The sequence below is a fragment of the Ruditapes philippinarum genome, unplaced genomic scaffold, assembly GCF_026571515.1.
Source record: "Ruditapes philippinarum isolate M1 unplaced genomic scaffold, ASM2657151v2 ctg1580_1_1_1_1, whole genome shotgun sequence".
NCBI lineage: Eukaryota > Metazoa > Mollusca > Bivalvia > Venerida > Veneridae > Ruditapes > Ruditapes philippinarum.
Genome location: NW_026860763.1, coordinates 1 through 117,118, shown reverse-complemented (window position 1 = coordinate 117,118; position 117,118 = coordinate 1). Strand labels below are relative to the sequence as shown.

At 33.6% G+C, this 117,118-nt stretch overlaps 4 protein-coding genes across 9 annotated transcripts; 1 reads left to right on the top strand and 3 right to left on the bottom strand.

Annotated features, from left to right (window-relative positions):
- The first annotated feature begins 12,619 nt into the window (after positions 1–12,619).
- LOC132713324 (uncharacterized) lies at positions 12,620–60,885 on the top strand. Of its 2 annotated transcripts, XM_060695872.1 has the most exons (8): positions 12,620–12,842; positions 22,790–22,916; positions 25,232–25,499; positions 26,555–26,754; positions 29,037–31,739; positions 32,053–32,144; positions 60,073–60,109; positions 60,747–60,885. In XM_060695872.1, the coding sequence occupies exons 2-8, from the start codon at positions 22,860–22,862 to the stop codon at positions 60,750–60,752; spliced, it is 3,363 nt and encodes a 1,120-aa protein (XP_060551855.1). In that variant the 5' UTR covers positions 12,620–12,842; positions 22,790–22,859; the 3' UTR covers positions 60,753–60,885. The 2 variants fall into 2 exon arrangements, with proteins under 2 accessions (XP_060551855.1, XP_060551854.1); XM_060695871.1 differs by lacking the exons at positions 60,073–60,109; positions 60,747–60,885 and adding an exon at positions 33,181–38,431.
- Positions 60,886–63,509: 2,624 nt separating this feature from the next.
- On the bottom strand, positions 63,510–67,683 carry LOC132713328 (uncharacterized). Of its 2 annotated transcripts, XM_060695877.1 has the most exons (7): positions 67,117–67,683; positions 66,479–66,668; positions 65,791–65,977; positions 65,079–65,225; positions 64,715–64,787; positions 64,041–64,096; positions 63,510–63,751 (listed from the first exon to the last, which is right to left on the bottom strand). In XM_060695877.1, exons 2-7 carry the CDS (start codon positions 66,554–66,556, stop codon positions 63,564–63,566), a joined length of 729 nt encoding a protein of 242 aa, XP_060551860.1. In that variant the 5' UTR covers positions 66,557–66,668; positions 67,117–67,683; the 3' UTR covers positions 63,510–63,563. The 2 variants fall into 2 exon arrangements, with proteins under 2 accessions (XP_060551860.1, XP_060551859.1); XM_060695876.1 differs by lacking the exon at positions 67,117–67,683 and having other exon boundaries at positions 66,479–67,076.
- A 632-nt stretch (positions 67,684–68,315) lies between these two features.
- On the bottom strand, positions 68,316–75,388 carry LOC132713327 (uncharacterized). Its single transcript, XM_060695875.1, has 5 exons — positions 74,645–75,388; positions 73,736–73,917; positions 69,189–69,293; positions 68,839–68,944; positions 68,316–68,671 (listed from the first exon to the last, which is right to left on the bottom strand). Exons 1-5 carry the CDS (start codon positions 74,688–74,690, stop codon positions 68,343–68,345), a joined length of 768 nt encoding a protein of 255 aa, XP_060551858.1. The 5' UTR covers positions 74,691–75,388; the 3' UTR covers positions 68,316–68,342.
- A 10,000-nt stretch (positions 75,389–85,388) lies between these two features.
- On the bottom strand, positions 85,389–115,283 carry LOC132713323 (inosine-5'-monophosphate dehydrogenase 1-like). Of its 4 annotated transcripts, none has more exons than XM_060695869.1 (6): positions 115,115–115,283; positions 111,193–111,337; positions 110,666–110,810; positions 109,918–110,001; positions 106,888–106,911; positions 85,389–85,783 (listed from the first exon to the last, which is right to left on the bottom strand). In XM_060695869.1, exons 1-3 carry the CDS (start codon positions 115,254–115,256, stop codon positions 110,696–110,698), a joined length of 402 nt encoding a protein of 133 aa, XP_060551852.1. In that variant the 5' UTR covers positions 115,257–115,283; the 3' UTR covers positions 85,389–85,783; positions 106,888–106,911; positions 109,918–110,001; positions 110,666–110,695. The 4 variants fall into 4 exon arrangements, with proteins under 4 accessions (XP_060551852.1, XP_060551853.1, XP_060551851.1 ...); XM_060695870.1 differs by having other exon boundaries at positions 106,892–106,911; XM_060695868.1 differs by lacking the exon at positions 106,888–106,911 and adding an exon at positions 88,092–88,127.
- Between the last annotated feature and the right edge of the window lie 1,835 nt (positions 115,284–117,118).

Below are 117,118 nucleotides of genomic sequence, written 5' to 3'. Positions count from 1 at the left end.
CTTAAGGCCCTTTTCAACTCTCCTATTGTGTTGTCATTTATACGATATTATTGGACAGGTTAAATTGGCTAATTGCACTAAATTTGAGATTGCACTTTTAACCATTTTGTTATCCGCACGATCATTTGGGTTCTTTTACGCGTTTTTAACTCATTTTCTTTCTTTTTTTGTTATTTACACTGTTAATGTCCTTTAATTTTGAAAAGTACTTTGGCGACGCTCTGGTTAATTTAAAAAGAACAAATGAAAACAAAAATGTTCAGTACAGTTTTATGATGAACGTATTTTTGCTTTACATTAAAGAACGTTAAACATATGATATTCTAGACGCCCTTTGAATATATAGTGTATTTGATTAACCTGTTACAGAGCGAAGATTAATATTTTAATACGATTTGTACCTTAAAGATCCTGTAACACATTATTTTTTATAGTTTTATTACAAATTATGATGCTCAAATTAAGATTTATCGATATTGTAAGTTTCAAAAAACATTATTTATAAAGATATTACCGAATTTAATATTTCATGTAAATAAAGGGAGGTAATTAGAATTTAGTTTTCTATAAATTCTAAGTCAATTTTTCCAATAAGAAATGAATGCATATAATTTAATGATTACCTTAAATACTTATTTTTTATTATGTTGTTCAAGGGAAAAAGAGATCTATCGATACTTTAAGGCCTTTGATATACTTTTTTGTTTATTTCCAAAAACATGAAAGCACAAAACATGCAAAATTAAGTCTAAGGGAGCTTCCTGATTCTTAAAAATTTTTATTCATCAAAAATCGGCCATTTTGTTTCCAGAATCACTAACCGGCCCTCCAGTGGATAAATGCGCAATCCACTGGTTATGTAGCCAGGGTACTATCCAACTGTCGAACAATGAAATTTTATCCACTTGATAGCTGGCCGCTGGTTAAGGATTTAACCAGTGGATAAGCTATCCATTGGTTAATTTTAACCAATGTTTTGAACAACCCGGTCCAGCATTTTGTCGATTATTTCATAAACAAAAGAATGGTTTACTTACTCCTTTAGTCTAATAATAATTTGTAAAGTTTCGTATTTTGTCAATTTGTTTAAATCAATGGCCACTTGCATATGAAAAAGTTAACTATTTTAACATTTTGAATTAATGGTTAAATATAAATATACTCTATTTGTGCAAATATATTCAAGTTAATTATGAAAAAAGCCATGCAAACAGATTGAAAGGTTTTCATTTTATTAATATATGATCTTTCCATTTTATTTTACATAGTTCAGCGTTTTAAGAAATCGTGGTATAATATGACTACCATGTCACATTCCATTCGAACAACAATACAAATATTGTTAATTGTTTAGTCAAAAGGAAACTGTGAAATTTTATAACTTCCTTTTTTGTAAGTCAATACAGCGGACATGTTGTTTTACAGGTATGAAGATGTTATATTGTAACAAAGTTGTTGTTTCTGTCACTGGAAATAGCCTGTCGCAGCCTAACACCATAAGATCGCATACTTTCACAACCAAATCTCGTACTGCAATAGCAATCGCAACTTTTCGGCCCTCTCTAAGGACTAATCATTATGAACAATCTGCTAGGTGTTCGTAAAATTTATGTATGTTTGACCTTTCCTCTCAATCGTTACATTGCAGCATACTGCTTTCTCTGAATGGCATTGAATTCGCCCGACGTGTTCCGATCAAACGCTTCCCACCATCTTTAGTTTTAGTGATGCATCGTAACAGCATATTTATCGTCTGAATTTACAAACTTTGTCTCTTGAAAACTTAAGTTTGACCTGACCATTAACCTTGCAGATGTTTTAGACAGAAGGTTATCACTAGACCATTTTTGCACTTATGATAAGGAAGTTTAAGATGTTTTAAATGTATCGGGAAGGGAACAATTAAAATACTTTCAGTTTCGAGTTTTCGTATAAAGTTCCAATGTATATTTTAAAATCTTAAATTCTCATGAGAATTTATCATGATCTGATATTTGAGAGACTCGAGTATTTACAAATTTGTTCCGCTTTCGCCGGTTTTAAAGATGATTGGCCGAATTATGACGGATATGACTGTCAAAATACAATAGGTTAGTTTTCGAATATTTGACTGACGTTACTGAAGACTATTTAATAAGGAGAAAAAAAACACACACACAATCGGCAACAATTTGACGGTGATAAAGCTGGTGTAATGACGATAAAATAACTTGCATGTGCCACTGGTTTAGAGCCAGGCCAATCTGTACCTTCGTGAAGTCGAATCATCCGTTGGTCGGATTTTGCTTTTTGTTATTTCGATCTGTATATTTACATACTAGTCGGATTTAAAGGGAAATAACAATATACATAATTTAGCAAATCTTTAAAAATAGTTATTTCCCTTGATCTGAGATTTGAAATAACAAACGATAAGCAGGCGATCTTTGGATATCACTGACACAATTTACCAACTTCTCTCCACTTATTCCAGGGGCGGATACAGAACATGGGTTCCTGGGGGGGGGGGGGGGGGGGGGCTGACATATGGGTGGAAGATTTTGACAAAAATAATGCAACAGGCGAAAATTGTGCATGTTTTCAGATAGGGCCAATATCTTGTTCATGTGACCAACATTGTAATTAATGTTTTTAATAGCTCATCTTATGAGTGGCAATGTACTTTCGCTTCAATATGTGTTTACTAATATTTTCGTTAATATTTAGATGATATGAAATTAAGAAAAATATATGTAATTGGGGTGGGCCTGGGAGGGGTGACCCCTCCCATTGCATAGACTGAGGAAATTTTGAAATGTGAGGTTGAAAATAGTGTTATTTCCTTGACTTTCTAGTACTGTTTATGATACATTTTGGATGGTTTTACAGGTAAGTGTTTGCAGGGCAAATAGAATTCCCCTGGTGTTAAGTAATTAAGCATTTACAAAATAACAGTACACTAATCAATATTTGCGCGACTGTTGATTAAAATAATTTTCAAATACTTAATCAATGTGCTCATCTGAATAATAGAAGATTTTCCAAAGTAAAGTGATATTAAAGTTATATTATACAAAAAATAATTTCAAACACATATATATTCAATAAGAATTTTTTCCAACAATGAATCCATTTTAGATACTAAAGAGGTCATTACAGTTTAAATTAAGCAAATGACCAATCAGTTCATCAGAATGAAAATCTTAGAAAAACTAGTTATCATTTAAAAACGCGATTCATTTAGTATAATAATAATATAAATAATAATAATAATAATAATAATAATAATAATAATAATAATAATAATAATAATAATAATAATAATAATGATAATAAATCTTTATAAAAACTGATCACCTTTTTAATTTACAAATAATAATTTGCAATTTCTTAATCTTAGGGCTTTCGCAAAGAAAATTTAAAAACAAAGATAGTAAAATATGGTGTACAATGTTACACATCTATTTGCCACTATCTGTAACTATCAATTTCATTAGACCTTTGGAAAGTAATTAAACCAATCAATTATGCAGTTTAAACTTTGAAGTCACTCAAGCATGTTGATAGATAAAGATCTCTGCCAAGCCCCCAATTAAGGCAGGAGATTAACAACTGGATGACAGCAATTAATGATTTGATAATTAAGGGAATTCACTACAGCCAATAAAGTTTGAAACTGACAAAAATATTTTCCAGCCCAGCTGGTAGACTTATCTTTGGGCCAAGCTGGGGGGGGGGGGCTGCAGCCCTGAAGCCCGAGCCTGAATCCGCCACTGTATTCTTAATGTTTACATTTTTAATCAATTCAATGATTGGCACTATTAAAACTTTTAACAACAAAGTATTGTCGATTACATATACTTGGGCTGATAATGATTACTTAGAATGTGAACAAATATTTGCATTACATATTTTACATATTCTTCGATGTTTGAAAATTGTTTAAAATTGTTTTAGAAGCATAATTATATACATATATAAAATTTTACTTAAGTGTGGTAACAACCTTTCGGGCCCGTCGTCACGATTTTGTGGTTCGTGCGGCCAAGTTGGTAGTAATGTGGGGAGGGGGGTACGGAGCATGCTCCCCCGTATTTTTTTTATATTCTAGGATGCTCTCAGGAGAGTTTCCCCTTGTATTTGGCACAGTTTACAGTCTGCCGCTAGTACATGTTATGTTGGCATATGTCAATGCTTTTTACAAAGATCTGTGCATCGTAAGTTTAAAGAGTGAATTAATGTTGACTACCGATTCCAGAACGGACGGACAGTTGTACATAAAAATATGAATACAAATGTAATTAATATTTGACGAAAGAAAAATGAACAATAAATGATATTGTGATAATTATATATAAATACAAGAAATATTACATACAAGAACAGTTAGTTGTACACAATGGTTTAAGCTTAGTTATCACACCGTGTATATCCAGTAACGCCGGAATGTGAAAATAACGCACGATTCGTGCAATTAGTAACGCAGAATTGTGCAATAAATGGCGGCTACCTGACAGGATTTCCAACGCGGTAAATAAACTTGCGAATATATTTTTTATTTAACCGAACTGAAAAAAATCAGTAGCCGCATACGGCTGCGAAGACATAAATCTCTATCAAGGCCAATGTTTGTGCTGTCTTTAAACAAGAGGGCCATGACGGCCCTAGATCGCACACCTGACCCATCCAACTCATCCGAACAATTACCTAGACAAGTATTTTGACCAAGTTTCATGACAGGTGATTCAAAAATGTGACAACTAGAGTGTTAACAAGGATTATCCATATTTGAGCAGTGTGACCTAGTTTTTAACCCAGGTGACCCATATTCGATCTTAACCTAGAAATCATCAAACAAACTTTCAGACCAATTTCCAGGATACTTGGATCAAAACAGTTGCCACTACAGTGTTAACAAGATTTCTCTATTTTTAGCTCCGGTGACCTAGATTTTCATCCGATATGACCCATGTTCGAACTCATCTGAGCAATTATCTAGGCAAGCATCCTGACCAAGTTTGATGATAATTGAGTCAAAAATGTGACCACTAGAGTGTTAACAAGCTTTTTCCATATTTGGGCGGTGTGACCTAGTTTTTCATCTGAGATGACCCATGTTCAAAATTGACCTAGAAATCATCAAAACAAACTTTCAGACCAATTTACAGAATATTTGAATCAAAACAAAAGCCACTAAAGTGTTAATAAGATTTTTCTATTTTTAGCTCAGGTGACCTAGTTTTTCATCCGAGATGACCTATGTTCGAAATTATCCGAGCAATGACCTAGACAAGCATCCTGATCAAGTTTGTCAAAAATGTGACCACTAGAATGTTAACAAGGCCTTTCCATATTTGGCAGTGTGATCTAGTTTATGACCCCAAGTGACCCATATTCGAACTTGACCTAGAAATCATCAAAACAAACTTTCAGACCAATTTAAAGGATAATTGGATTAAAACAGTAGCCACTAGAATGTTAACAAGATTTTTCTCTTTTTTTGGCTCCTGTGACCTAGTTTTTAATCCGAAATGACCTATGTTCGAACTCATTTGAGCTATCATCTAGACAAGCATCTTGACCAAGTTTGATGATGATTGAGGCAAAAATGTGACCGCTAGAGTGTTAATAAGGTTTTTCTATTTTTAGCTCCTGTGACCTAGTTTTTTATCTGAGATTTCATTTGAGGTATCACCTAGACAAGCATTCTGACCGAGTTTGATGATGATTGAGGCAAAAATGTGACCGCTAGAGTGTTAACAAGGTTTTTCTTTTTTTAGCTCCGGTGACCTAGTTTTTCATCCGGGATGATTCATGTTCAAACTCATCCGAGCTATCATTTAGACAAGCATCCTGACCAAGTTTGATGATGATTGAGGCAAAAATGTGACCGCTAGAGTGTTTACAAGGTTTTTCTAGTTTTTGCTCCGGTGACCTAGTTTTTCATCCGGGACGACCCATGTTCAAACTCATCCAAGCTATCAACTAGATAAGCATCCTGACCAGAGCTGCATCAGTACTAAGGGTGTAGTACTTAAGTACCAGTACCAGTACTTGGCAAATTATGCAGTACCATTACCAGTACCAGTACTAGATTTTAGCTCGGTACTGCAGTACCAGTACTTTTTTTGGTGAGGTAATTAAGTATCAGTACCATTACTTTTATATATTCATCAAAGTTTGAATAAATACAGTGTCAAACAAATAATTGCAAATATTATTCAGCAAAGAAATAAAATCATAATTTACTTTAAAGCTACATGCCTCCAGATGACCCAAAATATTTCAAGAAAATTAAACTTGGAAAAAAAATACTAAAACTTTGAGAAAAGTAAACAAATTAAAGATTCAAGTGATAATTTATATCTTATGTAAAATTAATGACTGTATTTTGTAGTATTTATCACTATATTTCTACTGCGTTACTAACACAGTAGGGGCTATTTATGCATGTTTTGACCTCTTTTTGGTAATTTACGTGGATTTTAAGTGCCGATTGTAATGTGTCAAGTACTTTCTTTGTTCATTTAACAATATTTTACCTTTAAATACATTTTCAAAATTTTCATGAAAATTAGGATGAATCTGGAGGCATGCTGCTTTAAAGTTAACATAACATATTTACAACTTTATAGTTTTAACATACTTTTTACAAACAATATTTACAACATATAATATTCATGTCATATCTAATTGTTTAGTAACCAGTCAACTGTGTAAATACAATGCAAACATCTTTCATTTAAAACACAACAGTCTTTTGTTGCCTTTCACACCTTCACACCTCTGTTCAATTTATACCAAAGTAAATAACAACTTTTTATGGTGCAAACAATATCACTTTTTTCACTTGAAATGGGATTTTTTTAGAATAGAAGAAATTAATTAGTGTTTATTTTGCTCTTTTACTAGTAAATACAAAGTAATAAAAGATTTTAATAAGGATATTTTAGGGTAAAGAGTTATTGAGTCTGTTTATCTTAATTTAATTTTTACTTAAAGTCTTTGGTGCTTTTTATGATGAATACTATGTTAACATTTGAAGGAATATTGCAGCAAATTATCTTTAGATTTGATAACTTACTTTTTCACAAAAATAAAATGTAGTTAATGTAATTTACAGCTTTATTTAATGAGAAAAATTGATGTTATTTTTAATTTTATCAAAACCAAAAGTACTGGGTAATGCAGTAGCAGTACCACTTTTTAAGACAGTAATGCAGTACCAGTACCAGTAGTAGCAAAATTTTGTAAGAGTAATTCAGTATCAGTACCAGTACTTGCAAAATCGCTGCAGTACGTACTGCAGTACCAGTACCAGTACCAGTACCAGTAATGCAGCTCTGATCCTGACCAAGTTTGATGATGATTGAGGCAAAAATGTGACTGCTAGAGTGTTAACAAGGTTTTTCTATTTTTAGCTCCTGTGACCTAGTTTTTCGTCCGAGATGACCCATGTTCGAACTTATCCGAGCTATCAACTAGACAAGCATCCTGACAAAGTTTGATGATGATCGAGGCAAAAATGTGACCGCTAGAGTATTAACGAACAAATGTGGACGGACGACGGACATTCACCGATCCTAAAAGCTCACCCTGAGCAAGCTCAGGTGAGCTAAAAAGGTGATCCATCTCTTCCAAATAACTATCGTCCGATTTCCTAGTTGTACTGCGTAGAAAAGGTTTTTGAACGTATTATATTTTATTATCTGTATAATTTTCTTCAAGATAATAACTTCCTTTCTTTCGTAGATCTCTTGAAGTGATATATTTAACTTTCATCCGTCCGATTTTGAAATACGTCGATGTTGTCTATCTTAACTGCACACAATATGAGAAACTTGACCTTGACAAGATTCAAAATGAAGAGTCTCGTATCGTGTGCGGTGCTATAAAACTTGTATCATTAGTTCAACTCCTAAGTGAAGTTCCTTGGGAATCCTTAGAATCTCGAAGAAATAATCATATGCTTATCTTACTTATATTTTTGCTTTATATTATAACTAAATGTTAGAAACAATTTTGACTTTAACTTATTAAAAACAATGTAAAATCAGGTATAAAAATTATCTTAAGCAAGATACGTTTACTGTAATACCGTATTTTATGCATTGAAAATCTATAATGAGAAGGCCTTTATAGCTCAGCTTTCGGACACAATCCTTTTCAACAATTCATGTTTGTATTGTGTACATTATTGTCTGTATATATACTGTGAATTTGTTCGAAGTAAACTATGTTTAAACTAAAAGTGTAAATATTCCAAGGGTCAAAACAGTAACATACGGTAAGAATTAATATTTTAGGTTTGAAGGCGCCCAGATATGGAACAGTCTCCCTAATGACACCCGCAAGGTTGAAAACTACAAAGAGTTTGGGAGACTGGTCCAGGTCTGGAGCGACCCAAGTTGTTAATGTGCTTTGTGTCTGTAAATTTGCTATGTGTTTGTTAATCTTCTTAGTTTTAATTTATGTTAAATGCTTAGACTGCATGTTTGTTTGTTTGCTTTGTTTTTGTGCATCCATTTTTAGTTTGCTATGATGCTTTGATTATATGCTGTGTGTTATTTTTCCTTTAAACCCTGTATTTTTATGCTAGTTGTATGTTTGCTGTCTGATTTGTATGTTTTGTTCTAATTAAAACTCCTTATTTTCCCTTCCATTAGGTTGTGCATGTAACTTAATTTTAGTTAACTTACTTTGTTAAACTGTATGTGCTTCATCGTTTGTTTTTTTCATGCTGTTTTAATTCTATCATGAATTTGTATGTACTTTCTTTTAAGTAAGTCATTTTTTTTTACATTTTTTTGGGTAAATCTTTAATTATGTATAAATTCTAGATGTTAACTATTACTATTTTAATTTAATTATATTTTTATGATAATCATTTTTATTTATTTCACATTGCTACATGTATCATACTTGAATTATCAGCTCATTCTATACTACAGTCATTTATTACTTTTTAAAATGTTAGTACCTTTAATACAATATGTACTGTGCATGTCATCATACTTTGCTTTAATTTGTCATCTTATTGTATAGTTCTTCTTAATCTTGCTACTTTTATTTCATGCCTAAAGTTGCTACTAGTTTTAAATGTTTTTACTTTCAGATCTGTTATATGTTAGTAAATATGTTTTATGTCTCTGCTATTGTCGGTAAATATTTATTTTCTTTATTTATTTTATTTTAGCAACAACATAGATCACAGTTACATAATAAGATATATATATATAAATAAATATATATAAAATAACAAATTATCCAAATTAAAATATCATTTCATATTAATAATAAATAAAACAAATTTAGTTAATGACTGAGATCAGATGAGGCATTGGATAAATGTATTTAAAAAAAGAAGCAAATGAATAAATTAATAAAATCACATTTCAGGTTAAGACTACAATAGTCAGAATTATAATTATCACAGAATATTGTTTAAAGTTACTGATAAACATGATATAAAAGAAGTAAAAGAATTTTAATAAAATTTCAATACAAAGGTTTTGTTAAAAAGTGATCTATGGTTACAAGGATAGCCCATTAAGCTGGTGTGCTTATTTCCAATGGGGTCCTGTTAACCAAATAGATGGAAACAAGATAAAACCAGAGAGACATTCATTCCTCAAATAAAAATAGACAATGAGATAACTTTCAAATTATTCAATCACAGTAGTTTTGCATTATCACAGAAAGAAAGGCACAGGAAAAAATAAGATAACTAAAAAACAATAAAGTTTGGCGAACCTATGTCGCCACTTAATTAGTAATATAAAAAGTCACTTTGATGTTGCGCAGCCCATATTGAAGCAATATGGCTTTTAACAGAATTTTTATATAAAGTTGGATTTGATATACATTTTACATCATCTGGCAAACTATTCCAATCTTTTATACCATTATAGAAAAAGGTGCTATTACATGTCTTATTACAAAGAGGAATTGAAAAATTAAACTTATTTGATCTAGTGTAGTAGTTGTGTATATCAGACATCCGAACAAAATTTGTTTTCATATAAGTTGGACACTTATTATAAAAAATCTTATGCATATGATTAAGTCTCAGTTGTTTAACTCTGTTTTCAATATTTAACATGTTAACATCTGTAAAATCAGAAGGAGTTAAACTAGTTCTTGGATGGTAATCTTTTATAAACCTTAAATAGCTTATTAGCTTATGTTTCTTGTGATATGTAAACCGACTTAAAATAAAGTTGCTTGTATCTTGTATCCATCTATACACACAGTACCGCTTAATATTTTATCCTTCCGAGTTTCATAACTTTTTGCTTTATTTACTTGATTTTATATTATGTTAATCATGTTCATGTTTTTGGCTGCCGCGCCGAAGCGCGGCGCTCTTATGGAATGAGATCAGATTTTGTGAAAGGGCGACAGCAACTTCTCGAGTTTTTTAGTCGGTCATAATAAAAGCCGAAAATTCCGATCGGTATGAGGGTGCTTGATTATTAAATAAGAATGAAATGTCGCGATATGTTACAATGAATTTTCGCAATGCAAACATTTACAAATGAAATAACCTTTTCCGTCAATAAATCGCGCTCTTCGGGGTTTTTTATTTATCATTTTGTAGTACACAGTCGGTTATCATGTCATGGTATGTTATTGTTGTACATGTATCCTAGAATGATCAGTTGATGACCTAAATATTCCAAAAACCTATTTATAGATATATCTTTTTATCACTCCTATCGGTAAATGCCGGTCTCTCCCGGTCTATTTTGACCAGGATTTACTAGTGACCGGCGAATAGTACCACACGTTTATTGTCCGGTCTCTCCCGATTTTGGAGTAGATGTTTGATATCGTTACAATTGGAAAAAAACAACAATAGCATGTACCATTTTATCTATATGAGATAAAAACAATAAATATGTACACGGATTTATATGTAATATAAATCCGTGATATGTACAATAATTGAGAAAAAGGTACATTTTTTATGGTATTAAAATGACATTATCAACTTTGAAACATTTTATTTAATTATTCAATTTGTTATCCGTGTTTAGTAAAGATGCCGAGGAATTATTCAAAGTTACAAATTAGATTTTATGAATTATTCAATTGATCGATAATTTAAAAAATGATAAAGAAAAATACAATGTACATGTACATGGTTTAAGAATAAACAATATTATATATTGAAAGATAAACCATAATTTACTGACTTGTTCCAGTTAAGCTTTTATTTATAATCGTCGGTCAATATGACAATTGAATTCTTAAAATTTATTTTACAATTTTAATAAAAAAGAGTAGTAAAAACTCAGTATTAAAATAGCACATAAAACACAAAAAAGAATAAAAGAAAACAATATTCATAAAATTTGTATTTTTTTAAATTAAAATTAATAGATATTACAATTATTGTATAATAAACAATTATGCTCAACATGATCAACATGGTAATATAACCAGTGTCATATTTTTACTAACTTAAAGTGTGAACAGATACCTTAAGGGGGTCTTCGCTAATAGCGATAACATGTACATAATAAGGGACAAATGTGTGGTACGTGTTGATCATGCGTTACACATATGGATTATAAATGATTGCATACATGTATATCCGTTGCTATTAATAACCACGATCATAAAGAAATAACAAGTAATATTCTAATCTCTAGCATGCCAATCAAAGTTCATAATGAACAATGTCTTTCGTCCGCTCATTCATAAGTGGTATACATTTCTGGTAGTTTATAAGAATATCTTGTCATCATATGTGTACTAGTTCATCTTCACTTGCTGCATTTCTTGCTTGGACGCACTTTGATGCTTTGCATCAATGCTTTTCTTGTAAACGAAATAAAATGAGTCGTATAAAATCGTTATCTTCTGTCATTCACGTTTGCATATCACAACAACAGAACGCAAAAATAATATAAAAATCTGGACTTTGTACAAAGTGATCACTCGAAAGCATTAATCACAACAAAATTACAAGAGAATTGCAGACTCGGTTTGATTGATTCTGTACATGAAGGATACTGAATACGTGCAACATTCCTCACGCCCCCGATCACCGGCTTGAGCGGTACTCAATTCTCAACACTTAACAGTGCTGGTATCAAGGATCCCGGAGAACCAGAAAAAATATAACAACACTGAAGTGAAGTTAGGGGAAATATAAGCCACATATTTGTAGATAACAGATGCTACTGGATTATTCTTTGTACGTATATAATCCACTAATATTGGTCAGCGTTCAGAGGTATAACATTTGAAATATGGGGAAAATGAGCTTTCTTTGTCCTGATAAAATAGTTATATATTCATTTGTAAAGCATATAAAGATTTATTGAAAATCTTGAATATTTTTGTACAGTACTGCTTTTTTGGAAATTGACAATTTAAAACGAGTGATGCAAAATATCTAACGAAAGGATGATATATTTTAATTTCAATAAGTCTTTAAGAGACAATGAAACTGTAAATAATGATTATGCTTAAACATTGCCTTGTGATCTAAAAACATTAGATTTGGTATAAAATACATGTATACAATCATCTTGAAATAGCAGACGGTTTTATCTTTTCCGGGTTTTCCGTGGTTTCCGCGAGATTTTCCGCGGAATACACCTGCCCCTACTTTACGCCACTTTACGTATTTTCGACACCTTCAAAAAAACAAACAAAAAAAAACAGGATGTAAACAAGGAAATATGAAAAACAAAACAAGATTACAGTGTCTATTATCAGATGTCAGTTAAATTCTTTAAAACAATATATTATACTAGCAAATCATATGCGAATTGATGAAATTCTTGTTTAGATAACTGCGAATAATAAACGAGGATTAATAAATTGCACTTGTGTTCGGATATGGCAAGGTAATGTTTTAAGTGAGGGTACTATTTTTAAAAGTCTAATTTTTCTTACTCATAGCCAGATATTTGTTAACTGCTTACATGTAGGTAATGTAGTCAAAATATATTGACGTGCCAAAGCTTGATTCTGAGATATTTTCGTTCTGGGGCAGAATCTCGCTTTAACGAGCACAGCCTCTGCGCGATAACCAGTCAGTTGGAAAACGCGCAACGTGACCCCACCGATCATATCTGGAGTAGAAATACTACCTCTCGGCGGACTGAAACATGGAGAATTGGTCTCCAGGAGTCTGGATACTCACCTCAATGACCGTCTCCAAATGGTCGTTTGACCGGCAGCTCACAGCAGTGAACTCCACACACATGTTCTGGAATTTCTCCAGCCACCACTAACTGATCGCAAGAGGTATACATCCAACTCACCTAGTGAATTGATCCACCATCACAAGTACAATCCCATGTACCTGTTCCATGGGGGATTCTGCCTGGTAATCAATCATCAAATGGCACTTCTCCTGCCAGTCGACTTACCGGCCTTATACTATGAAACAATCAGTTTCACATCATGGCCCAAACCATACCAGGTATACATACTCCTCTTTAATTTGTTCCTTAATACATGTGACAACCTGATGCCCTGAAGATGGCAGGCTATGATCATGAGAAATAGCCTCCTTTGGCTCTTCAGCAATACTTACAGAACACCCTAGTGCTCAGGGTCATCAGATCGAGGCACTTACTTGCCTCAACCTTACAAATGGTGCCTAGCCCAGTGATGACTATATCCTTTTACATATCACAACTGGCAAGCTATCAAATTTACCCCTTGGTGACTGTTACACTCTTTGGTAAATTCTCTCCATCAGAGACTTTTGTTGCAAGGTCTGGCTTGCCATTCCTATCATTGGTGTCAGATGGCGTTCAAACTTCAGACCCGTAGACAGTTGTGCTTCACCTAGTCCCCCCCAGAATATGATTTAATGTCAATTTCTGGTCTGTATTCCTTGACTAGATGCACAGTATCAACTACCTCCTCAAGAAGGACCCCTAATTATCCTGGGCTCTGTTTATAATATTAATATATACACCTACCACAAGGCAATTCATCCAGATGTGTTCCCACATGTGGTACTCGATACAATGACCCACGTCCGGACTTGTGGCCACTGCACCCCTTTTCCCATGCTCACAACCTGGACAGTGTTGCAACACATTAACATATCGAGACAGCTACTTCAACCACCTCCCCAATTGCCCTTGTGGCTCCTGGAACCCCATAAGCCACCTCAATATAGAATGGTCATTCCTTACCACAAACAGTCTATTTCCGAGACCCTAGATAAGGACAGTTTCTTCTAAAATGCCTATCCTTCCCTATTTGAAACACACATAAGGCCCTTTCTTATGATTTCCTAAACCAATAACCTTATCAAACTTTTGTTCCAACTGTTGCATCGCCCTCATTACAGTAAGGTTATCCAGGGTGGAAGATGAGCTAACTGATGTAGCTTCGACCGCAAAAACACCGCGAATTTCATCATCGCGCCGCCTAGTATCCTTTCTTGCCTTACCATGCATGTTGGTACTTTATAACAATTTGAATTGCCCATTGAACACTAGACGGGGACTGCATACAAACATGATGCCCTGCATCTTTGTAAAGCAGCCCTTGGCAGAAACGACTAATAACTTGCTCATCAATAAATGAAACTGGCAAGCCCTTGAATGCTTTAACCGCCAGAATCAACAGTCGTTCTCCAAAATCTTCCAAAGACTCATCAGGGTTTTGACAAGCCTGCTGGAATTGTGCTTGAAACGCAGCAGGTAAATCATGTTGCCCATACCGCGCTTCCAGCATTAAGCATAGACTCCTATATGAGTCTACCTCTTCTGTGTCATTCAAAATGACAAAGTACTCCATGGCCTTTCCTGTCAAACACCAGCAAAGACCATCAAGCTTTTCTCCCTCTGACCAATTAGAGGCCTCGGCAAACCTGTTAAACTTCAAAATGAAAGCTTTCCAGGAGCCTATCCCATCAAACGTCAGATGCCTTGGTAATGATTTCAACAAATTCATCAACAAGCTGGGCTGACACCTTTCATGTTCAGCCCCATACCCCCTTTGGTATGATGGTTAACCAATGCCCGCCTCACCATGGCAATCCACATGTTGGGTATTCTGTTCGGTTCCTCTAGCCGGAGCCTAAGATTTTGTTCCCTCTCAGGAGAGAAATCATTGTCAACCTTTCTATGGGGTGGCCTCATACTAAGGTATAGATCCCCATAGGATGCACCCTCGCCTGATGTAGTTTCCTGACCTCGACTATCCTTTTGTGGACCTTGTGTCATAACTCATAAGTTGGGAAGCTACATCCACTCTTCTCTTTACTGGCTTCTGTCAACCCCACTTCCTCTTCAAAAGACCAACACTTATTCGACTTAAAATCAATAAGTGCTAGCTCATCCGAAGAAAAAGTTTTCCGACAAATGACTGACAAAATCTCAGGCGCGATATTGCCACTATTTTCCCTCACCGATACCAGGGCTATAGCTAACTTTTTACTGATTCCCGGAATCAGCATCAGCTTGTCAATATCACAAAAATTTACTGCTACAGGGCTATGGAGCCCTGCAACAGGCTCATCCTTTATTGATGAAGCGTCTGCCACGCTTGTCAAGTCATCTTGCATTGACATGGTTCAATTACTTGTGTACCAATTACAAGAAAACAACAACAAAACTTATTTATCAAAAAATAAACAAATTTCTCTATTAAATTAATGTTAAATTTAATAAAATACGATGGCATACCAAAAGCACAAAAATGACATGGTGATTTCACACTGAACACCGGTTGGCTATTTCCTTTGGTGTCTTCCCGGAAAAAATCCGCCAAATTCAAATAATAATCTCAATTATCCTATAAATATACGTAACAGTGCCTTACAAGATAAATGCAATTGTCTTTAGACCAATTACACCTGTTAACAGACACAAGGTTCAATTATTTTAAGTTTACAAAAATGCCTCACCTAAAATTAGCTGTTTTGCAGGTGGCAAAATTACCGCTGCCACCATTGTAGAACCTACCATATGATAAGTAAATGACTTACCTATCTAGATGTCTGTGTACCAGGTCTGGATGCACTTATATGCCTGTCTAATGAACAGATTAGTTTCACCTAGTCGATGTTGCCTGCAGCACCAATGGCTGCTTCTAGAGGAATCACCCAGAATCCCAATCCCTTTTGCCTTCAGGGGCTACAGCCAATCAAGGTTATGAAACATATACTCACGTACTCAACCTATCTCGTACCAAGGTCCATGAGCACCACAGTACTACACTGTAACACATTGAATTATGGTGCTATTTTATGTATGGGCAATATCCAGTGTTGTATCTAGAATTTCAAAATTATGGGGGATTTCCCCCCACTCAGCTGAAAAATGTTTGGGATTTAAAAAAAATGTTGGAGACTTGCATTTACCTAACAATATGACGTATGAATTCATTTATTTTACATTTAGGCATTTTTGACTGTTGTCTGTTCAACAACGGATACTGTATAGAAAAAATAAAATATTGACGAATACTAGTTAAGTGCACAGATCAAATACACACACCAAACTCCACACACCGGTTAAGCTACAACCAGTAACCACTGCCTTCAAGCAAATTACATGATGATTGTCTTATCTTATGATTGTGTCAATATGGTAGAGACGCCAAAGAAAACATTGAAATATCAAAATTGAAACAATTTATGTCGTCAAAAATGTTGACGAAAATGTTGTAATGACAGAGATCTAATCCTGTAAGGGGACATATCAGATCACACGCGAGTGAAAACAAACATATTGCAGAAGCAATGAAGATTTACTGAATTAAGTTGGAAAGATCATCAGATGCGCAACTTGGCGCACACTGACTCCATTAAAATGCACCATCTGCAAAAAATATGTGCAAATTGCGTAATCCCACAGCCTAGATATCTCTCCTCTAGAAGCAAGATTCAGACCTAGAACAAAAATATCTCAGAATCTATAGTTCTGACTTCCATAACTTTATAAGCCACTTTTAAACATTTTTTTTTTCATCTGATGCAGCATTCATGTCATGTACACGGGTATGCTGAAAATCTTAAGCTACTCAGAATCTTGCTTTGACTTATTAGCTTATTAATGATATGGATATGTCATGAGAAAATACAGGTAAAGTTGGAATTTGGTCATGGTTCGATTATTTCTGGCAGAGTTATGCCCCTTTTACTTTGAAAACAATATGAAATTTTCAGTTTCCTTTCATTATCTCCCCAACAGTACAACACATTCAACTCAAACTTGACATATGGATGCGTCAAAGGAATGCGCAGGTCAAGTTCAAATTTGGTCATGGTTCAATGATTTTTGGCAGAGTTATGCCCCTTTCACTTTGTAAATAATATGAAATTTTCAGTTTCCGTTTATTATCTCCCCAACAGTACAACACATTCAACTTAAATTTGACATATGGATATGTTTTTGGAATGCCCAGGCCAAGTTCAAATTTGGTCATGGTTCAATGATTTTTGGCAGAGTAATGCCCCTTTCACTTTGAAAATAATATGAAATTTACAGTTTCTGTTCATTATCTACCCAACAGTGTTAAATATTCAACTCAAATTTGACATATGGATATGTCAAAGAAATGGGCAGGTCAAGTTGGAATTTGGTCAAGGTTTGATGATTTTTGGCAGAGTTAATTCCCTTTTACTTTGAAAATAATATAGATACATCTTAGGAATAAGCAGTTTAAGTTTGAATTTGGTCGTGGTTCAATGATTTTGGACAAACTTATCTTTCCTGAATGTTGGAAAAATTTTGAACTTTCAGTTTCAGCACTCATACGTACTTTTAGCCATTATTTTGGCTACAAATATGCAATAATTATGCTATTTTTAAAAGGTTAAGACTGAATAATTTCAGTGCCCTGAACATTTTATGAAAATGGTTTGTGTAAACAAATTTGAAAAGTTTTAAGGGCTTCGAACTTAAAATGAAAAAAATAATTTGTGCAAACAAATTTGGAACTAAATATTATAACATCTGAAATTTTGGCTGCATGCGGGGGCATCCGTGGCATGATGACACATTTCTAGTTTGTTTTTTGATGTACAGACTTGAAATTTGGACCAGGAATGTAATTTCTGATGCGAATTGAATTAAGATATCAACTGACTACATTTGATTTTTTTATTATGTCTCCTAAAAATTTTTGGGAAACATATTGTTTAAGCCTTTACCGTCTGTCTGTCTGTCCACTCTAACTGGACAGTAATAATGTTGCTAAAGGTCTTTCTCTTTGATGTCATTCATTTTGGAATGCTTTTATGTGGCTATTCTCTTTTGTGTGGCTAAAAAGAACAATAGAGTAGTCACATTATTACTGTCCCGTTAGTCTGTCCAGTTGTCCTTCTGTCGGCATTAAGCTTGTCAGCCCTTCACAGGTTCTGCTTCGTTGCACAAAATGGACGCCAGAGCTAAAAATAGAATAATCTTGTCGGCCCTTCACAGGTCAAACTACTGGTAGGATTTCAACCAAACTTTACAGGATTGATCAGTACCATCCCTAGTTGTGCACATATCCGGCACGTTCCACTTCGCTGCACAAAATGGCCCCCAGAGCTAAAAGAATATTTTTGTCTGGCCTTCACAGGTCAAACTACTGGTGGGATTTCAATCAAACTTCACAGGAGTGATCAGTACCATCCCTTGTTGTGCACATCACTGGCACGTTCTGCTTCGCTGCACAAAATGGCCACCAGAGCTACATTGTATAAATAGAAAAATCTTGTCCGACCTTCATAGGTCAAACTACTGTTGGGATTTCAACCAAACTTTACAGGAGTGATCAGTAACATCCTTAGTTGTGCACATCACTGGTATGTTCCACTCCGCTGCCGGCTTAACCTTTATGGTCGCCAGAGCTAAAAAAAGTAAAATCTTGTTTGGCCTTCACAGGTCAAACTACTTGTGGGATTTCAACCAAACTTTACAGGAGTGATCAGTACCATCCTTAGTTGTGCACATCACCAGCACGTTTCACTATGCTGCACAAAATGGCCGTCAGAGCTATAAGAAGAAAAATCTTGTCTGTCTTTCACAGGTCAAGCGCCAGTTGGGATTTCAATGAAACATCACATGAGTGACCATACATAGTTTTGGGAGACATAATTATGTTTTTGTCACACATATGTTTTTGTGACAAAAACCCCTCTAGTTTGATATTGTTTGACCTAGTTTCTAGTTTTTAGCTCACCTGTCACATAGTGACAGGGTGAGCTTTTGTGATTGCATTTTCGTCCGGCGTCCGTCCGTCCGTCGACCGTCCGTAAACTTTTACTTTAAATGACATCTCCTCATAAACCACTAAGCCAATTTCATCCAAACTTCACAGAAATGTTCCTTTGGTGGTCACCTTTAAAAATTGCCATGGCAACCAAAAGAAAAAACTTTAAATATCTTCTTTAAAAAAAACCTAAGAGCTAGAGCTTAGATATTTGGCATGAAACATCTTCTAGTGAGTGTCTACCAAGTTTGTTTAAATAAAAGCCCTGGGGTCAAAATTGGCCCCGCCCCAGGGGGTCATTGATTTTCCCTATATGCACATAGTAAAAACTTAAAAAATCTTCTTTTAAAGAACTCAAAGAGCTAGAGCTAAGATATTAAGCATGAAACATGTTCTAATGGATGTCTACCAAGTTTGTTCAAATAAAAGCCCTGGGGTCAAAATTGGCCCCGCCCCAGGGGTCATTGATTTTCCCTATATGTATATAGCAAAAACTTAAAAAATCTTCTTTGAAAAAACCCAAATAGCTACAGTTTAGATATTAAGCATGAAACATCTTCTAGTGAGTGTCTACAAAGTTTGTTCAAATAAAAGCCCTGGGGTCAAAATTGGCCCCTCCCCGGGGGTCATTGATTTTCCTTATATGTGTATAGCAAAAACTTAAAACTCTTCTGTGAAAAAACCGAAATAGCTAGAGTTAACATATTAAGCATGAAACAACTTCTAGTTAGTGTCTACAAAGTTTGTTCAAATAAAAGCCCTGGGGTCAAAACTGGCATCGCCCTAGTGGTGTCATTGTTTTTAACTATATGTGTATAGTAAAAACTTTAAAAAATCTTCTTTGAAAAAACCCAATGAGCTCAGAGCTTAGATGTTTAGCATGAAACATCTTCTTATGAGTGTCTACCAAGTTTGTTCAAATAAAAGCCCTTGGACTAAAATTGGCCCTGCCAGGGGGGGGGGGGGGGGAGGCCTATATACAGGTGAGCGACCTCTGTGTGATGTACCTATTTGAAATTTGGACAAGGGGTTTATTTTCTGATCCTGAATTGAATTTTAATATGAACTGGGCTACTTTTGGTATTTTTGATATCGCTTGACTGACTTTTTGTGTCTTTTATGTACAGACTAGAAATTTGGACCAGGGGTGTAATTTGTGTAATTTTTTATGTAAACTGAATTTGATATCAGCTGACCTACTTCAGATATTATTGACACCATTTGACCTACTTTCTTGTTTTTTTGACATTCAGATTCTAAATTTGGGGGTGTAAATTCTGATGCCGACTTGAATTTTGGTATCATCTGACCTACTTTTGATATTTTTATATCGTTTGACCTACTTCCTTGATTTTTAACCAGGTTTTCCGAAGGAAAAAACTGGTTATTAGATTGAGGTATGTCGGCGGGCGGGCGGGCGGATGGGCGGACGGGCGGGCGGGCGTAAACAATTTCTTCTGTGCGCAACTCCTCCTACATTTCTCAACTGATTTTGACCAAACTTTCACAGAAGCTTTGTCATCAAGTGCCCTGGCGCATATTGTCGGGGTTTTGCGATTAGATAATATTTGACCTAATTATGGCCCTTTGTTTTTTTTCCTTATATAAAATATATAGTGAACAATTTCTTCTGTGCGCAACTCCTCCTACATTTCTCAATGGATTTTGACCAAACTTTCTCAGAAGCTTTGTCATCAAGTGCCCTGACACATATTGCCAGGGTTTTGCAATTGGTATATATTTGACCTAATTATGGCCCTTTGTTTTTTTTCCTTATATAGAATATATAGTGAACAATTTCTTCTGTGCGCAACTCCTCCTACATTTCTCAACGGATTTTGACCAAACTTTCTTAGAAGCTTTGTTATCAAGTGCCTGGCACATATTGTCGGGGTTTTGTGATTGGATAATATTTGACTGAATTATTTCCGAAGGAAAAAACTGGTTATTAGATTGAGGTATGTCGGCGGGCGGGCGGGCGGGCGGGCGTAAACAATTTCTTCTGTGCGCAACTCCTCCTACATTTCTCAACTGATTTTGACCAAACTTTCACAGAAGCTTTGTCATCAAGTGCCCTGGCGCATATTGTCGGGGTTTTGCGATTAGATAATATTTGACCTAATTATGGCCCTTTGTTTTTTTTCCTTATATAGAATATATAGTGAACAATTTCTTCTGTGCGCAACTCCTCCTACATTTCTCAATGGATTTTGACCAAACTTTCTCAGAAGCTTTGTCATCAAGTGCCCTGACACATATTGCCAGGGTTTTGCAATTGGTATATATTTGACCTAATTATGGCCCTTTGTTTTTTTTCCTTATATAGAATATATAGTGAACAATTTCTTCTGTTCGCAACTCCTCCTACATTTCTCAAAGGATTTTGACCAAACTTTCTTAGAAGCTTTGTTATCAAGTGCCTGGCACATATTGTAGGGGTTTTGTGATTGGATAATATTTGACTGAATTATGGCCCTTTGTATATTTTTTCCTTATACAGAATATATAGAGAACAATTTCTTCTGTGCTCAACTCCTCCTACATTTCTCAACGGATTTTGACCAAACTTTCTTAGAAGCTTTGTTATCAAGTGCCTGGCACATATTGTCGGGGTTTTGTGATTGGATAATATTTGACAGAATTATGGCCCTTTATATATTTTTTCCTTATACAGAATATATAGTGAACAATTTCTACAGTGCGCAACTTCTCCTACATTTCTCAATGGATTTTGACCAAACTTTCACAGAAGCTTTGTCATCAAGTGCCCTGGCACTCACTAAATTCCCATGTTTCTTCCAAGACATCATTCAAGTATTTTTTTAAAATTGTGAACATACTTTTCTTGATATCGCACAAAACACCACACGCCAATATTGTTGACAAAAGAAAATGACAAGAGACGCAAAAATGCAAAAATTAAGCAAAAATAAAGTACTGTTTACCTTTCTAAAACATTTGGGAAAAAAAGGCGAATAGACAACATAAAATTTCTCAATCATTTTTGTTTGAGGAATATTAAAAAAGCCATAATTCCTCCTAAAAGTTCAATTAAAAACAAATGCCCCTTCATGACAAAGCTTCTGTGAAATATTTTGCTGAAAACCTGGTTGCATCGCATTGCGATGTTCCTTGTTTTATGTATAGACTTGAAATTTTGATCATGGGTGTAATTTCTGATGCCATATTTAATTTTGATAACAGCTGACCTACTTTTGATTTTATTGATATCAGTTGGCCTACTTGCTTGCTTTTTGAAATACAGACGTGGAATTTGGCTCAAGGGTGCAAGTTCTGATGTTAAATCAAAGTTTAATAAAATCTGATCTACTTTTGATATTTTTGATATCATTTTACCTACTTCCTTGTTTTTTGACATTCATACTTGAAAAAAATCAGTGTTGTAAAAGTATATAACTAGAGGGGCAGGTTAAAGTTGAGCTGGACTTGCCTATCGGCAAGTTCATTTGAAAAATAATTTCTAACACTGAAAAACAGTTGTTTCTGGTGAGTGACTCATTAAGTTCAGCCAGGGTCTTTCATATAGAATTTGAAAGACTCTGGCTCAGCTTTTAATCTGTATTGACAAAGGTGAATGATAGAGTGCTGAAATCTTTTGCAGCTGAGTTTCAAGTACACAGAACAGATTATACAGATATGAAACATGTAATATACTGTCCAATAGAAAGGCGATGAGTCGTCTGTCTGGAGATGATCTGGCAAGGCCTGCCAAAGACCTGCCATTAAAGGTATGTATCTATCTTTTACCACAATTAGCTGTCACCATTATATACATCTTTTGTATGTCCTTGTATCTGATGGGTTGTCTTAAATGGTTGAGGCTAATCGAACTTCCTCGGCTATTATCTATAATAACCACGGAAACAATACGGATTGAATGTACATGTAGTTCTACCACATGGTTTCAGATTTAAACAGAAACAGAGAGTATAATCTTCAATAATTTGAAACGAATGTATTTATTTTACTTCCAAGGACAATTATGATTGAAAATATGTCCTTTTACAAAGATTGACAGAAAGGGCTAAAAGTTGCGGGTTGAGGCATTAGAATTGAGGCACTGCTTATCCCTGAGTAAAAGAGGCATCTAAATGGGTTCAAATTTCTGAGGTTGTTTTGTACTGTTAGAACCAGCGCGAAAGTGGTCCTAAGGGCGAAAACACAATACCTTGACACAAAAACATGATGCGATAAAGCAAAAACACGATAAGAGATCGCAAAAATATTAATATCATGTTTTCGCTTTTTTGCCCTCAATCTCCCAACGTGTTTTCGCATTTTCACCTTCGCAGTCAGTAGGACGAAAACAAGAAAATGCGATATCAATGGCTCGAAAACGCGATATTTTTGGCATTGTGTTCTCGTGATCTCGTATCGTGTTTTCGCGATTTGGCCCTACTGACTAGAAATAGAGTAAGTACAAGCTTCCCTTAAAATATAAGCTGACAAGTGACATGAGATAATTCTTATAATAATAAATTTTGCAGTTATATGTATGTGCAGATAACATATTCATTATATGAATAATTATCATAAGGTTAACATTAGGTCAGTCTGGTGTAGCTTACTATCCGTGTGAAGTTGTGTTATAATGCATTTTGGTGGTAGCAGATGTGGTTAATTTGTCCAAAATCACTTATAATTCAGTCTTCTGTATAGGTTATTTTCATTGCATGCAATGGCAGATCCTAATCCTTAAACCCAAAGGAAATGCTTCTTTTATGAATTAATAGGCTACCTCTCAGTTTGTGGCCAGTTGAGTTTTAAGAGATCACAATCTATTCATCATCCGTGGTCCTCGTCTCCGTCCGAAACGTTTTAAAAATCTTCTTTGAAATGACAAGGCCAAGAGCCTTCAGATATTGTACATCATCTAGAGGACCTTTAAATGTTTTCTTCAAAAGTAATGATAACCTCTGGTTCAAAATGGCCCTGCCCTGGGGGCTTATCTGTTTATAGGAATGATACTGGAAAAACTTCAAAAATCTTCCTCTGAAACCACAAGGCCTAGAGTCTTATGCTTTGGTATTTAACATTACTTTGTACACTTCTACCAAGTTTGTTCAAATCATGACCCCCGGTGTCATATTTGCCCCAACCCGGGGGCATATGGTTTAACATAGACTTATATAGGAAAATCTTTAAAACATCTTCTCTGAAATTGCAAGGCCTAGAGCTTTGTGCTTTGGTATTTAACATCACCTAGACTAGTAGACTTCTACCAAACATATGTGGGAGACATATTGTTTTTGTACGGAAAGTCTGTCTGTGCTTCTTCTCCTTAACCGCTGGTTCGATTTTATTTTATTAAAATATCGTGTTTTCGTCTTCGCGGTCAGTAGGGCGAAAACATGATACGAGATTGCGAAAACACGATGTGAAAAATATCGTGTTTTCACGCTATTAATATTGTGTTTTTGCCCCACTGATCGCAGGGCGAAAACACGATGGGAGATGAGGGCGAAAAACACAATATTTTTTCACATCGTGTATCGTGTTTTAGCGACAATTCATCGTGTTTTCTCAATTTCAACCTTAGGGCGACAGCGCAAAACCAGGATGGCCCTAACAGAATTCTGTAGTTTTGACCCCTGATGTTGCTTTAAGTTTGTAACAGCTGAAGTTAGCCAAAATCATCTTTACTGTTTTGGCACTATATAATGTTAACTGTGTTGGTGCTCTGTAAAGCCAAACAAAACAAACATCATTGGTATCGAAACTGGGACACAGAATTCAAACAGAACAATCAATTTTAAAACCTTACCAAAGCAATTTATTTCATTTTAAATTTTGGTGCTTTACCAAATAATATTTTTGCCATTTAGTGTAAACCCTAGCTAATAAATCAATTGTGTACTCAAAATGATAACTTTTAGGAAAACATCAGAAGAAGTGTTTCCTTACATGAATTTTTAGTCTATAAACAGTAAATAATTATAAAAGAATATTGACATATTAATTGAATTTTGATTTCGCAGCATTTAATTTAAACCTTTTTACCGTTACCATAAAATTATACACATTTTTGAGTTGATTTTTTTAGGTTATCAGGAATTTAGGTCACATGTTACATAGGGCCCAGTATAACAGTGGTAACTGGGAAACAATTGCTGAAGACCTTGGTTATGAATATGAAGACATAAAAAATTTCAAAACCTTGGCTGATGTTCGACAGGAATCTCCACCAGGTGAACTTATGCTCAGAGACTGGATCCAGCGTCTGTATGGATGTACACTGTTCGTTTTACACAGTGCTTTAATGAAAGCAGAACGACTTGACTGTGTAGAATATCTCGAGACTGAAATATATAGTAAGTGTTTAGCCCTTGCCACACAAAATATCTTAGACTTGTCCATGTCTTAATTTGGACAAAACCATTCATCAGTTGAGGGAAAATTTCAAAAGAAGTACTGATTGAATAGTGAACGGTACAGGCAATGACTAGAGGGCACAGATATGCCGACTGATCTTAGTCTGCCCTGGTAAAATGATGTTATATATTTATATTGAGGCATATTATAGAAGTCAAAATAGAAGTATATCATCTTCAATGGGTCATATAAATTAGGTAAATTTGGGGAGGGGTCATCTGTGACAACAGCCATAATTATTATGAATTTTTAAAGTTATTGGACGTTTTTTTAACACCATATTGGAACAATTGGGGATTTTTGCCATTTGGAACAAAAGATAATCAGCTCTGTCTAAAGGAGGAAAATACAATGCTGTTATATGTTAGGAAAACACTTATTTGCTTGTTTATCAAGCAAATAGTTTATACATTTATGCCCAGTGTTAGTGTAAACACCCTTTCAGAACTATTTTTCTTACATATTAGACTGGCTTTTCCATTTGTTTAACACATGCCAGAAATTTCATTTGGCATGGGGGGTGCCAGATGAGTCGCATGCTTTACAATGACACACTTAGGATGACATAATTTTACCGTTATGAATGAAGTTGTAATTTCATACGCTGTTGTACAAGTAAAATGACATAAATTTCAATGGAAAATTATTTTATTAAAGTAAAGAATTTAAAATGTAATGGAATATGGTAGAATATGCAAGAAAAAATACCTGACACGTGTTTGCGGTTTAAATTGGGATATTTGTCCCTCTGGAACCCGCCAATGGCGGTTCCCCTTGTGACGGAAATTCCATCCGAACCGCAAACATACGACAGATATATTTAGGCTGTCATATGTTGAAACAATTGATTCTTTCTATTTGATAACATTAACAATAGGACAGTCAAACATGTTGCTGAGATATACTTATTTTGATGTGTTTCAATAAAATTCCAGAGATTATAAAATGTGTTTTTTAAAATTTCTGTTAGTTCTGATCTTTATCAAAATTTTAGAGCGTGTAGTATGCATGGATCTGATGGTATGTGTAAGACACGAGAGCCCCAGACCGGCAGATCATATGTGTGTGTCAACACGGGCAGACTCAAACCTGCTGGACAGTTTACAGAATTACCTTGAACAGCCACTGACAGCCAGATATAAACTGTTAGATCATGGATTGTGTTGGACCGGCACAAAAGCTCAGGAACTAAAGGTACATTGTACATGTACACTTCAATTTTATTACATATGGAGTTTTGAACAATTTTCAAGATTTCTTTTTTAGTGCCTATAGATATAATATTTACATAGAAACTTGTGATTGTTTTGTAACTTTTCTATTTTTTGTAAATCAAAAATGATGCAGTTTTCCGTTCAATACAAAATCTGATGTATTACACCTTACCCTGTTGCACCAAAAATCAATCAGCCTTTGCTACCAGTATAGAGCCAGGCCAGCCTGAACATCTGTGTAACCTGACCAAGCTTTATGCTGTTGGTAGCTTCATTTTGTTACTTTGATATTCCTATCCTCTAAAATCCTCATCAATTGTCCCAGATTCAAACATTTAATTCTAGTGTTATTTATGTGTAACGATTAATGTTGACAAAAAGTAGGCAATTACAAACCTTAAATGTTGATTGAAAACAAGTCAATTATATAGCTATACTTTTTGTATTTCTTTGCTTGAACAATAAAATGATCATCTCCCACAAATATATATACTTATCAAGGGTAAATCATGAATGGGAAAAGATCAGCTTGAATTGGTGTAAGTAGAAAAGAATAGGTAATGTATTCTGCAATGTGTTTCATTTATCATTTACCTCAATAACTAATGGAGATGAATATCAATGGCCTATTAGTCTGACATGGCTAGATAGCAGTAAATTGGTCTTCATTTTTAGTCTGACTATTTGGTAAAGAAAATTCTTACTATAGTCAGGTGATAGTGATCATAATTTGTCCGGTGTCTTTATATTTTTATTTTAAACGACATCTATTCATAAACCGCAAAGCCAATTTCATCCAAACTTCACATGAATGTTCCCTTGGTGGTCACCTTTATAAATTGTTCAAAGGATTTAAGTCCCTGCAGAACTCTGGTTAGAAAGCTTCTTTAAAATACCCAAAGAGCTAGAGCTTAGATATTTAGCATGGAAAATCTTCTAGTGGATGTCTTCCAAGTTTGTTCAAAGAAGCCCTGGGGTCAAAATTGGCCCGTCCCTTGGTACAGTCAGCATCAAACTTGCGTCCACCTTTATTAAGCGACTTTTTTATTAAGCGGCCGCTTAAAATCCCTCCCGATGATTTTTACTATATAAGTTAATTTCATTAAACGAACAACATTTTTATATCGCGGCCAGCGTCCACTAAATGTCGACAAAAATATATGAAATTAGGTGTTAAAGTATCTATTAAACGACCGTCACAAATAATTGTCGTTTAAAAACAAATTGAATAAGAATTTCAATCGTTTCAAAATCGGAAACGAAAGAAACAGTTTTCCGATCATAATATTTACTGTGGCATATTTTGTCAGAGCGAAAAAAAATGACAGACAGCTAAAAAGACCAGAGAAATGGAATGAGAAAATCGTGCTTGGAATTGAGTCTGAGTAGATAGTAAATATCATTGTTTGTAGTCGGAAAAAATCGCAAAACATAGTGGACTAAATATTACAGAAACATACTCCAGTTAAACCTGATGGTGTACGTGCTAATCTGATGCTTTATAAAATACATGTAGTACACCCATTAAATATGACCCTTTGACAAAAAAAATCCTAGATCTCTAAAAAAACTTATTGAACTTGAAATCGGGTAGTGTAAAAATTAATGCTGAAAAAAATCAAGAAGTTTAAAAATAATTGCAAGAAAAATTATCTGGAGCTCTGGCTGATGATTTGAAAGTATGCTCAGCACGAGATGTGCATGGAGATATTAACAATATAAGACAATATACTTTGATTCATGGTCAAAATGACTTGCTTGATAGAATTATGAGTGTAGATTACATTTGTACACACATTTCTACTAAAATACAAAAGCAAACACACATGACCTTTTAAAAAAAAGGCATAACTGTAATACATACATAATATTGTACAGTTTTTGTTATTATAAAAAGATGCTATTGTACCTATGACTTATAGAATAAAAGCGAAACCCTTGAGCCTCGAATTTTCCAAAATTCTATTGAGAGACCACTTTATTAAGAGACCATTTTTTAGCAGTCCCTTGAGAGGTTTATTAATACAATGTCAACTGTATATTGAAAAATTCAAATATACCTTGACTTTGACCTTGACTGTCGACTGTCTTTGAAATTTGCTTAAATTGTCATAACTTTGTTATTTATGTACAGATTTATTTTTTACCTACCTGAAAAAAAAAGAACACAACATGCTCATGGTGAGCTATTGCAATCCTCCTCCATCCAAAATACAGTGAAATTAGGGACATAATTAAATAGTTTGAATAATATATTTGCAGGGTCGTCAGCTGATGTTGTTAAGAAGAAGTGACGAAGTGCTCATGGAACAGGATCCCACTATTGATTCAAGTGGACTTGGCATGACAGGAATGGATCAGTCTGAATCTGTAGTGATAAATAACAGCTCTGTTTCTTCATATCTGAGAACCAGTCAAAATTCTTCCTCAAGTACAAGAATTATGACTGGTATCAATTCTCAAGATTTAAGAAGTTTTAGAGAGAGCGGTCCAAATGTAACCATTGCAGGCCATCTTTCACATAACTATAAACAAGGTGGTTTGAATAATTTTCCGGCATCATATGGAATACCACATACAAGAATTGACACAGTCTTGACTTCCTTTCATGATAGAAGTCGGTCTCAAATTAACCAAAACCAGTCTGTTCAAAGACCAACATTAAACCGGTGTGTTTTGTCATATGAAAATCAACCTCTCATTGATAGACAGAAAAATAACCTTGGAATTGTATCTGAGAGCAGAGGATGGAAAGCCAGTGAACAGAATTTGAATATTTCTGATGAAAAGATAGACAATGCAGCAAATGAAAATGCCATTTTAGTGTCTGATCATGATTACAAGAACATAAAAGAAGATAATGCTAAAGATGGAATGGACACCACTGAAAATGGTAATCCAAATTCTATTGAAGATAATGAGTTTGGTTCATCACTAGATCCTGCCTCCATTCAGATAGATACTGATAATACTGGTGAAGATATAAATATTCATCCAGACTGTACTGAATATAAAGATCCTGAAGTATATTGTGATTTCAATGAACATAATCAGGCTAATGCAGGAAATAGTAGGCTTCTGAATAAAAATTTAAACATTGAAAGAAGTGCAAGGGGAGGAAGAATGTTTGAGGTATCCAATGATGTTATTGAGTATAGAGACTTCAGTGGCAATATTGAAACAGTTAACATTGATGTAAAGATAGATAAATATCTTGACAGCATGAAAGATAACGACAAAATGAGAAATGTGGAAGGAATGTGGGGACAAAATGATTCTAGTGAATGTAGACATACCAGCAACAGTGAGGTGGTGTGTTATGATGACAACCAGAATTGTATTTGGGTAAATTCTGAGGTTGATAGGAATGCAAGGAGTGACTTAAGAAACATTCCTGACAAGAATGATCAAAAGCATAATAAATTAAAACAAGACTTAATGGAATCTGGTGATGCTATGGAACATAGGAATGCTTCAGAAAGTATTGTACTTAATCGTGAATATAGGGATTTTAGTGAATATAAGGATCCTGGTGAATATAGGGATTCTGGTGAATATAAAAATCCGGTTGAATACAGGGATTCTGGTCAATATAGAAATCCTGACGAATACAGGAATCCGGGTGAATACAGAGATCCATGTGAATATAGGGACCCGAGTGAAATTGGAGGTTCATCAGATGGTGAAATCAGATTTATCAGTGAGGGCTTTGACACATCTTATGCGCTTAATACAGCAACCGAATTAAAGCAGATGGACACCCAAGTGATCAATGACAAACAGCATGATGAAAGAAATGATGCTTTTGATAAAAGAGATTACCAATATGCTGTTGATAAAAGTTTTGAAAGTGATGACTCTATAACAGTTGCTAAACAAAGAAATTGCTCACAAGAGTTGCAGGGAATTGTTCATCCTAATATTGATCCTGGACTTGAACTCAGTATTACAATTAAATCAAGTAACCCATCAGAATTGAATTCTGATTTCGAAACTTATAATACTCATCCTGAATCTCAGAGAAATCTTGATGATATTGAAGCTTATATGCACACAGATGCTGCAACTAATGTAGGAACAACTTTTCCAGATATTGCAGATAGTCGATTAGCTATAGGAACAGAGGAAGCAAGAGTTTACATAGATTTCAATAAATATGACCAAGGTAGTAGAAATGATTACCTTGACAAGGCTGCTGAAAATTTTGAAGAATCAAATCATGAACCTGAATTTCTGAATGGAGAGAAAGCTGTTGAAGTAAATACAGCACGAATTTTGCACAAACCTAAACGATTTGTAAGTGAAATTCCCGGACATTTGACAAGTAAATCTAGTGACAAAAAAACTTACGAGAGCCTACAGAGGGGTATGTCATGTCCTACAGAGATATTGTATGATAAATCAATGGTATTCCAAGAGGAGCATGAAATAGTTACAATAGCTGATGTTTTTAGCCCAGTATCAGAAGAATCTAAGGTCAATGACTTTGAGATCATGAACTCTACAGAAATGAAATCATCACTGGACTTGGAGGCTACAGACAGGTCAGCATCACCTTTTAAACGCCATTCTCTTCCCATGGTTAGACCATGTCAGAATGTAAAGAGGACAAAGTTTCTGCGCCATACCTTCCAATATGGTGATAAAGTTGTAAGGTTTAATGAAAGTTCTACAGAAGATTGTTCTGGAGCACATCAAGAGTCTCCTGTATTGCCACCAAGAGGTAATTTACCTCCCTTGCCATGTGATGATTTAGCACGACGCAGAAGTAAGGATTCTAACTTCTCATTGAAGTCTAATGTGGCAGGTGCAAGCATTAGTGAGGCCCCGTGTAAGATTGTTGTTGGAGCAAAGTCATCCCGGCCATTATTAGATAGTTTATTAGCGAATGATAAACTCTTCATTCATTACAACTCTACATTGTCAGGTTTTCCTGGTTGGTCTGCCCGAGAAACAGAAAACACTGTAAGCTTTTAGTTCTATTTCTTTTATAAATTTACAATCATATTTCTTTAATGAAATTTATATACTGTTGTGAGTTATTGTTTATATACTGTACCAAAAATTATTTAAATTGTTATTTGAGTACATTAGCTTTTAGTGCATTGGCAGTACTGTTTTCAGTGACAGTTAAATCTACTTCATGCATCTTAATAGTTCATCATAAACTTATGAAAATGGTTCATATTTAATCCTATTTTATGTCTTAAAGGAAAAGTGAAAGGAAAATGTTCCATTCATTACTAAAATTTATCAAGAATATGTGTATGTTTTACAGGTTGAGAGGACAATGTCAGACGCTTTGACTAGTGATGGTTATTACATTTTGTGGTATATTCGTAGCAGGAAAAATCTTGTCATTAGTGTCAGGTAAACTTTTTTCAGAGTTTGATGTGTAAGATTGATGAAACTGGAAAAATCATAGGGTATTTGCCAACCATTAATGATTATAGTGTGGGAAACCAGTGTAATATTTGGCTTTGTGGGTCAAAAGTCAAGGTTAAAGTTATCTAGCTTGTGATTAAATGTTGCTTTACTGGACAGAAACCATCGTCCACATTTTGAACATTTTTCTATAGAGATTTAACAATTTTTAAGCTAGATATTTTATATATCGGTGTTTTTATTTTTGACATGATCTACAATATTCCAGCAGCATATGCTGAATTTTTGACTATTCTATTATTTACTCTGCAAATGATTATAGCTAAGGAAAGGGGTCAGGTATTGCTCTCTTGACATCAGAATTTTTAATGTCCATGATTTTTGATAATAGACATAAAAATAATCAACTGCAATTTAATTAGGTTAAGTGGTGATTTTTGCACATGCACCATCCACTTTGCAAGAAATTTACAATCATAACAGTTTCAATAAAAGTAATTTGATAATAGAGACTTGGTTATAATCTAGATAGTTAACAAATATATAATAAAGTTGACTGATTTTAGACAGCATATAATAAAATAAAAATTTCATAAAAATTATTAGCATTTCTTTAAAAAAAAAAAAAAGTAACAAAATGAATAAAGTCAGAAGTTCTTATCCAGAGTAGACAAATAAGTTTAAAAAGAAATTCTTTACTTGATCAGTGCCTGAAATATATATTCATAGAATATATTTCAAAAATCCCTTTTTTCTTTCTATAAGTAAAAAACAAGTGTTCTGCCACTGCTTTTCAGCTACACAGACTGCTTGACAATTGTTTAGATTTAACCTGTTCACCCCCACACCAAATTTGTGGGGATTTTTTTTTATTTTAAAAAAGAGCAGTGGAAGACCCCCCCATTTGAAGCTCCTGCTACTTTTGTTTGAAGGAACCCCCCATATGGTACATTATTTTAGGTGATAGTTTTTGAATATATAATGAATTATAACTCAAACTATACTTTTTTATATTATTTAGTTTCAGGGGATCACTGGTACATTACAGAGTTCATACTAAAGTTCTAACTAATAAACTACATTATTACATCACACAAGGCAGGTACTTTGATGACATTATGCAAATATTACATCACTATTTGAGATATGGTGTGAGGGCACCTACAGATATGATTGAAAACATATCAAGGGCACATGAATATAGGATTCCACTACGTTGTCCAGTACAGGTTCAGTATGAACCGCGACCTGTGATCAGTGTATAAACATTACCCCATACACTGCTGAATTTATGTTTACATTTGTTAAATTATGAATTTTGAACAGTTTCAGTTACACCTTACCTCAACAAAACAAAAATAATACAAAATTTAAGAAGCCAACTGTTAAAAGTTATATCAGTAAAGTAAGCTTGTGGCCTTGGTCTGTGATTTTAGGCAACAGCAATTACATAAATGCTACATTAATAGATGCTTTATTTTGCTACCTATGAAATGATAAATTATTATTAATAAAGCAGCAGATACTATATTCATAGAGCAGAGTGGATAAGTTTTTGGTAATGATTTTTGTTATTGAAATTGTTTATTTTTTCTTACATTGAATTGCTAACCAATAAGTTTGTACTTACATGTTTACACCATTTGATAACACTATATATTTTAGCAAACCATCACTGTGTTTAATACACAATTTTGTGACATTTAGTGTGAAACAATTTGATTGTTTATGACATGTTTTATATAAGTTGAAATATATGTATTAAGTTTTTTTAAAGTTAATATATGTGTGTGAAGACACAGAAAATATATCAACATAGGCAGTAATTATGTGCGCTGCTTGTTAGATTTATGAAATAACTTCAATGTTAATTAATGTTGTAGCCTAATATTAGCTAGCCCTCTAAATTTAATATATTTTGACTGATTTTATGATTACTTACAGTATATGTTATAAATTGTACATGATTACAGCTTAAATTGGTTTGCTAGTTATATTTTATAACTCTCCAGCCGGCGTTGTATGTTATATATGATTTTTTTTGTTAAAACTTTTTTAACAATAAAATCTTTGTTACACCATTTTGTTATTACTTTATAATTTGTTAATGATATTGTTACTTTTTCCACTATTTCTATACATGTATTTAAATATATATTATAATTATATGAAACAATATTTTTTTATACTAAAAATTTACACAATGATACATATCATTTATACTCGGAATGATACTCAATATATTTTATATGTGAATTTGTTGAAATTTACCAACAATTATAAGAAGTTTATGTAATATTAATAACTGCAATTTTACTTCCTAGAAAATGTCAGTATAAAGATATTTGTCATACTCACTCAAACATGTCTTCATCAAAATCATTTTCAATAAAAATTTTATTTTTTCCACAGATAAGATTTTCCAAATTAAACTATAAATCCCATTTCAAAAATATATGCATAAATGATTTTTGCTGACAATATCTGTTTTATTATGCCCCTGCCATATAATGGCTTGGGCATATAGTGTTACCCTGTTCTGTCATTCAGTCCTTCCGTCATTCTGTCATTCCGTCATCATCAGTTTCTGTTCATTATCTTAGTAACGGTTGCACACATTCAACTCAAATTTGACATACGGTATGTCATGAGAAAATACAGGACAAGTTCGAATTTGGTCATGGTTTGATGACTTTTGGCAGAGTAATGCCCCTTTTACTTTGAAAATAATATGAAATTTTCAGTTTCCGTTCATTATCTCCTCAACTGTATTACACATTCAACTCAAACTTGACATATGGATATGTCATGAGAAAATACAGGTCACTTGACATATGGATATGTCATGAGAAAATTCAGGTCAAGTTCGAATTTGTCTTGGTTTGATGATTTTTGGCAGAGTTATGCCCCTTTTATTTTGAAAATAATATGAAATTTTCAGTTTCCGTTCATTATATCCCCAACGGTATTACACATTCAACTCAAATTTGACATATGCATACGTCGAAGGAATGCGCAAGCCAAGTTCGAATTTGGTCTTGGTTCAATTATTTTTTGCAGAGTAATGCCCCTTTCACTTTGGAAATAATATGAAATTTTCTGGTTATTTTCTCCCCAACTGTGTTACATATTTAACTCAAATTTGACATATGGATATGTCAAAAGAATGTGCAGGTCAGGTTCGAATTTGGTCATGGTTCGATGATTTTTGAGTTATGTCCCTTTCACTTTGAAAATAATATGAAATTTTCAGTTTCTGTTCATCATCTCCTCTAGGGTATTACACATTCATCTCAAATTTGACATATGGATACGTCAAAGAATTGTGCAGGTCAAGTTTGAATTTTGTCATAGTTCCATGATATTTGGCAGAGTTATGCCCCTTTAACTTTGAAAAAAAAAGGAAATTTTCAGTTCCCATTCATTATCCCCCCAACAGTTGTACATATTCAACTCAATTTAAAGTTATGGATATGTCATAAGAATGCATTGGTCAATTTCGAATTTGGTTATAATTTGATGATAGCTAACAGAGTTATCCCTCTTGAACTCTGAAAAAACCCAAGAAATTTTAAGTTTCCGTTCATTATCTCCCCAATGGTTGTACACATTCAACTCAAATTTGACATATAGATACATCTTAGGAATGAGCAGTTCAAGTTTGAATTTGGTCGTGGTTCAATGATTTTGGACAAAGTTATCTTTCTAAAATGATGGGAAAATTTTGAATTTTCAGTTTGTGGAAATGCATGTAGCCATTATTTTGGCTACAAATATGCATTATGCAATTTACAAATGGTTAACACTGAATAGTTTCAGTGCCTTGAACTTTGTATAAAAATGGTGTGTTAACATTGAATAGTTTGACGGTAGTACACCCCTAATGCACTATCTCCACTTTGAAGAGTATATAAGTGTATTGAAACTGAGGGGCGTGGGTTCAAACTTTTTTTTTCTTTCTTTTCTTTCTTTTTAACATTTTTTATTAATCTCTTAGATCCCTAATGGAAGAAAAAAGTGTTTCATTTTAATTATATAATTATTGTAGGTATTTATTTACTAAATAATGCCGAATTTATAGCAAATATGATACCAGATATTTTCAAAGTTTAATAAAATAAAAACTACACGGTTAAAGTATTTTATATTTTGCAAACCAACCAATATACATTTCAGAAAATTTAAGCAGACTTTGAAAACAGCCCCTCATTGTGGAAAATTTAAGTGATATTTTAAATAAGGCTTTTTACATAGGGAAATGGTGAAATAAGTGTTAAAAGTGGGTGGGGTAGGGTTGCATTTTTATACATATTAAAAACATTTCGTTTAAAAACAATCATTTTGCTTGTTTAATTTGTAACCTTAATGTCATTATTTGTTTCTTAACAATGAGCAATAGGAAAACATTTTTCATAATGATGATATTATAGATTATTTAGAGTTTCCTCATTTTTGAAAAAAAGCCCTTCTAATGGCAAAGTTTTAGTTCAGAAAATGTCCATAGCTCATAAACCACACGGTAAGTTTTGTTTAAATTTTGCATACAGCTGACATTTAAGACATATAACTGTCCTATGCTGTAAATTTGACAGTTCCTTATAGTGCCCATTAGGGGTGTTCTTCCTTGAGGGCTTTGAACTTAAAATGAAAAAAATAATTTGTGCAAACAAACTTGGAAATAAATATTATAACATCTGAAATTTTGGCTGCATGCGGGGTATCCATGGTGTGACAACACATTTCTATTTAAGTTGTTTTTTTTATTTCACAAAAAAATCCTATGATTTGTTACAATCAGAATCTCATTTTATGATTATTATTAACTTAAAGGGACAGTACTTAAGTTTGATTTTACATGATCAGACTGGAAATATGCTTTGTTATTATTGTATCATTTTATGTTGGTCTGGATAAATAGCTTGTGTATCATTCAATTTATCAGCTTTCCAGAACAATTATTTTAATAGTGAAAAAAAGAATTCCAAAGAATGTAAAGCATTCAAAGGATTTTGATTCTAATCTAAGTAAGAATCAGAGTTTGATTTACAGTTTAATTCTGAGTTTACTTTTTTTTAAATATTTTTCACATATCTTTCTGCTTTAAGTGTCATCTATGTAACAAAATTCATATTTTATGTTTAAGTTTTTGGAACACAATGAAGTTCTTTTAATCTCATTTTGGGTTTTTACTAACCAACATGTAATCAAAGCTCATCTTTATGTCTCTAGTTATTTTATGTATGTCGAATCTCATTTTAGATTTTTGATTTTATAAACCCATTTTTTTACTAGAAACACATGTTGTTGTTTTTTTACTTATGACACAATTTAATGACATCATCTTCTTGTTTTCATGTTGTTATTTTCTTGTTTTAATTTTTATGCCCACCTTCAAAGAAGAGGGGTAGTATTGTTTCACTAATGTTGGTTGGTCTGTCTGTCTGTCTGTCTGTCTGTCTGTCGGTCAGTCTGTCTGTCTGTAGACCACATGGTTTCCGCTGATTATCTTGAAAACTATATATCACAAAGTCTTCATATTTTACAAACTGATTGGTCATAACTAGTAGATGACCCCTATTGATTTTGGGGTCACTAGGTCAAAGGTCAAGGTCACGGTGGCCTTAAATGTCAGAATGGTTTCTGCTGATTATCGTGAAAACTGTGTATGACAAAGTCTTCATACTTAACATACTGATTGGTCATTTTTGGTAGTTTACCCCTATTGATTTTGGGGTCCCTAGGTCAAAGGTCACAGAGGTGCCTTAAATGTCTGAATGGTTTCTGCTGATTATCTTCAAAACTATTCATCACTAAGTCTTCATATTTTACATACTGATTGGTGATAACTAGTAGATGACCCCTATCGATTGTGGGATCACTAGGTCAAAGGATTTTGGGTCACTAGGTCAAAGGTCATGGTCTCAGGGCCTTAAATGTCAGAATGGTTTCTGCTGGTTATCTTGAAAACTATGTATCTTAAATTCTTCATATTTTACATACTGATTGGTCATAACTAGTAGATGTCCCTCAATGATTTTGGTGTCACTTGGTCAAAAGTCAAGGTCCCAATTGCCTTAAATGTCGAAATGTTTTTTTGCTGATTATCTTGAAAAGTATCACAAAGTTTCTATATTTCACATACTAATTGGTCATACATAACTAGTAGATGACCCCTTTTTGGGGGGTATCATTAGGTCAAAGGTCAATGTCACAGGGCCTTAAATGTCAGAATTGTTGCCGCTCATTATCTTAAAAACTATTTATCACAAAGTATTTATTAGCTCACCTGTCACAAAGTGACAGGTGAGCTTTTGTGATCGCTTTTCGTCCGGCGTCCATCCGTCCGTCGTCCGTCCGTAAACTTTTGCTTTAAATGACATCTCCTCATAAACCACTGAGCCAATTTCATCCAAACTTCACAGGAATGTTCCTTTGGTGGTCACCTTTAAAAATTGTTCAAAGAATTTAATTCGAAAGAACCGAAAGAAAAATCTTTAAATATCTTCTTTTAAAAATCCATAACAGCTAGAGCTTAGATATTTGGCATGAAACATCTTCTAAAGAGTGTCTACCAAGTTTGTTCAAATAAAAGCCCTGGGGTCAAAATTGGCCCCGCCCAGGGGGGTCATTGATTTTCCCTATATGCATATAGTAAAAACTTAAAAAATCTTCTTTTAAAGAACCCAAAGAGCTAGAGCTAAGATATTTGGCATGAAACATCTTCTAGTGAGTGTCTACCAAGTTTGTTCAAATAAAAGCCCTAGGGTCAAAATTGGCCCCGCCCGGGGGTCATTGGATTTTCCCTATATGCATATAGTAAAAACTTAAAAAATCTTCTTTTAAAGAACTCAAAGAGCTAGAGCTTAGATATTTAGCATGAAACATCTTCTAGTGAATGTCTACCAAGTTTGTTCAAATAAAAGCCCTGGGGTCAAAATTGGCCCCGCCCAGGGGGTCATTGATTTTCCTATATGCATATAGTAAAAAACTTAAAAAATATCTTCTTTTAAAGAACCCAAAGAGCTAGAGCTAAGATATTAAGCATGAAACATCTTCTAGTGAGTGTCCACAAAGTTTTTTCAAATAAAAGCCCTGGGGTCAAAATTGGCCCCACCCAGGGGGTCATTGATTTCCCTATATGCATAAAGTAAAAACTAAAAAATCTTCTTATAAAATACCCAAAGAGCTAGAGCTGAGATATTTATCATGAAACATGTTCTAGTGGTTGCCTACCAAGTTTGTTTAAATAAAAGCCCTGGGGTCAAAATTGACCCCGCCCCAGGGGGTCATAGATTTTCCCTATATGCATATAGTAAAAACTTAAAAAATCTTCTTTTAAAGAACTCAAAGAGCTAGAGCTAAGATATTAAGCTTGAAACATCTTTAAGTAAATATCTACAAAGTTTGTTCAAATAAAAGCCCGGGGGTCAAAACTGGCCCTGCCCCAAGGTGTCATTGTTTTTAACTATATGTGTATAGTAAAAACTTTAAAAATCTTCTTTTAAAAAACCCAATGAGCTAGAACTTAGATGTTTAGCATGAAACATCTTCTTATGGGTGTCTACCAAGTCTGTTCAAATAAACAAATAAAAGCCCTTGGGTAAAAATTGGCCGGGGGTGGGGGGGGGGGGCTATATACAGGTGAGCGACCTCAGGGCCATCATGGCCCTCTTGTATTTCATATACTAATTGATCATAACTAGTAGATGACCCCTGTAGTTTTTGGGGTCACTAGGTCAAAGGTCAGGGTCTTAAATGTCAGAAAGGTTTCGGCTCATTATCTTAAAAACTATCACAAACTATATTTCACATATTGATTGGCCATAACTAGTAGATGACCCCTATTGACTTTGGGGTCAAAGATCAAGGTCAAAGGGGCCTAAAATGTCAGAACGGTTACATATATATGATAAAATATATTTTATTCCAGCTACCCACGAACTTGTATAAGTTATTTATGATAGCTTTCATTCAGTTTCAGGTCAAATATTGGTCATATTTTTCTTTTCTATAACTGAACAATTCCATGTACCCATATATAGCATGTTTCTATAACAAAATTACCAGTAGTATGAGTCAAGGGCTAGAAAGGGGGGCATATGTGTTGTTCGACATTCAAGTCAGAATCCATGCCTGTGTAGATCTAGAGTTTTAGATTCATTTAAAGATTCTCCTGTATTGTGTGTTATTTTGCTGTGACAGAAATTGTATTTTTAACTAGGTTTTCCTGGGGAAAAAATGCTTATTTAATTGTCTATGAGTAAAATAATGTCAATTGTTAGGTTTACATTTTGTCATGTTTGTTTTCAATTTTCATTGCTTGGATGTTAAATAACCCCCATGGCTTACATATATTAAAATATCCTTCCAAATTTATTTGTATCATTCAGTTTATAACATGAGTAGGGCAGTCTTTTGAATTTTAGACAATTTTATATTTTATTGTGAATGTATTTTTATTAATTATTGGTCAAGGACCATTATAATAGTCAATCTTTGATATATATAAGTAGTTATGCAGAACTTGATAGTGAGAAAATGAGCACAATGTCACTTTGAGCTGACATATATGTGTAGTTGTTTTTCAGTCAGTACTTATTTTGAAATTTTCTCTCATCTTGTACAATGGTATTATCCACAAGTCCGTTTGGCATGGTTAGGGTTAAGAAAATTATACATTGTAAATGCAATATGAATAAAAAAATTGTTTCATGTTTTGAATCTTAAACGCATACAGTCATGTGTGACATGTTCAACATAGTGTTATAATATGTACAAACTTCAGTTTACATTTTCTATTTACATGTTTTATTAACAGATGTTTCCTGTACCAACCTGGTCTATCTGTTAATTTTCACTTTTGTTTAGCCTCGAGTGCCCATGTCCCGGTGATATAAGAACAGGAGTGAGAATAAATCCAATTTAAAGAATGAAAAAACCAGTTTCAGCATTTGCCAAAATAAAACAATTAACTTACCTTCAAAATGCCTTGGTTTTTATAAAAATAGCATAAGTAGTTCATGATTTATTTTCAAAACTTTGACCACCTTCCAAAAATTCTTCTGTAAAAACATGGTGCCCTGATTCCGGTGACGTCATACACATGCTAATCAAGGGGGGTAACTTCGAATAAAACAACAATTAGGCCACTTACATTTTTATGTTGGGTTCTACAGGTACATATGTTTTATATATAGTAATTCTAATTCAAAACATAAATTTTTCACAATTTTAATCAGTTATCATTGTATGGCACATATTCTCAAGGAAGTAAATTGCCAATTTAGTTTATTTACATCTTGTAATCAAGTCACAAATATGCAAGGATGCAAATTCACTCTTCCTCCTTGCAATTTTGGCAAACAAAGTGATCTCCACGCCTTAAGACTCTTTCAGAAGTACAATAAATCAAATGCACCCAGTGGCCACAAGAATCACACTTTACAAAATTGCAGTTCAACAGTTCAACTGGGGTAAATTACCACTTACAATGTATTTACTTTTTAACATAAGAGAACAGTAGAGTTCATTCCGTAACAATTTAGTAAGAGGCCATTGGCCCTCTATTAAACAATAGAAAATAACAAAAGAAATGGCCCCTTATTCCATTTCCGCCGGACGTCCGTGCCGGACATACATTGAGGATTTTGAAATAACTTGGCACAAATGTCAACCACATCAAGACGAGGTGTCCGGTCTAAGAACCACGTCCCTACCTCAAAGGTCAAGGTCACACTATCATTTTGAAGTTTCACATTATCAGCAATTATAATTAATATGTATACACAATTGTGTCCAGGCTGTAACTTTGTCATGCATTGAAGGATTTTAGAATAACTTGACATAAATGTCTACCACATAGAGACGATGTGTCAGTCCAATAATCACGTCCCTACCTCAAAGGTCAAGGTCACACTAACATTTTGATGTTTCACTTTATCACAATTAGAGTTTATAGGTACACACATTCGTGTCTGGACTGTAACTTTGTCATGCATCGAAGGATTTTAAAATAACTAGGCATAAATAAGACGACATGTCGCGACTAAGACCCATGTCCCTACCTTCAAGGTCACACTTATACGAGGCAAAATGTCTACCACATCAAGACAATGTGTCGTGGCTGAGGCTCATGTCCGTCTGTCTGCCCGTGTGTCTCCACTTACACAACAAACCTGTCCAGACTGTAACTTTGTCATGCATTGATGGCTTTTGAAATAACTTGGCACAATTGTCTATCTCTTAACAACATTCTATCGCGTCCAGGAACCACGTCCCTTCTTCAAAGGTCAAGGTCACACTTAAATTTTGAAGGTTGACACTATCACAATTAGAGATCACAGGTAGAATAATACAAAGAACAATAATAAGCAACTCTTTTCTTTTCATAATACCTGCATGCTTAAGAAACCTTTTTGGGGGCATTCATCACTTGGGTGACAGCTCTTGTTATGTCATGTAAATATCATAGGTATTAAATGTAAAGAAATTTTTTTAAGGCAAACACATACAATGCTGTAAATATTTTAAATCCTATTTTAACTATTGAATAAACAACAGAACCAGTATATTACTTAGTCAGATGTTTCTATTGTTATTAAAGATGGGTTTAATTTCCTTCTTAAACAAGGTGTTGAGGGTATTTTGTTTCATCATATATTTATAACTAAACATGAAATCAAATCAAGGAGAATTTTTTTTTTTTAAAAAGGATCTTTATGCTGATAAAACAAACATAGAAGCTTATGTTTAAGTGTGACAATTAATTACAGTAACATTTAGTATTGTGTATGACAAAAATACTGTATAAGTGGATATTTATGCGTCACAAAAATTTTGCAAATGTCACAAAGTGGATTTTTTGCATGCCAAAATATTTGCGAAAATATGATTTCTTGAATTTTATACTATTTCTGTGATATCATTAATTAAACAGGTACACCTTAAGAATATGCCATTATTGTAATCGTTCTATTCAGGTGTCTATTTCCTTAATTATTGATATAATTGTTTGAAATATACATTGTAAGTTTGATAAAGGACCCGATCACACATTTCTTTGTCATAATTTGAAACATTCTTTTGTTCTATGAAAAACGTATTGTATAATTAACACATATATTGTTTCATTAAAACATTTGTGATTTGTTAAGACCAAACTGAAACAAACAAGCAATGAGAAAAATTTATCTCAGTACCTAAATAGTCAAACTTATTCATGTAAGATGTAATATGAAAATGTGTTTTCAAATGATGGAAGAAAGTTTGCCTAAAAACAAATATTTTTGCGTGATCAAATATTTGCAAATAATTTATATTCGCAAAAATCGCAAATATTTCCATGTCACAAAATTAACCACTTATACAGTAATATTTTTAGAAGTGTGCATTATGTTAACAATTATTTCTCAACTTAACTCTTTCAAATTTCATCTGGTATGTGTAATGAGGAAAAAAAATGATGACGGTCTCAGCGGTGTTTATCAACTATTTAACACCAGTGAGGAGTTTTGATGTGTAGGCACTGACCAGAAAGGCAAATTAAATTTGTTTGCAACAAAACATATCTTTCATAATATATCGTAGGAATTTAGGCTAATATATGCTTGTTTCATTCATAACCATTGATAGATAGTGTATATAGTCATAATCATTATTTGCAGAATCAATCAGTGGTTACACAGCTATAGATCTACCTACTACCCAAATTCTTGATTTTTATATTTCATTTTTGTACACAAACTTTCAATTTTTTATGTCTATGTATGTAGACATATTGGCTGGTACTGTATGATGAAATTCGTGATACTATATTATACAATTATTGACTAGTGAGCCATTGAATATGATGTGATATTCACCGGCAGATACTATATATATGTATATTGACTGGTACTGTATGATGAAATTCGTGATACTATATACAGTAAACTCTGCTTATAACGAACTCGTAGGGACATTCAAAATGTGTTCCTTATATCCGGAGTTCCTTGTAAGCATATAGCGAATTAGTTCCTTGTATCAGGAGTTTTTATAGCGAACAGATTTACATATAACGAACTGATTGTTTACCATCGTCTTCCATTTTGAAGATCATTTGATTAAGAAAAATTATTGATTTATTTCTTTTTTAGACACAATACCCATGAGCGTACTTTTTAGAATTTAAAAATCCTTTGCTACTTCAGTTTTAGTTTTACTCTCTTTCTCAATTTCTCATAAAATATCATATATTGTTTCTAAACTCGGGGCTTTTCATTTTCCTTCCATGGTAAGAATAAACAAGTTTTTCGATTTTTTCTTCCTTTCATATTGAATCTCTTCTATTATATTTTAAGAGTGACTTTTACTAATGAAATATATAGATTTCCTTCCATATCAATCAAGCGTACTTGGTAGTTTTTCAATGGATTATGCTTGCAGATGAAAACCAACTATAACTGATAATAATTATTTTACTCGAGCAAAACTGTAAAAGAAGAGAAATAAAAGAATCAAAGGAATAACCTTTTATCTTGGTGACAGAACTCATGCTAAAAATATCCTAAATATACTGCTATACAGATGTATTGAATGTCATTCAACAATAAACGGTACATTGTGCCGCCAATGAAAACGTAAGTTCAACATGCTGGTTCTATTTACGAATAGACGATATTTTGAAGTTCGTTATAAAAGTGTAATTTTATGTACTTTTAACTAAATTGGGACTAAGAAATGAGTTCCTTATAAGCGATAATTCCTTATAAGCGTGTTCGCTATAACCGTATATTTTTATATTAAATAACGAAGGGCAAAATTCGGGCCAAAATAAATTGTTCCTTATAACCGGAAGTTCGCTATAACCGTGTTTGCTATAAGTGAAGTTTACTGTATATGTATATTGACTGGTACTGTATGATGAAATTCGTGATACTATCATGGTGACAATTTTCTTCCTCATTTAATGAAATACTCGTGTTACACTGAAATACTCGTCTTACACTGAAATACTCGTGTTACACTGAAATACTCGTCTTACACTGAAATACTCGTGTTACACTGAAATACTCATCTTACACTGAAATACTCGTGTTACACTGAAATACTCGTCTTACACTGAAATACTCGTGTTACACTGAAATACTCATACAACATAGGGTAAAAACTTTGTTTTAGGGATTATTCTTTTTATTGTGTTAACTCTTTTGATTTATCATTTTTCTCAATGTACAGTTTTGGGAGCATGACTACATAAGCCTACTATTTTTTGTAATAAACATTTATGAATTGGGATTACATTTAGAGAAATAATGTGTTAAAATAACCTGGTCAAAGTTCAGACCTATGCCATTAGCATAGAGCTAGAGCATTATGCACATATCCAGACTGTGTACTGTTGTTTGCTCTCAATGGTAACATATATAATACTGAATGTCCTAAATATATTAAATAAATTGTTCTAGATACATAACAGGACAAGTCCTTTACAAAATTATCATGTCTTACTCTCATTGGGTTAATTACATGTAAATACTTGCTGTATAATGTATTAAATTCTTATTTGAATTTATAAAGATTTTACGTTATATTTTTGCTGTATATTTACATTTTGCTCTTGCTCTTTCTTACATCTATTTTATTCACATAATATCAATTCTTTATTTATTGATTTTTTTTATACCAAATACAACTTTAACGTTTGGCGCGGCTTAAGACGCCGCATTATGCCATATTTTTATCTTAACTGCAATGATCATAACAATTTCAAACATTCAATATTTTAAACATCACGATGCTTTATTTAAAATCACCGCAATAGTTGGTATGTTTATTTATTTGTTTAAAATGGTAATTTGTATTAAGATTTCATTGAAAATATCTTAAATAAGATTATTTAAGTGTACTGTAATTATTTAAGTAAAATATGTTTAATTAGTCCCCTACCGGTTTACCAGAGGGGACTTTAGGTTTACCCTCCGTCCGTCTGTCCGTCCGTCTGTCCGTCCGTCCGTCTGTCTGTCCGTCCGTCAGTCCGTCCGTCCACAAAACTGGATCCCGCGATAACTTGAAAAGTACCGAAAATATTTTTATGAAACTTGATATATGGATAGATGGCAGTATGGAGATTATGCACGTCTTTTTCTTTTCTTCCTATGTTGAAAATTCTGGTTGCTATGGCAACAAATAGGCTGAAAATATGGCAAATTTTACATATAAACTGGATCCAGTGATAACGCAAAAAGTACTGGAAATATTTTTATGAAACTTGATATATGGATAGATGGCAGTATGGAGATTATGCACGTCTTTTTCTTTTCTTCCTATGTTGAAAATTCTGGTTGCTATGGCAACAAATAGACTTAAAATATGGCAAATTTTACACATAAACTAGCTGGATCCAGTGTTAACGCAAAAAGTACTGGAAATATTTTTATGAAACTTGTAATATTGGTAGATGGCAGTCTGGAGATTATGCAGGTCTTTTTCTTTTCTTCCTTTGTTGAAAATTCTGGTTGTTATGGCAACACATAGACTGAAAATATGGCTAATTTTACACATAAACTGAATCCAGTGATAACTTAAAAAGTACTGGAAATATTTTTATGAAACTTGACATATGGGTAGATGGCAGTCTTGAGATTATGCATGTCATATCTGTTCTTCCTATTTTGAAAAAATATTGGTTGCCTTGGCAACAAATAGGCTTAAAACATGGCAAATATAACAATATTTGTGATTAGTCAAAAAGAGCTGAAACTTTTTATGAAATTGCATCTTTAATTCCAGAGTTATCTCCTCTTTAAAAATTTTGCTTTTTAAAATGTTATATTTTGGTAACAGGGATGTTTCAAATATTAACTTTAGAGTGTCCTTCAGTCCGTCTGTCTGTCTGTTCATAAAAACTTTTTCCTGTGATCACTTTTAAAGAACATTTCCAACAAATTTACTTAAAATAGAGAAAAATTTACACATTAGTGAATGGCCAATGGCCCTTCAGAATGCTGATGGGGTTCTATCCGGTAGGGGACTTATGGATTGCTTGCAATACTATGATAATTGCTTGTTTATTTAGAGGTAAATACAAATGTTTTGATATAATTATCTTTGTATTTAATGTAATGATTTATTTTAATTCTCTTTTGTACAGAGAATAGTTTCCTGATTACTAATAAAGGCATTCTCACTAACACTGACGTTGTGTGTTTATATAATGTTTAAGACATTTCTGAAATTGTTTTTATGCCACCGCAGCATCTGCGATGCGGTAGCTTGTGTGTATGTGTTTGTGTGTGTGTTCTATAGATTATATAGTGAACTTAAAAAATCTTCTTGTAAAAAACCACTTGTCCAATTTCAACTAAACTTGGCAGGATTGATCCTTGGGTGTAGGGCTTCCAAAGTTGTTCAATGAATTTCATTCCATGCAGAAATCTGGTTGCCATGGCAACCAAAAGGAATTATTAGAATAAATTAAAAAAATCTTCTTGTAAAGGCCCAAAAGGCCTAGAGCTTAGATATTTTGCATAAGGCATTGTCTGGTAGACCTCTACCAAGATTGTTCAAATTATAGCCCTGGGGTCAAAGTCGGCCCCACCCTGGGGGTCATTGCTTTTCCTTATATGTATATAGTAAAAACTTATAGTAAAAACTTAAAAAAAAATTCTTCTAGCAATTGACAAATGCTAGAGGTTAGATATTTTGCATGAAACATTGTGTAGTGAACCTCTAGCAAGATTGTTAAAATTATAGCCCTGGGGTCAAAATTGCCCCCGTCCCGGGGGTCATTGATTTTCAATATATACATATAGTGAAAAATCAAAAAATCTTATTGTCTGAAGGTACAAGGCTTAGAGCTTGAATATTTGTAAAATGATATCATCTACAGTAACTCTACCAAAGTTGTTCAAATTTTGCCTCTAGTGTCAAAATTAGCTCCGCCACGGGGGCCATAGGTTTTCCTTATATGTATATAGTAAAACCTTAAAAAAATCATCTTCTCTAAATTTACAAAGGCTAGAGTTAAGATATTTTGCATGAAACATTGTGCAAGATTGTACAAATTATAGCTCTGGGATCTAAATTGGCCCCACCCCCAGTGGTCATTGATTTTCACTATGTACATATAGTAAAAAATAAAAAAATCTTATTGTCTGAAGGTACAAGGCTTAGAGCTTTAATATTTGTTAAATAATGTCATCTAAAGGTACTCTACCAGGAGCAGTAGTCTAGTGGTAGGACCCCACCAGGGGCACTGCTAATTTCCTTGAGCAAGAAATTAACCTGCGATTGCTTCACTTCACCCAGGTGTAAATGGGTACCTGCGAGGGTGGTATAATTCCGTTGTGCCAAAGTTAAAAGACTCCTCGGGGAGATTGATAGAAAGATACCAGTAGCCCGATGACCAGGGGTAATAGCTGTAAAGTCGGTGAATACTTTTACCAAAGTTCAAATTTTTCCCCTGGTGTCAAAATTGGCCCTGCCCGGGGGCAGTGATTCTTTTTATGACACATAGTAAAAACAGGAAATAAAACAAATGTTTTCTGAATGGGAGAAAGCTACAGATTAGATATTTGACTTGAAATGTTGTTTGGTGGACCTGTATCAAGATTGTTTTGATTTAAACCCTTGGGTCAAAATTTTGCCTTGCCCAAGGGGACAGTGACCTACTTTCTTGTCTTTTGATGTACAGCGCTGAAATTTTGACCATGTGCACAGTTTTAGTTGTAAAATTGAACTTTGATATCAGGTGACCTAGATTTTGATGATGTGACCTACAGCTATGAAATTTGAACCATTTGCACCGATTGAGATGTAAAGTGAACTTTGATATCAGCTGACCTAGATTTTGACAGTGTCTTTACTGTGTTGTCCTTTGATGTAGTCATGAAATTTAGGCTGTGTGAAATATGACCTTCACCACCAAATTCACTAGACTCAAGTGCATAGATATATTCCTACTCTGATCTTTTATTGGATTAACAATAGATTTAACCACTAATCTGATAATAAGAATTAGATAGACCAGGGATCTATGCATTATGACAATCTTCAATTGTATAGAAACAAAAAAAATCTGTTCCTATACACTACTATTTAGTGTTGTATTAATGCGGTGGCATAGCATTTTTCTCAAATGCAATCTTGTTTGAAATTAGGCTTCAAACTGTTTTGTTTTAATTGGGCATAGATAAAATGGCATGCTTTGTTGTGTGATATACATTAATTTATTTATTGTTGCCACTGGAAACTAATATAAATGACTCACTAAAGAATACTGTTACTTTTGTTTTATTATAAGGTTCTTGACCAATATAGAAATTTATCCATTTCAGAAGAAACAACAAATCTTTAACATGCAAGGTATGAAACACCATTGTACCTTGACTTTTAAAGTTTCATACTATGCTGAAATTTTATATCAGAAGATATTGATAATTGCTACATACTCAGTAGTTTCTTTTTAAATATAAAATAAACTGTTTTGACTACACACAAAGTAGATATTTATACCCCTGAAAAGAAGTTTGGGGGGGTATAGAGTCGCTCAGTGGTCGGTTGGTTTTTTCGGTCGGTCGGTCCAGCCGTCCGTTGCATTTTCCTTGTCCAGAGCATAACTTGAAGACTAATGATTGGAATACAACTTCATACAATGGTCAAGCACATTGAGAGGAAGTGCAGTGCACAAGAATCATAACTCCATTTTCACTAATTACAGAGTTATTGGCTTTTGTTACTTTTCCTTGTCCGAAGCATAACTTGAAAAGTACTGGTTGGAATTCAAAATAACATAATACAATGGTCAAGCACAATAAGAGGAAGTGCAGTGCACAAGAACCATAACTCTATCTAAAGTAATTACAGAGTAATTGCCCTTTGTTACTTTTCCATTGCTTTTTTTGTCTGGAGCATAACTTGAAGACTTATGGTTGGAATTCAAAAAAACTTCATACAATGATCAAGCACATTGAGAGGAAGTGCAGTGTACAAGAACCATAACTCCATCTTCACTAATTACAGAGTTATTGCCCTTTGTTACTTTTCCTTGTCTGAAGCATAACTTGAAAACTACTAGCTGGAATTCAATACAATTTCATACAATCGTCAAGCACATTAAGAGGAAGTGCAATGCACAGGAACCATAACACCATTTTGACAAATTGCAGAGTTATTGCCCATTGATACTTTTCCTTGTCCGGAGCATAACTTGAAAAGTACTGTTTGGAATTCAAAACATCTTCATACAATGGTCAAGCACAATAAGAGGAAATGCAGTGCACAAGAACCATAACTCTGTCCAGAGTAATTATAGAGTTATTGCCCTTTGTTCCTTTTCCTTGTCCGGTGCATAACTTAAAAACTAATGTTTAGAATTCAATGCAACTTCATACAATGGTCAAGGAAAATGAGAGGTAGTGTAGTGCTCAAGAAGCGTAACTCTTTCTGGACTTATTACAGAGTAATTCAATTAAACTTCATCAATGGTCAACTTTATTGAAAGGAAATACAACATACAAGAACCACAACTATCTTTAATTGCCCACAACCATAACTCTATTTCAATTCTTTTATAAGGTATTCTGTTACTAGTAACTTCCTCATTTCCAAAGCAGTCTTGCGGAGGTATTAATCACATTTAGTGATAGTTCTAGTTTATGTTTAAAATTCTACACACCATAGTTGGTCACAATATGTATAGTGTCCTTTAAAAAAAACTTTTTTAGCTTGACTATTATTTCATTTGTTTGACCTTGAGAGTCAAATTCAATAAAAGGTCAAGGTCACATCTAAATTATTCAATACGTTTGTTTAGTAGCAAGTCTTGTTTTGTCCAAGTTTAAATCCAATCCGTACATAAATAACAAAATTATGTCAATTTAACCATAATTCAATAATTTGACCCTGACAGTCAAGATCATTTAAAACTCAAGGTCAGTTCAACTTTTTTAAAGGTCTTGTCCAAAATGATTTATTGTCAAAGTATGAAAATAATCCATCTATTAATTACCATTAGTTACAGCCAATTATAGCAAAAATCAGTGAAAATTCAATAATTTAACATTCAAGGTCAAGGTCATAAATGAGCCAAGGTCAATTTTAGTTTGATATACATGAAGATCTTATCCTTAAGAATGTTCTGTTATAATATGAAATCAATCCATTCAATAATAACAAAGTTATAGCCAGTTACAGCAAAAAAGTGAGAAAATTTCAATAATTTGACCTTCAAGGTCAGGATCATTTATGAGTAAAGGTCAAGGTCTGTCTTGTTAACTTGAAGGTCTATCCTAAAAAATCATTATGTTCAAGTTTGTAGACAATCCATTCAAAAATAACACAGTTTTAGCCACTTATAGTAAAAAACAAGTAAAATTTAGACATTTGACCTTGAAATTCAAAATCATTAAAGAAGGTCAATGTTAGTCTAGTCTACTTAAAGGTATTGTCCGAAGAGTTATTGTGGCCAAGTTTAAAGACAACACACCAAGAACTTAAAAAGTTATGCAACACCGATGTGACTGTAACAATACCTCTATTTTATTCTTTCAGAAAAAAAAGTCCAGCTAAAATCATTCAACCAGAAAACCTGTGTAATAAACTCAAGTACTTGAGCTACAGATTCATCCTGTAAAGTTTCAAAAATATTGCATAAGTGGTATAAGTGAAGTAGTCCAGACAAACTTTATTTTAAAAATCATTAACGACCATAACTCACCATTCCTGTAAAGTTTGGATGAAATTGCACCAGTAGTTTTTGAGGAGTAGTCTGGACACTTTTTGTGACGGAGGGATGGACGGACGGACAGATGACAGAGAAATGATCCCTTTATGGAGCCTGACTACTCGTAAAGGTGAAACAAAAATCAGCAAAAACAAGCAAAATTTAGGCATATGACCTAAGGTCAAGGCCATTTATGAATGAAGGTTAGATAGTAATGATCAGGGTTAAAGTTTGTTGATGGCAATGGGAACGCCGCCATGACTGTAAAAATACCTCTTTTTTTCTCGAAAAAAGTCGATTTTAGAAAACACTAAGCAGTGTTTAATTATAGTTCTTTGACCCTATACATACTAATGAGTAAAGTTTCTATAAATAACATTGACAATTCAAGGCAACCATTATTACCTTAAAGGAGATTAAAGAGAAAATTAAGTAAGGCGAGGTGATTTTCCTTCAAGATTGCACTAAACCTCCCATTGGTCTTCCCTCAAATTCTTGTTACTTTATTAAAGTTCTTCACCAGACAAGTGTGTGGTGGACAGACAATACTGCAAGTTAATAAATGCAGATGTCATGGCCAAAAAGGTCATGATAATAGCTCCATTTTTTTCTTTCAAAATAGCCAAATATCAATGCAAATTGTATGATGGTACATGACTGTAGTTTCAGTTAATTCTAAAGAGTTCTAGATGTATACATGATTATATACAGAAATGAATCCTCAAAGTTATAATATAATGTTTTTCATCATCTTTGATTGCTAAATATATTTTCTCTGACAATCATTTATTATTAATGGTTAAATATATTAAATACTAAAATTAAATGTAAACTACAATACCTGATATTTTTAACTTATGCTTAGGAATTCCTGTTAAAAATGTATGAATTGTTGTATACAGTTGTGTTTTACCATGGTTTTGAAACTTTTGATCTTGACAACACCTGTATCAGAGCATGTCGACTTTACTTTTTTCTATTATAAAAGAGGACAGAAACCTAATAATTATTATTCGGAAACTAAATCCCGTCTGGAAACGTTAATTAGGCGCCTGATGTAAACATGGTAAAAACAGCAGATGTCTATATAAATGTTATTAAATTTTATTGAAGAAAGTATAGACTATTTGGTAATACAATGCATCATAATTAATTTCTGTGAGTACATGTGCTAATTTGACAGCGCACTTATCAAGCAGTAATTATTTGCATAACTTAAGGAGGGTTCATATTGTTAAATAAAGGGTTGTGCCATTCATTATGTCGTGTATAAACTATTGTAACACTTTTTTTAATTGAAGTAGATGAGGTTTACAGCTGAATACATGATAATAATAATAATAATAATAATGATAATAATAATAATAATAATAATAATAATAATGATGATGATAATAATAATAATAATAATAATAATAATAATAATAATAATAATAATAATAATAATGATAATGATAATGATAATAATAATAATAATAATAATGATAATAATAATAAAAATAATAATAATAATAATAATAATAATAATAACAATAATAATAATAATAATAATAATAATGATAATAATAATAATAATAATGATGAATGATATAATAATAATAATAATAATAATAATAATAATAATAATAATAATAATAATAATAATAATAATAATAATAATAATAATAATAATAATAATAATAATAATAATAATAGTGATGATAATAATGATGATAATGATAATAATAATAATAATAATAATAATAATAATAATATTAATAATAATAATAATAATAATAATAATAATAATAATAATAATAATAATAATAATAATAATAATAATAATAATAATAATAATAATAATAATAATAATAATAATAATAATAATAATAATAATAATAATAATAATAATAATAATAATAATAATAATAATAATAATAATAATTATAATAATAATAATAATAATAATAATAATAATAATAATAATAATAATAATAATAATAATAATAATAATAATAATAATAATAATAATAATAATAAAAATAATAATAATAATAATAATAATAATAATAAAAATAATAATAATAATAATAATAATAATAATAATAATAATAATAATAATAACAATAATAATAATAATAATAATAGAAAAGGGGATGCGCAGCTCGTTTACATACACAAACAGTAATATATTAAGCCAAACGGATATACATGTAGTTTTAAACTGCACAGGCTCATTTTATCGCAATGGAAAAGGCTTTGAAGGTCTGTAGTAGACTATTTTAGTACGAATACTAGTTAAATTGTATTCACATTGTAAGCAAAAATAAACGGGTGTAGTTTTAAATTGCATTATCATTGAAAAGACTTTTGAAAGTCTGTAATATATTGTTTTAGTACGTAGAATAGTAAACAAATAATGTAATTACATTGTAAGATAAAATATAAACAGTTTCGATGTTCCATAACTTCTGAAATGGTGTAAGCAAATCTAATGTTTAAAAGCCTAATTTCTAATTGGTCCTTATTCATTATTATGTGCTGATTAGAAATATTTTCAATATTAATTAGCAAAAACCAAAATATTAAAGGAATCAAAATAAATGGAATTGAGTATAAAATTTCTTAATATGCAAATGACACAAGTTTATTCTTAGATGACATAGAACAGTCTCTGAAAACAACAATGCTGACATTATAAAATTCTATGCCCTAATATAAACATGGCGAAAACAAAGGTAGTTAGTTTGTTTTGGTACAAATTAAAACAAAAACATGATTTTATGTCCTGAATACAACCTTGACTGGAATGATGATGTTTTTACTTGGTGTAAAATTTTCTACTGATTTAAAGAAAATAGTAGAACTTAACTACTAAAAAATAGAAGAGATAAAGAAACTATTTGCAAACTGGTCAACAAGAATACTTTCTCAAATTGGTAAAGTAGTCATAATAAATCCACTTTCACTAGCAAAACTGAACCATCTTATTTTAAGTATACCAAATCCACCTCTGATGAAAATAAATCAAAATTTGGGGGATTAAAGATGATAGACCTTAAATGTTTCATGCGCAGTTTAAAAGTTACATGTCTCAGAAGACTTTTGAGCTCAAATGACAAATACTGTCAATTGGTTGAAGGAACTTATCCTTTCATAAAACAAATGTATAAATTTGGAACAGATTATATTAAGACAAAATTACATTCAGACATTAATCCTTTTTGGAGAGATGTTATTTATAGTTATTATGCACTTTCTATGAATTTAAAACTATGTAATCCTAAGCAGTACTATTTTGTAAATTTATTGTATAATCCAAACATAAAAATTGGAAACTCTAGTATTTGTTTAAATAGATGGATAATAGGTGGTATTCTTTTCATAGGAGATCTTATCAACCAAGAGGGGGGAGTTTTATACATATGATGCATTTTCTTCAACATTTAATATTAGAACTATTTTTAGAATATAGAGGTATAGTACTTTCAGTTAAAGAATTTAAAAAAAAGAAAATGTTCGAGATTTACCAAAACAACATAAAAATAACATACCTATCCAAAATCCTATATGCATAATTAACCCTATACCTCATATATACGCAAAACAACGCACTTTCGACCCCCCCCCCCCCTCTTTAAGGCCTCAAATAGTGAAAAAATGTCCTATTTGGACCCCAAACACATGTTTTCGTTTGAGAAATGTTGCTAAAAAAGTGAGCACTTTTTCGGCGCGGCCACCCCCCCCCCCATCCAAACGATGCATCAGGGGGTTGCTAGAAGGGGGATATGGCCCCTTCTGTTTAGGGGGGTTTGAAGGGGGCGGCAGTACCCATCATCGCCAAGAAAATTTTGGACTAGTGAGAGGCTAAAAATGACTCCAGGTCGATCATTAGGTAAAGTGTAACCAAAGCTGAAAAGCCTTTGACTCTATCTCAATCCATTAAGAAGTTGCAGCACTTGGAAATCAATTTTGATGGAAAAAATCAAGGCAAAATAGTGATTTTTGGCAATTTTGAGATGTCCCCTCGTTGCCATGGTAACAGGAAATTTAAGACTGAGCATGTCGTTACAAAGGCAATGGTCCAGTTAACATTTTAGCCAAGTTTGATTAGTATTGAAGCATTTTTCATAGTTTCATAGCAGTTTGAACTTGTAACAGGAGGCTTTTCAATGAAAACGGCCATTTTTCACAATATGCTCATGAGGGAAAGGGTTAATAGAGATAAAAAAAAAGGATGCCGTTCTATTTATAGAGCAATGCAAGCTGAAAAAACAGTATCCAAAATCATTACATAAGTGGAAAAATGATTTAAGGAATATAAATAACAGTAACTTTTTTAAAGAATTCTTTGTATAATAAGGTTTACAAATATACAGAGGATCCAAAATTGATATGGTTTCAGTATAGAATAAACCATAGAATTCTTGCAACAAACTATTTGCTTAAGAAAATGAATATAATTAATAAGGATAATTGTTCATTTTGCCTTAATGAAAAATAAACATTGATTCATATTTTCTATGACTGTGATGTTACACAACATTTTTGGGAACAACTACTAGTTTATATTAATGATAGATGCCACCTTAACATTCAAACCTGGAGTCTGTTAGATATATAGATTCGCAATGCACATCTTGATGAAATTATAAATAAAATAATATTACATGCCAAATATTACAGATATTACTGTAGATTAAAACAATTAAGCCTTTATACAACATCTTTGCGCCAGTTATAAAATTGATAAATACATGTCCAAACAGTCATTAAAGCATAATGAATTTGAAAAAGCATGGGAAAAATTAATAAATTTAGTGAGCCCCTTATGACTGTGATGTCTTTAAGAAATTCACTCTTCTTTTAGAATTAAATAAATTGATAAAAAGTTTGTAGGAGTGTTATTACATGAAACTTAATGATTAAAACTTAATCATAATTATTTTTAAACTCTTCCTCCACCAAAACCTGAAAAATTCCTCCAGAAATATTTGCTTGTCAGTTCATTTATATGTTAGGTTACCGCTTAACGAAAACTCTAGTAGTTGTCACCAAAAGATTTTTGCGCGTGCTAGTGTGTGTAGAAACTATACTTATTATTGGGAAAATAAATGGGTAACCCATGATTACCGAAATAAAAAAAACTATTCCGACTTAGAACTGACGCAAAACTGACTTAGAAATGACGCAAAATATCTAAACTATGTACACCACGGTTGTGTATCCTTTTTTAAAGATACAACTTGTTAACCTAAAATAGCTTAATTGTAAAATATTGTGTAAGTAAATGTAAAACGAATTCACGAAATAGAAAAAAAAGCCTTTTAAGGCAACATGTTATTACCTTTCTTTTGAATTTAAGTTCGAAAAGATGTGATTGCGATATAACAGAATCTATCTGTCTTTTTATCTAAATGATATAATATTTTCTATGTTGTTTTAAATTCAGTGATTTATCGAAACAGTAAAAAAACAAAATAAAATAAACATTTACAGTTTTCATTCTTTATACATGTACTATGAAATTACAAACTCACTAGTGACCCTAAACTAAATGACTTGTTTAAATATATGGAGGAACATATTACAGTTGTTGATAATCAACTTATCATATCCGGGTAATAAAATCATATTGCATGAAAATCGAAATATCAGGCTTTTAATTTTTTAAACTGTAATTTTACTTAAAATAATCTTGTTGTTGAAAGAGCTGCATTACTGGCACTGCAGTGATTTTGCAAGTACTGTACTGATACTGAATTACTCTTGCAAAATGTTGCTACTACTGGTACTGGTACTGCATTAAAAAGGGGTCAGACGACTAACCGAAATACCCACAGAATACCCGATAACGATATAAGAAATACCTGATAGTCATGACGTGAAATAAATCAATAATCACTCAATTAAATACTTTATGTTAGCCTAATATTATTGTCAGTGTTTATTGTACAGTACGAATAATTTGCCGTTTTATTTTGGAGTTATTAACAATGACAAATAACTTGCAGATTGTCGTCTATATCTGCAATATTAAATTGTAAATTCTAACAGTTTTTCGTCTTGAGTCTCTGCCAGTCAATAGTCGCCGGTTTGTAATCAATCACTTGTCAGTCGTCTGAACTGTCCTTTCTTTCTAGGTGGTACCAAAGGGACCCGGCACAGTGTTGGGATAGTGTAAAAAATAATTCTAGAAAAATTATTTATACTTTATATATAATACCGTATATAGTCTTTATATTATATATAAAGTATAAAAAAAAATCTTGAATTATTTTTTTACACTATCCCAACACTGTGCCGGGTCCCTTTGGGTAGTACTGGTACATAACTACTGCACCCTATCTGGTTGTTGATGATCAAGGGGAGACTATATTGTGAATAATTAAATGATTAAGCTAGACTTACCTGTAAGGTGAAGGTTAATCATGATTTCATCCACATAAAACTCACTAAGGGCTCACACAGAGAGAAGACGCAGCTATCAGCAGCCAGTGGTCATATTTTAGAGTAAGTAATGCCGAATAATATCGCAAAAATATCAGTTTAAACGGGGAGGTAGCGGGTTGGGTGTGTGAGCCCTTAGTGAGTTTTATGTGGATGAAATCATGATTAACCTTCACCTTACAGGTAAGTCTAGCTTAATCATTTAATTTCATCCTACATATAAACTCACTAATGGGCCCCACAGAGATTTTAGAGTCCTTTTTGCGATATTTTGGAAAGGACATTACGTGCCATCCAACGCCATAGTAAATATTTATCTTTCATGTTATTATGAAGAACAACGATTTAATTTCAAGACATAAAGGTCTTTTTGTATTCTGCAATTCGGTAAAATCATTTTTACAGAATATAAATGCCATGCACAACTATATAGAAAGTAATTAAATATAGCTATAATTACTATAATTATTATTATCACTACAGTTTTTGTTTTTTTTCCATTATTATACACTCTAATTAGCAATATCTATGATAGCCTGCATAGATTTTCCATTGGTATTTGATACTGGTTTATCATAATATTTAGCGAATGTCTTAGCATTGCTCCATCCCGCTGATTCAATTATCGTCTGTAACGGAACTCCACGCATGTGTGCGATTGAAGACGCAGCAGCGCGCGTGCTATGTGGTTTGAATGATTTATGCACCCCAGCTTTGTGCATAATTAGCTTAATCCAGCGACAAAATGTTTGTTTTGAAACGGCCCCATGAGGCTTGACCGTTGATATCAGTAATTTATTGGTATTTCTGAGGTCTTTCGTTCTCTGTAAATACTCACTAATGACGCTGACAATACACAAGCGTTTATCTGATTTAAAACTGTCAAACAAAAAGGGTGTCTGATGCCGACAATTTGAACATTATTGACAATTGCCGAAGCCTGGTTTAAACCATATTTATAAATTTAGTAGCTTTACTTTCTATGTAAAATTACCGCCACTAATGTATCGGCCAATCGGAGCTGTATATGATTGTCATAGGTTAAGAAAAAACACAAAGAAGTTTATAATCGAGAAATAATGAGTTCTGAAGCAGTAAAACATCCTTATTTCCCTCGGGATACACATCTGCCTCATTATAAACCTAACATTAACAATATAAGTGAACTTTTAGGACTATTTTTTGGATTAGTTGCAGTTGTTATCGTTGTTCTTTGGTTATTAACAAAACAGAAATCTACCGGTGTTAGGATTAAAATATGCTGGTTCGTTTCATGCGGTTTTATCCATAGCATTTTGGAAGGTTATTTTAGCGTTTATCATGCGACCCTCGCCGGAGAACAGACGTTTTTGGCTCAGATGTGTAAGTTGAAACAAATATTAAAATGAAAAAGATATATTATTTTTAAATTAAAAATATATACGGATAAAAACAAAACTTCATACAACTAGATCTAGTTCTATTTTAACGCTTCAATCATTAATATAAGTGTAAGTTTTAGCCAACAGCCCCACCAACACACACGCACGCACGCACGCACACACACACACACATACACAAGGCGTGCGGATAGGTGTGTGTGCTTTTTTGTTTTTGTTTTTTGAAAGCATCCAAATTTTGAAAGACGTTTGGTGTCAGGTAAAGCTTCGGAAGTGGTGTTCAGTTAAATTCTATATACAGATCTAGCATTAATGTTTGAAAACTAATAAATAACAGATATTTTACAAAATCAAGGGTCGTGTTAGAATTATTATATTACTTGTGTATATTTTTCTATTTAAGGGAAGGAGTATGGAAAAGGGGACAGCCGATATATTTCGTAAGTCAGATTTGAAATCGTTGTTAAATTCTACTTTCCATGCTGTACAAGTGTTAAACTAAATATTTATACCTATATAAATTCAGTACTTATGCTGAATACATGTATAGATGTATATCTATACATGTATAGATAAAGTCAATATTTTATATAGTCATATCGGTAGTTAGACCTATTTATAGTTAAAGTCAATACCTTGATTATATCTTCAAAGTTAATATGCTGTGCAAATATATTTCATGTAAACATTTGTTAACTCATTTGATTTATTGAAATATCATTTATTCATTTATCTATTTCAGTAGATGTCATTATTATTTAATCAGTATAATTATGATATGCAGTTGCATGTATTTGTGTTTATACATGTATGTCAAAAGTTATATCGTCTGCATTTACGAATGAACCACTTAATTCAAACGTATCCGAATAAAGTAAAATGAGTTACAAATTGTCATCATTATGAAAAATGGTTTAATAATTTTATTGGTAGGATATAATTATTTTTGTTAAACCTGAAATTATTCGTTCATATTAATATTATAGATTTTATTTTAAAAAGCTATGATAAACCACTGCTGACTAACTTTGAAACTAGTGGCCTTTTTTCATAGTTGTCCATTTCATAATTTACCAGGAGTGACACGTGCATGGTTGCTATGGAGTCCATTACGGCGTTTATCGATGGTCCACTATGTTTCATGACAGCAGCTTCGTTGTTCTTCAAACAAGGTGCCAAATACCGCTACGTCCTACAGTTTGCTGTATCTATATGTCAACTATACGGGGACACCATTTTCTTCTTCACGGAGATTATAGACGGGTTTAAGCATAGTGAAATGTGGCACCCGCTCCATTTCTGGTTTTATTTCTTCTTCCTCAATATCATATGGATTATTGTACCTGGCATTAATATCCTAGAGGCGTTTTTATCTTTATGTCGTGCACAAGACACGGCTGATAAGGCAAGTCCCCAGAAGAAGAAAAATACAAAGAAATATAGATAAATGAATTGATATTTTATTTACAGTACTCTGAACTTTGTTAGATAAATAAAAGATAAATGCATGGCTACTATGCACACAACAATTTTTCTAAATGTCAGTTATAAGATAAGGTTTTCTGTAAAATTTTAGGCTTTTTCATTATGACGGGGTGACCGTTGGAGGCAGTTACTATGATTTGCGACTTTTGTCGAGTATCTCGAATGAAAGTGAATTGGTCTATAATGAAATGTCTGCAATACAAAATTCAATTACTTTGATAGTATTTAGTATTAGATATAACAACACACCGCGAAATAATTATACATGTATATGGATGTTGTTGGAAAGTGCGGATATCTCATATAGTTTTACACATAGCGGATAATACAATCTTTGAGAATGTTTTATTATTCCAAACATAAATGTTCATTATACACAAATGAAGAACTTAATGGACTTTTTTCACCCAAAATTTCATAAGAATATCCAAATGAGACATTTCTATTGTTTTATCAATGTTTGAAATATTTATGGAAAATGTGCCCATTATAAACATGTCCACTTTAAACGCCTTACTTTATTCTTTTTATTTATAGTTAAAGTTGTAGTACCTTGCAATCGTTAATAAATGTTAACTTTCAATATTTGTGTTTTGACCTTATGCCACGTTATTTGTGGTGCCATATAATCAGAAGCAAAGGTTCACCTACAGCTACTGAAGTCTTGGATTAACTTTTGTCGCTAGTCAAGCCAGGTTGCAGTCTGACCTAGCTCTATACTGTTGGAAGCTCAATTTTTGTATAATTATTAAAATTGTAAGCTTTAAATTTGGGTCTTCAAAGTGGGACAAATTCAGCAGGTCTAACGGCTAAATGGAATCTGTTTTAAATACTGTATAACTTGATCTCGGCATGACGAATTTTAATAATTGTCAGTTTAAATGAAATGTGACAGAATAATTAAATCATTGCATAGTTTGCTGAATTGACTTGTCATGCTTTGATTTAGGAACGGTAATGAAATTTAGCAACACACAGTATATAGCTTGGTCTGACAAATAGTCAAGATTACAGGCGGGTGTCTAGACAGGTGTGACTCTAGGAAGGTCCGGATTTAGAAGTACCGGTCTAGGAAGGTCCGGGTCTAGGACGGTCCGGGTCTAGGAAGGTCCGGGTCTAGGAAGGTTTGGGTCTAGGAAGGTTTGGGCCTAGAAAGGTTTGGGTCTATACCGGCAAATGCTTGTTTATATCGCCATTAGCATTGTAACAGTCAATACTTGAATTACTGTTTAGGCTGAATACCTTCCATAAAGATGTTCAATAAATTCGAGCTGGCAACATTTTCAATTTCGGCGTTCTGAGGCATTCTCTTAGGATGTTTTAATATATAATTTTATGTATGTTGAAGAAAATGCAAAATACGCAAATTCTGCAGGTTAAGAGTTTGAGAAACATTTTTTTCTTGATGAAAATAACACGAACAATAAGATTCTGTTATATGACTATTTATGGACTATTGTTGTATTATATGGGGTAAAGGAAACACAAACTACATAAATAATGTTTGTAAGTTACAAAAACGTATTGCTAAAATCATTTTACAGCAACCTTCAAAGATCTCCGTCAACAAATCTATTCGAAACTCTTAATTGGTTACCGTTTCCTTGACAGATGTAAATACAACACGGCGGTGTTGTTTTTAAAACTTTAAATAACACTGCACCGAACATAGTATGACAGAAAAACTGATGACTTTATCCGACAACAAAATATATAACTTAAGATCTAGGTCACGGAAAGATATTGTATTATGGAAAAAAGATCTAAAACAAATTATATTAAAGACACATTTTCTTATTATGGCATGAACATTTGGAACAATATACCTTTAAATATTCGTAATGTTAATAACCTTAAATGTTTTAAAGAAAAATACAAAGCATATCTTGATGTTCATATGAATGAATGAGTGAGTGAATGAATGAATGAATAAATATATGAACGAATGAACGAACGAACAAATGATGCAATATATATATATGTTTAAACAAAAATTGTTGGGTGCCTGTCGAAAGTTTATGAGTTGTATTATTCTAAAAATTACATATTATACATTCATTTTTCTACCTATGCATGTCCTGTTGTTGTTGTTTTCTTTTTCAGAAGGCCACTTTGGAAATAAGATATATATGATTGTTATTGTATGTTCTTAATGTGTAACCTTCTTTAAATAAAGATATTATTATTATTATTATGACGAAGCTATCCAGCTAGCTTACGAAACGTCGGTGGTTCTATTCACCGTAAATGTCCCTCCATCAGTAACGCTAGAAAGTCGTCATATGACCTTTACAGTAAAACCAATAAAAGCAAACGAAAAAGATTTTCATACGTAAATGTATTTAGCACTTCGTTTCTTTTTCCTTCAATCAAATAAAAGCACAATTATATGCATGTCTAAAACAAAAATTATGAAAGCGTTGCCATTTTGAATCTAAATGATTGTTTTGCGCGCGCATACTGATTTGGATGTATGCTGTACCACTTGATACCGTCGTCCATACTGGTCATGTAAGCTAGACCGTTCTGTGATATTCCATATAGGGACCCAGTGACTTCATCACGTCCAAGAATTATACTGACAGATGATTGAATTCCTTAAAAAAATAAATGCCGATTGGATATTCAGTTTCATTGAGGAAAAAACACAAGATGATAAATAATAAAATTTTCTGTATTCCCGTTTCCTAATGACACCAGAATGAATTACCTAAAGTGATTTAAATATAACTGAGTTATCAAAATAACCAAAGCAAAATGCTGCAATTCGCCATTTATAGCACATCTAAAAGACCTTTGCATTAAAAGACAGCTGTTATGATGTTTCTTGAAAGGAACGTTTATATTTCATCTTTATTTTATAAATGTGAGTAAACAATGCCATACTTTCAATTGTATCGTTGCCTTTTCGGTGATAGCAATGGACTCTGTCCGATGGTTTTCTTTAAGAAAAGAAATAAAATACTTATTTCATTTATAAATAAGTCTCTTTAATTTTCTGAAAAATGTATGTTTCGTTGAAACTTAAGAAACCCATCATATCTGTGTACATATATCTAACTAACAATTTACATTGTATACGGACATATGTCTTGAAGCTTTCTTGAAACTTGCAGCAGGTGTCAAGTGCAGCTGTAAAAAGTTGTCCCGTCACGTACTTCATTGTTGTTATATGTTTCTGGTCCTTCGGTATATTTGATTCCAGCTCTTTTAAGTGTTGAAAATTGAGTACCCCTACAGCCTGTGCTAGGGAGCGTGAAGGATGTTGAGTAACTAACAGTTCTATGCAAATTGGCAAAAGAAAATACGGTTATATTTGTGAGCAATGAATTCAAAAGGCGGTGCTCAAATTTATACTGCTAAAAACGGACCAGGAAATTGCAACATCATTGACAACTTTTTACAGCCACCACACAACATGCTGTAAAACCTATACTACAACAGGAATGGATTTTTGAAAGAGGAAACAAATAGGTGGGAATAGGTTAAATTGAAATAAACCATGCTTAAAATATGTACTATACTTAGAAAAGATAAGGAATCGAAAAGTAAAAGCATACGTATATCGTCTTGCAGTAGCACATATGAATAAATCCCCATTGTCATCTTTTAGCATAGACCTCATCCCATAGCCTGAATAAACATACATCCAGTTCATATATATATAGAGAGAGACACACCCAGTATCATTTATATTTAGTTCAGAATTTCGTCGTGGTCAGTCAAATCAAGTGTCTTTTTAAGATCAAGGAATACTGTTCTCCCCATTTTTTCCACAGTAAGAATCATTTAACGAGGAATTGATCAGTCGATTATATTAACCGTTGAAACAATCAAAATTCAGATAATAATATTGTGATGTTGAAAATAAAAAGTTGAAAACAAAAACAAAAAAGAACGTCGGAGTGTAAATGTTTTGCTCACCAGGAAGAGTTTTCACACAAAGCCACGGGTAATTGCAATCCACACATGTTATGTTGTCAATTATTCCATTACACTTATTCTCTGTGGTGCACCTGCATTGTGTATATTTTCCGTCAATGCATCCACACAATCGTTTCCATTCTTTTCCTGTAAAAAAGTTAATAAGTGCAACACCAAGAAAGCTTTTAAATAAAAAAAACTATGCATACCTATTTCTTTTTAAATTCGTCAAGACCAGTGTAGACTGCACTGTTCGCTAACCAGACAATAATTATTCAAATATTTTCGGTTTCTGTCAAGACTGAAAGATTAAGATATTTCGCTTAGCTTAGGGTAAAAATCTATTTGTATAAAGCTCTGTTTAAAGCTCTACTTGCATGACCTTGTCTGTCCGAGCTTATATTTTATATCTGTATTATTTTTTTACAGTAATTCAGACATCGATAATTACCTTTTCATAACAACGAATTTCAAGTTCCATAATATTCATTTTTCATCTTCAAAAGAAATACTTCATATAACATTAAGCGTAAAAGCTACCTTATGCCCTTAAAGCAAAATATGCACGCCTCAATATCCTTTTGTCCGAATGTAAATAACTTGATATTACAGATATTTCTGCATTTTATCCAACCGACGCCTTTGTGTAGATAAGCAAGACCAGGAAAACCTACGACTTTGCGTGAAACAGATACAACAGCTCCTATCATACCTTTTGATATATTGAGATACCCAGGGAAGCCTTCAATATATTGACTGATATTTTTGTTCCTCCATCCAGTATATATAATTTCAGCAATGATCAAGAATTCCTCGCCGGCTTTGTATTGTTTATTAGGTACGTCTAAAGTAAGACTAAACTGAAGCTGGATATTTTGTGCAAATGAAACTCTTGGGATCTATTGAAATATTAGGAAAAAAAGTATAAAAATGACATATGGGAATAGCATCAAAATTTGAGAAAGATAAAGACACACATGAATATATAATGTTTAGGTAAGTAGATCAGGTAATTTACGTTCCAATGCCGAGTTGATGCCAATTTATGACAAACAACAATGCCTAAATATTGAATATGTTATATTTAGTAAGAATTATTTCACTACTATTTATAACAGCTTTGTAATGCCTAGCTATATGATTCATGGCTGTTTTTTTTTAATTATGTTTATTTCCCTTTTACATGATGTCAAATCGTTGCAACTATATACGAAAATATTTTTATTTCCAATGAAATATTTTAAAATGGTACAATGTTTGCCGTACTTTGGTACTGTATTACTACGAGCAAACAACAATGTTTTCCAATTTTTAGTGAAGAATCCAAAAGTGAAAATTATTAATTCATAATTATCATGGTATACACATTTGTGTATTGAGTAGTAGTTAAAATGTGCTACCGTCATTTCTATGCAATTTTCATGTAAGATATTTTCCACAACAGTGTTTGTTTTGATAACATCTTTGGTTTTTAGCATGTTGACGCCATGAAGAAATGGAGGAAGATACAGAAATAATGAAACATCGTAGGCAGAGGACCAGGAAATATTTTCTGTATGCCATATTCGTAGCTGGTACTCGACATCAGTTCTGTACAAATTTAGAACGAAAAGATATATAATAGGTTTTAGATAATTGAAATCGTAATCGGAGGTATTGAACATAAACAAATAACTGAATATTTTGTACAAAATGGTCAATGTCTATAATGTGTTTCAAGAATGTTGGCAGCAGCATTATTGAGCTCATCCCCAGGAGTCAGTAGAAATTAGGCATGTTGATAAAGATTGCCGGTAAGTTAATTGAGCAACTTTTTAGTGGTACAAGACAAAGTGCAGAAAATTATAATGTGAATTATTATGTATTGTATATAAACATATTTTCCAGTGTACAATATTTCAAACAAATATTAATCAACGTGATAATGAGATATATCATTCAATTTGGACGAATTATTTATTTGCAGACAAATGCTTTATAATTAATGACATTACATGAAAGTATTTTGAGAATGGCATATACAGATGATATAACTTACTGAGTGTTTTCAACGTAAGTCTCGATAAATTCAAGGGTAAAATTTAGCTGTGGTGAACGTTCTACTTGCAATTTTCTGTTAATTGTCACAGTGCAATGTCTAATGATAAGTGAGTGTTCCCCAACCCCTAAAACGTACACAACTTTAACTTTCAAGCCATCAGTTGATCCAACGAAATCTAATCCTTGAACCTTTAATAAAAAGTCAAGTTCAATAGATGAATTAAAATCTGTATTGTTATATTCAATACGAGGGATTGTCAGCACTACATTATCGATCTCTGACGTCCGTGAACTTGACTGATATTCCGGATTTGTTTCGCTACTGAGTCTCGAAAAATCATCAACTAAGCCAGAATATCCGACAAATTGAAAATCTGTAATCGTCAAATATGTTTCCTCCTCTATAAAATAGAAAAATATATATTATTGTGAGATTATTTTATCTGGTTAATTTAGATATCATGTTGTTTTATGATACTAGTATATATTTATGCATATAAGTCACGTAGATAAAATAATAATATTTTAGAAAAATCTCTATATTTTCAATATTTTCGGTAGCGCTTGCAATGCTTTCTAAGTATATCTTCAGCCGAAATTTTATTTTAGTGTGTATATGTATAATCGAAAATGTTTTCAAAAGAACACCACGTTTTAATATGATTTACTTATTAATTCGAAATGGTAATAATAAGCATTATACAGATGATCAAAGTACTGTGTCACCATTCTTTAAAAACATGCTGTGACAAATAATATGACTGAGTTAATAAATGCGTGTTCATCACTGTATTACTTGTAATTGATTTAGTTTTCTACAGGTTCTATCTGAAATAATATAATTAATAATAAAACCCTAAAATATTCATTGAAGAAGATGAAATGTACAATATGCATCGACTTAACCAGCATTCAGCTTAATAATAATTACTCAGTACCATTGAGATGAGTTTGCAAAAGAAACATTGTGAAAAGAAACTTCTTGGAAAGCAGCGGAAATGGAAATGAAAATAATTAAACAAAAAAGGAAATTTGCAGACTTGGCTTTATTTAGAATGTTCACGGGAACAATTTATTTAACAACATGCCTCACGTGTGTTCCCTTGCACGAATAAATATGAACGTTTTCATACGATATAAATGGTCATCAAATGATTTTACCAGTAGAACCTGACAAAAAAGAACAGTTAGGGTGTATCTAAATAAATGATATCGTTATCCGTTTCAACAAGTTAAAAAAAAGTAATGCAGTATTATAAACATGTACTTGCCATAAGGTGCACTTGCTGATTTAAAAGGTGACGAAATATTTCTCGGCATGTATACACTAAGTGAAGATGCTTCTAAAGGGATTGTTGGCAAACGTACGCTTGATATTATCGTGGACCTCTCTTTCATGTCCAAATAGTCTGGTTCTGGTAACGATATTTTAACTCCCGGTAATTCCATGAAGACATATTCTCCAAGTATAATTGTTTGGTGAACCAGAGCAGCTTCCGAAAAAAAGAAAATATACATAATGGGACGCAATAGGCAACCAAGTGCAGCTGTATCTGAAAACAACAGTGAAAGGAACGATTATATAGACACTGAAAACTGAAAAAAAAAGATACAATTAAAGTTATCAATGTTTATCAAAATTGGAATTTACTCTAGAGAGCCGATAATACATATGTTTTCATTTTATTATACTAGTATTGAAGGTTAATAATTTACGAACCGGCAACGTGAAGTTCTATTTGACCCGCCATACTTTGCAGGTTCAGCGAACCATAACTTGTAGAAAACTGAATGTCTAATTCTGGGACCGGGTGCAGTGCCGATTCCTGTATGAAATATACATATAAAGATATGCTGACATAATGGCTCTATTAAATAAATGAAAATAAAAAATAATACACACACAATGGTAAATGGATTAAGTTTTTAATCTAAGCAGACATAAAACTATTTTACTCGAATTTAATCGGAGAATCGTTATCAATTATACTAAGCATTTAAGTTAACAAAACTTACATAGATAATTGAAGTAAAAAGGGGAAGGACAATGAGTATCATAATATCATAAACCTTGATAACTTCAACAGCTAAATTCAAGCCATCCGTTTCTACTGCAAGTCCGTCCGGTGTTTGCCATGTGAAGTTGGTTTTCTGTAGGTCAGAGCTGTCCAGAACCTCGTGCAATGTAATGAAAATGGTCACATTATATCAAACTTGAACAACATAAACTTTGTCCTATCTAATATGTTTTTTTATTCTTAAAATGAGCTTTGTCAATTAAAACGTACAACTATTTAAGCGAGATAAAGCGTGCGAGCGTTTCACAAACATTCCGTAAGTTTTGCGTATCTTTTTACGTAAATTTGAACTTACGTAAAACGTAAATTTACGTAAAACAGAACGTGCAATTTACGCCAGTAATTAGTGAGTTTATCTTTACGTTAAACTTACGCAACTGTGTAGCTAAGAAAGTTTAGTAAAACGCAAATATATACGTAAGTTCTGCTGACGATCAAACTCAGGTTACGATAACGTAAGTACATTATTGAAACGCACCCCTGCTGGCTTGTATTGCACTGTAGAACTATGTACACTATAAAATATATAAAGAAAATATAGTCCAAAAAGTACACAAACAAACTAATTGTAGATCATGTACATCATGGAGATTTCTTATAACAATATTTGCAATCAGCAAACTTTGCTCATGCATAAATTTCTTAGATTAACAGTTCAAAATTGTCCGAAAATTTTCATTAAATATTAATTCGACCTGTTTCACGGGGGAGGAAGTGTTACACGAAGGATGGAGTTCTTATGATAACTTGTTTGGAGTTCTTATGATAACTGTCACGGAGTTCCTGGAAAACGTTACGGATTTCTGTGGAAAACTTTTCTATGTACTTGGAGAACTCGCGTAAAAAATGGTTATTTTTAGCTTTAAATGGGGAGTTTGAGGTGCTTAATTAAACTTTGATAATTAAGCTTGCGCTACATATTGTATTATGTTTCAGAAAAAAAATCTTTTAGTCCATATTTCGTCGCCGTTTAAAAAAATCTGGTAGTTTTGAGAAAAATTCCCGAATTACTCGCTAATTCGTTCATATTGACCTTTTCATTTGTGATCTTCTTCGTTGCTATACATAATCACCTTATTATAGTGGAGAGTTGCAAACATAAAGCCCGGGCTAATAAATGTATACCCGATTTTTCAAATGTTACGGAGTTCTTGTGATAACTCAAAATATGTCCTGGAGTTCTTATGATAACTTTTGTTACTGCCAGTGTGTTTCTTGTGCTTAATTACGGCACGTTTAAGCGTATTTTATTAGTCAAGTGATAGTTATAGAATATATACGAGGACTTTACCGGCTGGTATCAGCGAATGGGGCGACAACAAGGGTCAATCATAGGAAATTAATCGAGACGGAACGTCGAGATTAATTTCCATGATTGACCCTTTTGTCGCCCCATGCGCTGATACCAGCCGGTGAAGTCCGAGTATTTATTCTGTAACTGTTTTATCGCATGACCGCCACAACTTTCCTTTGAAGATCGGCGTTCTCTAAATTTCAGTATTGGAAAACTTTGGGGTGCTCTAAATGAAGTATCAGTACGCTTTGGGGTGCTCTAAATGAGGTATCAGTACACTTTCTCGCGCATGCCCAGTTTATTATTTTATTTCAAATAATAAAATGAGCATACCTGGAAAAGAGCAAAACAAAACATTACACAGTTTACAGACTTTTTTTTAAATACATGTATTTATATATCATCTCGATTTTTTTCAAAATCTGAAAATGCAGTTATTATAAAGATGGTGACTCCAGTGGAAAGTAATCGCCATTTTCTGCATCCTGACCTCGAGGACAAATCTGACACAATGGTCAAATTATTCTTTTTTTTTACTTTAAACAATGTCTTCGTTTTACAGGAGATTCTGACCAGTAAGCCATTCAGTAAATCACTACAGGTATATGAACATAATATTCTAGCGTTATTATTTATAGATGGAAGTAGTGTTAAAGGCACATTATGCGTCAGAAATCCTAGCATTTTTATTTCTCAAAATTTTAAATATTTGGTGTCTTGTTACAAGTTCCACAAAAAATACTTATTTGCCATATAAATGAACTGTCTTTGCATCTTTTGCTTTGCTGGCAATTGGTATAATTATAATGAATTAGTATTTTTGTATGGAAGTCAAAATACTATTTGTTTACATTTTGCTACTTTTTTGACACATTACTGCACATTCAGCACTACTTTCTTCAGCTGTTAAATATTTTACATGTTCTAAATCCATTATTAAAACATTATTAAACATGTGTTTTACATTTCTTAAGAATTGAATAAAAAAGGATTTCTGAGGCATAATGTGCCTTTAAGTAAAAATCACTACATTGTCGTTAGTTTTAAAAAAATACGCGTACATACCTCTGAAATATACACCGGGATACTTATCGACAATATTTCCTTGATTATATTTTGAAAATGAGCTGGAAAGATGATTATTATTTCGCATTTAAAAAATTGCATCAACTTACCTCGTGAAATGGTTATTTATGTCCAGTTCCTTCAACGGCATCTAATGGGTGTATTTCTGTGAGTATTTCTTAAAATATTTACATGCTTAAATAAAGCAAATATTACGAGAGAAGAAAAAAGTCGTGATGGTCATGCGATAATAAGTGTGTAAATCATTATGAAGCATAGTACGCTTATCATTTGCACAAAAATTTGGTTATATAACGTTGGTTTTGATCGTGTTTTAGTTCCTAATTAAATTTATGCGAAATCATATTGACATTATAAAACCCAACGAATGCACTAAATGTTTCTGTGTATACTGTTCATCAACAAAAGTTTTATGTCATAAGTTTCCGCAAATGCAACATTGAGGCCATGTGGCAAAATTAAAACACGATCATTCAATATATATGGAGAAGACATGAAACTGCTTTAGTGTACAGTCTACATAGGATAAACAGGTGCTAAGCTATCTTCAGGAACGACCGCTTCCGTGGTCGAGGGGTTTGAGTCGATGACTTCTAATCCAGTAACCGCCTTTCTAAAGCAGACAATAAGTAGTTGGGCTTCCCTCAAGAAGCGGCTAAGTAAATTGTATCATTATATACCATGTATCGTATAGAACCGGGATACCCTTCACACCCATGCACCCGAAATGTATGATCTTTTTATGCATAAAAAATCAACCGATTACTACCGATCTCTTACTACAGATTTGCACGTGCCCTACGGGTTCGAGCGAAAGAAGTTCGACAACATATTTTTGTAATCAATTACAGCAAAAGTTGTTGCAAAATTTCCACAACTAGGACTCCAACTTTGATAAGAAAAATGTATGCAGTAATTTTCCGAAATATGGAGATTGCTGTACGTCACGTGATGCTACATTGGATTTATTAATAGAGAAAGGAACAAGGTCGATAAACGGCATGAACCTTACGGTGACTCACATATCTTACTGAAGACTTACTTTCTATCGTCATATCATTGTCATAGAACTTTATACGTTTCTATGACAAAAACTGATAACTTTTAGAAATTGAAATACCCGTTGAATATATAAAGACGACACCCACCTCATTAAATTTAGATAAAGGTAGTGCATACTACCTCCTATTTTGCTGAAAACCATTTACACGCATACCGATAGCATAGTTACTAAATGTTCTTTAAAACTGCCAGGAATAATGTATATATGAAGAAATCGTGCTTGAGTATTAAATTCAAAGCGTATTTTTATCCTGTAGGTAAATGCTCTACATTAAGTATGTTTACAGTCATTCCAATAAAATTTAAAAAAACACACACACACACACAAAAAGACCAAAACAAACACAAAAAAACACAAGAAACGGAGGTCAGAAAAATATCTCTTGAACTGAAAAACACGATCAAAACCAACGTTATATAACCAAATTTTTGTTCAAATGATAAGCGTACTATGCTTCATAATGATTTACACACTTATTGACTAATAAAATACGCTTAAACGTGCCGTGATTAAGCACAAAAACACACTGGCAGTAACAAAAGTTATCATAAGAACTCCAGGACAAATTTTGAGTTATCGCAAGAACTCCGTAACATTTGAAAAATCAGGTATAAATTTATTAGCGTGGGCTTTATGTTTGCAACTCTCCATAATAATTAGGTAATTAAGTATAGCAACGAAGAAGATCACAAATGAAAAGGTCAATATGTACGAATTAGCAAGTAATTTGGTAATTTTTCTCAAAACTACCAGATTTTTTTAAAAAAGGCGACAAAATATTAACTAAAAGATTTTTCTGAAACAAAATACAATTTGTAGGGCAAGCTTAATTATCAAAGTTTAATTTAGCACCTCAAACTCCCCATTTAAAGTTAAAAATAACCATTTTTTACGCGAGTTCTCCAAGTATATAGAAAAGTTTTCCACAGAAATCCGTAACGTTTTCCAGGAACTCAGTGACAGTTATCATAAGAACTCCAAACAAGTTATCATAAGAACTCCATCCTTCGTGTAACACTTCCTCCCCCGTGTGTTTGCCTTTTTATAAAACGTACGTGTATTATGTATTAAGTTGTTAAAAATGATAAAGGTTTACCAATAAACTGGAACCATTAACAACAATGGACACATCATCAGCGGCTGTAGACAAATTAAAGGTAATACTAAACGCATACGTAATATTATCTCCATGTGTTACTAAAGTTCGGACTTCCGGTCTGACAAGCTGAAAGTGGCTGCTTTTGACGTCAATTTGACAGTTGACAAACCAAATCATTCCTATAAAGCAAATCTTTCAAATTGTAAAAATGAATGAAAAGGGGGTAATGGAGAAATAACAATAAAATTTGTCTCTAATAAAAACTAAGATAGTCGGATTTTTGAATTTTTACCTTTTTTTCTTTTTGTTGCTTTCGATTGATCTGTTTTTCCAGATTTAACAAGATATTTTCATGCTGATGTTTGCCCCTGAGTCATGAATGTCTTGTAATTTAAGTTAAGAATTTGTAATATAAGTTTGATAAATAACGAGAAAAAGCCGACCGAATTTTTTCGCTATATTTATGTCACCTTAAATCTGACAATTGCCAAATTAAAGTTGTAATACAATGTATAATATAATGCACTAGTTGATTATATTTTTCAATAAAATAGTAAGCGTTTCTGTGTGGAGTGTTTTCAATAGCTTTTTCAAACTTTATATGTAGGGTTGACTATTTGAGCTACCAATTTAGTAGAATAATGTCATGTATAACGAATAAGTTTGTCAGCAACGCTTCTGGCACTATAACACCTGAACGTCTTACAAAAGTGTACCAAATTAAATATACTGTATATATAACTTCATTAGAAATAAATAAAAAAATACGTTTCTTTTGCATTGACAGGTAATGGACCAATCATTGAGTAATTTATTTAATTATACAGATATGTCAAGATAATACAAAACAGTATACACGTACGGTAAATTCTAGCGAATCAAAAATATAGTCACTGAAACACTTACCAAACAAACTGGCGAGAATCTCTGTTAACCAACTCATTGCTACCATTGAATCACTTCTGAATACTTCCTTTGAATAAATGAATATGTTAACGTCTATATAACGATATAGAGCTTTAATTACCTATTTTAGTGTCTATCTAGCGAATATACTCGTATGTAACTTAATTGTACCATGTGGATTAATTAACTGTGGATACCAGAAGGAAATTGAAATAGCAAAAAAGGAGGTAATCATATGGCTAATAATACCAAATCAGTCATTTGTAATATTCAAAATCATCATGTTTTATTATTTGTTTATTTATCGGCATTCTGTTAAATAATGATAGCACCATTACATCCCGATCATTCGAAGCTGGATAATTGCCGAAAAAGAAAGTAAATTGTTGTGATAAAATGTTTTATTATGAATTCTGCCGTAAACATTCATTGACTCGCATCAGAATTTATTTAAGACTTGGCGGGGTGTTTGAAGGAAGGTATTTTCACTCGCACACTTTTCTTCTTCTTTTTACTTAGAAGATTTTCAAACTGCCTTTTGAGTTGACACACAGCAGAACGATCATTATGTTAAACATTGGTGTTATTTCAGTTATTTTCGACGAGGAGAAATCTTTCTCAGTAATCAGATTTCTCATTCGGTGGTTAAGTACAATATCGCCTTTTGAATTTGTTTTCTTTTCAAATTTTCTTTTGGCAAATGTCTGTAAAACCTCTGATCTTTTTTCATTATTTTGCTTTGTTTACTTACACATTGCCCTCCATATACGGAATTGTTACATTGAACTGCTATATAAACACGGATGATTCTAAACAAAACATTATGCTTTAGAAGTTGCCAGAGTGCTGGGGAAGATATATATATATATATATATATATATATATATATATATATATATATATATATATATATATATATATATATATATATATATATATATATATACCTTTATTAATTAACTTTTCAATATTGGGCACGTTTTCACTTCAAACGTAAGGCCAATATGAAGTTCAGCACGGCATTATGTCATTATGAAAAAAAAATACGGAAACTCGGCTATTACGAGATTTGAGAATTTTGATTGGCTCCCCAGCTCGGCCATTATGAATCAGCTTTTTTTTTCATTGAAAAAAATCGCCATTTTAAATTGCATGAATCTCATTTGCATAACCTCACAACAATGGAATTTTACGTTAGTTTTTTTTTTGTCACTTTAGTACTTAAGTAATTAACTTGTTCGAACTCATCCGAGCTATCACCTAGACAAGCATCCTGACCAAGTTGGATGATGATTGAGGCAAAAATGTGACCGCTAGAGTGTTAATAAGGTTTTTCCATTTTTAGCTCCGGTGACCTAGTTTTTCACCCAGGATGACCCATGTTCGAACTCATCCAAGCTATCACCTAGACAAGCATCTTGACCAAGTTTGATGATGATTGATGGAAAAATGTGACCGCTAGTGTTAACAAGGTTTTTCTATTTTTAGCTCCGGTGACCTAGTTTTTCATCCGAGATGACCCATGTTCGAACTCATCCGAGCTATCACCTAGACAAGCATCTTGACTAAGTTCGATGATGATTGATGCAAAAATGTGACCGCTAGTGTTAACAAGGTTTTTCTATTTTTAGCTCCGGTGACCTAGTTTTTCATCCGAGATGACCCATGTTCGAACTCATCCGAGCTATCACCTAGACAAGCATCCTGACCAAGTTTGATGATGATTGAGGCAAAAATGTGACCTCTAGAGTGTTAACAAGGTTTTTCTATTTTTAGCTCTTGTGACCTAGTTTTTCATCGAGATGACCCATGTTCGAACTCATCCGAGCTATCAACTAGATAAGCATCCTGACCAAGTTTGATAATGATTGAGGCAAAAACCGCTAGTGTTAACAACTAAATGTTGAAGGTCGACGGACAATCATCGATCCTAAAAGCTCACCCTGAGCAGGCTCAGGTGAGCTAAAGTGTTTGAATTTAGTTGTGATTGAAAAATGGTTGTTCCGGGATAGAATATCAAATTCGTGTAAGTTCAATACTAAAGTTATTGAACTCTTGAATAAAATAATATTATGCTTGCCAGAGGCTCGCATATTTTTTTTATTCAACACGTTCAAAGTATTTTAAAATGGACGACCTATCTGCTGCTTCTTTTGTATTGCTGATTTTTACTTAACCAAAGCTGTTTATGTGTAATGGGCTTAGAAACTGCTTACTTTATTTATATGATGGACTTATCCGCTGCTAATTTTATGTGATGAACTTACCAACTGCTTATTTTGTGTAACAGACTTAGCTACTGATGTTTTTGTGTACTAGACTTCAACCAACTGCGTATTTTATTATGTAATTGACTTACTGCTTATTTTGTGTAATGAGTTTCTGTGAAGCAGTATCACAGTATATAAACGAAATCACTGTACCTAGTCTTGCGAGCATATACAATTCAATATTCTTGTGAGTACAAATACATGTTTCTTCCAGTCACTGTACCCTTCTTAGGAGCCTATATATTTTAACTTGTATCTTTCTTGTGAGTACAGGAAGTAGACTGATTTGTAGACTGTGAGAATACATAACGTGCATAAGGATCATATATTATGACAAAAATGGAATTTATGTCATTAAAGAAAAACGACAAAAAATGAATGCATTAACAAATAAATTTATTTAATCTACCAACATTAACATCTGCATTATAAAGATGACAATATCATAATCTGCATCCAAAAAGCACTTTTGAAACACACTCTTCCTCAATATAGATGAAACTGACAGTTAATACCTGTTTTATTCTGTAACACGCTTACTGGCTGGTATTATTTTAAACAAGAGGGCCATGATGGCCCTGGATCGCTCACCTGACACAACCGCATCCAAGCAATGTCTTAAACAAGCATCATGACCAAGTTTGATGCGACTGAGTCAAACATGTGACCTATAGTGTGTTGTAAAGATTTTTCCATATTTGGGCAATGTGACCTAATTTTTGACTGGACACAACCCATATTCAAACTTGACCTAGAAATCATCAAAACAACCTTCCTGACCAATTTCCAGGAAATTTGGATCAAAACTGCAGCCACTAGAGTGTTAAAAAAAAATTTCTATTTTTAGCTCCTGTGACCTAGTTTTTGACCAGACATGACCAATCTTAGCACTTGACCCAGAAAACATCAAAACAACATTCTTGACAAATTTCCAGAATATTTGAATCAAAACTGCAGCCACTAGAGTGTAAACAAGCTTTTTCTATTTTTAACTCCTGTGACCTAGTTTTTGACCTGAGATGACCCATCTTCAAACTTGACCTAGAAATCATCAAAACAACCTTCCTGACAAATTTACAGAATATTTGAATCAATACTTCAGCCACTAGAGTGTTAACAAGCTTTTTCTATTTTTAAATCCTGTGACCTAGTTTTTGACCGGAGATAACCCATCTTCGATCTTGACCTAGAAATCATCAAAACAACCTTCCTGACAAATTTCAAGAATATTTGGATGAAAACTGCAGCCACTAGAGTGTTAACAAACTTTTTTCTATTTTTAGCTCCTGTGACCTAGTTTTTGACCTGAGATGACCCATCTTCGAACTTGACCTAGATATTATCTAAGCAACCTTCCTGACAAATTTCCAGAATATTTAGATGAAAACTGCAGCCCCTAGAGTGTTAACAAGCTTGTTCTATTTTTAGCTCCTGTGACCTAGTTTTTGACCGGAGATGACCCATCTTCGAACTTGACCTAGATATCATCAAAACAACCTTCCTGACAAATTTCCAAAATATTTGGATCAAAACTGCAGCCACTAGAGTGTTAACAAGGTTTTTCTATTTTTAGCTCCTGTGACCTAGTTTTTGACCCGACATAATCTATCTTCAAACTTGACCTAGATATCATCTAAACAACCTTCCTGACAAATTTTCAGAATATTTGGATGAAAACTGCAGCCTATAGAGTGTTAACAAGCTTTTTTCTATTTTTAGCTCCTGTGACCTAGTTTTTGACCTGAGATGACCCATCTTCGAACTTGACTTAGAAACCATCAAAACAACTTTCCTGACAAATTTCCAGAATATTTGGATGAAAACTGCAGCCTATAGAGTGTTAACAAGCTTTTTCTATTTTTAGCTCCTGTGACCTAGTTTTTGACCGGAGATGACCCATCTTCGAACTTGACCTAGATATCATCAAAACAACCTTCCTGACAAATTTCCAAAATATTTGGATCAAAACTGCAGCCACTAGAGTGTTAACAAGCTTTTTCTATTTTTAGCTCCTGTGACCTAGTTTTTGACCGGAGATGACCCATCTTCGAACTTGACCTAGATATCATCAAAACAACCTTCCTGACAAATTTCCAGAATATTTGGATGAAAACTGCAGCCTCTAGAGTGTTAACAAGCTTTTTCTATTTTTAGCTCCTGTGACCTAGTTTTTGACCCAAGATAACCCATCTTCGAACTCGATCTGTATTTCATTAAGACAAACATTCTGACAAAGTTTGATGATGATCCAATCAAAACTGTGACTGCTAGACTGTTAACAACCCAATTATTAGAGTGTTAACAAGCTTTTTCTATTTTTAGCTCCTGTGACCTAGTTTTTGACTGGAGATGACCCATCTTCGAACTTGACCTAGATATCATTAAAACAACCTTCCTGACAAATTTCCAGAATATTTGGATGAAAACTGCAGCCTCTAGAGTGTTAACAAGGTTTTTCTATTTTTAGCTCCTGTGACCTAGTTTTTGACCTGACATAATCTATCTTCAAACTTGACTTAGAAACCATCAAAACAACTTTCCTGACAAATTTCCAGAATATTTGGATGAAAACTGCAGCCTATAGAGTGTTAACAAGCTTTTTCTATTTTTAGCTCCTGTGACCTAGTTTTTGACCGGAGATGACCCATATTCGAACTTGACCTAGAAATCATCAAAACAACCTTCCTGACAAATTTCCAAAATATTTGGATCAAAACTGCAGCCACTAGAGTGTTAACAAGATTTTTCTATTTTTAGCTCCTGTGACCTAGTTTTTGACCGGAGATGACCCATATTCGAACTTGACCTAGAAATCATCAAAACAACCTTCCTGATCAATTTCCAGGATATTTGGATCAAAACTGCAGCCACTAGAGTGTTAACAAGCTTTTTCTATTTCTAGCTCCTGTGACCTAGTTTTTGACCCAAGATAACCCATCTTCGAACTCGATCTGTATTTTATTAAGACAAACATTCTGACAAAGTTTGATGATGATCCAATCAAAACTGTGACTGCTAGACTGTTAACAACCCAATTATTAGAGTGTTAACAAGCTTTTTCTATTTTTAGCTCCTGTGACCTAGTTTTTGACCGGAGATGACCCATCTTCGAACTTGACCTAGATATCATTAAAACAACCTTCCTGACAAATTTCCAGAATATTTGGATGAAAACTGCAGCCTCTAGAGTGTTAACAAGGTTTTTCTATTTTTAGCTCCTGTGACCTAGTTTTTGACCCGAGCTAACCCATCTTCGAACTCGACCTGTATTTCATTGAGATTAACATTCTGACAAAGTTTGATGATGATCCAATCAAAACTGTGACTGCTAGACTGTTAACAACCCAATTGTTGACGACGCACGACGCACGACGACGGACGCCGGACATAGCCCCATCACTATACCTCACCTTGACCACTTCGTGGTCAGGTGAGCTAAAAAGCATGGTATAAGTCAGAAATTTGTCAACTCAAAATGTTGAGAAATTTCTGCCACAAGCACAATTACTATCAGAGTACAGAACAGAACAAAATAGACTTGTATGAAAAATCTCTCATGACCTGTAGCACTGGCTTAAATATATTCAATCTTTATCAACAATGTGCTGGAATAAAAATCTTGTTACCATTTGCTTCTAAACAACTTTACATAAAACTAAATAAGTTGGTAATTGATATAATTATTACAAAAGGCTTATTTTTCTTACTGACAGAAATTATGTCTTTAAAGTGTATAGTATAATATTACACAATTAAACAATCCTATCTGTGCCATACTGAAGCTTTACAGTTGAGCATTTATTCGGACATATAATTTATATACATTACGTCAAACAATATATCATTCACAAACTTTTTATAAACATTTAGTCATATATGGTAAATATATAATATTTACAAAAATCACATGTATACAATAAATCATAGTATGTGAAGATATTATCATGTTGATAATTTGGTCTGTACTCATGGAATGGTCCAAAAAAAAGTCTACATAATCTAACAATATTCATTCTAATACACCATAATATGACTCAATTATTCAATACACTTCATATTTCCTTTATATAAAATAACTAATCCAATGTGATAATAGAAGAAAACTGCATTAACAATGAAAATAATGAAATTACCAACTCTCCTCTAAAAGAAAAAAAAATCATTTAAATTTTATATTGTTACACTTCATTTCATAATCTTTATTTGGTTTTGTTATTAGTTTATGTTGTTTCATTTTACTACCTTATAATCTTGTACAAATCTATATAACAACTCACAATAAAATTTCAATCTGACACATGAAAGAACAATTATAAGAAGTCTTAACTTCAAACATAATTATTTATTCAAAAACAAGTGACATATATTTTAACATAAATTCAGTCAGCATTATATGCCAATGAAATACCCTTTTTTCCTATTAAATAAATATACACTGGTCACAATTTTGTAGTATATTGTAAATTCTCGATTGTTATTAATTGTTCCTGCTAGCCGCAGCAGAATACTCCCATGTGACCAGTGCAGACCAATATCATGGTTCCCACTGTTTGCTAGTCAGTCAACATTTACTTAAATTTATATTTTAACAATTGAAAGATGAACAAGTCTAAGATAATTCAGTGTGGTATGGGTCAACAAATTAATAATAAATGAGCCGTGTCACGACAAAACCAACGTTATGCGTTTGCGACCAGCATGGATCCAGACTGCGCGGATGCGCAGGCTGGTCTGGATCCATGCTGGTCGCAAACGCATAACGTTGGTTTTGTCGTGACAAGGCTCAAATGATGACTTTGATGTGACAATACAACCCTTTATACCCTTGTGGCATTAATGAACTACATAAGTCACCAGTGTGTAATTGGGCCCACACTTAACAATGATATAACCACACCACACTGATGATTTATAATTATAGCACTATTATATCAACATCCTATATATTTACAATAGACTCTTATGTAACTGAATTATTGAGACAAGGGCAAGTTTAATACATATATTACCTTTTTACATGGTGTATACTTAGTAAATTAATTAATATTTGTCATGATTTAATATTAATTTTATTATCTTAACATCTTTCTTCATAATCTTTAACTTTCTTCATTTCAAGTGATCTGTTTAGTATAGAAAATTTATTTATAAACATGATATCTGAATTATCAAAAACAACAATGATGTAGAGTTTCACGTGATGGCACACTCACATTTATATATTTCATATGATTGAGGGAAGAAATCACATTTCTATATTTTAAATAAATGAAAACAACATGACAAAGATGTCTTGCAAGTCTGATGTAAATTATATTAACAAATTATATTTAAACTGACAAACCAATAACACTTTTATTCTTACATAAAACACCATGTAACATATTACAGAAAAATGCATCAATGTTTAAATATGTGACCTTATGAATCTGTGTACTATTATGCAATGATAAATCTTATGTAAAATATTTTTTATTTCACCTGTTTGAACTTACATATTATGTCGGCATAAATTTATGTATAGAAGTAGCACCAGTATAAATATTACACAATAAAGAGACACCACATGTGGTCTTCAAACACACACAAAAGTAGTTTTTGAAGCTAAATGTACCATAAGAGATATCAATAATGTAAGTTGACAGGAATAAATATATAACCCACTAATTTGTAGCATTGTATTTCATAGTATGTTTTCAAAGTAGTCATTGGATGCTAAATCTACCATTTACAATATTATAAACTACTTCAAATGTTTACAACAATCTCTCTGTTATTGTTTCATTAGCAGTAACTAGTTTAGGTTACTGTTAACATGGCCATCCCCCGCCGAATGTGTTTGCTCATTGGAAGAAACTATATGTAGAGCAGAATAATTCAATTTTAAGAGGTCTTGTGGTAATGAAAACTGATGGCTGAAGTGATATTAGTTACAGATTTGAAACCTATGTGAATACTGATGGCTGAAAATAACAAAGGGCAATAACTGAAAAATAATGCAGGGTACGCTATCATTCTTGTGTGCTTCACTCCTCCTCAATGAGATCTATCCACCTATGAAGTTTCAAATTAATACCTCTAACACTTTTTAAGATAAGCTCCGACATGTGACAAAAATTATGAAAAATAACAAAGGGCAATGACTCAAAAAATATAAAGGGTAGAGTAATCATTCTTGCGCACAGCATTCCTCCTAAATAAGATCTATTCACCTATGAAGTTTCATGTAGACATCTCAAAGACTTTTTGAGTTATGCTCCACTCAGGTGAAAAATTAAGTATGAAAAATAACAAAGGGCAATAACTCAAAAATTATAAAGGGAAGAGTTATCGTTCTTGCACACAGCATTCCTCCTCAATAAAATAAATCCACCTATGAAGTTTCAAATTGATATCTCAAGGCTTTTTTTTATTTAGTTATGCTCTGGACAAAAATTTAGTTTGAAAAATAACAAAGGGCAATAACTCAAAAATTTTGCATTATTTCAAATGTTACAATATTTAGTTCCAAATTAGTTTGCACAAATTATTTTTTTCATTTTAAGTTCAAAGCCCTTAAAACTATTCAATGTTAACATAACCATTTTAATACACAAAATATTTTATACAAAGTTCAAGGTACTTTAACCTTTTGTAAATTGCATATTGCATATTTGTAGCCAAAATAATGACTACATAAATTTCTACAAAAAGTACGAGTGCTGAAACTAAAAATTCAAACTTTTTCCAACATTCAAGAGATAACTTTGTCAAAAATCATTGAACCACGACCAAATTTGAAATTGAACTGCTTATTCCCAAGATGTATGTATATGTAAAATTTGAGTTGAATGTGTACAACCAATGGGGAGATAATGAAGGGAAACTAAAAATTTCTGATTTTTTTCAAAGTTCAAGAGGGATACCTCTGTCAGCTATCATCAAACAATGACCAAATTCAAACTTGACCTGTGTATTCTTATGACATATCCATATCTTTAAATTGAGTACAACTGTTGGGGAGATAATGAATGGGAACTGAAAATTTCCTTTTTTTTCAATGTGAAAGGGGCATAACTCTGCAAAAAATCATCCAACCATGACCAAATTCAATCTTGACCTGCCCATTCCCTTGACGTATCCATATGTCAAATTTGAGTTGAATGTGTAACACCATTGGGGAGATAATGAACGGAAACTGAAAATTTCATATTATTTTTAAAGTGAAAGAGGCATAACTCTGCCAAAAGTCATCAAACAATGGCCAAATTCGATCTTGACGTGCACATCTCTTTGACGTATCCAAATGTCAAATTTGAGATGAATGTCAAATACCGTTGGGGAGATAATGAACGGAAACTGAAAATTTCATATTATTTCCAAAGTGAAAGGGGCATAACTCTGCCAAAAATCATCGAACCATGACCAAAATTTGAACTTGACTTGCGCATTCCTTTGACTTATCCATATGTCAAATTTGAGTTGAATGATTGTGTAATACTGTTTGGGAGATAATGAAATGAAACTGAAAATTTCATCAAGGGGAAAAACTCAAAAATCATCTGACCATGACCAAATTCAAACTTGACCTGTATTTTCTCATGATATATCCATATAATTTGAGCTGAATGCGTCCAACCCTTACTAAGATAATATACCAAAACTGATGATGATGGAATGACAGAACAGGGTAACACTATATGCCTCAGCCATTATATGGCGGGGTCATAAAAATAACTTTGTTCATTATTGCAAAAATTGAAGCAAAATGTTCTTTTAGCCTAGCTTCAACTATTAATATTTCAATGAATGGTCAAATTTCTTAAAACACCATCTGATCTTAGAAAAATACACAACATTTTGGTCAATTTGTCATGTTTGTAGGGAATTACATATACAAATTAGCATGTTAGGATTGTGTGATATTGGAAGGAACTAAGTGTGTAAGATGATGTACTATATATTCTATAAAGATCTATGCAGGCATGTTACAGAATATAATTTTAATAATGTTAAATTGTCTTAATTTATCTGTTAATAGATCTTGTTGATAGACAAAACATTGACTCATCTATAAAATTCAAAAATCTCTTTTTATATATATAGAATCAAGTGAAGCTTCGGTATAAAATAAATCCATGGCATTGTTGAAAGCTAGGAAAATATGAAATGTTATAAATTTGAGGTATAACTTCACAAAATGTACGTACATTTTATCAAATAATAAATATGTTCTTTTTGTTAAATTCACAACTCAAATCAAAGCTGTACATAAACTTATTTCCCAAAATGTGTGCAAGGTTTTTTTTTCTGCATTAAATCAGGAAGTCACATTTTAAACATTTTTAGTGATTCAGTGCTTCTTTTATTAGTTAAAATTTTCAGAACTTTTGAGCAGCACTTTTGTAAAATTAGTATTATAAAATAGCACAAGAACGGTCCCCCATACAAAAATGGCATGTGTTGCTTTGAACATTTTCTACACAATTTATACATGGAAAATGACATGAATATATATATAAAAAAGTTAGGAGTATAATAATGTACCAGTGTCTCCCTATAATCTCAATGATATTTTTATATAATCTTTCTGAACCATGTTTCATCAAGTTTTCCAAAGAAAAAACTTTGTTGTTTAAGTTTTTCAATGATTTCAGCTTTTAATTTATAATGATATTTTAACACGACCAATATTTCACTTCTTTCTAATCAAAATTCAGATATACACTTGCAAAGTCATTAGAAAGAAACTGTTTCCAAGGTAAATCCTATCATCTTTTGTAGCCATGGTCCTCTATAACAAATAAATGATTGTAGATTGCACTCGATTTCATGGATTTATAAATCACCGCTTTGCAAACCATTCCATCAATACAGACGTTTTTCATACCTGTAAATAAACATGAACAATATTCTTTAATTAAATGTACATTCACTTATTCTGTAAAAGTATTTGCTGCCATAAAGGCATATCCATGCCAAAACAACTGATACATTTGCATTTACAATAACTTTAAAATGATTGCTCCCATATAAGGTAATTTTAGGTTTTCTGCCCAAAGTAAAAGTGCCCTTCTGTTTATTATTTCAGTCAATGATTTATCATATCATGCACATGCCATGCAGGCAATGGGTATAAACTACTCATGTCCAATAAAAGCAATCAAAACAAACAAGTGTTTTTAACTGTTACACCATAAACGGTAAGCAAATGCTCTAAACAGTCAATGGACTAACTTAAAATTTTCATTTTGATATTCTCAACATTGATATCAGATGATTTCCAAGTTGAATAAATTCATTAAAAAATTCATCACATACAATGTCAAAGTTTTTGGTATACCATACCTTTAATTTCCTTAAGTATAGTATGCATATTTTCGTAAATAGATTCAATATTACACAGATTTATGTCTCAATTTTATACAGGAATGAAACTCAATTCTCTACAGGAATATATGTCTAGTGTATACAGCAAGAAAGATACCAGTAAAATATACAAGAGAAGGGAACAAGGAACAAGACTTTATCAACTTTCAACATGAAGATTAAAATGAACACAATGCTGTACTTTTTTTTTTCTTTCTATTTTTGAAGTTTGATAAAAGAGTATGGCATGCATAAACAAGAGGGCCCTGAAATTGAAATCGCTTGACACCTGTATATAGGCCCCCGAGGTGGGGCCAATTTTAACCCAGGGGCTTTTATTTGAACAAACATGGTAGACACCCATTTGAAAATGTTTCATGATAAATATCTAAGCTTTAGCTTTAAGAAGATTTTTTAAGTTTTTACTATACACATATAGGGAAAAATAATGACCCCCCTCCCCTCTCTGGGCGGTGCCAATTTTGTCCTCAGGGCTTTTATTTGAACAAACTTGGTAGACACCCACTAGAAGATGTTTCATGCTTAATAGCTAAGCTCTAGCTACTTGGGTTTTTTAAAAGAAGATTTTTTAAGTTTTTACTATATACAAATAAGGAAAATCAATGATCGCCCGGGCAGGGCCAATTTTGACCCCAGGGCATTTATTTGAAAAAACTTGGTAGACACTGACTAGATGATGTTTCATGCCAAATATTTAAGCTCTAGCTCTTCCTGTTTCTTAAAGAAGATATTTTAAGTTTTTTCTTTCAGTTGCCATGGCAACCAGAGTTCTGCTTGGAATGAAATTCTTTGAACTATTTGAAAAGTTGACTACCAAAGGTACATTCCTGTGAAGTTTGGATGAAATTGACTTTTTATGAGGAGATGCCGTTTAAAGTAAAAGTTTACGAACGGTCACCGGACGAAAAGCGATCACAAAAGCTCACCATGTCACGTTGTGACAGGTGATTTAAAAATTATTGATAATAATTAATAAATTAATGGGATTCATCATTTGGAGGTGTTGTTTAAGGAATAGTAATTTTGACCCTGATGGATGTGTGTTTTTAAGTAGCAACACCAAAAGCTTTATAATTGTGATAGAAAAATGCCTGTAGTCCACACCAGATTTTCCCAAGAGTATAATCATTTGTACATGTGTACAAAGTTATCAAATGATTTATATTTAACCTTTACTCTGCTGGAAACAAGGGTGATAAACCTTTGCTACTAGCATAGAGCCAGGCCAGCAGTTCAAGGCCCAATCCTGCTAGGTGACCAGTGCAGACTGACCAGGTTCTACACTGTTGGTAGCTCTTATGTTTTGTATTTTTCTACGGACTACTGAAAATTCAGAGCAGAGACATTACATTACATTTTAGCCATTTACGTTTAAATTTATCATTATGATACAGAAATCTTTCAAAGTCATGATGTATGGCTCAAATACATGAAATACAAGTAAAGCAAGATAAAGATTGGGTCAAAAATAGATCTTAAAGCATATCTCACCTGCCTATATGATCAAATACTAAATACAATAGAACAATAACATGCATTTAAATTTTATAACAGTCTTTGAACAGTCTGGAAAACTTAGTATTGACATAACTTAAATTACAGAGCAAAGTATTTCCGTTCAACAATCAAAATACATCTTATATCTTTTTCATAATAGTCCCCATTTACAATATTAACTAACATATATGTTCAATTTACAAGTAATCACCAATTACTATTTTCAAAGACTGTAATCTATGTTTTACTTTACAAGGAGGGTTAAAGGCATGCTTTGTATAAACAAATTATTATATAACATAAAAGCCTACCATATCCAGTCCTAAGCTGCATTCGTACTCTGATAGCTATCAGAAAATGATTCAGTATTAGTAATAAAAACAAAAGTATTTAATCTGTGAAACATTAATTCAACAAAATTTGAATGAGCATACATTAATTTTCCTGTGATATTGTTAATTGTATTAGTGTTATTCCCTTACCATGCTAAATATGTTTAATGAACTAGTCCAGCTTTCAAAACCATTTTATCTTTTTTAAGGAAAATTGATATTTTCCAAATATATACTGACTGAATAAGAAACAGAGCACACATTGAACTGATCAAACAGCACAGATGTGACGACTGTATCTTATACCGGATTCCGGTACAGACCGGAATGTCTAGCTTTAGGGTAACTGTTTACGGCGGTAACAAGGCTCTTCCCAGTTACAGCTAAACAGTTACCCGAGAGCTAGATATTCCTATCTGCACTGATAGCCGGTGTTTGATTCTTTTTCTTGCATGTTACATATACATTTTCAGAACAGAAATTATGAAAACTGATATTCTCATCACACATTTTTTTCTTACAGTAGCGTATGAACTTACAACTTCATTCATAACGGTTAAGTGACGTCATCCTAAGATCGCAATTCATTCATAAAAGATGCGCCACAATGACCTCATTTAAAGCACACGACTTGTTTTACATGGGGGGTGTAATATAAAGTTTTCTAGCAACAGTGTAAACGGTAGATAATCGGATAAATCCTGTTTGATATGCAAGAAATCTTGGTCTGCACAGGTTCCAGTGGTAGATTCAGTTGCCACCTGCACGCTCTGAATGCTAGTGATGTAGACTAGGCCATGTCACCAGTATAATGGCAATCACACCAGGTGATGTAGACTAGGCTATGTCACCAGTATAGAGAGACAGACCAGTCTGTACCTCCATGCAATCTCACCAGGTGATGTAGACTAGGCTATGTCACCAGTATAATGAGACAGACCAGTCTGTACCTCCATGCAATCACACCAGGTGATGTAGACTAGGCTATGTCACCAGTATAGAGACAGACCAGTCTGTACCTCCATGCAATCACACCAGGTGATGTAGACTAGGCTATGTCACCAGTAAAGAGACAGACCAGTCTGTACCTCCATGCAATCACACCAGGTGATGTAGACTAGGCTATGTCACCAGTATAGAGACAGACCAGTCTGTACCTCCATGCAATCTCACCAGGTGATGTAGACTAGGCTATGTCACCAGTATAGAGACAGACCAGTCTGTACCTCCATGCAATCTCACCAGGTGATGTAGACTAGGCTATGTCACCAGTATAGTGAGACAGACCAGTCTGTACCTCCATGCAATCTCACCAGGTGATGTAGACTAGGCTATGTCACCAGTATAGAGACAGACCAGTCTGTACCTCCATGCAATCTCACCAGGTGATGTAGACTAGGCTATGTCACCAGTATAGAGACAGACCAGTCTGTACCTCCATGCAATCTCACCAGGTGATGTAGACTAGGCTATGTCACCAGTAAAGAGACAGACCAGTCTGTACCTCCATGCAATCACACCAGGTGATGTAGACTAGGCTATGTCACCAGTATAGAGACAGACCAGTCTGTACCTCCATGCAATCTCACCAGGTGATGTAGACTAGGCTATGTCACCAGTATAGAGACAGACCAGTCTGTACCTCCATGCAATCTCACCAGGTGATGTAGACTAGGCTATGTCACCAGTATAGTGAGACAGACCAGTCTGTACCTCCATGCAATCTCACCAGGTGATGTAGACTAGGCTATGTCACCAGTATAGAGACAGACCAGTCTGTACCTCCATGCAATCTCACCAGGTGATGTAGACTAGGCTATGTCACCAGTATAGAGACAGACCAGTCTGTACCTCCATGCAATCTCACCAGGTGATGTAGACTAGGCTATGTCACCAGTATAGTGAGACAGACCAGTCTGTACCTCCATGCAATCTCACCAGGTGATGTAGACTAGGCTATGTCACCAGTAAAGAGACAGACCAGTCCGTACCTCCATGCAATCTCACCAGGTGATGTAGACTAGGCTATGTCACCAGTATAGGGACAGACCAGTCTGTACCTCCATGCAATCTCACCAGGTGATGTAGACTAGGCTATGTCACCAGTATAGAGACAGACCAGTCCGTACCTGCATGCAATCTCACCAGGTGATGTAGACTAGGCTATGTCACCAGTATAGAGACAGACCAGTCTGTACCTCCAAGCAATCTCACCAGGTGATGTAGACTAGGCTATGTCACCAGTAAAGAGACAGACCAGTCTGTACCTCCATGCAATCTCACCAGGTGATGTAGACTAGGCTATGTCACCAGTATAGAGACAGACCAGTCTGTACCTCCAAGCAATCTCACCAGGTGATGTAGACTAGGCTATGTCACCAGTAAAGAGACAGACCAGTCTGTACCTCCATGCAATCTCACCAGGTGATGTAGACTAGGCTATGTCACCAGTATAGAGACAGACCAGTCTGTACCTCCATGCAATCTCACCAGGTGATGTAGACTAGGCTATGTCACCAGTATAGAGACAGACCAGTCTTTACCTGCATGCAATCTCACCAGGTGATGTAGACTAGGCTATGTCACCAGTAAAGAGACAGACAAGTCCGTACCTCCATGCAATCTCACCAGGTGATGTAGACTAGGCTATGTCACCAGTATAGAGACAGACAAGTCTGTACCTGCATGCGATCTCACTTGGTGATGTAGACTAGGCTATGTCACCAGTATAGAGACAGACCAGTCTGTACCTCCATGCAATCTCACCAGGTGATGTAGACTAGGCTATGTCACCAGTATAGAGACAGACCAGTCTGTACCTCCATGCAATCTCACTTGGTGATGTAGACTAGGCTATGTCACCAGTATAGAGACAGACCAGTCTGTACCTCCATGCAATCTCACCAGGTGATGTAGACTAGGCTATGTCACCAGTATAGAGACAGACCAGTCTGTACCTCCATGCAATCTCACCAGGTGATGTAGACTAGGCTATGTCACCAGTATAGAGACAGACCAGTCTGTACCTCCATGCAATCTCACCAGGTGATGTAGACTAGGCTATGTCACCAGTATAGAGACAGACCAGTCTGTACCTCCATGCAATCTCACCAGGTGATGTAGACTAGGCTATGTCACCAGTATAGAGACAGACCAGTCTGTACCTCCATGCAATCTCACTTGGTGATGTAGACTAGGCTATGTCACCAGTATAGAGACAGACCAGTCTTTACCTGCATGCAATCTCACCAGGTGATGTAGACTAGGCTATGTCACCAGTATAGAGACAGACCAGTCTGTACCTCCATGCAATTTCACCAGGTGATGTAGACTAGGCTATGTCACCAGTAAAGAGACAGACCAGTCTGTACCTGCATGCGATCTCACTTGGTGATGTAGACTATAGTCTGTCCCATTAAAAATGGAAATGAACTTTTGCCTGGTGTGAATTAACAAAACGAGGTTGAATAAAAATTAAACTATTTTTGTAAACTAAAAAAAAGTCACCCTCGAGATTTTTCAGGATTTTTCTCTAAAGTGTCTACTTTTCTTGTAAAAGCAAATTTTGATTTCTCTATGGTAAATCTCTGTTGTTTATTTTCCGTAGCCATTGCCGAAGTACTCTTCATTTGAAGATGAACGGGAGAAAGCACGTGTCATGGTTCTAAAATATACATGAGGTTGTCGGGGTCGTTTCATGATTATTTTACAAAGCATGATCTACAAGATGTAACAGTTTAGTTGCAATGCGTGATGGAAAACATTGAAAAATAAATAATAAGCAACTTGTCGAGTCACATGAAGAAAATCTAGAAATTGCACTTACTTTTATGCTGAATAGAATCCCTATGAATTTCGAAATAGATCTTTATAAAGGTCACGACAAATTCGCATTCTGAAGATTCCTTCATTACCACATTCTATCAAGTTCCGTAGATCCCATTTTTTACTTTGAAACTCCTGAATCTCCTACACTTATGGTAATCCAGAATTTTTTAAACTGTTCATCCGTCTCATTATTAAAACATAGTGTTCAATTTGTGGAGTTATCTGGGTTAGCAAATGAAATATGTAAATGAAACACATCATAATTCAGTATGTTCCAAATCCATAATTCAAGAAAGGCCCATCAATTTTACATGTCAACATCACAATGTTTATAACTCTTGAAACGAAAAAAACTTTATTACGTCAACAACAATGTACGAAATATATGACGTAACAAAAATGCCTCGCGCTTTTTATGGATTATCCAGTTGCGGCATTGACAGAGGGCGGTTAGGCATATGTAACCTCATACAGATAATTTAAAGCGTTGAGATAAATTTGTCTTGATGTCATTTAAAATAATTTTTGTATACCCAGATTTCGCAACTTAACTGTTAAAATTACACCTTCAATGCATATATTAATAATGAAACTTTTGATAACATTTAATTAATTTTAAACACATTTAATAACATGAATCTATAACAGTAACAGATACAATACTTCTTCCATTAATTACATAGATCTATAACCTTCGTTTTGATTTTATGTTTTTAAACCATTTTATATTTTTCTCAGAAATGATTTCCCTATATATTATCTCGTTATTCAAGACTTCTTTAAATCCTACTATTTTAGCTACAAAATATACAATACGCGGTAGATTCTCTATTTTTTCTCTCCTATGGTATATATATATGTTCCGTAACAATGTAATTCAGTAACTAACTTCAAAAGCTTTCAGTATACAAACGGAGCGAATGGTGTGTGTTAAACTTCCACACAATATGTCCAAGATATTGAACATTAAAAGCAAATCATAGAAAACGTTGTTTATGAAAGTCAGATTTTTCATTTTTTGTGAACCAAAGTGCTTCAATCATGGGAGAATGGCTGAGTTTCGTATTATACAGATCTATTTGAATATTTAATGTTAATTTATTGAACTTTAATAGAAATTTTCAGGTTAGAAAATTTCACCCAAATTTTTATTGTATTTACTCATTATATTTGGATTTTTTATGTCTTCAATGCGTTTTTATTGACGCTATACGTTGTAAACGAAATTCTTCTGGATATTTTTGGACCTTATAATACGTAATGTGATTATGAATTATTATTAGAATGGAAATAAAAGGGTTTGTTTAAACATTTTCATTTTTCAATGCATTGTGTTATAGCCAGGATAAATATTTCGTACTTATTATTTCCATATGTATGAAATTATTGACATTTTGTATAATAAACTAACTTTTGTGATCTGTCAATTATGTCAGTATATTTGGTAACATAATATTAATGAATATATTGATAAAAAAGCTTTAAATTGACAAAAGATTAAAATAATTTCAATCTAAATTACTTCTGCACCATTGTCCTAGACAAGTAGCTTGTCTAAGGAAAATGGCGGACTTCGCAGGTATCTTAGCGTGGAACTGATAACGATGGCTGATTGGCTTATCTCTGTGATCCCTGCCTGTTTGATTGACAGGCGGCGTAATGTCAATTCAGACAACTACAGAACTATGTAAACCTACGACGCATTGCGGTATTCCAGATACGCGCTTGATTGAAAAGCTATCTACTCAAATCACTTCATTGCTCCTTTTCTCTTAAAAATAATATTAATACGACAGTATATCATGGTTATTATATAAATCTTTGTGTTTTAGAATTTATAAAGCGATTACTGGTATTTTTACTTCAAAAGGATTTTTATTATTTTAAATAATGGTTTGCTAGTAAAATTGCCTTTTTGACACCAACTTTGTTCTCATTTTCTTTTTAATGATAACATTTAGCTATTGACCAGTAAGTTAACAAGTTAACAAGAATAATCAATTCTGTTATAATTACCAAGTACATTTCACGCTAATTGTGAGACGAACCCTAAATGACGTCTATATGGGCGCCGCCATTTTGAAATGGACGTCACGTCAGGTTACAACATAAGTCAACGGGAAAAAATATAATTTTAACATTGCGACCATATTACTGACGTTATGAAAAAAATGAAAAACATGCCTAGAGATATTGACGTCAGGGTTAACATGACATTAATTTAAATGATTTTACAATTATAATAAATAAATAATGGAATTTTCAAATTTGATGGGACAGACTATAGGCTATGTCACCAGTATAGAGACAGACCAGTCTGTACCTCCATGCAATCTCACCAGGTGATGTAGACTAGGCTATGTCACCAGTATAGAGACAGACCAGTCTGTACCTGCATGCGATCTCACTTGGTGATGTAGACTAGGCTATGTCACCAGTATAGAGACAGACCAGTCTGTACCTCCATGCAATCTCACCAGGTGATGTAGACTAGGCTATGTCACCAGTAAAGAGACAGACCAGTCCGTACCTCCATGCAATCTCACTTGGTGATGTAGACTAGGCTATGTCACCAGTATAGAGACAGACCAGTCTGTACCTCCATGCAATCTCACCAGGTGATGTAGACTAGGCTATGTCACCAGTAAAGAGACAGACCAGTCTGTACCTCCATGCGATCTCACTTGGTGATGTAGACTAGGCTATGTCACCAGTATAGAGACAGACCAGTCTTTACCTGCATGCAATCTCACCAGGTGATGTAGACTAGGCTATGTCACCAGTAAAGAGACAGACAAGTCCGTACCTCCATGCAATCTCACTTGGTGATGTAGACTAGGCTATGTCACCAGTATAGAGACAGACAAGTCCGTACCTCCATGCAATCTCACTTGGTGATGTAGACTAGGCTATGTCACCAGTATAGAGACAGACCAGTCTGTACCTCCATGCAATCTCACCAGGTGATGTAGACTAGGCTATGTCACCAGTATAGAGACAGACAAGTCTGTACCTCCATGCAATCTCACTTGGTGATGTAGACTAGGCTATGTCACCAGTATAGAGACAGACCAGTCTGTACCTCCATGCAATCTCACCAGGTGATGTAGACTAGGCTATGTCACCAGTATAGAGACAGACCAGTCTGTACCTCCATGCAATCTCACTTGGTGATGTAGACTAGGCTATGTCACCAGTATAGAGACAGACCAGTCTTTACCTGCATGCAATCTCACCAGGTGATGTAGACTAGGCTATGTCACCAGTATAGAGACAGACCAGTCTGTACCTCCATGCAATCTCACCAGGTGATGTAGACTAGGCTATGTCACCAGTAAAGAGACAGACCAGTCTGTACCTGCATGCGATCTCACTTGGTGATGTAGACTAGGCTATGTCACCAGTATAGAGACAGACCAGTCTGTACCTCCATGCAATCTCACCAGGTGATGTAGACTAGGCTATGTCACCAGTATAGAGACAGACCAGTCTGTACCTGCATGCGATCTCTCACTTGGTGATGTAGACTAGGCTATGTCACCAGTATAGAGACAGACCAGTCTGTACCTCCATGCAATCTCACCAGGTGATGTAGACTAGGCTATGTCACCAGTAAAGAGACAGACCAGTCCGTACCTCCATGCAATCTCACTTGGTGATGTAGACTAGGCTATGTCACCAGTATAGAGACAGACCAGTCTGTACCTCCATGCAATCTCACCAGGTGATGTAGACTAGGCTATGTCACCAGTAAAGAGACAGACAAGTCTGTACCTCCATGCGATCTCACTTGGTGATGTAGACTAGGCTATGTCACCAGTATAGAGACAGACCAGTCTGTACCTCCATGCAATCTCACCAGGTGATGTAGACTAGGCTATGTCACCAGTATAGAGACAGACAAGTCCGTACCTCCATGCAATCTCACTTGGTGATGTAGACTAGGCTATGTCACCAGTATAGAGACAGACCAGTCTGTACCTCCATGCAATCTCACCAGGTGATGTAGACTAGGCTATGTCACCAGTATAGAGACAGACCAGTCCGTACCTCCATGCAATCTCACCAGGTGATGTAGACTTGGCTATGTCACCAGTATAGAGACAGACCAGTCTGTACCTCCAAGCAATCTCACTAGGTGATGTAGACTAGGCTATGTCACCAGTATAGAGACAGACCAGTCTGTACCTCCAAGCAATCTCACAAGGTGATGTAGACTAGGCTATGTCACCAGTATAGAGACAGACAAGTCTGTACCTCCATGCAATCTCACCAGGTGATGTAGACTAGGCTATGTCACCAGTATAGAGACAGACCAGTCTGTACCTCCATGCAATCTCACCAGGTGATGTAGACTAGGCTATGTCACCAGTATAGAGACAGACCAGTCTGTACCTCCATGCAATCTCACCAGGTGATGTAGACTAGGCTATGTCACCAGTATAGAGACAGACCAGTCTGTACCTCCATGCAATCTCACCAGGCTCTATACAGGTAGAGGCTTTATTTTAGCATTTTACTACTGAATTCCCTATAGTATTCCTAAATTACCAATGGACTGTTCCAAAGTCAAAGCAGGACAAGTTCATTATATGAAAGCAGCATGGACAGGCATATAACATAGATTACACATAACTAGGACATGAATGTGGTAGACTGTAATCAAATGACTTCCTACATAACCTTTTAAATATAACATAACTGCACAACAGAAAGTAAATATTTAATAACGTATCAACTTTCCTCATATCTTTATTATATTTATTATTATCTATAGATGATATATATACACATTCAAACAATGCAATCGTTTCTTTGCAAATCGTATTGTTTCATAATGATAATAGATTTTAAATGAACTTATTTTTTTTCATAATAATTTTTCTACATGTCAACTTTCAATAAACTGCTTCTTAACCAAAACTAACTAGAAATATTTTCATATAACATGGATGCATGCACTCACATTCCACTGTTTTGTCCGTCTTAAGGACAGAAATCAGTAGAGCAAAGAAGAAGTGCCGCAATGTGACGAAGACCAGGTTGTCAACCACCAAATATTGTGACAGGAATTGATAATGAAATATGGCAGGGAAGAAAAAATGATGCTGTTTTTTGTACCAACACAGAAAATTGGTTTCACTAGTTCAAAACAAGCAATTATCATAGTATTGCAAGCAATCCATAAGTCCCCTACCGGTTAGAATCCCAGCAACATTCTGATGGGCCATTGGCCATTCAATTTTACCAGTGAGTGAATGACATGAATGAACTTAAATCTTTTGAGTTCTAAGTTTGTCTATATCACAGTAATGTGTTAAGTTTCCCTGCCTAGTAAGGAAATTATGTTTATACAACCTTGTCATATTATAACGATGTGGGATTTTAAAGTAAATCCTACAAGGAATGAAGAAGTTGGAGTGAAAAATACCAATTTCTCAAAAAAAATTCAAGGGGGACATAATTCTGGAAATAGTCTTGCTAGAGTATTTAACCTTCTAAAAAATGTTGAGTGATAATAAGAAACATATATATGAATTTTGCAGTAGATACATTAGGAAATAAAGAAGTTATTTAAACAAGAGGGCCATGATGGCCCTAGATCGCTCACCTGACCCATCAAACTCATCCAAACAATTACCTAGACAAGCATTCTGACCAAGTCTCATGACAGGTGAGTCAAAAATGTGACCACTACAGTGTTAACAAGGATTATGCATATTTGAGCAGTGTGACCTAGTTTTTTACCCAGTTGACCCATATTCAAACTTGACCTAGAAATCATCAAAACAAACTTTCAGACCAATTTCCAGGATACTTGGATCAAAACAGTAGCAACTAGAGTGTTAACAAGATTTTTCTATTTTTAGCTCTGGTGACCTAGTTTCACATGCGATTTCGAACTCATCCGAGCAATTACCTAGACAAGCATCCTGACCAAGGTTGATGATAATTGAGTCGAAAATGTGACCACTAGAATGTTAACAAGGTTTTTCCATATTTGGGCGGTGTGACCTAGTTTTTCATCCAAGATGACCCATGTTCGAACTTGACTTAGAAATTATCAAAACAAACTTTCAGACCAATTTACAGGATATTTGGATCAAAACAGTAGCCACTAGAGTGTTAACAAGATTTTTCTATTTTTAGCTCCGGTGACCTAATTTTCATCCGAGATGAGCCATGTTCGATTTTAATCCCAGCAATGACCTAGACAAGTTTCCTGACCAAGTTTGATGACAATTGAGTCAAAATTGTGACCACTAGAGTGTTAACAAGTTTTTTTTATTTTAAGCTCCTGTGACCTAGCTTTTCATCCGAGATGACCCATGTTCGAACTCATCCGAGCAAGTACCTAGACAATCATCCTGATAAAGTTTGATGACACTTGTATCAAAAATGTGATCGCTAGAGTGTTAACAAGATTTTTCTATTTTTAGCTCCTGTGACCTAGTTTTTCATCTGAGATGACCCATGTTCGAACTCATCCAAGCTATCACCTAGACAAGCATCTTGACCAAGTTTCATGATGATTGGGGCAAAAATGTGACCGCTGGAGTGTTAACAAGGTTTTTCTATTTTTAGCTCCGGTGACCTAGTTTTTCATCCGAGATGAGCCATGTTCAAACTCATCCTGACTATCACCTAGACAAACATCCTGACCAAGTTTGATGATGATTGAGGCAAAATTGTGACCTCTAGAGTGTTAACAAGGTTTTTCTATTTTTAGCTCCGGTGACCTAGTTTTTCATCCGAGATGACCCATGTTTGAACTCATCCGAGCTATTAACTAGATAAGCATCCTGACCAAGTTTGATGATGATTGAGGCAAAAATGTGACCGCTGGAGTGATAACAAGGTTTTTCTATTTTAAGCTCTGATGACCTAGTTTTTCATCCGAGATGACCCATATTCAAACTCATCTGAGCTATCACGTAGACAAGCATCCTGACCAAGTTTGATGATGATTGATGCAAAAATGTGACCGCTAGTGTGTTAACAAGGTTTTTCTATTTTTAGCTCCGGTGACCTACTTTTTCATCCGAGATGACCCATGTTCGAACTCATCCGGGCTATCACCTAGACAATCATCCTGACCAAGTTTGATGATGATTGAGGCAAAAATGCGATTGCTAGAGTGTTAACAACTAAATGTGAACGGACGACGGCCGACAGCCGATGGACAATCATCGATCCTAAAAGCTCACCCTGAGCATGCTCAGGTGAGCTAAAACGACAACATTATTTTTCATAAAAATTCTACGTTCAAGGGAGGTAATACTGATAATTTTTGTGCTAGAGTTGTAAACCTTGTCACATATGATGTGGTTGATGACCAGAAACTTATATTTAAAGTTTGAAGTAAACACCTTAAGAAATAAAGAACTTACTAGTGAAAAAGCTAAAAAATTTAAATAAGAAATCTTGAAATTCAGGCTATTTGTTGCCATAGCAAGGAGAATTTTCAACATAGGAAGAAAAGAAAAAGATGTGCATAATCTCCAGACTGCCATCTACCCATATTTCAGGTATCATACAAATATTTTCAGTACTTTTTGAGTTATCACTGATCCAGTTTATGTGTTAAATTTGCCATATTTCCAGACTATTTGTTGCCATAGCATTTCAACATAGGAAAAAAAAAAAAAAAAAAAAAAAAAAAAAAGACGTGCATAATCTCCATACTGCCATCTATCCATATATCAAGTTTCATAAAAATATTTTTAGTACTTTTTGCGTTATCGCGGGATCCAGTTTTATGGACAGACGGACGGACTGACTGACAGACAGACGGACAGAGGGTAAACCTAAAGTCCCCTCCGGTTAAACCGGTAGGGGACTAATAAAAATATACCAGATACCTGAGATTCAATGTCTGGCTGTATTTTCATGCCTCTTGATATAAGCTACCCATACACAAAGTTTGGTGTCAAAAGGCCTTAGCAAACTGAAGTTATTGAGCGAAAACTGAATTTCAATTTTTCAGCAACAGTGACCTTGACCTTGATCCCAGACACCTGGGTAGCAATCCAAAGCTGCTTCTTGATAAAAGCTACCCATACACCAAGTTTGGTGTCAAAAGGCCTTAGCAATCTGAAGTTATTGAGCGGAAACTGAATTTCTATTTTTAGCAACAGTTACCTTGGCCTTGATTACAGACACCTGGCTGTCTTTTGATATAAGCTACCCATACACCAAATTTGGTGTCATAAGGCCTAAGCAAACTAATGTTATTGAGCAGAAACTTAAATTTCTATTTTTAGAAACAGTGACCTTGACCTTAATCACAGACACTTGGGTAGCAATCCCAAGCTGCGTCTTGATATAAGCTACCCATACACTAAGTTTGGTGTCGAAAGGCCTTAGCAAACTGAAGTTATGAGCGAAAACTGAATTTCAATTTTTCAGCAACAGTGACCTTGACCTTGATCACAGACACCTGGGTAGCAATCCAAAGCTGCTTCTTGATATATGCTACCCATACACCAAGTTTGGTATCAATAGGCCTTAGCAAACTTAAGTTATTGAGCGGAAACCAAAGTTGATGCCCACCCGTTGCCGACTTCAGCATTACAATAAACCGGTTTTCGTTGAAAACCTTGTCAACAAACACAAATCTATATGCCATTAACACATGAGAGAAGTTGAGGGCCTGTTAAGTTGTGGGAGCATAACAATCACTTAATATCTTTATCACATACCTGTGCCGCTTTTGCGACTCTGTAAAATGGTATAGCGCGGCCATGAATATAATTTGACCTGACATCATTTTCATTATATAAACATAGCTTTAAGATGTGCTAAATGTACTATAGGCATGCCAATGAAAAATGGTTCTTTTTCACTTCAAACAAGCTTAATGTTTGGTATGTGATAAATAGAATATTAAATTCATGTAAATTCATTACTAAATTTATTGAACTAGTTGAATAAGATAATATGCTTGCATAATATAATTTTATTCAACTTGTTCAATAAATTCAGTATTAAACTTATACTCATTCAATATCCTCTATTTACTGAAAACAAAAAATCAGCTGATGAAATAAGGCCCTACAAGCTTGTCTCCTTAAAATATCAGCATAGCTTTTTTTCTATTTCGAGATTAAGGTTACTTTGACTGATCTATTAAAGGATGAAGCAGCAACTATATGCTCAAATCTAAAAATCAAACATAAAAATTTTAATACAGGTAAGTATATAAGTATATAAGTAAAAGATTATTAAATTTCAATTGTTGTATTCTTTTATGCAGTGAAATTAAAGAAAGGCAAGTAAGACAGAAAAGTTTCCTGGTATTTTGTAGTATATCATTAAGTAAGTCACTATAATACAGGTATGTAATAAATATTAGGAAATAAAGCGACTGTCACTTTAATTTGAATTTTTACAAATATTTAAAGGCTTGTAATAAAAATAATAAAGTTATCAAAAGTGTAATACAGTCGAACTTTGTTCGCTCAAACTCAGAGGGTCTGGGCAAATTTGTTCGAGAGATCGGAAGTTCGAGCCAACCGAGGTTGAACTATTACCACTTAGGACATAGGCCAAAACCTTTTCCAGCTTCCATTAGTCAAATGATAAATATGTCAATATAATTGTTTGTTAGTACATCAGTTCGTCGAATATGTCATTTCTTCTTTTAAATATTCAGAATTATTATCCCGGTGTTTTCAAATGAGTATTAACGGTACACTGTGTTAATCTATATTCATGCATATTGTAAATGGTTGAGTTTGACTGGGCAATCATTTTCCAATCTTTTTGAAAAATGTTACAAATATATTTATTTGTTTATTATGGGATAAAACTAATTTTAAACAATGAATTAATTTTATATTAAAAAACAACAACATTTAACAGTAGCATTTATTTGTAGTCATTTACTAAAATAAACGCACGTACAAGTAACACTCTATAGATACGTTACATGCACCACGGCTGTAATTAAAGCCGTCCGGGTAAACGTATTTATTAACCCATTACTTCATATACACGCCTTTTAACGCCTTTTTCAACCCCCCCTTTTGTTGTCTCAAATGGTGAAAAATGCATTATTTAGGCCCTTAACACTTGTTTTTGTTTGAGAAATGTTGGTTAAAAAAATGACCACTTTTTCGGCGCGGCCCCCCAACCAAAAGATACATCAGGGGGTTGCCAGAAGGGGGATGTGCCCCCTTCTGTTTGGGGGGTTTGAAGGGGGGCGGAGTCCCCCTCATCGCCAAGAAAATTTTGGACTTGTGAGAGGCTATAAATGACCCCAGATTGATCATAACGTAACGTGTAACCAACGCTGAAAAGCATTTGACTCTATCTCAATCCATTGAGAAGTTGCAGCACTTTGAAATCAAATATGATGGAAAAAATCAACGCAAAATAGTGATTTTTGGCAATTTTGAGATGTCCCCTCGTTGCCATGGTAACAGAAAATTTAAGCCTGAGCATGTTGTTGCAAGGGCAATGGTCCAGTCAACATTTGTGCCAAGTTTGATTAGTGTTGAAGCAGTTTTTATAGTATTATAGCAATTTGAACTTGTAACGGGAGACTTTTCAATGAAAACAGCCATTTTTCACAAAATGCTCATGAAGTAATGGGTTAACTTGCACATTTCACTTATTATTTTCTTTTTATCGTTACTAAAGACGGCAAATAAACAATATTATCATAACAAACAAATCGGTTACAACACCTCTAATTTTGTATCAATTAACCTTAATTGCCTTTATCATGATCATGAGGTGTTAAAAACATGTGTCGCCGGCTGTCACTTATTTAGAACATGTCGACCCGCAACTTGTTGTCTTTTTGTGTTCTGCCCAAAAGGTGTGATTTTAACTATATTTCTGCCGAAGGGACCAGAGATCAGGTTCGAGAGTTCGAGTTATCAGTGTTCGAGCGATTGGTGTTTGAGCGATCCTAGGTAGAACAATATATGCTATATAGGAATATTGCCCGGACTGGGCGATAAGTTCGAGCGAAGGGAGGTATTCGAGCAATCCGAGTTCGAGCAACAAAGTTTAACTGTATGTAATAAAACACTTCCTCTAATTAAAATGATTAAATCAATGTCAGTGTAAACAAATTATTTTTTCAAGTCAATTGTTCCTAAAAATTCAAATGTCGAAAGTCAATGTCAGTGTTACAAGATTAAGGTTAAGTATTAGTTGGCTTAAGTGCTAATAGGTTTAAAAGTGTACAAATTATGTTCCAGTGGATGATTCTAAAAAGTTATGTTCAATGATCAAGGACAATTTAAAGAGAATAAGAAATTTACATCTCTATAGTTATTTTTCCAATGCCATTCAGTTTTAATACAGGTAACATAAGAAAGTACTGTCTTCATTATAATACTGAAATAAAAACAATCTAGAACTCTGTTTCTAGCACTAAAATTAAGCAGTTTGCAGTCACAAACACTAAACATCATTGTGAAATGGCTGAAATGCTCTAAATCAACTTAAAACAAGATTGCATTTGAGAAAAATGCTATGCCACCGCATTAATACAATACTAAATAGTAGTGTAGGAACAGATTTTTTTTGTTTCTATACAATTTTGAAGATTGTCATAATGCATAGATCCCTGACCTTATAAATAATCTAATTCTTATTATCAGATTAGTGGTTAAATCTGTTGTTAACTCAATAAAAGATCAGAGTAGGAATATATCAATGCACGCGAGTCTAGTGAATTTGGTGGTGAAGGTTATATTTCACACAGCCTAAATTTCATGACTACATCAAAGGACAACACAGTAAGACACTTTGTCAAAATCTAGGTCAGCTGAAATCAAAGTTCACTTTACATCTTAATCTGTGCACATGGTTCAAATTTCATAGCTGTACATCAAAGGACAAATAAGTAGGTCACATCATCAAAATCTAGGTCACCTGATATCAAAGTTCAATTTTACAACTAAAACTGTGCACATGGTCAAAAATTCATTGCTGTACATCAATGGACAAGAAAGTAGGTCACTGTCCCCTTGGGCAAGGCAAAATTTTGGACCCAAGGGTTTAATTCAAAACAATCTTGATACGGGTCCACCAAACAACATTTCAAGTCAAATATCTAAGCTGTAGCTTTCTCCCATTCAGAAAACATTTGTTTTATTTTCTGTTTTTATTATGTGTACATAATGAGAATCACTGCCCCCGGGCAGGGCCAATTTTGACACAAGGGGAAAAATTTGAAAACTTTTGGTAGAGGACCTATAGATGATATTATATAGCAAACATCAAAGCTCTATGTCTTGTACCTTCAGACAAAAATGTTTTTTACTATATGTACATAATGAAAATCAATGACCCCCGGGGCGGAACCAATTTTGACCCCAGGGCTATAATTTGAACAATCTTGGTAAAGGTTCACTTAGCAAAGTCTCATGCCTTTAAGGCTTATATTTAACCTCTAGCCTATGTAAATTCAAAGAAGAAGATTTTTCAATTCAGAGAAGAAAATATTTCAAGTTTTTACTTTATACATATAAGGAAAACTATTGCCTCTGGAGCAGGGCAATTTTAACACTAGGGGCATAATTAAAACAACTTTTGTAGAGGACCCATAGATGATATTATATACCAAATATCAAAGCTCTAAGCCTTGTACCTTCAGACAAAAAGATTTTAGAATTTTTTACTATATGTACATAGTGAAAATCAATGACCCCTGGGGATGGGGCCAATTTTGACCCCAGGGCTATAATTTGTACAATCTTGCTAGAGGTTCACTACACAATGTTTCATGCAAAATATCTTAACTCTAGCATTTGTAAATTAAGAGAAGATGATTTTTTAAGTTTTTACTATATACATTTAAGGAAAACCTATGCCCCCGGGGCGGGGCTAATTGTGACACTAGAGACAAAATTTGAACAACTTTGGTAGAGTACCTATAGATGATATCATTTAAAAAATATTAAAGCTCTAAGCCTTGTACCTTCAGATAATAAGATTTTTTGATTTTTTTACTATTATGTATATATTGAAAATCAATGACCCCCGGGGCGTGGGCAATTTTGACCCAAGGGCTTTAATTTGAACAATCTTGCTAGAAGTTCACTTCTCAATGTTTCATGCAAAATATCTAACCTTTAGCATTTGTCAATTGCTAGAAGAATTTTTTTAAAGTTTTACTATAAGTTTTTACTATATACATAAAAGGAAAACCAATGACCCCCGGGGCGGGGCCGATTTTGACCCCAGGGCTATAATTTGAACAATCTGGGTAGAGGTCTACCAGACAATGCCTTATGCAAAATATCTAAGCTTTAGGCCTTTTGGGTTTTTACAAGAAGGTATTTTAAGTTTTTACGATATGTACATATAGTGAAAATCAATGACCCCGGGGCAGGCCGATTTTGACCCCAGGGCTGTAATTTGAACAATCTTGATAAGGGTCTACCAGACAATGCCTTATGTAAAATATCTAAGCTCTAGGCCTTTTGGGTCTTTACAAGAAGTTATTTTAAGTTTTTACTATATGTACATGTAGTGAAAATCAATGACCCCCGGGGCGGGGCCGATTTTGACCCCAGGGCTATAATTTGAACTATCTTGATAAGGGTCTACCAGACAATGCCTTATGTAAAATATCTAAGCTCTAGGCCTTTTGGGTCTTTACAAGAAGTTATTTTAAGTTTTTACTATATGTACATATAGTGAAAATCAATGACCCCGGGGCAGGCCGATTTTGACCCCAGGGCTATAATTTGAACAATCTTGATAAGGGTCTACCAGACAATGCCTTATGTAAAATATCTAAGCTCTAGGCCTTTTGGGTCTTTACAAGAAGTTATTTTAAGTTTTTACTATATGTACATATAGTGAAAATCAATGACCCCAGGGGCGGGGCCGATTTTGACCCCAGGGCTGTAATTTGAACAATCTTGGTAGAGGTCTACCAGACAATGCCTTATGCAAAATATCTAAGCTCTAGGCCTTTTGGGTCTTTACAAGAAGATTTTTTAAATTTATTCTTATAATTCCTTTTGGTTGCCATGGCAACCAGATTTCTGCATGGAATGAAATTCTTTGAACAACTTTGGAAGCCCTTCACCCAAGGATCAATCCTGCCAAGTTTAGTTGAAATTGGACTAGTGGTTTTTCACAAGAAGATTTTTTTAATTCACTATATAATCTATATAACACACACACACACACACACACAAACAAACACACACACACACACACACACAGGTGAATCGCTATATGCCACCGCATCGCAGATGCTGCGGTGGCATAAAAAACACAACTGTCTACTAACCAGCGTATTTAAGTATATTTTTGCATAGAAAAGGGACATAATTAATTATGTATACTCAATGTGAGGCTAAGAGCCATCAACAGGTATTCCAAGTTTCAAATTTAATTATCAATGGGGTCGGTAGACATGTAGGGAAGTACACAAATAACTTGACCAAAATGATGATGCTGGTGTGGGCACAAACAGAAAAACACAACTTGTTCTTATCAGCTTAATCAGTTAAATGACATGCAGGTAAAGAAGTATGGGTGTGGATTTCATCAGGACATGCTTTTACAAGATTCTACTTAATGCTAGGTAAGAAAAAACAAACTTGCATTTGTCACAAGTGTATAGAGCCAAGCTTGTCTGAATATAAACTTGGTATTTCACTTACAGTATTTTAATATTTAAACCATTTAACAAAGTACCAAAAACCTTTCTGTGTCTGACCAAGTGCAATATAATTTAGCTTCAGAATTTGATACTGTAATCCCTTAAATAAAGTAACAGAGGGCAGTTCAACTTCATAACTAACATATCAGCAAGGGAAGATATGTTCAACACAAACTATACATTCAAAATGTTGGGACTGCAGAAACAATGAGTGTTGTTATACACTGATTTGAACATGATGGGATGAATGATGTGAAATCACTCGGTAGAAAACAAAGAAAAACAATACACGCTTTATTTACTCACCTACCAAATTATAGACGCAACACACTTCATGAAATATACACATACACCACACTTAAACCAATGTGTAAATAGAACCCCTTGCAACCTCTTAGAAGTGTTTGATTAACCTAACTAAATTTAATTTTTTTATCAGTTTCCTACATTTCATACAAAATATTATCAATAAATGTAAAAAGACAATGACATATTTTATTGTTGGTAAGATTCTGACCATGCCAAATTGTCTATTCCAAAACATATCTTTGTAAAAAAAAAACAACCAAATCACAACTTAATTACCTTATTTAAGATAAACACAAGAAACATGGCAATGCCACGAAACCAGGTTTTCAATTAATACCATTGTAGAAAGATCCATTGTAGTTGAAATACAAAAACAAATACAAATAACAAACAATGTAACTATGTGAATCATAAATAATGAATTTTCTATTTTTAGTAACAATAACCTTGACCCTAGGGGGCCCAAAAGCTATCTTAAGCAAGGTCTTCACATAGGCTTAATTTAAAGCAAGTGTCATTAAAACATCTCATTCCAAACTTTAGTTATTGATCAGAAATTGATTATCTACTTTTAGTAACAATAACCTTGACCCCTATCCTATGAGACCCAAAAGCAATCCCAAGGCCAAAAAAAAAAAAATGTCTGGTTCAGGAAACATTGGTCCAAAAAATTAGGAGGGTAGGGATTTTTTTTTTTTTTTTTTTTTTTTTTTTTTTGTTCGGAGAATGTCTTATATTCCATAAATAGCTGTGTTGCTTGCTTAACATACTTAAACAAAGATTGTAATCAATCAATGCAAACACCATTTTGCAATAAACTATCAGCATGTGATATTGTGTTGTTTATTTCTTGTATGTAGTCATTTAACCATATAAATAATTTTACAAATTTGCTTTCTATTCTTGCTTATTATGTAGGCCTACCCTTTCCCTTTGAATAACCCGCTGTTCTATGCTAACCTGCATCTGACAGGTCTGACAATTAAGAGATCAAGGGTCACCTCTGTAACAAGTTAATAATAATGCTGTATTATAAGCTTAGAGCATCTGATATGCACAATTCCGGGGACCAAAATAACACATTTAATATTAAACATATTCAAATGGTCTTCAGGGGGCACAAGTCTATAGATATAAATGTGCAACTGGTACCAACAGTTGCAGGGTTCTCACAAAGAAGGAGTCTTGGGACTCCAAAGCACAAAAAAGTAGGAGTTTCAGATCACATTGAATATATTACGCCATCTTTGCTGCACTTATATGCAGTTAAGAATATGATGTATAGCAGAGTTAGGGGTTGGGGAGTCAGAGTTTGAACAGAGAAAAAGCTTATTCAGGAAAATGGTAATATGTCCCAAATGGAAAACACTGTACCATAAAATTGATTGAAAAGATTTGAAATATAATTTCAAAAACATACATCATCAGACCATTATGCTGTTTTCTTACCCCCCCCCCCCCCCTTAAAAAGAAAATATTCATACATGTTACAAAAGACATACTGGTAATGGCTCCATCTCAACTAATGTAAACAATATCTTTAGTAAATTCAATTCCTAAACTATATTTTAAGTGTTATTACACACATTTTAACAGAACATATCTTCCTTTTGGTTACGATTTTTTAATTATAAAAAGCGGCATCGCGAAAATATGTGACAATTGAAAATTTGTCTGTTTCCTGCAGAAACATTCACAATTCTACTTGTTGTTGATTTTGATCATATAATATTAAATATTTTTTGACTATTTTAAGATTGTTACTCATCGGCTATTTCGACAGGCATCGTAAAACAAAATTTTCACATTTGTAATTTTCGTACCCAAAAATTTTCGTACCGAAAATCAAAAAAAAGTTTAGGGTCGACGTTAAAAAAATAGGGTCGGTCGGGTTCCCTGAACCAGACATATTTTTTATTTTGGCCCAAGGAGATCTTCACAAAAGCTTACTTTACACCAAGTTTCACTGAAATATCTCTTTCCAAACTCTAATTATTGACCTGAAAATAATTTTCCATTTTTTAATAACTGACCTTGACCTTAGGGGGCCCAAAAGCAATAAGTGAGATGTTCATAAAGCTAACTATATACCATGTTGCATTGAAATATCTCAATCCAAACTCTAGTTAATGACTGAAAACTGATTTTCTATTTATAGTAACAGTGACCTTGATCATTTGGGGCTCAAAAGCAAGGTCTTCATAAAGCTTGCTAAATACCAAGTTTTATTGAATATTTCATTTAAAACTATAGTTACTGACCGGAAACCAATTTTCTATTTTCAGTAACAGTGACCTTGACCCTAGGGGACCGAAAAGCAGGCAGATGAGCTGGCAGCCGTAAAACAAACTAGATAGTTTCTGTTCAATAACTATATAAAGTTTGTTTAAATGTTGTTGTTGTGATTAAAAAGATATTACACTAAAAATAACATTTTATGTAAAAAAAAAACAGAGCCATTATTAAGTAAAAAAAATATCCAAGCATAAAACCCCGACAATATATATCCGGGCCATTGATGACAAAGCTTCTGTGAAAGTTTGAACACAATCCCTTTAGAAATGTAGGAGAAGTTGCGCAGAGAAGAACTTGTTAAGGCCCGTCTGCCCGCCCGACGACATACCTCAATCTTATAACCAGTTTTTTCCTTCGGAAAACCTGGTTTATAATATGCAACTTCTACAAATATTTACAATAATAAAAGTAAAATTAACTATGCATATGTTACTGTCATTCCATATTATTACTAGTATTAGACAGAAGACTCATGCAGATACCATCATGTATATAATATAATAATACACCCAAATAATATTGCCCTTTTAACTATAACTGCCTCTGTCCCATCTGACACACAAACAAAATGAAAATAAAATTATAAATGCTTTTTTTTGACTGTATACCTATTTACTATATACTTTCTTCTATAGACAGATGTCACCCTGTATTTAAGATGCAATTAAACAAGTCTGTTTTCAATTCTATTTAACCTTAACAATTAGGGGGCATATTTGAGAATCAACTTACGAGTGTAAATTATGAACTCCACCCTCTATCTGTGCTGAAGTTGTTCTCCTTTCAAACTTCAGCTCTCCTGAATACATCATAGATCTGTAAGTGACAAAATATGTGTACTCTTTAGTCATGTCCATCTGACAACTGATTTAAAGTCTGCTCAAGTTAAAAAACTATGAAAAATAGTCATTTCAGTGGTAGCTAATTTATATGTTTATAACTTGAAATAGTCATTACTATTTCCCGGGTCAGTAAATTCAACAACTGTCTGCTATATGCAGATGTTGTAAAGAATCTTATCACAAAAATACATGTAGGGGAGATAACTCGTGAAAATACAACAGCATATGATTTGCCTAAATCAAAACCTTTTGTGATATTCAGTAAAAGTATAATATGCCATGAAATTACTGTTTGTTTAAAGTTGCAGATGTATTCTTAAATCATATATAATTTTATTTTTGGTTTTATCATCAATTTATTAATCAATTTCAATAACTTGATACAGAATACTATATATTGCATTTCAGTGGACAGTGCTATAACATAACTGTCAGTTTTTACCAATATAAGATTGCATGAATAAGCAGAGAATCATTACAAACTTCACATTTGTGCAACTGTATTGCATTCTCATAAACAAATCTAGATGGAAACAATTGAGCTACAACTTGCAAAATCCCAAATTTGCTTCTAAACATTAAGTTATATACTAAGCTTAATTCCTTTGCTCTATAAAATAATGATACCACAAATGTACCTTAAATGTGACAGACTTTTAGAACCTATGTCACTGACAGCCATGTTGAACACCTGCTATTAAATAAGGGACAAATTTGTGTATTGATCCTTTATCCTGAATGGACCCAGAGACTCCTTGTGCAACCTTCAACTTGTCACTTTCACTGAAAATAAAATATACTTGTATGAAAACATTCATCAGAACAATCTTTTCTAGTTGATTTTTATACTTGATAGATTAAAATTGCTTAATTCATCATTTGTTAAAAGTTTTGAACATTTCCTTTTTTCACCATTTTTTTTTACATGACACTCCCAAAACTCTTTGCTCTTACAACAGCCAAACATCAAAGGCAAACCTAAGTTCACGAGTAGATGTTCACACAAAGTTGTAAATGTTCTAGAAAGTAAAAGAATTTAAAAGATGTAGGGGAAAACAAACTGGAGACTATGATTATGAACATCAAGAATAATTTTAGCAGATCTTACAAACATTACATAGAAACTTGCTTGCATCACACATTAAGCCACATTGATAATTCTTACCTAAAATATCTACTCTGGCTAGCTCTATGTTTTTCCATGGCATCTAGTGACCCATAACCTCTGTATTTTTTTAATCTGACACCATCAGCGAAGAAATATTCTCCTGGGGCCTCAGATGTGCCGGCCAACATTGATCCCATCATAACTAAAATATAAAACATACAACAATTTATGCTTGGAAACGTTGCTACTTGAATTAGAGATAAAAAGGCAAAAAGCCAAAAAATGTTGATCATGAAATAGGAAAATGAAAATTTTGAATTACTAATTCAATTTTTAAAATTATATGGAGATTTCCTTCCTTATCCCTATTGGCTTTGACAACCAGCCCTCTCTGCACTATTTCATGTATGAGATGTCACCTTTTGACAAGCTTCCTCCAATGAAAATATTCAATGTACAAAACAGGATTTAAACCTGCAGCGGTGAAAAAAACCCGGCTCAAAGTAAGGTAACTTCACCCCCTGGCCCAGTTTAGCCAGAATAATTATGAACATACAAATGCCTTTAAGGCATGTCTGGGTCAAAACTCTGTGACATCTCAACCCCTTGACACCTCGACCACTAGACACCAAAGACATCTCAACCCAGGACACTTAGACCCCTAAGACCTCTTAAATTTACTGGACATTTCGACCCCTTATTCTCTAATGTACATTAAGATGTTATTTCAGAAAAAAAAAAATGTGAATGGAGACATTAATTCAGAAAAAAAAATGAGGTTCTTTTACAAGTTTGATTCATATATGTTTAATTTATTAGATATATTGAATTAAAAGTGAAAACATTATCTGCATTTATTTGTTATTTATAATCATTCTTCAAGTCAAGTATTTTATGTAAACATAACAGAGACACTGGCATTACATTTAAACAGAAAATATATTATGTATGTATATATGTATACATATTTTCATAAATTACAGTAATAACAATTTACATTGGATACATTTTTTTTTTATTTAAATACATTTCTACAAGTCATGTTGTAATTCATATTTTTGTAAGCAAAAGCTGTCATTTTTGTCCATATACACTTGTTAGTTTTTTTCTACCGAATTCGAACATCAGGTAATCTGAGACTTATTGGTTATTTGAATACTTTTTTTTTATGAAAATACATGTGTGTGTTATTGTTATACATGAAATAAATAATATAGTTTGATGACTATCAGAAACTGAATATCTTACATCATATCTGTGTACACAATATCCCATTTTTAAAGTAACACTATTATGATGTAATAAACACATAAAGCAATATTTACCACATTACAGTGTAGGCAAGAGCATGCATCATTCAAATACAGATTTTAAATAACTTGTAGCAATAATTGATTGTAGTTAGAAAAGAACTGTCTCTTTCATGAGCCGGACATATATCTATAATTTATGTGAACTTTAATATAAGTATTTGGAAAAGGTAGTAAAACAAGATATGTTTGTAAAACATGTATGCCCCCTATCAGCAGCCAATTAGTCATGTGATAAGGTTATTATGCATGACTTCTGACCCAGTGATCAAACAATTAATAAGGGTTATCAAGTATCTACTGGTCATGACCTTGACCTTTGACCCCTTGACCCAAAACTCAATAGGGGTCATCTGCTGGTCACGATCAATCATCATACAAAGTTGAAGTTCCTAGGCCTAACCTTTTTTTTTTAAATTGATCAGAAACTGTTTTTACCTACAAGGTCAATGTGACCTTGACCTTTGACCCCTTGACCCCAAAATCAATAGGGGTCATCTGCTGGTCATGACCAATCACCATGCCAAGTTTGAAGTTCCTAGGCCTAAGGGTTCTTTTATTATTGATCGGAAACTGTTTTAACATACAAGGTCAATTTGACCTTGACCTTTGACCCCAAAATCAATAGGGGTCATCTGCTGGTCATGACCAATCACCATGCCAAGTTTGAAGTTCCTAGGCCGAAGCGTTCTTTAGTTATTGATCAGAAACCCTTTTTACCTACGAGGTCAATGTGACCTTGACCTTTGACCCCTTGACCCCAAAATCAATAGGGGTCATCTACTGATCATGACCAATCACCATATCAAGTTTGAAGTCCCTAGGCCTAAGGGTTCTTTCGTTATTGATCGGAAACCATTCTTACCTACAAGGTCAATGTGACCTTGACCTTTGACCCCTTAACCCCAAAATCAATAGGGGTCATCTGCTGGTCATAACCAATCACCATACCAAGTTTGAAGTTCCTTGGCCTAAGGGTTCTTTTGTTATTGATCGGAAACTGTTTTTACCCAAGAGGTCAATGTGACCTTGACCTTTGACCCCTTGACCCCAAAATCAATAGGGGTCATCTACTGATCATGACCAATCACCATAGCAAGTTTGAAGTTCCTAGGCCTTAAGGTTCTTTAGTTATTGATCGGAAACTGTTTTTGCTTACAAGGTCAATGTGACCTTGACCTTTGACCCCTTGACCCCAAAATCAATAGGGGTCATCTACTGGTCATGACCAATCACCATACCAAGTTTGAAGTTCCTAGGCCTAAGGGTTCTTTAGTTATCACTCGGAAACCATTTGGTCTACGGACCGACGGACCGACAGACCGACGGACCGACAAGTGCAAAGCAATATACCCCCTTTTCTTCGAAATGGGGGCATAATAACTAAACAAAATGCGCTATTAGTAATGTAACCTACCCCGTTAATAATAAAATGCAGCTACTGTTTATTTAGCACAACAACAATGTATAATTTACAGGGTGTTTTCCACAGGTGTTAATTACCAATAATTCAATCATCGACACGCGACTGATGTTTTTTTGGCAAGCATATTCTTACCAAGATTTAGACAAAGAGATTTAGAGAAACATATATTGACTCGAAGATATGAAAGAAAATCAAGATTTGTTCATAATTAGGTTTGTTGATGAAAATATTACTTTTGAAGCATCTGGAGGCAATACGCTCGTACTACATTCAAATTATGAGAGAAAAAATGTGTATATATGAAATATAAGATGCAAACAATTTAAAAAAGGATTATGAAAATTAACTTTACTTTTTATGTTAAAATTACAATATAAGAAATAGATGAGACTATATGATTTTTTTTCCCACTCTATATAACTACAATACTACATAATCTTAATATACATTGTTGTTATTAAATATAATTCTCGAAATAACATGAACAAATCACAAGCAATTGATAAATGATCAATTGCTATTTCAGTTTCTTTTTCATAATGTAAATGCCATAAAAAACTTGAACTTGAAACTTCGAACTACAGACAAGTTTATTTAATATACATGTATAACATTGTTTAAGTAGACATGTATATAATAATATGCATCGCCAATATAAGATACATGTGTTCCACACGGAAAAAATACTCTAAATCTTTACAAATTAATAGAAACTGTGGATATGAATAAACATGCAATGCACAAATCATGCATTATCATTATTATTATAATTCCTTTACTTTACCGAGACCTAAATTAATAAATTATGCCCCAGCTTTAAAAAACATGATTGTACAATGTATATTATAATGCTTTGTAACAAAACAATTAACTAATTAAAAACAATTGTTTTTTATTTCTTTTTCCCTTTTTTCAAAATTTTGTTGAATCTTGTAATGAAAATAATTAAAATATTTGCTATCTGCCTTAAATTACTTCTTGAAATATCATACTGGCCTTCTCAAGTACAAAAATTGATATAGGGGTCGAAATGTCTTACCCACTAGACTAGGGTCGAAAAGTCATGTAAAAAGGGGTCTAAGAGTCAAGGGGTCTAGAAGTCATCTTAATATCTTAGGGAGTTGAGAAGTCAAGGTCTTACTTGCCAAATAGATGTAAATTTTCCCTGTCTGAAAAATAAGCAGCTCTTTAACATTTGTAAAGAGCCTTTATTTAAAGATGTATTTAATAACTATGTACAAACCTGTGGAAGCACCAAGTGATAAAGCTTTATTGAGATGACCAACTGTTGAGATACCACCATCTGCTATCACCGGTACACCAAACCGTCTAGCATATTCCGCTACCTTGTACACGGCAGTAGCCTGAGGACGGCCAACTGCCATAACTTAAATAAATTATCATATACAACACACTGAACAGGTAGCACAATGGAATCCAGAAATATTTTTGTTTTACAATCAATCTTTCCCATTTTTAAAACAAAAAAACTAAGTAATATATCAGATTAAGGCACATCCTAAAATAATCGATCTTCCTAATTAATGAGATAATATCAAATGTATTTTCTCAAACAGATTAGTACATAGGTGACAAGCCTTTTATACAAACAAACCTGTTAAAGCATTATGTAAATTTTAGCTATGTAACAGTATGTGTCACCCATAAAACAATTGTGTTATGCCCCAGAAATGAATATTTTTCCCTTTCCCTAAATCTGTTAAACATCAGTTTTATAACTTTTCAAGAATGGTTTAAAGATTGTTTGATGCTTTTCACTTAAAGAAAGTATAGCTGAATGAAGAAATTTTTGTCATATACGAGGGTTGTCCCAATATTCTGTGACAAGATTGATTAAAAGCTAAATAAAACAGGTACGAATTTGATATTTTAATATGTTATAAACCCATATAATTTAAACATTTTCACAAATTTTCATAGATAAATATCAACAAACAACAAAAATATGCCATAAACACCATGGCAACTAACTGAATAGCGGCGCACGTCCAACGTCAAAGACGGCGTTAAATCTATATAAGGCGCCTTTCTCAAATACTCTCAATGGCTTTCAACGCAATAATGTTACCCATAAATCGTCAATTTCTGACTTAAATAATGTGATTGTTAATGTCTGTTGAATGTTTGGATGGCATACATTAATTTTTGCTATACGCTAACTTCTGGTCTCGTTACTCCTGTTTTTAGCTGTAGGAAATAGGCGACGAAGATCGGTCTTCCTATCCGTGTTTTCCTTATTTTCGCTTTTTGTAGCACAAAAATCTGGTTCCGTTCATGCCTTTTGTACACAAATGCTCAGAATATGTTGCTAAACTGTTATATTTGGTATGTTTGTTGGAAATCGTTACATGTGTCATCTCGAAATAGTCATGAAACCTGAGTGACATGTTCACTGCGCCGCAAATTCGTCGAATGTCGCCATTTTAACTTTCCTATTTTATATGAGATATTTTCATTTATTCGTATCTTTTTCGTTTTTTAAGTTATTTAACTAAAATTTTCAGAGATGATTTAAACATAGCAGCAGAGGAAGTCAACGTGACATTGTGCAGACACATTATCAGATATTTGAAATATACGTAATTAATTTCAGCCTATTCATAACAAAATGTAAATTATTTGACGTGCGCCGGCAACTCAAACCAATGTCGTTAATACTGAAAATTTCTAAGTAACTAGGGTAAATTTTTTGTAAATGATTTGTTGTAATGTTAAATAATAAACTTAACGGTTATATGTGTGAATTATTTTCTATTGGCGTTAAAAATGAACCGGCTATAAAATTTGTCACAGACTTTTGGGACAACCCTCGTAAGTATCAAAATGTAAACAAAGTAGTACTTTGACTTCCATTCAAAATACTAAATCATTATAACTGTTCTAATTGCCAACAAGCAACAAATGGTTCAAGGAATTGGCTAATGTGTAACTTTTTCTGAAACTATAACAGGACACTAAAAATCTTTTTTTAGAAATAAAAACAAGAAATGTCACCCAAGTGACGAATGCCCCCAAAAAGGTTTTTTAAGCATGCAGGTATTATGAAACGAAAAGAGAATGAAAGTAACTAATTACTTAAAATTGTTCTTAGTATTATTGTACCTGTAACCTCTTATTGCGATAGCGTGAACCTTCAAAATATAAGTGTGACCTTAACCTTTAAAGAAGGGACGTGGTTCCTGGACGCGACAGAATGTTGTTATGAGATAGACATTTGTGCCAAGTT

What these genes read in the sequence shown, in the direction of transcription:
- LOC132713328 (XM_060695876.1), bottom strand. Translation starts at nt 66,742, where the DNA reads ATGTTCAATACCTCCGATTACGATTTCAATTATCTAAAACCTATTATA. An exon ending in GTATCTCAATATATCAAAAG is followed by an intron (nt 65,226 to 65,790) that starts GTATGATAGGAG and finishes ACTTTTTTACAG; the next exon opens with GAAAAGAATGGAAACGATTG. An exon ending in GCTACTGCAAGACGATATAC is followed by an intron (nt 64,097 to 64,714) that starts GTATGCTTTTAC and finishes CTTTTCTTAAAG; the next exon opens with AAAACCATCGGACAGAGTCC.
- LOC132713324 (XM_060695871.1), top strand. Translation starts at nt 22,860, where the DNA reads ATGAGTCGTCTGTCTGGAGATGATCTGGCAAGGCCTGCCAAAGACCTG. An exon ending in CCAAAGACCTGCCATTAAAG is followed by an intron (nt 22,917 to 25,231) that starts GTATGTATCTAT and finishes TGATTTTTTTAG; the next exon opens with GTTATCAGGAATTTAGGTCA. An exon ending in TCTCGAGACTGAAATATATA is followed by an intron (nt 25,500 to 26,554) that starts GTAAGTGTTTAG and finishes TCAAAATTTTAG; the next exon opens with AGCGTGTAGTATGCATGGAT.
- LOC132713323 (XM_060695869.1), bottom strand. Translation starts at nt 115,256, where the DNA reads ATGGCAGTTGGCCGTCCTCAGGCTACTGCCGTGTACAAGGTAGCGGAA. An exon ending in ATCACTTGGTGCTTCCACAG is followed by an intron (nt 111,338 to 115,114) that starts GTTTGTACATAG and finishes TTTATATTTTAG; the next exon opens with TTATGATGGGATCAATGTTG. An exon ending in AGCCAGAGTAGATATTTTAG is followed by an intron (nt 110,811 to 111,192) that starts GTAAGAATTATC and finishes TTTTATTTTCAG; the next exon opens with TGAAAGTGACAAGTTGAAGG.
- LOC132713327 (XM_060695875.1), bottom strand. Translation starts at nt 74,690, where the DNA reads ATGGTAGCAATGAGTTGGTTAACAGAGATTCTCGCCAGTTTGTTTG. An exon ending in GATTCTCGCCAGTTTGTTTG is followed by an intron (nt 73,918 to 74,644) that starts GTAAGTGTTTCA and finishes TTTGCTTTATAG; the next exon opens with GAATGATTTGGTTTGTCAAC. An exon ending in AATAGAACTTCACGTTGCCG is followed by an intron (nt 68,672 to 68,838) that starts GTTCGTAAATTA and finishes TGTTGTTTTCAG; the next exon opens with ATACAGCTGCACTTGGTTGC.